At 45.6% G+C, this 144,179-nt stretch overlaps 1 protein-coding gene across 2 annotated transcripts; it reads left to right on the forward strand.

Annotated features, from left to right (window-relative positions):
• The first annotated feature begins 34,430 nt into the window (after positions 1–34,430).
• PRRX1 (paired related homeobox 1) lies at positions 34,431–113,129 on the forward strand. Of its 2 annotated transcripts, none has more exons than XM_065409880.1 (4): positions 34,431–34,671; positions 101,081–101,256; positions 103,830–104,011; positions 112,991–113,129. In XM_065409880.1, exons 1-4 carry the CDS (start codon positions 34,431–34,433, stop codon positions 113,127–113,129), a joined length of 738 nt encoding a protein of 245 aa, XP_065265952.1. The 2 variants fall into 2 exon arrangements, with proteins under 2 accessions (XP_065265952.1, XP_065265954.1); XM_065409882.1 differs by lacking the exon at positions 112,991–113,129 and adding an exon at positions 106,306–106,360.
• Positions 113,130–144,179: the final 31,050 nt, after the last annotated feature.

The following is a 144,179-nucleotide window of genomic DNA, read 5'->3' on the forward strand; positions in this document are numbered from 1 at the left end:
TTTTGCATAAGGCGGGAACCCTTTGTCCCTCTGGGTTTCCACCCCCCCTCACTGGAAAAGCACCAGGTTAAAGATGGATTCCAGTTCAGGTGACATGATCACATGTCACTGCAAGACTTCATTACTCACTTGCCAGCACACACATATACAGGGAGACTCAGAGGTAAACAGCCATCTGCAGACAATGGGAGTCATCAAGATTCCAAACCATCATTAATGGCCCACACTTTACATAATTACAATAGGCCCTCAGAGTTACATTTTATATTTCTAGTTTTAGATACAAGAGTGGTACATTTCTACAAATAGGATGATCACACTCAGTAGATTATGAGCTTTGTAATGATACCTTACAAGAGACCTTTTGCACAAAGCATATCCCATTTGCATTATAGTCACTTATTAATTTTTTTATAAAACTATCCCAGTTACATTATATTCACTTATTATCATGTTTTTATAAAACCATGTAGACTGCACAACGTCACACAGTGAGAAGTTATTTAAAAACTCTGCACTATACAAAATATTCTGACTCCAAAGGGCCACTCATTACCAGGCCAATATTGGTTTGGCTCTTACCCAAAATACCACGCTGCCAGCCAATCCTTTCGTGTCTAAAACTAAAGCTTTATAATAAAAGAAAGAACAAGAAGGGTTGTTAAATGGTCAAGCAATCAATACAGCTAAAAGACTTCAAAATCCATATATCAGGTTCTTCACAGCATTGGTGGGTTTGCTGGCTTGAAAGTCCCTCTGGAACATATCCACAGCTTGGATGGTCATTCAGTCCTTTGTTCAGAGCTTCAGTTCATAGAGAAGTTGCTCCAGAGGTAAGAAGCAGGAATGAAGACTAAATGGAGATGATGCAGCTGTCTTATATCCTTTGTCATGTGGCTTGTACTTCCTGTGTCCCAAACACAAGCACGTGGCATGGAAAAGCCTTTGAGTTCGGTCCATAGGCATGCCCCTATATACTTTGCTGACTCAAGGTGTATCCTCTGGCTCCTTTCAATGGGTTTATTGTACAGTTGATGACCCTTGATTGGCCATCGAACAGGCTAGGCAGTGCTGATACCATCTGTCTGGGGTCGTCACCCAGAAACACAGCACAAGTTTGGAAATACAGATACCATGCATATCTATAGCTCACAATAGAACGGTGATACAAACACGTAAACAAGATGATCATACCTGGCAAATCATAACAATTTCACTGACCTCTTACATGGCATCTTCGTCACAATTCATTGCACTTTTATAATATTGGTATTAACAATATAAATGGTCTCCCATATTCCACAGTGTCAGTGGTCCCACCCACAGTCACAGGCACAGCCAGGGTAGAACCCAAGTTTCTTGACTACCAGCATTTCTGTAATGACTAATAGAAGGCAGTGTTGCCTAGTGGATACAAAACACAACGAGGGCTGCAACAAACAAATTGGGGGATGGAAGATGAGGTAAAACAAAACTTCCCTTAACCTGCCTTATAGTTCTTTCCCCACTGAACCTTGTATTGCTTTTGCTGCTCTTCTCTCTCTTTTTTTTTTTAAAGCAAGTTGCTCAGAGCTGAACCCATTACTTCAAATCAGGTATCACCAATAGGGGGCTATTACTGTGATTATCTTTATTTGTATTACCATAGTGCCTAGGAATCCCAGTTACAGCCCTCCCCATTGTGCTAGGGATTGTACAAATGACTTTGCTGCTTTTAGCTAGAAGACTATTGCTGTGCTCCAACTCAGCATTTGCCTCTTCTGCAGCAGCATTCAATTATCGACTCACAAGCAATTTATCTTCCCCGCTAACTTTTTCTAAGCCCTTTCTGTGTGGTGCTGCCTACCTAAAGTTCCCCTATTCTGTGCTGTGTGTTTGAATTACTTTGTCTCTAGTTTTGCTTTCAGCCCGTTTCTCCAATGTAGCAAACCCACACTGCATTTTTCTCTTATCCGCCAGAGCTTTTATGATCCCTCTGAGCTCCAAATCTGATATGGGAATGCTTCACTCCATCGTCCAAGTCATTTAATGATTATGATAAATAGTACTGGACCCAGAACAGATCCCTGAAGGAACAAACTTGCTGACTTCTCCCAGCTTGATATTGGACCATTCATAATTTCTGTCTGGGTTCAATTTTTGTAGCCATCTGTGAATCCAGCCCTCTTTAGTCCTTTGCCAGTATGTCATTTGGGACTGCATCAGATATCTTACTTAAAAATGAGACACAAAATATTCACTGCATTTCCTTCATCCACTCATCTTGTTATCGTGTGCAAGAAAGACATGAAATACACGTGCCAATCTTAGCAATATTTTGAGTAACCTGCCAGCACTCAGCATAGCGTTAGATCTACGGATCGGTTAATCTAATCCAGGCATCCTACTCTTAAAAGTATCTTCCATGTGTTTTGTGGAAACAGGCTTGTCTGGGGCTGTCAACTTTCTCCATGCAGGGATGGGCTCCGGTTTCCAAAATACTGATCTGGATCCAGCTTTAAAAAAAATAAAGCACCACATCTAAGGATTTTTGTTTAGCTCATATTTGTGCTGGGTTTGCATGTACATATATCCATGGTATTGTTAGCATCGCACAAGCTGTGTCTCCAACACACCAAGATCCTCTCAGCACAGGAGGTTGAGCATGCAATATGTTTTGATGGTTATCTTCACTGCAGGGAGAGGGATGCACACAGGCCCAGAGCTCTGCGTATAGAGATCTTGTTCATCTGCAGGGTTTTTATAACACTGTATAACAGGAAATCTTACCATTGTTTGAAGAGCTAGTCCAGGTTCCCAGCAGGGATTCCACTTTGCCTCCACTTGCTGCTTTTTTTTGCATCCCCCCACCCCATCCCCAGCTCCCAAAATAACAGTTTTCCTGCTTTTCTCAAATCAAAATATTTAGCAACAGCGATTTTTCATCATAAAAAAAATCACATGATACCTTCTGCCTATCAGGGTGCCAGATGATGCTAAGCAAGGAAGGCAGATGCCAGCAAAGGTGGGAGTATTAGCAGAAACTAGCTTTCCCTGTAAGACTTTGTCAAGGCTGTATCCCCACTTTGAACTTTAGGGTACAAATGTAGGGGCCTGCATGAGGACTTCTAAGCTTAACTACCAGCTTAGTTCTGGTCCGCTGCCACCATTCCCTACCCTGGGAAGCTTTTAGAAACCTCTCACCAATTCCCTGGTGAATACAGATCCAAACTCCTTGGATCTTAAACAAGGAGAAATTGACCCTTCCCCCCTCCTTCCTTTCACCAACTCCTGGTGAATACAGATCCAAACCCCCTTGGATCTTAAAACAAGGAGAAATCAATCAGCTTCTTAAAAAGAAGGCTTTTAATTAAAGAAAAAGGTAAAAATTATCTCTGTAAAATCAGTATGGAAAATAACTTTACAGGGTAATTAAACTTAAAAAGCTCAGAGGACCCCCCTCTGTCTTAGGTTCAAAGTACAGCAAACAAAGTTAAACACTCTAGTAAAAGGTACATTTACAAGTTGAGAAACAAAGTAAAACTAAGACGCCTTGCCTGGCTTTTTTACTTACAAGTTTGAAATATGAGAGACTTGTTTAGAAAGATGGGGAGAACCTGGATTGATGTCTGGTCCCTCTCAGTCCCAAGAGCAAACAACCCCTTAAAACAAAGAGCACACACAAAAGCCTTTCCCCCCCCCCAAGACTTGAAAGTATCTTGTCCCCTTATTGGTCCTTTGGGTCAGGTGTCAGCCAGGTTACCCGAGCTTCTTAACCCTTTACAGGTAAAAGGATTTGGAGTCTCTGGCCAGGAGGGATTCCACAGCACTGTACACAGGAGAGCTGCCACCCTTCCCTTTATAGTTATGACAGACTTGCTCAGGGATAGGGCTCTAGGAGTAGGGTTCCAAAGGATTGGTTTTTAGGATTTGGGTAAGGGTTCCTGGGGGTGGGGCTTCCTGGCCCAAGGGTCAGGATAGTCTTTAGGGTTAAGGCAAAGGGCAGGGTGGGGTTCACAAGGGTAGGACTCTAAGGTTGGGGTTTGAAAGGGCAGGGCTCTCTGCCCAAGGATCAGGGTTTTCAAAATGTAGGTGTTTGGGCTTGGGGGTTCAAAGGGCTCAGCTCCCCAGCCCAGGGGTAGGGTTAGTATTCCAAAGGGTAACCAAAAGATCAGGCTCTAGGGTCTTGATTAGGGTTCCAACAGGTAGTGGTGTTGAGCACTAGGGGTTAGGTTTCCAATGGATAGTGTGACAAAGCTCTGTCCTTGCCTCTGTGGGTCCCACATTTCCTGGCAGATTTCATTAGCCTCAGAGGCTCACTTTGACCCTCCACATAGCCCTTCTCTCTCTAAAGGCAAGGCTCACAGCCTACTGAGCCATTTTCATCATAAGCCAGTGAGGGAGGTGAGGAGAAGCTATCCTCCCTTGCATAGTCTCTGTTGTCTCTCAGTCAGTGATTAATCAGGGGGAACAAAAGGGGGAAGCCCAGGCCCACCCTCTACTCCAGGCTCTAGCCCAGGGACCCTAATAGTATCAGCTATGGTAGCTGACCTTTTAGAAAAAGGACACATACAATTCCCTGGGCTACCTCCCCACAGCAGCCCCCACTTCCTCAAGCTCCACTTCACCCTTACCTCAGGGCCTCCATCCTTGTGCCTGATATGGTGTGTACTGCTCAGTCTCTCCAACAGCACAACTTCCTCCTACCACTCCTGACATGCACACCCACCTGACTAACTGGGAGATTTTTAACTAGTTTCAGCCAGCCCCTGATTGGCTTCAGGTGTCCCAATCAACCTAGCTGTCACCACTGCTTTCTGGAAGGATCTTAATTGGCCCCAGGTGTCTTGATTAACCTGGAGCAATGGCCATTTTGTTACCATGGTAACAGGGATTTGTTTAGCCTGGGGCTAACATACCTGTTTCTCACTACTTTCCTATAGCCATCTGGTCTTGCCCCGTCACAGTAGATACATGGCCCTCTTTGAAGCATGCTGGGAAGATGAACTAACAGGGCTGTTTGAATCCTATTAACCAGGTTACAGCTTTGATAGCTATCAAACAAATTATCTGATGTGTAACTTTTGCATTATTTCATCAGCTAGACAGCTGGTAGGGCGTGTTTGAGAAATCATGCATTATTCAGCTAATAGAGTGGCTTCCAAACATGAGTGGAAGGGGAAGTGGCCTGCATGACTGAATGAGAATGGAAGTGTCTGCCAATCACTCTACTGCTACTAATTGGTGATGACAATTAGTAAATACTTCATATTGCAGTAGCACCCAGGAGCCCCAGTCATGGCCCAGGACCCCACTGTGCTAGCTGCTGTACAAACTCAGAACAAAAAGATGGTCCCTACACCAAGGAACTTCTAATATAAGACAACGGTAGGTAGAGACCAATGGAGGAGCCCAAGGAAATCTATTAAGGTGTGGTCCACTGTATTTCTGAGAATGCTGGGTCCAGTATGTTTGACAAAAAACTTGCTCTATATAAGATCAATTCTATTAACTAATTCATTTAATAGGCATCAAAGAAATAGACTTAAGATCTCCCAAGTTCCCATCCCAGGCCTGTCACTGATTCAATTTATCTCCTTAGGCAGGTACCTTAACGTCTTTGGTCTTAGCTGTAAAATAAGGGTACCAGTTACTTACCAACCTCCTGCTATGTGTACAGTGCTTTGAAAATGTTCCCTGAAACTTCCATGGCACATGTCGCCTTTGCATCGCCAAGTGCTTTATAAAGGTATTAAGTATTATTAGCCTCACAACACCCCTATTTTCTATAAATGGGGAAACTGAGGCACAGAGTGCTTAAAGTGCAGTTTCCTGCTCCAGAAAGGAATTATGTGGACTTGGTTCCTCCTTACTCAACATATCAGTTCCTGTGTATTTTGAGTCATATCTACTTAATTTATTACTATTTATTATCTGTATCCTTTTAGCGCCTAAAGGCCCCAGTTGAGATAAGTGCTGTACACTTTCCTGCCCCCAAAAACTTTCAGGACAGACAAAAGGTGGGGAAAGGAAACTAGACATGGTCAGGAAGTGATTTGCCCAAGAAGAGACACAGGCCAGTGGCAGAACCAGGAATAGAACCCTGCTGCCCTTATCCACTAGACTGACCTGCCTTTCAGACCCCAGTTGTACAACTGTGCAGTAGCCGTTGTGGGATTACCTTTTTTTCATGGGTTGACTATAGATATCTGAGGCTTATGAGCTCTATTGACGTATAGAAGGTTGTCTACACGAATACTGGGGACATTTCTTCATCTCTTATTTATTTCAGACGGTTGGAATGTTAGAAGTAGTCACAGGACTATGTTAATCATGGAAAATAAAACTATAATGATTTATATGACACTCTAACTGAAGTTTCTGAACATTTAACAGACACTATAACTAAAACCAGGAATTCCTAAAAGCACAGTGGCCAAATAGAAAAATGGAAAAGACTGATTTTTTTAAAAAGACACTGAAAATATCAGAGATGGCTTATCCCATCCTGCTATGAACTGGGATATCCGAAACTGTGATCTGGGTTGGTCTTTTGGGGATTTTGGTGAAATAAGGTCAGGTTTTCTAAACCTATCATCATCTTTGTTGCTCTCTGGACTTCCGCCAATGTGTCCACATCTTTCCTAAAGTGTGATGATCAGAATTGGAAGATTGCCCCAGCTGAGGTCTCACCACTGCCAAGTAGAGCGGGACAGTTACCTCCTATGTCTTGCATAAGACTCTCCTGTTACTACACCCCAGAATTGTTAGCATTTTTTGCAGCTGTATCACATTGTTGACTTCTATTCAATTTGTGATCCACTATAACCTCCAGATCGTTCTCAGCAGCACTGTCACTAGCCAGTTGTACATTTGATTTTTTCCCCTTCCTAAGTAAAGTACTTTGCACTTGTTTTTCTTGAATTTTATCTGGTTGAATTCAGACCAATTGTCCAATTTGTCAAAGTTGTTTTGCTTTCTAATCCTGTCCTCCAAAGTGCTTGCAACCCCTTGCAGCTTGGTGTCATCTGCAAATTTTATAAGCATACTCTCCATTCCATTATCCAAGTCTTTAATTAAAATATTGAACAATACCAGACCCAGGCCTGTCCCCATGGGTCCCTACTAGGTACACCCTTCCAGTTTGACAGCAAACCATTGACAACTACGCTTTGAGTACGGTCTTTCAACTAGTTGTTCACCCTCCCTTTATTAATTTCATCTAGCTCACATTTCTCTAACTTGTTTATGAGAATGTCATGTTGGGACTGTGTCAAAAGCCTTACTAAAATCAAGATATATCATGTCTACTGCTTCCCTCCATCCACTAGGCCAGACAAAGAAGGAAATTAGGTTGGTTTGGCATGATTTATCCTTGTTGTTGACAAATGCTGGCTATTCTTTATAACCCTATTATCCTCCAGGTGCTTACATACTGATTGTTTGTTTGATCTGTGCCTGTGGAGCGGTGCTCCAGTGGGAACAGAGTTAGGCGACTGCTTTCAACTATCCTACCTTATTCTCAGATATGTCCATGAGAAGTGTGTCTTACCAGCCATCATAAATGATCCAATCTCACCTGAGTCTCTTGGAGTTGAAGGCACAGTCACCACAAATTGAGACAAGACATATTTACTGGCTGAGGTTCTCTGCCCTGTTTCATTCAGGACTCAGACTAGATGGTCATAATGGTCTCTTCTGGCCTTAATCTGTGGCGCTATTTCAGCTTATTTGAAACAAAAATGACCACAGTCACTCTTCAGCAGGTGACTTCCACATCCACAGCAGCAGATGGACAAGTCAGTAACTCAACTCAAACCTTTCTGCTGAAAACCTCTGGTGACAACTTCCTCCTTTCATCTTTTGTCCAGCTGTTCCTTCTCCCTCCCAACAATTGCTCAGAAATTTTCTGGATCAAGCCAACTTACATTTCAGGCTTCTGATTGGTGCTCCATTGACCAGAGATGGAATCGCTGATAGCTGATAGCCCAGCTGGCCCTTACTAGAGAGAGCATGAGAGAATACATGATGTGGGGTGGTAAGAAGGATTGTGTTAGCACTCACTTGAGTTAGCTGCATTACGCGCATGTCAAAGGCATGAGTGGGGAAGGCCGGTCATTCTAATCTAAGGCCAGTACAACACCATTCCATAATGTATTCCATATCTGCCATGTAAGTTTTAGAGAGTTTGAAAATTCCACTGGAACTATGTCTTGCATCCTTTCCCCTAGGAAGCCAGAAGCTTTTGTTACCATAAGTCCAGCTGAACAGGACTCAGGCAGAGAGGAAAAATTGTAACTAATACATCTTAAGAAACCCTCTAAAAATGATGTAAAATAGCTTTTTGAGAGGGGGTAAAATACCCTGACTTGAAAGTCTGATTTCCCAGGACTGTCTGGCCTTAGAAGCAAGTACTGTGTCTCCTATGGGAAAGCTGGAAATCTCCCCTTTTGTATGGCCTGGAGCCCCCAACTCTAGCTCTGGGTGTTGTGAGATCTTCCACCCATCAGCATGATAGAACTGATTATTGTCCATCCTGCACCATAGGCTAGGATAACTTTGGTGGGAGAATTCTACATTTGGTGGGGAAAGAAGGAAACAGCTCCCTGACAGGAGTCTACTCTTTTATTTTTTTTCCCCAAGAGGAAGATTAAAAATTGCAGCTTTTGGTGGGAGGAAGGGGCACCTGGCTTTGTCATGCCGTAATATGCTGCAAGTGTTGAGAGAATGTGGTTACATAACACCATATTTTTTAATCCGACTGACAGACTGTCTTGAGATTTAAGTGGCTTTTGACAGTTTTTATGCACCTGTTAATTCAAAGCTCTTAACATGTGCCAGTTAAAAGGAGCCAGGCACTAAAACATCCAGCATTAGGATTTGAATGTGGCTCGGCTGCCGAAGTGTAGAGTTTGCACTCAAGATGGAAATTGGCCTCCTCTACGTGTCCAGAGGAATAACCAGTGGAGCAGCTCTCAGCCCATGCACCTCCCATCTCTCTGATAGACAGCTCATCAACTCCGCACCCCTCGGAGGAATAGGTGCATGCATGCCTATCACTGGCAGTATGGTCTAACAGAAAGAGCTCCGTGATTTAGGCCCCAGTCCTGCAAGAGATGTCATGATTGCTAGGCCTGCATGGAGCCATGTGAATTTCAACAAGCCTCTTTGTGGGCACAGCGCCCAGAATCTGAATTGCAGGATCTGGGTCTTAGATTGCAAGCTTTTTGGGACAGGGAATATCTTCTGTCATGTGTGTACAGCGCCTAGCACACTAAGGCCCTGATCTTGGATAGGTGCTAATTATCAGTAATAATTCAGTGATCTGCTGGAAATGACTCCCAGGTGCCCCTTGTTAAAATTCTGCCACCTATTTTAAGGGGTGGTATGGATGGTTTCCCTGTCTTTAATGGAGTTCAGATCCCTCCAGATAATATCGTACCCTTCCCAGCAACTTGAGCAATGCTGTAGTGAGCAGCTAGGACTGATCTTCTCTGACCTCAGGTGTCTGAGGATACTAGGAAAGGAGAAAGGTAGCCACAGCCAGTATCAGACCCTGAACATGCTGGCCCCAGAGCTGACATGGTGGATCAAAGCCTTTGTGTGGATGACCCTCAGCACCTGTGGATCTGCTGGGATATATGGGGATTCACCAGGCTTGAGAGTGGGTTCCACGGGAGATTCCATGAGAGGGGAAAACTCTTATCTCCCTCCACCCCCATTGGAATGACTGAAGAGAACATAAGAACAACCATAGTGGGTCAGACCAATGGTACATCTAGCCCAGTATCCTGGCTTCTGACAGTAGCCAGTGCCAGATACATCAGAGGGAATGAGCAGAAGGGGGTAACTGTCAAGTGATCCATCCAACATTGTCCAGTCCCAGCTTCTGGCAGTCAGAGATGCTAGAAACACCCAGAGCATGGGGTTGTGTCCCTGACCATCTTGGTTACTAGCCATTGATAGAGCTATCTTTTGATGGACCAGAGGAGTTTCTTAAGTGACCAGAGGAGCTAGCAAACAAGGAGTCTAGAGATGAAGGGTGAGAGCCAGATACACCTAATACACATTTTCTAAACTTAGGCCAATAAACGTCCCTCCCCCCAAAAGAGCAAACAACCCTGCAAGAGCAAAATAGAGCATGCAGAAGTCCAGCAGCAGAGTGGGCTATCCAGTTTATTGTACCGTATGATTACCTGCCTAGTGGGCAGGTGGTGTGTGTGTGCATTCGATGCAAGCAGCTCATGGCCCTCAGAGACTGTGTACAGGCTCTGGAGACCAGAGTGGCTGAACTGGAGGAGCTAAGGGAGACTGAGGTACACAGAGGAGACTTTCAGGGATATAGTAGAGCGGTCCCAACCCTAGTCTGACGCCTCTGTGCTGTTCATTGTCTCAGGGAAGGCGACGATCAAACTGGAGTGGAGGGAAATGATTCCATAGTTGGGATCCTCCTTCCAGATGAAGTCCTGGTATCTTCTCACACTGAGGACAACTTTTTGGGGGAGGGGACTCCTGTTATTAGGAAGAGACAGGTAATAGTAATGGGGGATTTGATCATTGAAATATAGATAGTTGGGTTTGTGATGACCAGGAGAACCACATGGTGAATTGCCTGGGTATGAGGGTTGTGGATCTCTCAAGACATCTAGACAGGCTTATGTGTAGTGCTGGGGAGGAACCGGTGATCATGGTATATGAAGGTACTAGTGATATAGAGAGATCCTGGAGGCCAAATTTAGGCTGCTAGGTAAGAGATTAAAGTCCAGGACCTCCATGGTATCGATCTCTGAAATGCTTCCAGTTCCATGCTTAGGGCCAATAAGGCAGGCAGAACTGCAGTGTCTCAATGCTTGGATGAGACAATGGTGTTGGGAGGAGGGATTTTGTTTTATTAGTAACTGGGGAACCTTTTGGGAAAGGAGGAGCCTATACAGGAAGGGTGGGCTCCACCTAAAGCAAAATGGAACCAAATTGTTGGCATGTAAAATTAAGAAGGTTGTAGAGGAGTTTTTAAACTAAGGGCTGGGGGAAAGCCAGTACGGAGGAGCGCACAGTTCAGTCAGACACATCCCTTAGGGGAGAATTTATTAAAGGGGATTCTCTATATCCTAGTAAAGAGGAGAGGATAGAAGTTGGTAAAATACAATTAGGAACTGAAAACAAACAGTCAAGCAAAAAAGATTCTCATTCAATTATATCACATGAAGTCAGAGAGCTAAATATTGACAAATTTTATAAGTGCTTGTATACAAATGCAAGAAGTCTAAATAGTAAGATGGGTGAACTTGAGTGCCTGGTATTAAATGAGGATTGGGAGTATTTTTCCAATGTGCACTACTTTGTGTTTATCGACATTGAATTTCATGTGCCGTTTTGTTGCCGAGTCACCCAGTTTTGCGAGATCCCTTTGTAACTCTAATTTTGTGTCGTCTGCAAATTTTGCCACCTCACTGTTCACCCCCTTCTCCAGATCATTTATGTATATGTTGAGCAGTACAGATCCTTGGGAACACCACTATTTATCTCTCTGCATTGTGAAAACTAACCATTTATTCCTACCCTTTGTTTTCCTATCTTTTAACCAGTTACTGATCCATGAGAGGTTCTTCCCTCTTATCCCATGACAGCTTACTTTGCTAAAGAGTATTTGGTGAGGTACCTTGTCAAAGCCTTTCTAAAAGTCCAAGTACACTGTATTCACTGGATCACCCTTGTCCACATGCTTGCTGACACCCTCACAGAATTCTAATAGAGTGGTGAGGCACAATTTCCATTTACAAAAGCTGTGTTGACTCTTCCCCAACAAATCATGTAACAGAGGGGTAGACGTGTTAGTCTGAATCTGTAAAAAGCAACAGAGGGTCCTGTGGCACCTTTAAGACTAACAGAAGTATTGGAGCATAAGCTTTCGTGGGTGAATGCCCACTTCATCAGACACAAGTAATGGAAATTTCCAGAGGCAGGTATAAATCAGTATGGAGATAACGAGGTTAGTTCAATCAGGGAGGGTGAGGTGCTCTGCTAGCAGTTGAGGTGTGAACACCAAGGGAGGAGAAACTGCTTCTGTAGTTGGATAGCCATTCACAGTCTTTGTTTAATCCTGATCTGATGGTGTCAAATTTGCAAATGAACTGGAGCTCAATAGTTTCTCTTCGGAGTCTGGTCCTGAAGCTTTTTTGCTGTAAGATGGCTACCTTTACATCTGCTATTGTGTGGCCAGGGAGGTTGAAGTGTTCTCCTACAGGTTTTTGTATTGTAGTGCATTGTAGTTTTCTCAGGAAATCAGTGGTGTCACGGAGATAGCTGGGAGTGCTGGTGGCGTAGGGTCTGAGTAGGGAGTCCACATATCCAGACAGTCCTGCAGTGAGAGTGCCAATGCCCGAGATGACGCCCCATCATTGGTGACCTCCCAGAAAACACCATCCTAGCCACCATGGATGTAGAGGCTCTCTACACAAACATCCCACACACAGATGGAATACAAGCTGTCAGGAACAGTATCCCTCATGATGACACAGCACAACTTGTTGCTGAGCTCTGTGACTTTATCCTCACGCACAATTATTTCAAATTTGGTGACAATATATATCTCCAGACCAGTGGCACCGCCATGGGCACCCACTTGGCCCCACAATATGCCAACATTTTTATGGCTGACCTGGAACAACGTTTCCTCAGCTCTCGTCCACTCACGCCCCTTCTCTACCTACGCTACATTGATGACATCTTCATCATCTAGACCCATGGGAAGGAGACCCTGGAAGAATTCCACCATGATTTCAACAGCTTCCACCCCACCATCAACCTCAGCCTGGACCAATCTACACGGGAGGTCCACTTCCTAGACACCACAGTACAAATAAGCGATGGCCACGTTAACACCACCCTATACCGAAAACCCACCGACCGCTACGCCTACCTTCATGCCTCCAGATTCCACCCCGGACACACCACACGATCCATCATCTACAGCCAAGCGCTGAGGTACAACCGCATCTGCTCCAACCCTTCAGACAGAGACCAACACCTACAAGATCTTCACCAAGCATTCTCAAAACTACGATGCCCACACAAGGAAATAAAGAAACAAATCAACAGAGCCAGACGTGTACCCAGAAGCCTCCTGCTACAAGACAGGCCCAAAAAAGAAACCAACAGAACTCCACTGGCTATCACCTACAGTCCTCAGCTTAAACCTCTCCAACGCATCATCAGTGATCTACAACCCATCCTGGACAATGATCCCTCACTTTCACAGACCTTGGGAGGCAGGCCAGTCCTCGCCCACAGACAACCTGCCAACCTTAAGCATATTCTCACCAGCAACCACGCACCGCACCATAATAACTCTAACTCAGGAACCAACCCATGCAACAAACCTCGATGCCAACTCTGCCCACATATCTACACCAGCAACACCATCACAGGACCCAACCAGATCAGCTACAACATCACCGGCTCATTCACCTGCACGTCCACCAATGTGATATGTGCCATCATGTGCCAGCAATGCCCCTCTGCTATGTACATTGGCCAAACTGGACAGTCACTACGCAAGAGGATAAATGGACATAAGTCAGATATCAGGAATGGCAATATACAAAAACCTGTAGGAGAACACTTCAACCTCCCTGGCCACACAATAGCAGATGTAAAGGTAGCCATCTTACAGCAAAAAAACTTCAGGACCAGACTCCAAAAAGAAACCGCTGAGCTCCAGTTCATTTGCAAATTTGACACCATCAGATCAGGATTAAACAAAGACTGTGAATGGCTGTCCAACTACAGAAGCAGTTTCTCCTCCCTTGGTGTTCACACACCTCAACTGCTAGCAGAGGACCTCACCCTCCCTGATTGAACTAACCTCGTTATCTCCATACTGATTTATACCTGCCTCTGGAAATTTCCATTACTTGCGTCTGATGAAGTGGGCATTCACCCACGAAAGCTTATGCTCCAATACTTCTGTTAGTCTTAAAGGTGCCACAGGACCCTCTGTTGCTTCCAACAAATCATGTTCATCTGTGTGTCTAATCATTCTGTTCTTTAATATAGTTTCAACCAACTCTGTAATCTACTCTCCTCTCCCAGCGAGATTACTGTGGAGGGGGCAATCCAGCCCTCACTAATCATGAGCCTGTTCACTTTGTACATACTTGTCCCATTGAAGCGCATGGACCAAACTCCATTAGCAGTAGATGAACTTGCTCCAAAGTGAAAAATATAGAGAATAGCAGGAAATGTCTTTACTTTATTCAGCGACTTCCAGAAAACAAACAAGCAGGAGTCAAGGATTATTTTCCAGTGGCATGAAAATGTCTGAAAACATCATGGAGAGCAGCTAGGCAAGCTCCTAGCTCACAAAGGGAAGCGAGTTCTTTGCCAATGCCGCACGTCTGTGAGGCTGTTAAACTCCTAATCCTGCCTCTAATATCCCACCAGTGTGAAAATTCATAAAAAAAGAATGTGTGCGAAGCCAAAAGACATTAATTAGTTGGGTCTTTTTTCAAGAGGAATTTTGATGGCATATAATATTTTATTTCACACTTTATAATTTAAATGCTACAAAACTTGCAGCTTTAGTGGAGGAACTCCAAAATCAAATAAATATGAAAACCACTGATGAAGTCCAATTTACTGATCACAAAGTTCTAGTATCCCCCCCTCAACATACTTAGTTAAAATTTATATCCGCTGCAATGTTTATGCATCTTAAGCTTGGTTTATTAAAGGATATGTAAATTGCAAGACCAATTTTAATGAGACATGTTGAAATCTGTAAGGCACAGTGCAACATTTGTTCTAATGAGCACTAAATCTCTTCTCTTTACCTCTTTTGTGTTAAAAACAGTCATGTTGGTGAGGAAGGGGCATGTGTATATATAATATATTCTAAAAGGGAAAGCATTGCATCTGATTCTTTATTGCCCTACAGTCATCATTTACATCAGTGGAAACTCTTACATTGCTTCTAGGATCTGAGCCTCCTATAACAACCACTAATGGATTTTATCCTGCAACAGCCCTGTGAAAGAGGGAGGGAAACTGAGGCAAAGAGCTAAACAGAAAAATGGTCAAATGTCCAAGTGGTTTAGAAACCTCATTTTCAAAAGTGACTTAGCCACTTATGAGCCTGAATTCCATTGGTTTTCAATGGAATGTAGGTTCCTATGGCCCAGATCCTCAAAGGTATTTATGATCTAAATACCTTTAAAAACCTGGCCCTAAGTTTCATTGAAAGCCAATGGAATTCAGGCTCCTAAGTCTCTAAGTCACTTTTGAAAACAGTATGCAGCTTCCTAAATAGAACGCTTACCGAAATGACTGTCACCAACATATAGGTAAGGAAATGGATTATTTTCCCCACTTTTTTTGACAAAACTGAAAAATGTTCTTTTTTTATCTACGTTTCTCCAGTTTCATTTGTAAACCATCAAATTTTCAATTTAAAAAAACTCAGTTGCCAAAAGCTTGGTTTCAAGTTTTTTTGTTTTTGTTTTTAAATATTTGGGTTTTTGTCAATGAAAAGGGAAATTGCCTTCTACAAATGATCAAAAAGCCTTTTCTGGTAGAATATTCATCAGAGTTTCTCCTGAACATTTTCAGCCACCTCTGCTCAGACCCTTTAGCCCAGCCATACCAGTTTGGAAACATGTGCTAAGTTTTCAGCTCAAATATTCTAGATTTGCCCCACCCCCCTTCCTTAACACACGAAACCATTTCTCTTCCCAATAATTTCCAGGTATAAAAATTCCCTGCAGAGTAAAATGAATTCTTTGGGGGCGTGGGGCACGGTGGAGTCTGTTGCAGTGAGAATATTTGCTTTAGAATGAAAGGCACTTGGAGAGAGGGAGTGAAATGAGACCTGGAAGTGCCTGATCAAGGAACTAAAAGGGGGGCTTGACTGAAAGGGGGAGCTGAATAATAAAGCACAGATTTACTCTAACAAACTCCAGCACTCGGCAGATTTTTTTTTAGACATATGGAAGTCTAGTTAGAAAGAAAATTGCTTGCAGCAGCTTATAAAGGCCTAATCCAAACCTCATTGGAGTCGATGGAAAGACTCCTGTTGATTTCAGTGGGCTTTGGATTAGGCCCATATAGGAACCCAGGTGCCCATTCAGCAAAGCACTCAGACATGTGCTGAATCAGGGGTCCCTGTCTTCCCTTACTCACTCCAGTCAATGAGATTTCACTGCTGCCTGAGTAAAGGCAACTCAAGCGATTAAAGGGCTAGAAGCTCTGACTCACTGCAGCCATGACTAGCAATAAAGCCCCAGATCCTCAAAGGTCTTTAGGCACCTCCCAGTGCTTGGTTTCGCTGGAAGTTGAGGTTCTGAGCTCATGGGCCTGATTCAACACCTATGGGGACATGATCAGCCCCTAAGCAATGCTGCCCTCTCTCCTCCTTCCATCCCTGTCACATTCCCTCACTCCTATCCATATGGAAACCGTCTCACTCGAGAACATGGCAGAGAAGAGAATTTGGCTGTGGTGCGATGTAGCTGTATGGACCACTGCATTTTACTTCCAATTGATTGGCTGCAAATCAGATAACTAACACCTCAGCTTTGAACTGCTGGCTATGTTAAATGAAAATGTTATCTGGGTGCATCTGGGCTTTAGCTCCGAGTCAAACGCAGCTTCAATCACATCAGCATGCTAAGTGTATCCCCCAAGAAAAGCCTGAAAGAATGACTGCCTGTGTTCTGACAGCCAGAGGCTTTATTTATTGCTGGCTGTAATTGCTCGACTTTCCCCAGGAAAGCTTGTTGTGTAATTGATTGTATTGGACGTGCTTATCTGGTGATCAGCCCCCTTAGTCTGTTACTTCGGCACAAACACTCTGCTAATGTTGAATTGATACTCAGGCAATTGGGGGTCCTGGAGAATCTAGCAGGGATATTTTCAGCAAGGGAAAGAAATAAGTTCTTTTGGAGTGCCCCATCCTGCCGTGCTCTATGGAGGCAATAGAGCTGAGTCAATAACTTGATTTTTCAGTTCGGTACCAGGTTTGGGGGCAAAAAATGCTCGGGTTTGGGTGGAACCGAATCTGAAAATTGTGGGTGATTCAGCAAAATCCATTTTGAGTCTGTTCTAGAGCAGGGATTTGAACCAAGGTCTCCTACATTACAGGTGAGTGCCCTGCCCTCTGGACTAAAGGTTACAGCAGGGTACAGGGGTGGGGCAAGGAATATACAGTAACTCCCCCTCCTCTTCTGGCTCTTTTGTGATTGGTTGAAACTATTCATGTCAAATTTGAAAATAGCCTCAGGTAGACTGAATCTGCATTTTTCATTGAATAAACTATTTGTCCAGAAAATTTCACCCAGCTCTACTCAGGAAGCAGTAAGGAACCTACCTAGTCATTTTCATCCCAACATTTCCTACCTCATCCCACCCATATCTACAGTCCCTTCCTCTTTTGTTGCAAATGGGTTCCATCAGAAATAAAGAATCCTGGATCCTAAAGGGAGTTATCCTACAGTATTTTAACCGCATCTTTTTTGCATCCAGGTTTCAGGAGGTTAAAGCAAAGGATGCAGGAATGGAGAATTACTGTAACTTTCAGGGAATGCTGATTTAGCTGGAGTTTGCATGAAAGAGAAATCTACCAGCAAAACACAAACTATGAGAGACTCTTTTAATCTGTGTCACAGGAGAAGGGTTAATACTAAGGCTGTCAATTAATCACAGTTAACTCAAGTGATTAACTCGAAGCAAATTAACGCGATTAAAAAAATTAATTGTAATTAATTGCAGTTTTAATCTCACTGTTAAACAATAAAAGAATTTCAAATGAAATTTATTATAACTATTTTTGGATGGTTTTTCTACATGTTTTTCTCCCAGCATGGAAGCATGTCCTCTGGAAGGGTGGTCAAAGCATGAAGTGGCATACAAATATTTAGCATATCTGGCACATTGGTACCTTGCAACGCTAGCTACAACAGTGCCATGTGAACGCCTGTTCTCACTTTCAGGTGACATTGTAAATAAGAAGTGGGCAGCATTATCTCCCATAAATGTAAACAAACTTCTTCTCTTAGCGACTGGCTGAACAAGAAGTAGGACTGCGTGGACTTGTAGGCTCTAAAGTTTTACATTGTTCGTTTTATTTTTGAGTGCAGTTATGTAAAAAAAAAATTCTACCTTTGCAAGTTGACTTTCACAATAGAGATTTCACTATAGTACTTGTATAAGGTAAATTGAAAAATACTATTTCTTTATCGTTTTTACAGTGCAAATATTTGTAATAAAAAATAATATAAAATGAGCACTGTACACTTTGTATTCTGTGTTGTAATTGAAATCAATATATTTGAAAATGTAGAAAACATCCAAAATATTTAACTAAATGGTATTCTATTATTGTTTAAGTGTGATTAAAATTGCAATTAATTTTTTATCTTGCGATTAATTGCTATTAATTTTTGTAATTGTTTGATAGTCCAGTATTAACCTAATACACGCAGAAATGACAGAATTTCATTTGACAGTGGGGGAAATCGATATTTGTACCTTGCTGGGAAATAATCACAGATGTGGAGACAGAGGGTGATAGGACACTGGACTGGGAGTCAGGAGACCTGGGGTTTGTTCCCAGCTCTGCCACCTTGCTGGTTGACCTTGGGCAAGTCACTTTCCCCTATGTTTCCCTTCCCATCCTTTGTCTGTCTTGCCGATTTAGACTGTAGGCTCTTTGAGGCAGGGACTGTTTCTCACTGTGTGTGTATACAGCACCTAGCACAACATGGTCCCCCAAACTTGGTTGGGATCTCTAGATGCTACTGGAATAACAATGTAGCTGTAATCTTCTGTGTTAAGCATTTTTTCTCAGAGAGCAAATTCCTACCTTTCAATGATGCTGGGTGTGTGAGCACTCTTTTTTTCCTCCGACCTCTCTGCAAAGTTTGTGAAGTTTTTCCCTGGCCAGTCTGGACAATTAGTGTGTTCATTACAATGGAATTAAATTATCCACTTTAGAAATAAAGCAGTGTGGTTTTATTCTCATTACAAAAACAAACAAGGCTGATAGTTATTACACTACAAGGCTATTCAGCAAGGATTGGTTTGGACCCCTAATAAATTACTGAACAAACTTTGCAGCCATAGGCCTAAAGATGGATTAGATTTCTGAGAGCCTGGGATACATTATTTGTTTCCCGTTTTATTATTTGAAAGATGAACCCACAGCATTGGGCGTTGTTAACGTCGTCAGTCCCGCTTTAACATGAATTCACACCATGCATGTTCATCCAGTTCTGAAGCAGTTAATAGTTTCTTAATTAAAAACATACCTAATTATTATTTGAAAACTGTGAGATGGATTTTCACCCATCCCACTCTGAGACTGGTATTTAGTTGTGTTTGCGTCTAATTGAGCAGCTTCACACAAAAAAATGTGGCAAGTACTACTACTTTTTTTAAACCAAATTCAGTTCCAGGTCTGCCAAATGTTAGCAATCTAAGATTCTGATCCACAACCTTTAATGCATGTACTTCTTAACTTGAAACATGTCAGTTGTCCCACTAAACGTGGGTGTAAAGTTGAGCATATTCATAAGTCTTTGCAGAATTGGGACCTAAAATCTAAGTATGCATTCGGCTCTGAGCCAACAAAGCACTTAAGCACGTGCTTAACATTAAGCACGTGCTGAAGTGTTTTCCTGGATTAGGGCCCTGGTATTTAAATATTTGCTTTTAAAAGAGCTCTAAATGCACTGGAAAATTTTTTTTTTTTTCCTTTTCAATTCATTAATAGCTTGCAAATGACATCATTCATTTGCAAGGTCCAAATGAGCATTTAAAAGAGATTTTTAATTAAATTAGATGCTATTTTAATGGCCACTTACACCGGAGATTTATGGAGAAGCATAAACTCGCTTTCTGTGAGTGAAAGCTGAGCTTTTAAGAGTTACCTTCCTCTGTTTCCCCCCCCCCTTGCAATATAATACCCCCAAATATTTGTAAGTTGTGACTAAACTCTGAGGGCTTAGTCCTCGCTTGGAAAAAGAAAAAAAGCACTGGTGCCAATTTGTCTGCCCGGGCTCTGATTATGGGATGCATTTTTTGTCGGCGAGAGGGGTTTGGTGGGAAGGTTTCTTCCTTCAGGGTTAGCGATATCTGATATCCAGTCTGAAAGCCACTACAGGGCCAAACTTTCATCTCCAATTGTGAAGGGTGGGGAGAAAAAATGTATGTGGATAAAATTCTTGGCTAAATTTGCAGTTGGTCTGTAATTCCTGCTGGGCAATTACAGCTCTTTTAGCGTTTCTGATTGTAAAGAACACTGATTTCTTTAAATATATAGATCACTTGAAGTGGGGGTTTAAATGCACTTATTTATTTATTTGGTTTCCCTCCCCACTACTCCTGTCTCCTGTCTCAAAGTGCTATCCAGTGACCCCTGGTGCTGATGAAAGTTTCTGGATGACCCCTGAGTGCTTTTGCAATGCTGGCTGGTAATAAAAACTGTTTAAACTGCTGGCTTATCCAAACTCTGGTTTCTGCTGCAGAAAGCTTCCAAGTCAGTTTCAGGTCTCAGCCAGAGGGAATACGCAGAGCAGCTGGAGTGAAATGGGAAGCTGGAGTGAAATGGGAACGTGATTAATTCTGCTCCCTTTTCTCACACCAAGTAGCACCTCACTGTGCCATTGATTTCAGGGAGACTCCTTGTGGAGTTGGGTCTGACTCAGCGCAAGTGAGGCTGGCAGAATCAGGTGCTCAATGCTCACCTGAATCAGAAATATAAAGTAAGGGTGGGAATTTGCCTCTCTTGCTCAGGCTGAGTAGTAACTTACTACATAAGTCACCCTAGTGAAGTCCATAGTAAGGTTCCGCCCAATGAGAGCTAGAATCAGGCCTCCTGTGTAATCTGGGTACTGGAGCCCCTTAGGTTGTACTTATACACTCATCTTGTATTCTACTCCAAGTCTCTGATGCTCTTTGCCAGCTGACTATACTACCAATGGCAAATCAAGAGGCCCATCATCTCAGGCCAAGATCGGTGCTCAGCTTGCACTGATCCACACTCCAGCAGCTAGACAGTGGCCAATAGGGAGGCCACGCTTATGTCCCCTCTGCTGCTTGTTGTCATAAAGAAGCAGATTTCCTGTTTTGGCACTTCCTTGTTTCGGGTTTCATCCAACTCCCATTGTCTTCAATGGGAGTTGGGCCCACTAGTAACCACTCCCAACTTGTGCTCCTTTGCTTTAGCAGTGTTTTGTGTGCCTTCCCCTCCTCACCCGGGCATTTCTTAGTGCTGAATGGGACAACAAGTCCTCGGGATTTGGGCTCTTTCATACAGAGATCCCATCACAGTTGTTTTCCAATGGACAGATCAGTCTGTGTTGAGGCTTTAAGATGTGTGTGTGCATATTGGCATAGATAGACTATGTTTCCCCTTTCCCCCCTGCCCAGCTCTACTGCTTTGCATCAAGTGTGTCTTATACCTGACTAAAAGCCCTTTTGTTGAAACCTCTAGGAAACAATCCATTATGCTCTCCCGCCTTAATTTTGGGCGGAAGAGACAAATGTGTGTGTATGGGGGGGGGGGGTATTTTATTTTAACATTGCTTTAATGCAGGTGTAAGATCCTTGGAGACTAAAGCCCTTTGGATAGCCACAAAACAGACATAACACAGATAGCAGCAAATCCTCCCATGTCAATATGCCACAGTTCTGAACCACAGCGACCACTTTTAGAGATCACACAAGCCAGATGACTTCTTCAGTAGAAGATAATACCTCCCAGGAGGCACTTGGCACCTGGCAGAGTCAGTCTCTTACAGGGATGATTCCAAGCCCATTTAATTCTTGGCTGCACCACTGAGGTTGCTGAAGAAGCTGCTAGCTAGCTGTCCGCTGTAATGGCAGCTTTCTTGCTGGAGGCTGGGCTGAGACCACCCAGACACATTTCACACACTGGTACTGTATTCACAGTGTCACCATCTCTTGTGATTTTTGATCATTGGTGAGGAGGAGGGTGTTAAAGTCCCAGCTCCCGGAGCCCTGTGATTATGTGAGAATCTCAGCTGACATTTTTTTAAAATATTTTTCTAGCCCCTGGAAAGCAATGGGGATTGAAGATCACATTCAGAAGGCACTGAGTACCTCAAAGGGTTAAGACCTAAGAGTACAGACCAGTAATATGATTTCTGTTAAGTAGGGGGAAGAATAGAAGAATTTTACAGCCTTTTAAACGACAGGATACCATGGCCATGAAGAGTGATCTGCCCCTTCTCCTGGCACTTTCTGCAGGCAGCATTGTCTAGTGGGTCAGGCCCTACACAGGGAATACAAAGACCTGGGTTCTAGCCCTGGCTTTCCCTTGGGAAAGTGTGACCTTGAGCAAGCCAATTTCCTGCTGCTTCCTCTTCCACCTATTATCTATATAGATTGTAAACTCTTTGGGACAAGGACTATCTCACTATGTGTCTGTACAACCCATAGCACAACTGGGTCCTACTCTCCATTGGGGTCTGGAGGTGCTACTGTAATAACAGGATAGGAGAAAGTGGGAAGTTTCCCCTACCACTGCCTGAGCTGTGCTGCTTCTTGTCTAGCTGTAAGAGGATCTTCAAGTGACATCGCCAATGCCGAGGTTGTCGACCATCATCTTTCACAGTCATGACAGACATGTAAAACTTCTGCTCTCCTTGGGATACCAGACCATCTGGTGGTGATTCCAGTGTAACTAGCTCTCCTTCTTCCTCTTCCTAGTTTGCCTGTGATCTTGATGGATAGTATGAGTGCTGGAATTGAGTGGCTCTGTGACTGGCGAGTTGTGTGTCCATTCTAAGATGTTAGTCTTTTACCTAGGGCAGGGGTGGGCAAACTTTTTGGCCCGAGGGCCACATCTGGGTGGGGAAATTGCATGCAGAGCCATGAATGTAGGGCTGGGACAGGGGGTTGGGGTTCAGGAGGGAGTGCGGGATGTGTGTGTGGGGGTGCGGGGTGCAGGAAGGGGCTCAGGGCAAGGGGTTGGGGCACAGGAGGGGATGTGGAGTGCAGAACGGGGCTCAGGGCAGGGCATTGTGGTGCAGAAGGGGTGCAGTGTGTGGCGGAGGCTCAGGGCAGGGGGTTGGGGGTGCGGGGTGCAGGAGGGGTTCAGGGTGCAGGCTCCAGCCCAGTGTGTGCCGCGGGGCTAAGGCAGGCTCCCTGCCTGCCCTGGCCCCGCGCCGCTCCTGGAAGTGGCCGACACCACGTCCCTGCAACCCCGGGGGGGGGAGGAGGCAGAGGGCTCCGCGCGCTGCCCTTGCCTGCAGGCACCACTGCTCGCAGCTCCCATTGGCCGCGGTTCCCCATTCCCGGCCAATCGGAGCAGTGGGAGACGGTGCCTGCAGGCGAGGGCAGTGCGCAGAGCCCTCTGCCATCCCCAGAGGCTGCAGGGATCCTGCCTTAGCCCCGCGGCACCATGGGGGTGGCAATCCCGCAGGCCAGATCCAAAGCCCTGCTGTAGTTTGACCACTCCTGACCTAGGGTCTCAGGTAGTTGTGCTCTTTTAAAATTCATCCTTCTCATCATTTGTAGTTTTGGCTAACAACAGATAATTGTTAACATTCTTCTAGAACACAAAACTTGAACACTCTGAGTCATCTCTATTCCTTTGTAAGTGTCCCGCTCTCACATCCATACAGGAGGGTTGACCACTTCAGCAATCTAGTGTAGCTGCATGCTTTTAATTTTCTGGGACAACCCAGAAGTCTTTTCAAGTTGTCAAATACACTTTTTTATAAGCTGTATCCTTCACTTAATTTCTTTGTTGCATCTTCTGTCTGATGTTATTAGACTCCCTAAGTAGGGGAAACTATTCATTTATTACAGCACTTGACCCTCCAGGTATAGATGTGGCCTACCTTGTGCATTGCTCTGTTTGCTTATTACCCTACTTTTGTCTTTGTAACATTGATCATTATTCTGTATTTCTTGCTGCCATTGTTCACAGCAGCAAGTATGTTCTGAAGTTCTTCCCTAGTTGAAGTGCTGCCAACCAGACAGGACAACGATTATTTCTGAATTTGTGTAACTTTTTGTATTCCTCACTTCTATCTTTGCATTCTTGTCTTTATTTATTAGGGTTACACTTTTGTTAGTCATCCAGGGTTGCTTAACATCACATCCTTTCTCTCCTAGTACCAACATAGTGGCTATATGACTCCTGTCTTAAACTTTTTCCAGTTTTCTTCTACAGCGTCTTCATTGTATTCATATGAGACATCCAGGTGTGGTTGACTTTTGAAGTGTGTTCCATGCATGAGTCTATCCAAATCAATCTGTAGTCTTTTGTGTCATTTAGGTAGCTTTTGAAGCATCAGTCTCAGATTCACAGCAAGCAGATTGAGATCACTAATGCAGTCTGCAAGTGAAAATGTTCTAGTATCTAAAACTGCACTGTGAAATCTTTTTTTTTATATTAAAACACAATCTATTAAGAGGATAAGAGTCTCAAAAGACATCAGTCTCGGGCCTGTTAATCCAGCACCTTTCACCAACATTAAATCTGTTTATAGAGTTTATAGAGTTTTAAAAAATGGATTTAACCTGGAAAAGGAAAGGGAAAAAATGTTTCCCTCCCTGTTCCAATACAGGAATAATTACAGTAAAACAGGACTACTGTGCCATTATTGTACAATATTTATGGCAATCAGCTTAAAAGAGGGATGATAATCTTCAATGATAGTCTATGATCTGGCCTGGGACTCGAGATCTGTGTTCATTTCCTGGCTCTGCCAAAGACTCCCGAGGCCCTGATCCGGTGAAGCATGTAAGCATGCGCTTACATTTAAGCACCTGAGTAGATCCATTGACATAAGTGCTTTACTAGAAAAGGGCCAATTGACTACAGGCTTGACTGCATCTTTTAACATGTGGCGAGTCCCATTGACATTGGCAGAATTACATAAGGGCTCTGGGATCACACCCAGGAACAACAACAAAAAAAGGGGATACAAACACAGAGAACCACAAAACCCAGGCAGCCTTCCTGGGGTTGCATGGCCGTAAACTTCTGCCCAGACTCTGGTGCACTGACTTCAAACTGTATGATTGTGATTTGGTTCAGTGTCTTTCTCGTGATTTTTTTTTTTTTTTTTTTTTGCATTTGTTAGTCTCCAAAGCTCTCTGTATTTGCTATCCTGCCTGCCTGACCCACAAAGCTAGGGACTTTGAAAGTCATTTAGCTACAGTCTGCAGTAACTGAAAAATCTTTCCCAACCAAGTGTAGCCACAGTCTCCTAGAAGCACATATTTAAACAATAAGAAGAGTGAGCAGTGCATTTCTGAGTGATTATAATACACCTCAGGTAGTGTCATAAAACAGGAGGGCTCATTTTTACTACTTGACAAGTGCACTGCCTGGAGTGTATCTTATTGCTGGTTTGAAATGGAATTTATGTCTATAAAAATACAGGAATTAGACCAGTCAATGGGCATTATAGACATGGCTATGACATCACCAATGGCCAATCAGAAAGCTCCAATTCTGTGTTCCAAAATCAAGGCAGGGTATATTGTTATCCTTCTGACCTCATCTTTTGCAATAATATATCACTTTTGTTCCTTTTCATTAAGATCACACTGTCAAATAATGCGCTATAAAAGACTGTAATTTATGAAGTGAAATCTAGGCCTTATGTTTTAAGCAGGGTATGCCGTGCGGGTGACTCTAGATATATCATTTCTTTCCACGAGTTATTGATGGACTCAAATTCACCATGGGGGAGGAGGAAAGGGGAGTCAGGAGCGAATTGCAGTAGCCAGTGGCAGTGTTCCCTCTAATTTTACCCACCCATGTGCGGAACGAATTTTGTTATGTGCACCAATATGGAGGTGATGTGCGACACCTCACCTTCATATTGGTGCACATAACAAAATTCATGTGGTGGGGGTGAGGCCGAGGGGTTCGGAGTGTGGGAGAGGGATCAGGGGCACACTCCGAACCCCTCGGCCTCACCCCCACCACATGAATTTTGTTATGTGCACCAATATGAAGGTGAGGTGTCGCACATCACCTCCATATTGGTGCACATAACAAAATTCGTTCCGCACATGGGTGGGTAAAATTAGAGGGAACACTGCCACTGGCTACTGGGGCAGAGGGTTCGGTTCAGGGGGTGAGGGCTGGGGCTGGGGGTGTGGGCTTAGGGCTGGGGCAGAGGGTTGGGGTGTGAAGGCTCCAGCTGGGGGTGCAGGCTCTGGGGTGGGGGTCAGGGATGAGGGGCTCTGGGATGGGGCAGAGGGCTGGGAAGCAGGGGGTGAGGGCTCCAGCTAGGGGTGTAGGCTCTGGGGTGGGACTGAGGATGAGGGGTTTGGGGTATGGGAGGGGGCTATGGAGGGGAGAGAGGACTCCCCCCAGCTCTCTCTCCCCGCAGCAGCACCTGGGCTGGGGAGAAGAGGTGCCTCTCCTTGCTGCGGCAGCTATGGGGCTGGGGATGCAGGATAGGCACCCCTTCCCCGGCTTCAGCAGGACCGGGCCGGGCCAGGGCTGGCTTTGGGCTGGGGGAGGGGTGCCCCGGCCATGCCTGGGTCTGTGCCAGGCCGCTCCTGCCACAGCCAGGTCCAGGTTGGGCTGCCCTGGCCGCGGCAGGGCCGGGCGCCCCGGCCATGGCAGGTGGGGGGCCGGGCTAGGTTGGGGCTGGGGGTGAGGGGCTCAGGGCTGAGGCAGAGGGTTGGAGTGCAGGGGTTGAGGGCTCCAGCTAGGGGTGCAGGCTCTGGGGTGGGACTGGAGATTAGGAGTTTGGGGCATGGGAGGGGGCTTTGGAGGGGAGAGAGGACTCTCCCCATCTCTCTCTCCCCGCAGCAGCACCTGGGTCTGGGCCGGTCACTCTGGCCACGCCTGGGTCCGGGCTGGGCTGCTCTGCCTGCACCTGAGTCCAGGCTGGGCGCCCCGGCCACGGCAGGTTGGGGGCCGGGCTAGGTTGGGGCTGGGGGAGGGGCGGCAGATCCCCAGGCAGATTCCCTGAGCGCCTGCGTGGTGCTAAATAGGCTGCTGTGCAGCCGCGCAGCTTCCAGGGAACTTAGGTCAGTGGTACTAGTAAAAATATGAGCCAGGCCACTATTCACTGGTGACAACTGAGAGAGGACAGGCAAAATTGACTGCAGATTAGCCCTACAGTATCTGACTCCAGACAGGACAACAATTATTTGGGGGAGCCTCCGTCTCTGCCGTGTGACACCAGGGTGGGTGGAATCTTGTCCTGCTTGCATCAATGCCACTGGGAGTCAAGAGTGGGCAAGGATTGCAGGACATCTTTTAAGATGTAGGCCCAAATGAGTGAGCGGATGTACTAATCCAGGTGCTTAGTCTTTGCTGAAGGATTCTTTTATGTTCTGAAGCAGTATAGGTCTTGGGAAAGATTGTGGGAGATGGGTAACGCCAAGAAAGAGGTAGGACCTGCACTTTGCAAGGCCAGCAGATGCTGATCTAGTGGTGCATGAAGGCATTAGCCAAAGGACCAGAAAAGCAGTCTGGGAAATATGAACAGAGGAGAAGTGGACTCCAGAAAAGAATGAATGGAAAGTCCAGGACTGGAGGAAGGGTTTTAGGCAGAGCTGGATTTTTACAACCCAGGAGTGGTGGGAATGAGTGGTGAACTGGACAGTGAATCGTCCACCCCGCTCAACTGACAGAGGCCCAGCCACCTGTCCATCCTGACCAAATTTGAGTGTTGTGGCGATATGGTCCATGGGGTCACCGCCATGACCCTTCGTACCATGTGGCAATGCCCAGGCACAGCCCCATGAGACAGGAACTTCCACTGCGCGGTACTTGCAGGGCAGGGGGGCCCGGCCCATGTGAAAATTGGTGTCATACACCTCCTTTGGTCAATTGCATTTGAAAAGCACCCCCCCCCCCCCCCCCACACACACACACCACATGCAGCCAAAGCCCTGCCCCTGGTTTTAGGTGTTTTCTGGGCGAGATGGCAGCTGAACACAAGGAGGGGAAATCACGTGTTCAGCTTGAAGCAGGCTAGTGATAAGTCAGTAAGTGCTGAAATCACAGGTTCATGACCAGGCAAGTGTTGAAATAACATGTTATTTCAGCATTTGCGGTGTCATTGTTCAATAACACCATATAAATCCTGTTATGTTATCCATACTGCCAGGGAGCAGGGGCAGGATAGTCTTGGGCTAAAGCTTAGGAGTCAAGAGAGCTGGGTTCTGTTCCCACCTCTGCTATTTGCTCATTCGTTTACTGAAGGCAAGTCAGGTCACTGCTCTCTGCCTCAGTTTCCCCCACCTGCATGGCCCACAGGGAACTTGTGTCAATTAATATTTGTAAAATGTGTTGATATCATTGTGCCTGGCCAGCAGCTTTATTCTGATGTATTATGGAGAATCTTGGCAGAATTCAATTTTAATGTTTAATAATTATGAGATAATATTGTTGTTTATTTTAAGCATGTTTTTCAATTTGTATCTATTCAAATGTTCACACTTATGTGGAATTACGGATTTTAAACCTGTTTTATTTTTATCTATTTAAATGTTCAGTTGTAGGAAATTAGGGGGAGGGGCCAGATAGTGGAAGAATCAATTATTTAATAACAGTGGATGTTGAGATTCAAAATGTTAAAGATTTATTACTACAATAAAAGATATTCCCTCCCGCACCTTGTCTCTCTAATATCCTGGGACCAACATAGTTACAACCACACCGCAAACAAAATGCAAATGAAACAGACAGGTTAAGCTACTCTAGGGTTTGCTTTAGCCTTGACTCAAATCAGCAGAAATGGCTAAAGTTTAGGGAGAGGAAAGAAATCAGGCTCATTTTTGGAGAGGTCCAGATTACATTTGTAATTAGGTCTGTGGGCTGAGACTATAAAGTTACCGCCGTATATTCATTCCCCTCAATCCACAGCAGCCAACTAGAGAGATAAGGAGAGAGATGAAATTTGCTTGTCTGGTCCAACTACAGTTTGTAGCCCTTGGCAAGCTTTGCAGCACCCCCTGGGCAGGGCTGGGGTGTATAAGAAATGCAGGCAGGGTGGGGGATGGAATAGACCTAGATTATAGGCAGCAAAATAATTGGTTTCCACGTTGTGATGCATGCACAGAGAAACAAGCCAAAGCCAAAATAACTGAGCTGCCAAGGGTTTGTGAATTATTTTCATGAACTGGATCAGAAGACAGGTGAAAAGAATGGGATGCCTAAATAGCTCCTTTGCACGCTTATTAGTTTTGAAGGGTGCTGTTTTCCATTTATTTACTCCTATTTTTGTACACTTCCTTTGGAAAGTTTTGAGAGAGAACATTCCTTTCACATCTCCAAAGTTGTTTTTTGGAATTTAATGTTTCCATTTTAAAGGCTTCATTTTTGTTGCTCAGACAGATTTGAAAAGCTTAATCTATAGTCAGTTACACGCGAAGGAAAAATAATAGGCATATAGGTTACATTTAAAGAAAAAAAAGGTGGGTACTGTTGCAATGCAAATATTAAATTCATATGAATTAATACACCGTGTTTATCCCGTTGAATAGGGTTTTGGTGTAGAACGCAGGACAAAGTTCTTAATAGTTTATTGCAATATGGGCAGAAAATCCCGAATAAAAAACAATCTTGACATTGATTGTATGTACATTTAATTATTGCATGTACCTGTGCCATGGTAATAACAGGTCAATATGTTACATAGCTATATTTACTTGTATTGTCAGCTGCTGTGGTGAAAACACGTAAAATACATAACATGCAATAAATGTGCCTCAATGAGGTAGAAGGTTTGCATGTTACCTATACAACGTACACTAAAATTAAATCTACACCTCGTTGTATATTATGGTATCAACATACAAACATTTCAACTCACTAAGCTACATCAAGTTTATTGTATACATGCTGTCATAGTAATATGCAAACAATAACATAACATCTACATGTATGTATGCTACATGTTACTCTGATACACAACATACCATATACATGTCTATGGGGCGATGTAAAACGTTTTGCATGTTCTTACCATGATAAACATACATTTGACAAAGCACCGTGCACATTTATTTTGCAGGCTTGGACTTATGGTAGCAACGTGCAAACATTTTACCCCGCTACTTGTCCACGCCCGGCAGAGATAGCCTAAGGAAACCTTCGCTGGTTCTCCACACGACAGCCCGCGCGCCAGCCCAACCGTCCAGTCTCTGGCTGGCCCGCTGAGGTTTCCCACCGGCGGGGCTCAGGCCGAAGCGGCTTGTGTTTAAGGTACGCTGCATGTGCTGTGCCTTGCCCACGGCGCTGCAGGAACCCCAGCTCCTGCCTACTGGGGGGCGCTCAGCAGCCGCGGGGGGCGGGGGCTGTTCGGATTCCCTTCCAGCTACGCTTGGGCTGGAAGTGGTCTCGAGCTGAGGGCTGAGCTGAAGGGGGTGATGGCCTCTTAGGAGAAGAGATCGCAGCAGCCCCCCATCTTCAGCCACCCCTAGGACGCAGCAGGCACTAGGGCCTCTCCCTGGGACCCAGCCGGTTCGGGGCGTTCAACTAGCAGCGTCCACTCTCCGGGAGCAGCGATCTCAGGCGGGGTCGTTCCTGCCGCCCGCCCCGATTTCAGCTCCCGTTCACACCGCTTAACTCCGGCAGTGCGCACAGCTAAACCGGATCGTCCCTCCTTCCCATACTTCTCTCCATCCCTCTTGGGCAGCTCGCGTGAATTGCCACTGTGAAAGTCAAAGGGCCTGTGCCCAATGCCCATTGATCCCCAGCTGAGGCTTTGGCCGCTAATATCTGCAGGGCTTGCTTTGGTACACATGAAATGAGCTAATTTCTTGTCTATTCCTCTCTGGCCTTTGTGCAATTCCACGCCCCTCTCCTAGATTAGATGATAAATCCGTCGCCTAGATTTCTCTCTTTCCTTTTATTTACCACCCTCTCTAATCACAAACTGGGGAAACCTTGGGCTGATTTGGGTGTCTCTAGCCCTACTTGCTTTAAAGGGCGGGCCGGGGAAAGCGGGCTCTCCCCCGACTGGTTGCTTGTTGCAAAGAGCTGGGTTAAATAAACCCAACTCGCCTAAGCAGCTGTTTGAGGGATTAATGAAGATTTCGGAGAATCGTCTTGTTCCTCTCCCGCGTGGGGGTATTTAATTGCGCGGCGGGGCGTGAAAATCGCCCCCATTTCAGCTCTTGTTATGCTGACTGTGGGGAGCGGGTCACCTGGGGCTGGTTCTGAGCCCTGGGAGGTCTTACAGGCCTCAGACCAATCCCTGCGCGGAGCTGGGTCCGGTTTATAGTCCCCTGTAAATACAGATAGGAGCGAGCCATGGGGCTGGGCGCGGGGACTGGACATGCCATCACTCAGATCCAACTGCAAACCAGCCCTCCTCCCGCATCCTTCCCATTTGAGGCACTGCGGGCGGGGCTGACCCTGCAGGTCTGGCCGAGGATCGCAGAATGGAGCCCACGGCTCGGTGTCCCGGTCCTGTGCATCTGCTCTGGTCACGGGTTGGCTGCCGGCCCTAGGCAGGGGTGAGCTCCCCCTGGCATGGGGGTGGAGGCGACAAGAATTCATCCCGAAGGCACCCGGCGCGGGGAAGCTCCAGTGTCCTCTCCCCCCTCCCCGTACTTTAGGGGTCCCTCATTTCTCGCAGCACCCACGCTGGCTCTCTGACCTCAACCCCTTCGCCCGGTGCACCAGGCTCAGCTGCTTGGACCTAGCGCAGCCGGGATACTGCCCCCCACCCTCTGCTGTCCCGGCCCGCGTGTCCCCCACGCGCGACCTCTCTGCTGCCCCACGTGGCCAGCCGGGGCAGCTCGGGCTGCCCTCAGGAACAGTAACGCCACCTCCCCTCTGCACCTCGCGTGCAAACCCGCACCACTGGGCTGTCCGACCACTCCTTAGCACCCGCGCGCACCAGCAGCCGGGCCAGGCATGGAAAAGCGGAGCCAAATTCAAAGCGAAAGCAGCAGCACGTCGGTGAAAAGGCAGGGGTCGGGCTCAGCGTTGGGGAGCTGGCTGGGGTGTGCCTAGCTACCTGGCTCCTGAAAGGCAGACTCAAGTAAGGGAAACACAAAGCTGCAGCTAGACACAGGCACCCACGCGCAGAGCCCCACGTTCGTCCAAACACACCTACTCACAAATCTAGGCACACAGGCAGACACTCGTGTTCAACACACAGACACGCTCTGCCCTGTGCTTCCAGACGGACACACACAGAAAAACATTCCCTCCAACCTCCCCTCCCCCAAGGACACACACTGATTCCAAACACGCATTTAATCACGCACACACAGGTCCGCGGATTCTCTAGCTAACGCGGATTTGTCCATGCAAAGAAAAAACGCGGCGCTGGCAGAGCTCTGGGCGCTCCAGGCTGGGAAGGGAAAACTTTGGGAGGAGGAGGGGGGAGACCTAATGATGAAAAAGTCTCCTCTATCCCGGCTCCTTAATTAAATGCATGGAAAGAGCCGAGGAAAGCACATCTGGTTTCAATCTGCAGCCCTTTGATGGCATCAAATGTTCTTTTCCCAGATCAGGGGGCTGGAAATTCTGGGCTGGCTATGGCAGCTTGGAGCCCAGGCTCCGGCCATTTAAACACATGGGTCTTTCTCTCTCCTGGGGAGTTCCCTCACTCAAAACTCACGCAACCCTCTTGTTTCTCCTCGCTGACCCCTCTTCAATGGAAAAGATTTTTTTTTGAGAGAGAGAGCGCGAGCCGCAATCTCTACAAATAAGCACGTCATATTTTACCTGCCGTCCATGCAGTAATTCATCCCTTATGAGGCTATTCAAGCTGTTACAGCATTGCACTTGGGGGCATATCAGACGCTCCTCTCTCTTGGTTCGACTGTTCAAGTCGAGGACAGAAGTTTGTGAGTACATCTTTCTGCAAAACAGGGCTCACGAAAACTTCTGAACTGGCTGAGCGCTAATTGAACGAATCAGACGTTTTCCCATTTCTCCACACAGCTCTCCTAGTCTATGGGCCCATTTCTTTACTCGGTCACAAGCCCTGTTGATGGCAAAGGGAATTTTGCCTGGATAGGAATTAAGGATCTGGGTTCAAGTTAAATGCCTTCGCCTACTCTCTCTGCGGCTTTAATGATTTCTGATCTGTCCTGATCTGATCTGTAGATCGTTCAGTTACTGAATGGGTTTTAATTATTTAAATAATCTCTTCCACCCCCCTATTTCCATGGATTCTAACAGCAAGGAGACCTGTTCTCCCACATGTTGCTGAATGAAGGCTCCTGAAATATGCATCCCACATCTTAAACAGATCGCCCTATCCATTAACTTTCATTAATAGTTGCTTGCTGATGCTTGTATTTAATAATATACTATCTGGTTCAAATATCTGTATATTAAATCCAACCCCTTGTTTGGGTTCCTCTCTTCTTTCTTAATAGCCTGAAGCCAAACGGTTGGAACAGCAGGAAACGTTAAAAAAAATAGGAGAAAACTTGATTGGAATGGACATGGACTGTTTCCAAAAGTTTCCCCTGCAGCTGTTATCAAAACATGCAAATGAGAGTCTCCAACAAGATTTAAAACAAATCAGGAGGAGTTAATGCTGAAGCAAAATAATCAGCCTGTTTGAAATAACTGTGGCTTTCAGTTTGACTTTTCTGCCAGAGATCCTATTGCAAGGGGGGGAGAGAGATAATTCGATCGTTATATAAGAAACGCAAAGGGTCTTCCCCGCTCGCTCGCTCGCTCGCTACATCAGATGTTGGCGAAGGGGGGAGGGGAGTTCTTAATCAGTGTGTTTTTGGTGGTGAAGGGAGAGTTTGCGCTGGAGAAGAGGGGTCTGTAAAACGTCAGAAACAGCACAAAGACTTTGCCACGTAATTACAGGCCCCTATTAAGTCTCGAGCTGCCCTCCCTTGGGTCTCTAATTTTCATATATTCCCTGCAAAGTCTCCCCTGTGTGCCAGACTGGCCCTTTTGAAGTGCCAGAGAGCGGCTTGATCCAACTGAGAGGGGTGGGGGAGAGCAACTGAGGGCGAGACCAGGGGAGGGCGGGGGGCTCTCTTGGACTCCTGAAAACCCACGTCTTCCTTTCGGTGAGAGTTAATACTCGCGAGTACATCTGCAAGACATCAGCACCCGTGGCCTGAAACCTCAGTCACTCCCGAGACTCGCCAGGAGCGCAAAGGGGGCAACGCGCTTTTTTGGAGATGGTTTAAAGCCGGGACAAGCCTCTTGCTGCTGGTGCCTGCCTGGGAATACGCCGCTTCTCCTGAAAGACACGTTTCGATTCCTCTGCCCCCCTCCCCCATCCCCTTCCTCCATCTCTCTCTCTCTCTCGCTCGCTCGCTTTCTGTGTCACTTTCGCGTGAGAACTGGGCAGAGGGAGGCCGGATTCTCCCCCTGGAACCTGTCGAAGGAAGCCCAGGGAGCGCCCCTGCTGCGGGGACAGCGTCTGAGATTTTGGGGAGGGTCCCTTGAATTCCCCCTCTCTCTCTCTCCTGTTTTGCCTGCACTTTTCCTTTAAGACTTGGGGGAAACCATGACTTCCAGCTATGCCCACATCATGGAGAGACAGGCCGTCCTTGCCACCCGCTTGGAGAGCCCCAGCAACCTGGACAACTTACAGGCCAAAAAGAACTTCTCCGTCAGTCACCTGTTGGATCTGGAGGAAGCCGGAGACATGGTGGCGGCTCAGGCGGACGAGAGCGTAGGGGAAGCCGGCAGAAGCTTGCTGGAATCCCCGGGGCTAACGAGCGGCAGCGACACCCCGCAGCAGGACAGTAAGTGAGACCGGGGCTCCCCAGCGCGCGGCGCAGGGGCGCAGATAAAGCAGGCGGTAGCGCGCAGGGGACAGCCTGTGATCAAACTAATTTTTTTGGGGGGGGGGAGGAGACTGCCATAATGACACTATCCCACAGCTCGAGCTGTGTCCTTTAGCAGAGGGATCGATATTCTGGGGGAAGACTGGGCTTGAAAGGGACTGTCCTTGTCGTGGAAAGAGAGAGTCGGGTTGGGGGTTCAGTCTGAGCTCTGCGCTCCTGAAGGGCTTGGAGATGGCCGGCTGGAAGTGAGCAATTGCAGTTATTGCTGGATCAGGTAGAGGGGCCGGTATCTGGTGGTGGACGGCTACATGGTCCCGGGAAATCAGGCGTTGGTGTCTGCCACAAGCTGGACATCGGGCGGCTGGGCTGGGGAGGGAGCGTGTGCGTCTGGCAGGAGAGGTTGGGGAGACGTGTTCACCAGGAACGCACGGTTGTTAATCGCACAGGGGGTGGCTGCAGCAGGGGTGCGCATGTGGATTAGGTACCCAGGGAGCCAGCGCAGACACACCGCGCTGTGTAGGGGGGCTGGCGGAGCAGTGAAATCAGCATCTAAAGCCGCATACCGGGGTTCTAACACCTTTCCACCCTTGGCAATGACTGTCCTTGAAGAGGGATCAGTAATCAGAGCTCGGATTCAATCCGAATCGGTCTTTAATTAAGAAGACTTGTAAGTTGAACTATAAAATAAAAATACTTATTGGAACCCGAAGGGTTTTAATAAATCTTTGGGATTTGCCGTGGTGGTGGTTTGGAAACAGGGCCTTGGAGCCACCGGTCGCAGATACCTTCCCCCATCCACCCCAACACAAGCACCACAACTATACACAAATACATCGCTAAGATATCACACCAAAAACAAAGAACGTCCTTCCCCGTCTTCTCACTCACTCACTAAAAAGAGAATTATATGTCTGGGTCCCAACAATGTGTATTTAAATTTGAGTGGAAATGTAAAGGAACAAACCTGCAGACTTTGCCTTGGTAGGATGCTTAGTTTTACTATAATTTCTTCTTCTTAATTTCTCTTTACTCTAGAGAAGGAGATTGGCTTTTCATTCCACCCTCAGTGAGTAAAACCTGACTGTCCTAGTACATTCTGAAAAATAAATAAAAATAAATCATTACTCCTTTACGTAGTAAATAGCTAAAAAAGCAGATGCCCCGTTAAAGTGGGAGATACGGATTTCTTCTCCCATATTGGCCAGTTTTAATATATGAGCTCTTCATTTTATTTCATGCTGATTTAAAAACCTTTGTCCCAGGTCATCTGTAGTCAGAACGCTCTGTGGGATGGTTCTAAGAGAAAGAACTGGAGCTAGGGGATGTCTCTGGCACTCTAGATACAGGACAAAGTACCTTATTTTTAAACACGCTTTCCAAAGAGGGTTTGAAGCCCGAAGAGAAGGGGCAGCCAGCGGGTGGGGATGGATTTCCTAGTCTTCTGCTCTCACCTAAGAGCCGGATCCCTGCTTGACTCCAGTGGGAGCAGGATCGGATCGCGAGTAGCTGCTACTTGCTGGCTCTTTCCGGGGCGCTTTGCCATTGGGAACAGGATCGGGATTTCGGCGTTCAATCTAGATTCCAGTCTCTACGGGAGTGGAGGGGGGTTGCTGGCGGAGCGAAGCCGGCTAGCCCAGAAACGCTCGCTCCAGCCTGGGTTTACCGGCACTGCCCGATTGAATGAACCGGGGTTTAATACTGAGACACAGGCGGTTCCAGTCCTGCCAGGCCAACTCGGACGTGAGGGGGGCATGCCGGAGCTGGGGAGCCGGTTTAATCAGCGCTCCCCCTTTGCTGAATTGGACGCCCGGAAGCGCCTCGTTTATCTGCCCGGCAGAGCCACCCTACCGGCCCCGGGTGGAACTGAGCATGGATTTAACCCGGGGATTTTGGGTTAAGGGCTGATGGACTAAATCTCGGGGCATCCCAGCCACAGGGTCCTGACGCTGCCTTAATGCCCATCCCTGTTATTTTCAAAGGGAATGGCTCAGACGCAGGTAGCGCCACTATTTACTCTAGGGCTGCCCCAGGAGCCCTGGTGGCGCCCCGTTGTGCTAGGCGCTGTACAGAGGCAGCACTGGGGCAGGCCAACAAGCGATCAGTGCGGCGGGTGTCTGGCTTGAGGGGATGAACCAGGCGAGATCGCTGATTGTAACGGAGCCAGGAGGGCTGTGGCTGCTGGGGAAGGGATCACAGAAATAGTCCCACACTCCTGCACCTTTCTGATAGGATCAAACAGATCGCCTTTCCTGCTGAAAGAGGCCCCAGCAATCCCCACCGCGCGGAGAGATGCATTGAAGCCAGCCACACGACTAAAGCTAACCCCCAAAGCAGTGCGCCCTGTACTCGGCTGGCTCCGCTATTCACGGGTGCATCCCCCAGCCCCTATCCATCCCTGCACGAGGCTCCCCCTTCTGCCCACCAGCCCGGGGCTACAGGCTTGAGGAGCTTTGCTCCCGTGTGAGCTTGCGACCCAGACAAACCACGTTCGCTTTGGGACGTGTTTGCAAGTCAATGAAAAAAAATGCAACTTTTACAAACATTGCATTTGACTGATGTGCAACATTGGAAACAAGAAGAGTACAGAAGACCCCATTCGGGCGTAGAGTTGCAAAAGCCAACTGCTTTTCCCACAGGCGTACATGACTGTTCTAGACCATCCATCCAGACCTAAGTGTGGTTGTTTCTTTTCAGTAGACAGGATCTTTCAGAAGTTCTGCGAAGCACAACAGAAATGGACATACTGAGCTCTTCTCAGTCCTCTGCTATTTCATGGCTAAGGCAGGCGGCCAAGGGGGGGGGGTCATGTTAATATTGGCTTACCTAACGGGGGGCGATTCTAGCGGTGGGGCGTTGGTGGTAAACTGCACGCACCAACACAGGGAAGGAGGCTAGGTACTGACCATATACGCCCGGGGGCAGCTTTCCTTATGCCCACATCAGATAGATTTAAAATATCCTTTTAGTCAGCCGCCTGGTGAGGGCTTTAGGCCTTGTCCCTCTATACCAATCTCCCCCCTAAGTCCGAGAATTCATTGCCAGACGGCAGAGAGCGAGTGAAACACACGAGAAAGCTGAGCCATGTGTAGCTACGTGTCCTTACACGTGTCCCCCCGCTCGAGCTTTGCGCGTGCATAACTTTTCCGTCTGGATCTTCCAGCACATTTATAAAAAATGTTGCTGTCGGTATTAAAAGAGTTGCGTTAGCTCTCATTGAGGCGGTGCTTTAAACAGTTCGTGGGTTAATTTTGTTCCTGTGTTGCTTTTCCTCTAATTGGGAGGGTTTAAATTATTTATTTATTTAGACTGTGTGAGTTGAATTCGTAAAGCTCATGGTACTGATCATATGTGACATAGCAGTTCACAATTAATCAGCTTCCTAATTGGCACTTGCACGTGCCTTGCTTTTCCGGCTGAGCGGAATAACTCCTCAGACAGCTCAGTCCGGCAGCCCTTCCCCACGTGCGTAAGCTTTGCTCGGGCGAGTTAGCGTGGCGCGCAAGGTCTGGTACAGGATCTCTCCCTAGGTAGCCTTTCACGTGCTTCTTGGCGCTTCCCTGGGATCTGCGATGCGCTGCGGGAGTTAGAAATGGTATCATCTTCTGAGGAGGAGACTAGTTTGCCTTGGTTATCTGATCTTAGGGACCCGATGCAGAGTGTGCAGGGAACCTTTCCTTCCCTGAGTCCTCTGGAGTTGGTGATCTGAAAAATCAGCCTGCCTTCCGCATTCTGTAACTCTCAATTAGTGAAAGCAGCTTGTCCTAATAAGAGCTTTGTGAGAAACACATGTCTCCATAAAAAAGGTAGACTAGAAGTCAATTAGAGACACCAGGCTGAAGTGGGGGCCGGGCTGTTCGTCCCCCTACCAAGACACAGAAACAAATCGGAGCCCTGGCAGGAGAAATCGATTAGTCATGAAGAAAGGGATTAAAGGGAAGATATTAATCATCTGAGCGCAGGGACTGCACGAATCGTAATTGAGTCTCTCCTGGACTGACACCTTGAGTGAAATGACTTCTCCCAAAGCAGGGATCGTTTTGAGGTACAAGAATAAATGCATCAGTGAGCGGGACTTGTGCTTTGAGACGGAATTCTTGCAAAGAAACCAGATTACATGTAGTGCTCCAATCCAGCAGAACGAACCGTTGTCCGCACTGTGCGATAAATGCTTTATTACCTAGGAATAAAATTCCTCAGATGCATTATTTTCCTCTAGGAAATTGACATACGATGTGAAGCAGCCACAACATACAGATCTGCTTTATAAATGCGATGTAGCCCACTTTATAATTTGTCTGTTATTCACCTCCATACTATTTCAAAATCTTTTCTAATTTCGGATCACATGGCTCATACTAGCAGACCGCACATTCAAATACCAACCTCTACAGCGGCGAGAAATTCTCCTGTACGCACAAACGGATCTCGCATACATACTCCCAATTTCGCCATGTCTGGTCGGTTATACAGAGAACATTCCTGCAGATTTCAAAGCCCCGATCCGTTTTAACCCCCCCCCCCCCCCAGCGTGTTATAATTAATGACAAAGCTCATCATTTATCCCCCAACGGGTATTTCCGTTAGCCGCTGTTATTAAAGGCTCGATCCTGCTTGTATTGGAGACCGTGCTAACATTCCCATTGCCTTCAGTGAAAAATCAGGCCCTGATGGAATATTTATATCTGGCAACTTCATTTAGTGTGGTGTCATACTTTCTTTGAATGTTTCCATACAGCTTTGCAAACGCCATTCGGGATAGTTAAATTAAAAACATAAAATAACGTTGTCTGGTTTCCAGTAACCATCTAACCAAAGCATGAAACAATGTAGCACGTTCCCAGTGTATCTGCTTAACTATCGTACCCAGGGAGGCAAATAACAACAGACAGGCACAAATATGGTAACGAGTTGCTGGGAGGTTGCATTTTATAGGCCTATTTCTCAAACAAGCTTATCAAACACATGTATGGCGCTGTGAGATCGTGGCAGTTGTTAAATTTTTACTGAAGGGTGGAGAACGAACACAGCAGCAAATAGACCCCGAGCCTGGAAAATGTTACAGCTCATGTGGCAAGGAACCGCTTTGCAGGACTCCCGAATGGGAGGGGGGGGGGAGGAGGATTTACAACTCTGTCCCCAACCGCTGCGCGTTACCCCAATCTCTCTCCCCGGGAACCCCAAACTCTATTGTAGGAGCGCGGCGAATGAGGGGGGCAGAGATTGGGACGACAGAGATCCACCGATCCCACACGGAAGGGACCCAGCCCCTGACAAAATCAGGACCCTTAAATCAATTTGAATGCCCGGACTGCAGTGAGTGCTCCGTACGGGAGAAGCAATGGAATCGAATGGAACGCGGCTGGTCTATTTCAGGGATTATTCCAACAATTCCCCAATCTGGCCTCCTAGAAGAATTGACTATACACTGTGAAATGTCAGGTTTCATTCTGATACTTGTGCTAAATAACCAGGCTGATATCTGAATTTCAGCTCTTACATTCCCAGGTTTCCGATAGGATTTACAAACACCTCTATTCCACCAACACTCCTATCGGTACAAAATCGACATAATCAGACTAACATTCTGTATATTCCACTTTATTTCTCGTTTGCTATAAGAAAAGACAAGAGAGACATTGAAATCGGGGCGCGTGTCATATAATCTTGAGGCCAAACAAGTAAATTACGCAGCTGAGCCGTAGTGACTTCTCGGTGCAGGAGAGAGAAACTCGGCGAGCTGAATTTAGGTTGGGACCAAAACGCTTTTCAAAATCCGTTCTGTGCGGCGGCAAGAGGCTTGTCTGTTTGCTAGGAGCCCCGTTTCAGATTAAGTAACAAGGGTCATTAATAAGGCTTATGACAGGCTCATACAAAGCGTTCACGGGGCAGAGAGAACTGGAGGTTAAAAGACTGTTTGGATAAGGATTGCGTTTCCTCCTCCAGCCAGTCTCCAAACATTTACAAAGCGGGCAGGGATTAGACAGACCAGCCACCCCGCCCCAGATCAATGGAACCTCCAGCCAGCCCTGCTTTTGACAGCGCTAAAAAGTCGCTGGAGTTTTTAAAAGTCTAGTATCTCTGTAGTCAGTCAATCCTTACAACACTCCTGTGAACGCCAACGGGGACTGGAGATCTGGGCCAGATCCTGGCTCCAGTGACTTGCGATAGGAGTTTTTCCATTTGGAATAGCATCTAGTCTTTGCTATTTAATCTGCAAGAGTTTACACATTAAATAGACAAACCCACAGTAACAACAAGAATATCTATCTATCTATCTATCTATCTATCTATCTATCTATCTATCTATCTATCTATCTATCTATCTATCTATCTATCCTTCCAACGGCCCCAACATTTCCATAGTTAACGTTGTCATTTCTTACCAAATCTGCTACCTTTTCGTTTGCTATTGTTGGCATTAAAAAAAATTACACACTTTGGTTTTAAATAATTGTATGTATACTAATGTAACCTAATGACTGTGTGGTCCAAAAATCTCCTTAGCTCTGTAGGGTTATTCCTCCTGAAATTCTTCCTCCTGAAGCTATAAAAAGGGTTTGCTTAGCCTTAACCACACCAACAAGTGGATGTACCCAGCTCAAATGCATCCAGGTTGCGTGGATCTGCTCATATTTTATCTAGCGCAGCAGCACAGAGCAGGGAATTGTTAAAAAAAATCGAATTTGATTTTAGAGGTGGCCGGATCTGAATAAAGCCACTGGTGTTAGTTCTGTACCTCTCGTTACCGATCCGGTGACATAAGATCGTTTCAGAAAGAAACTGAATTCCCGTGGAGGGCCCGATCTCGCAGCAAAAGTACCCGCAGCGACTTCTGCGGGACGCCTTTGTGAGCAACCTTTACTCCCGTAAGGCGATGGGGGATTTAGCCCTGAAATCCATTTGGGGTGTCTAAGGAATAAAGAATCGCGGAGTGAGGGTTTTCAAACGCTCTAAGGGATTTAGGCGCTCAAGTCCCAACTGAAAGTCAGTGACTAATGCACCGAAATCCCTTAGGCTGTCCCGAAAACCTTCCCCTCTGGCTTTTAAAAAAACACTAAGAACTGAGGGGGTGAACATGGTGATCTCACCCCCATCCCCCAACATGCCAGTAATTAAAAGTTTGTGCCTAACAGCCCTGCAGAAGAAGAAACCTTCCTTTAAAACAGCATTTCCAGGCGCGTGCTACTTTATAACGGGCTGTTGTACGTAACCCCCAGTCGCCTGGGTTTACAGGTTTGCTGGAGGCGGGCGGGGGGCAGAGGACAGACCTAAAAGCCCTGCTAGCTAAAGCACTTTGATGCAAATATGTCTCTGCTGCGTGGAGCTCGCTAGCTGGGCGCGCGTTTGCTGTATCCCCTCACTACTGCTGCACCATTTCTCCGGACGCTTAGTAGAGCTCGCTTCCCGTTCAGGGAGATGCACAGTGTCAGCCCCCAATTTGAAATGGTAAGCGATGCACTTGCCGCTGGTTACTCCTCTGAGGATCCCCTGTGTGCATTGCATGGGGGCTGCCTGCTCTGCTGGAAAAGCCGGATCCAAAGTGCATTTGTAAAAATCTTATTAAAGTCAACAACCTTTGGATCAGGCCTTAAGTTTCTCTAGACTACTCTGAGCTCCAGGGCTTTCTCTGAAATCCGATTTAAAAGGGACTTTCTTTCTTTTTCTGAGGAAGAAAAATATGAAGCTGGATTTGCCCGTGAATTGGCAGCTTTCTGGGGTGGATATAGCAGCAGCCCCTGAGATGAGGGTGTAAGAGGTTGTAATATTCCATCAAGACATTGCTCAGGGTAGATCAGTGTACTAACTCTTCAGCTCCAATGAGGCAAACTCGAGTAATCATTTAGTATTCGCGTGTTATTGTGTTTTGTTTTATTGAAGGTAAATACAGCAATTGTAACCTGCAAATGTTGTTTACCCACAAAATGTTATCCTTATTTTCAATTGAAAGTCAAAAATCATCTATCAGATATCCCCAGTCGGTCTGAACTTCCACACCAAAATCAAAGCCAAAGTTGTTGTTATTGTTATTATTTATTTTATTAACTAGCTCTGGGATTGCACTTCTCATCAGCAGATTTCGAAGTACAGAAAAAAGAGACTATTTACATCTCAATGTTATCAACACACACGTGTTTTGCTGAGTCAAACCAGACTTGGGGAGGGAGACTTGGGAAAACACTGAAAACCAGCTTTTGGGTTTTCTTGCCCTTATATCCAAAGTAAACTCCTCTGAAGCTGTTAAACTAACACAGCTGATAGGGTGACATTTTGAGCTGATACTGAAGAACTGAGCTTCCCCAGAGTCCGGGGCTGTTGTTTTCTCCTTGTCGGGTGTATCTGAGCTTATGCTGCTGGCTGATTTTAGAATCAGACTGAGGCCTGGTGTACAAAGTTAGGTCGACATGAGCAGCCTTGCATCGATCTAGTTGTGCTTGTGTCTAATTCGTCTCCCATTGGTGTGATGTGAATGCCCCATTATGGTGACACAGTAACACCATGTCCCTGAACTGCATTGAGCCCTGGTTGATGTACTGAGGTTGATGCAGCATGAATGTAGCCACTGCATTACTTCTGTCTATCTTAACAATCTTCCAGCAGCTGTCCCACAATGCCTGACACTGACCACTCTGGTCACAATTGTGAACTCCACTGCCCAACATCACCGAGACCAGAAGGACCCCTCCCTTTTAAAGCCCCACGGATTTCTGAAATGCCTTTTCCTGATGGCCCAGATTGGTGAGCACACCTAGCAGCTCTCCATTGTGTGCAGTTGCCCAGCTGGCCATGCTCCAGCTGCGCTCCGGCTTGGAGCAGACAGGAGGTACTGGGTCTCCTGGGCCCGTGTGCAGGCACAGCCACAGAACAGCTGTAGAAACGTGGACATCTATGAGCAGATTGCCGGGGGGATACAGGAGAAGAGATAGAACAGGGATCAGCAGCAGTACTGCATGAAAGCAAAGGAAATGTGGCAGGCCAGGGAGGCCAACAGTCAGTCTGGTGCTGAGCTGCAGACCTGCCGCTTTGACAAAGAGCGGCGTGCCATCCTTGGCGGAGACTCCACCACCACCTCACGAACCACCGTGAATACCTCTGAGGAGCCTGAGTCACAGGCCCCTAGCATGAGCAGCGAGGACGAGGAGGTGGAGGAGGATAGAGGACATGCGACCAGGGGGTCCAGCTATGCCTGAAGCCAGGCCCTGTTTGATACTCCAGTCCAGTCAGTCCTGGCAGTGGCGCACGGGAGAGCCCAATGCAAGGGAAGGAATCTCTGGTAAGTGTGTAATTGTATTTCCCCATTACAATGATGTACTGATGGCACCCCCAATTTAACAGAACACAGCTATCACCTTGTCATTAATTTACTCACACTAGAAGAGGTAGCAGTACAGCAAAGAGAGATGGAGTTGCTGTCTGCTTTTCATTCCCCTGTAGAGTTAGGTGTGTGTGTGGGGGGGGCGGGGAATGGACCATGTGGAGCAGTTTGTTTATGTACACAGGAATGTCCCTTGAATCCTCCTGACAGATCTTGATGAAACTTCCATGGAGATACTCTGCAATGGCAGCCTTATTTCTTCCTCCGTGGTAGGACACTTTCCCACACCAGTCAGCGATAACTTTGGCTGACACCATTGCAGTAAACAGGCTAGCAGCTACTGGCCCAGGCATCTTCAGGATGCCAGCAGCAGCTGTGCTCTCTGTGCCTTGGTTATTCTCAGGATTGAGAGATCAGCTAAAATCACCACTGCTGGTGCCAGTATTCAGTACCATTGCCCTGTGCTCATAGTTTCATGCAGCTGAGCAATTCCCTCCCCTCACCCTTGGTGGGCCATACTCTCCAAGGTGCTGTGAATGGTGCCATGCACAAACACTCCAAACAGGAGTGTCAATAAGCGTGTCCTGTTCAAAACTTTAGGGGAGGAAGGGAGGGGAGTTCTGAATTTTAACTTTTGCTTTCTGTGGTAATTATAGTGACAATGGTACCTGTGTGTGTTTTATCTGCAGCTACTGCCATTGTGGCCTTGAGGGGCTCTCCCTCCACACCTGCAGAACACCTGAGCCAGATAAGGAGGAGAAAGAAGAGGACTTGGGATGACATGTTCAGTGAGATCCTGCAAGGGCTGCATCAGACTAAGGTCCTGGAGGGTGAGCATTGCAGACAGCCAGAGAAGGAAAGAGTGGACAGGACAAAAGGCCCAGGAGTCCCAGCAGGAAAAGGAGAGGGAGACATACTAGGACATAATGGGGCTTCTCTGCAAGCAAACACAGATGCTGCAGACTCTGGTGGACCTACAAGTTCAACAATCCCAAGTTTGCCTCCCTTTGCAGTCCATGAAGAATTCCATTGCAGCACTTCCTTATATCCCCCTCAACATTCCATATAGCATCAGGGTCTGCATCCCTACTTTTACCAGTGCACCCAGGGACATTAAGGATAACCAAAGCTTCACATACACCGACCTGTGAGAGCCGCGGTTGATGTATGCATAAGTAAAATGGATGTGAATGTTTTTTCCTCCTGTTCTGTTCCATTAATTTATTAAGTTTTTAATGTATTTGCTTTTAAATTGCAAAGATTTTTCTTTGTGCTGGTTTTGTTACTGAATAAAATTTATTATTTGGAAAATAATTCATCACAACATATGCTGCAGAGTGCCTAGAAGTTCTGAACGCACCCACTTACTTGTTACTGAACAGAGTGACACAACTCACAGGATCAGTGAAAAACACAGTGTTATTGTAAATGCACAGCAAGCACTGCAAAATTAATAGGTGCATTGACAGTGTTATATTCATAGATATACTCCAAGGACCACACAGTTTCTAACTGACCCCAAACAGCAAGGCTGTTGGGCAGTAGAGCACAGTACATCGCAATGCATTACTGTGGCTCACTGTTAAAGTGCTCGTTCAAAACTTTCCTGAGCTTTATAGCTCTGTGCTGAGCTTTTCTAATAGCCCTTGTGTCTAGCTGTTCAAACTCAGAAGATAGCTGCTCCACCTCCGCCCTGCACCCCAGAAGCATCTTTTCTTCCTTTGCTTCACAGATATTATTCAGGACACAGGAGGCAGCTATACCTACTAGTATATTTTTTTCACTGAGGTCAAATCTCGTGAGTAAACAACACCAACATCCCTTCAATCTACTAAAAGTGCATTAAACTGTCATTCTACACCTGCTGAACTGGCAGTTGAATCATTCCTTGGTGCTGTTGAGACAGCTGGTGTATGACTTCAGGAGCCAGGGGAGCAAGGGGTAGGCTGAGTCCCCCAGGATCACTGTTGGCATTTCAACATCACCAATGGAAAACCGCTGGTCAGGAAAGAAAGTTTGTGCTTTTAGCTTTCTGAGCAGTCCTGTGTTCTTAAAGATGCACTCATCATGCACCTTCCCTGACCAGCCAACACTGATATCGGTGAAGCATCCTTTGCGATGCACCAGTGCTTGCATAACCATAAAAAAGTAGTCCTTTATGTAGATGTACTCTGCAGCAAGTTGGGCTGGAGCCAAAATTGAGATATGCATACCGTCTATTGCTATCTCACAGTTTGGGAACCTCATTGCTGCAAATCCATCTGCTATGTCCTGCACATTGCCAAGCATCACAGTCCCGCATAGCAGGATATGATTAATGGCCCTACACACGTGCATGGCAATCACCTCCACAGTGGATTTTCCAACTCCAAAATAATTTGCCACTGACAGATAGCAATTTGCATTGCAAGTTTCCACAGTGCAATCACCACTCACTTCTCCACTGTCAGTGCAGCTCTCAGTTTGGTGTCCCTGTGTTAGAAGGCTATGCTAAGCTTGGCACACAGGTCCAGGAATGTTGCCCTGCACATCCAAAAGTTCTGCAGCCACTGCTCATCATCCCAAACCTACATTACAATGCAATCCCACCAGTAAATGCTTGTTTCTCAGGCTAGAAGTGGTGTTCCACCATCTGCAGCTGCTTCAGGAACACCACCAGCAACCTTGAATTGGTTCTCAGAATGTCCCACAGCAATCTATCCTCCAAGAAATCATATTCCCTGCTGATTTGGTTCTTTGTAAGGCTCTGCAAATAACAGAGGATTGTGCATCCTGTGTTTGCAATGCTTATGACAATAGTGCAGAGCTGTGCAGGCGCCATGCTTCTGTCAGAGGAGTGCTGAGAAGATTCATAGGAGTTTTTAAAAAGATGCAAAAGTTATGGGAATTAGATGACATGATGGGATGGAGACAGCTGCATGCTGGGAAGCTGACCCCTTGCTCCCATTCACACCCGTGTGACTCCTTTCTGCCCCATCAGGCATTGCCAAAATGTCTAAAAAGAGTGCACTGAATGGTGGTGAGTTGCACGCTGGGATAACTACCCATGGTGCACCACACTGTACAGCGACACAAGCACTTCTGGTGAGTATATGCAGCGCCAACACAAGTAGCCTAGTATGCACGCGCACAAGCGATATACTAACTACGGCGGCTTTACATTGACATAACTTGCGTCAACCAAAGTTTGTACTGTAGACATGGCCTGGAGGAGGGTTTGTGCATTTCTCTGGGGCTGGAGCACCTGGATTTAGGTCAGATCTGGCTGCCGCGTTCATCCTAGGTATGAAACATTGGAGAATAGACCGTTAGAACTTTGGCAAATCCCTGGAGTCTGAACCAGCTCCCATTTAAGTTAATGGAAAGACTTCAGGGAAAGTTGGATCAGGCCTACCGAGAAGTGGGAATCAGGAGGGGCTGCTCTTCTCCAGCTCCTGCAGAGGAGTCCTTTCTCTGAAGGGCTGGAGCTATGTGTCAGTGGTGGTCTGGGTGAATGCGGAGAGGAATGGGCTTCTCTTCTCCTGGGAAATCCAGCTTGAGAAGCAGATGTAAGGGATTCACTAGGTCTTTGCATCTTCTCCCTGAAACACTCCCCCCAATTGAGGACAAACAGAACACTCATTCCTTCTGCAAATACATATCTCACCCACCCACCCAACCAAACCACCCATCATTGTTTCGCATTGATGGGGATTATCCGTATTTCCCTCTCAAAAGAGCTCACAACTACAATTCCAATACACCAGTGATTTAACACGTAAAGTTGCAAATGTTACCATTTGCTTGGGTAATTTTTATTCCATCTGAGCTTGTAGTGGAACTAGAAATGATTATGAGGAATAATATAAATAACCTTTTTCTTTAAAAAAAACAACCCAACAATCTATGGTAGGTATTGTTTAGACTGAAATCTATCTAAAGTTTAATATTTAAAACTAAAGCCATTTTTAAATTTAGAAGAAAAAAAGTTAAACACCATATTTCAAAAAAGCTTATTTTTAACTCCCTCTGACTTCTAAATAATTAAAAAGCTTTACTTGTAATAATCCAGAAAATTAAATCTCCCTGGAAGTGATTGGGTTAATTATGCCTACAATTAACATCTGTTTACATTCCTAACAAAATTACTTAAACTCCACTTTAACTGAAAAAACAAATATAGCCTTAACTATAGCATTTCTACTAGCATTTCCATAATTATTTATATTGCCCTGTAGCCATACACATTGTTTTATAACCTGCAACTAGAGCAGGGCATAATTTTTCAACTGAAACTATTTTTTGCAGAAAAATGCAGATCTGGGTGGACCAAAAGGTTTCTTGAATCTGTCGTGAAATTGCCAAATTGTTTCAGTCAAGAAACAAACAAACAAATTCTGACAAAGTCAAAAAGCTTTATTTCTACATTTTTGTAATTGAAATGTTTTGACTTTTTGTTTCAAAAGGGTCTTTTTCTTCAAATTTAACTGCAATTATAATTTTTAAGAAGGTTAAAAAAAGCCCCAAAATGTTTTGTTATGGGTCAAATGAAACATTTTGTTCAACTCAAAGTAAAATGTTTCTGACATTTTTGCTTCACCAAAAAATAAACAAATTAAAAAATCTTTTCAGGTATACCCCAAATGATTTTATTAATTTAATTTAATATTTAAGTTCAGCCCCCACACCGAAAAATTGATTAACAGCGCAGCTCTACCTGCAACATAGATCACACAGAGAATATAATCCCTGCCTTCAAAATCTGATAATGTAAAGGCACAGCAGTTTCAGTAAAGTGGCCAGCTGGATCTGCTGTTGAAATAATAATACAGTAATAATCAAAGGCCCAATCTTTCAGCTCTTATTCACATGAATAAAGACTGCAGGACTGGGAGCATAATAATATAAAGTGCAATGTACAATAATACAGAGGAGTTGAAGAACTGGATGTTTTTTTCTGAAAGATCTGTTCTAGGAATTATTTTCTGGCTGTTCTCTGGCCTGTGATATACAGGAGATCAGCCTAGGTGATCACAATGGTCCCTTCTGGCTTTAGAATCTATAAGAACAACAAACACAATTATTGTTAATTATTAATAATCAATACTTTATTCCTACACAATCCAAAAGCCCCTACAGGGATGTATTTCACAAGGATACTATTATGACATGTTACTAGTAAAGACTTAACATACAATTTAAATTGAACCCAAGACATCATTTTGCCGTTCAGATTGCATTTCAGATAAACAGTAGTAAAAAGCTGTTCTGATTTGGGCTCTTCTACCTTGCAGAGCAAATCACACCAAAGGTAAATGGAATTGGGATTGAATCTATCCATTGCCATGTTTGGCACTGGTAAATGGCACAGTAAGTATTCCTATGAACTAGGCAGAGGGGAAGGTTAGAAATACCAGCTGTGTCCTTTAATTATCCCAGTCCTTCAGGGATTGATTGTTTTATGGGAGACAGACAGGAAAGTGACAATCAAAAACTACCTGGGGTTGGAAGTTGCTTGCTCCTGATTAGGGCTAATTTGGAAATGATTTTTTTTCCTAGTGAAAAATCAACAAAAGCAAATATTTTTCTTAGAATTTTTTTTGGGGGGAGGGAATTTGTCAAATCCCACAAAAATCATGTTTCAATTTTCAGAACCCAAACCAGATTTTTGGGGGGAGGGTAAAACTGAAACATTTTTGCACTTCCATTTTTTGATGAATACCCAAAATATTTTGATGAAAATGGACATGTTGCATAGAACTTCCTTTTCCATCAAAAAGCCGATTTTCATTGGGGAAAAAAAAAGTTGAGACAATATTTTGTTGCCTAACTGTACACCTATGTATGGATATGAATAACTAATTTCCACTAATGCCCAAATCAGCTCACAGTAATAGCAAGACAATGATTGTCCCCCAAACTCAAAGGTTTGATTCCTGCAGGAAAAGGACCAAAAATATCAGATGGTTCCTTCCTTGCTGAAGGTAATTTTTTTTGTGATTCCAAATATGGTGATCAATTTGACCTTGAAATAATGGTCCTGGGGCAGCAGACATCCCTATAAGGTAGAATTTAAAAGTATTTTAAGGTAAGAAAAATATACTGGAGATAATGGAATTATCTTTTCTCCTTCTCTGAAAAAATCAGATCTGTTTTAGAGGACAGATCTATCTATCTATCTATCTTGGCTTCACTTCTCCAAAGCTATATGAATGAAAACTTGCCTTATGGATTGGGTGAGATGCACAGACAGCAGATGCAAGATAAGGGGCAAAGATCATCCAGAGATCCCATTCAAGCTCTTTCTTTGGAAAGGTTTATTTTAGTGTTCCTGATTTTAGCATCTTTTATTCTCAAAACTCAGGGTTCTTCCCAAGAGATGTGGAGTTTATGGACTTGGGAGGGACAAAAAATAGGAAAAAATAATTAGGGACTTTACATTGACTAGAACTAGCAGCCGTCAGTATTTTTTCCTATTTTCTGTAATCAGTAGGCAAATGGAAATTGTACAGAAATGGATGGCTGGTTACATCAACAGGTTACAGACCATGTAAACAAGGCAGACCGGTCAATGCATTTAACTCTTGAATGTAATTGGGCATCCCCAAAGGAATACTGTCAAAATAGAAATTCAGGGTCCAATCCTGCTCCTATTGAAGTTAATGAGAAAAATCCTTTCCACTTTGTTAGGTTTAGACCAAAATTATTTTTAAAACATTAATTACCTCCATTTTAATAACCACAGGTGATAGATCCTACAAACTTTACTCATCTGAGTAATCGTTGTTCAGGTGAGTAGTCCAATTGACTTAACTGAAATGTAAGTACAATATTTATATTCCAGTAAGTTGATTGATTTATTTTATAATTATATGGTAAAAATGAGAAAGTAAGGAATTTTTCAGTAATAGTGTGCTGTGACACTTTTGTATTTTTATGTCTGATTTTATAAGCAAGTAGTTTTTAAGTGAGGTGAAACTTGGGGGTATGCAAGACAAATCAAACTCCTGAAAGGGGTACAGTAGTCTGGAAAGGTTGAGAGTCACTGATTAGCTGAACAAAGCAGCGTGTTCTCTGTCTGCAGTACTATAAGTAAAGTCTGTTTTCTTGTGCACTGAGCAAATTATTATAATCAGGTTTCAGAGTGGTAGCCATGTTAGTCTGTATCAGCAAAAACAACGAGGAGTCCTAAAACCCACTTCATCAGATGCATGGAGTGAAAAATACAGTAAGCAGAATCTATCTATCTATCTATCTATCTATCTATCTATCTATCTATTATAGCACATGAAGGCAACTCCCATCTTTTCATGTGCTATAATATATATTCTGCTTACTGTATTTTCCACTGCATGCATCCGATGAAGTGGGTTTTAGCCCACTAAAGCTTATGCGCAAATAAATGTGTTAGTCTCTAAGGTGCCACAAGGACTCCTCATTGTTTTTTTTATTATAATCAGTTTCACGTCCTAGTTCTCCTGCTGTGTTTATATTTTTAATACTTCAGCACAAAGTTTCCAACTTTTTAATTTAAAAAGTTTTTTACTGAATTTTATTTAAAAAACCCCAAACAAATGCAGTGAAAATATTTCTAACACTAGATTTTGAAATCAATTATAAAACCAAAATGTTCTATCTAAGGTATTTGACAGAGTGCCTTTAATGACCGTCAGCATTCTGTGTTCTGCACTGAGTTTCTACTATGAGGAGGTGTATTTTGTCCCATTTAATGATATATAAAACAATGATTGGGGGAAAATATTATTTTAGGGTTAATTTGTGGAAGCTTGACTTACACCAGTTGCTTTCAGTGGGACTGCTAATGTGAGTAAATGCTGCTCAATGAGTGCAAAGTTTGCATATTTCATTCCTTAGTATTCAGAGGCTTGATTCTGCAGCCCCAACTCATGTGAATGGTTCTCCTGAAGACAATGAAACTATTCCTGTTAGTAGCAGCTTCAGAATTGGGCCTAGATTGTATAGTTGCTTGGTGCTCAGAGTGGCAACAGAATTGGGCCCTTAACTGACAGAGGTTTCCCACAATCAGCACCAGTTCTGATTACGTCAGTCATGTTGGAGGTGCTTCAGAGTATATGGAGGGGACGGGCATGAGAGAAGAGTAGTGGAAGAGCTGGGAAAGGGTGTAACAAAAAAAGTTAAGTGCGGGAGAAGATGAGATTTTAAAACACCTATTGACTAAGCAAGTGCTGAATTACAGGGTAAGAATTCATTCTGCGATTTTCTGGCCATTTGAAATTTGCTCCCCTGGTTTATGACATCACCAGAACCTCTTGATGGGATTACAGCCAGGTAGTTCAATGCTGCTTGTTGTTTATTCTATACTTTATCATTTGTGATTTACATATTAAGTACACCCTAGGGGGTTACGGGGTTATTTTCCTGAAAAGTTTTTTTTTTGCATAATTAAGCACATCATGAGTAATTTACAGTGTGTCACAATATTATATACTCTGGCCTCTATAAAATCTGACCTGACCCATGGCGAAGTTGAATCACTGTGTTTCTCCTTCCCTGCCAGAGAAACAATTCCCAAAGGAGGTTTGGCTCCTGGGTAGAGATGCAGAATGGTAAACATCCCCGCCTAGCAGGAGGTAAAGGGCTATTGGTTCACCTGCTGTTATCTTCCCTGCCAACTTGAAAGAACAAATGCTATGAGGGAAAAGGGCTGGTGTGGAGCAGGGGGAGACTGCGCTGCCTTCTGAAGTGTTTCTTTGGGTCTGTCTTCACTGCAGAGTTAATTTGAGCTATCTACACTTGAGTTACTCCTCTCAAGTTAGCCTGGCTTGAGTAAGAACAGCCATGCTATGAAATAACTCCCCAGCTCTGTGTCCCTACTGGTGCTGCCCTCATGTGGGTGCGACGCTAAGACGTTATCCCATGGTTCTTTGCACTGTGGTAAACTGGTGGGATCTGTGAATTATTTCCCAGTGAATTGTGGGAGAACTTGTCTGTCCTTTCTGGATGCACAGAGGGAATTGTGGGATGGTGCTGTTGGAGGACTAGCGGTGCTTGAGTGGCACTAGCCTGCCTCCACATTACACATCAGTTTTGACAGATTGTGCTGAGCCCAGTTTTAGCTTCTAGCCCCTTCGGAGTCAGCCAACTCCTTTAAAAGTACCACTGCACTAGAGCTCAGGATCTGTGTGTGGGGATGGGCCTCAATATAGGGATGAGCTCGAACGCCAGTTAACTCTGCGGGGAAGGCAAGCCCTTGCTGTTAGTTTTGGGATCTGACATTTTAGAAATGTCTGCAGTTGCCTTGTGAGGCCCCAAGTTGCTTTTCCCCCCAGGAAGCCTGGGCTATTTTCTTAAGGATCTTTATAATGACCTTGCCCTTTCATGTGTGGAGGCCTGAATAGAACGTTCTAACCATTATCACTCTGCATTCTGAACAACAATATGGGATTCTCCTCTCATTCAGGCGGGAAGAGCTGCTGCTTTTTATCTGTAAACCCAGTGGGGAAGTCACAGCTTGGGACAAATTATTCCCAAGCCGCAAGTCATTATGGAAAGTTAGCAAAAATAGGGTCTGTGGCTCCCAAATATTTGTGGGGACTTGCTACTGACTCCCCCTGAAAAGACAATGTTAGGACATGGAGCAGCATTTCCACGGGATGTTTAGCAAACCACTGAGCACTAGATCCTCAGTGAGTGCAAATCAGAGTTGCTCCATTTACTTCATCTCAACCTTGTCCCTATGGAACTGCCCCTCACTGGGGCACCGGGCCAGGGACTGCATTTGTGTGCTTCAGGGATGGAGAGATGTGAAGGTGTATGGGGCTACTCGCATGTGCCATCCATAGCTATAACTTATTTAAGGTCACTCCCATGTGCCAGGGTTGCAGGACTGAGCCCTAAGTGAGGGTTGTAATGGACATGAATGGAGGAAGACTTCACTGTAGAAATCTTAGTGCCATAGTAGTTGAGCTTCCAGAGAGTTTTGTGAGGAAGCAGAATAGGGGTCACAGTGCTACCCCCTGGTTCCTGTTATGGGGTGGGTTTGTTTTCTTCCTTGTTTCCTTTTTAAGAAAGTAGCCACAAAATTGAAATGCAGGTGGCGGAAAAGAAGGGCCTGCTGCACTGTATTGTTTGAGAAATAGTATGTAAGCATGCAAGCAAAGGGTGTATTGTAATGCATGGGCACAAAGGAAGCGGAGATAAGGTTACACATGCTTTTCGTTGCTTTCAATTGCTCAACCTTAGTGTCCTTTTACCAGAGCTTTTTGTGTGGAATTAATCTAGATAGCGTGAGGGTAGAAGAGAGGGTAGAAGAGAGATTGTCGGACAGTGAAGGACTCTGTTTATCCATGGAACAGGTACAGTATGTTGCTTCCCTTACACTGCCTGCACCCTGAGCTGGAGGGAGGGCCCATTGCTAGGGGTCAGAGGGCAGTGCAGTCTCCATGGCTCCCATTCAATCCTTGGCTTCTCCATTGTGATTGCCAAGGATAGAGCTGATTGTGGGCACCTCTCTGTGAGAACCTGGAAAAAGGAATAGATGCAGAGCGGGCCAAATCCATACCCAAGATCAAAGCGCCCTCAAACTTTGAGCACAGTTGGCTCCTTTCTCTATAATGAACTGAACCAAAACCTGGCTCCAAACCCAGTGGCCTTTGAAGGAGTTTCGAAATCCAGATCAAATTGTGTGGCTCAGGTCTATTATATTTCTATAGCTGGGTAACTGAAAGGGGAGTTCACCATTCTGTTTCCTGTGCACTGCACCTTCAAGTGGAAAGGAGTCCCTGTGTCTGATGTGCCTGCATGGCTTTACTAATTAAGTGGGTGGCCCTTGTGCAGCTACCCAGGCATGCACCTTAGAGGGAACTATCGCGGACCACCTGAATGGAGCTCGTGGACCACTGGTGGTCCATGGACCATAGTTTGAGAACCTCTGATCTAATGGATATATCGTTGAACTAGGAGCCAGGGTCCTATACGTACTACTGGCCTGCTAAGTGACCTTGGACATGTCCAGTCACACCTTGTGCCTCAGTTTCCCAATCTGTAAAATGGGCATAATGATACTGACCTCCTTTTGGAAAATGCTTTGAGATTTAATGAAAAGTGCTATACAACAGCCAGGTATTATTAGTGACACAGTGAGGTTCATTGGTTTCTCCTCTGGCCCTTGATTATTCTAAGCTGGTCATTACTTTCCAGTGTCTCGATGGTTATTTCTTAGCTAGAAATAAGCCTGTGTCCTTCTCCTGGAGCTGAGACAGTAATTTGCAGCAAATCATTTACTGTAAAACATACCCTCTTTCTCTGCTGATAGAATGCGACTTCCTCAAATGTATTTGAGTTCACTAAGCATGTGTTGGGTAAGTTTTATTTTTACCCAACGGATTGATCTGTGACAGCCTTTCTTATATGATATTCCGAATATGAGTTGTGTTGGTTAGGTGTGGTCACTTATATCACACCATGGTATGGTTTCGGTGGCCAGAATCAGTGAGAGTTACAGAGAGGGCTGGAGGAAGGCACTGAGGATTTGACTTTGTAAAGTTGGTAGATTACTGTAAAACCAGCGAACCATATCATCAGCTGGTGTTAATTGATGTAGCTTCATTGAAGCTGTAAATCCAGTGCAGGTCGCTGACATACATTCGAATTTCCAATGGATTTTGATTTGGTCATGTTCTTTCCAATGGCTAGTCATTCTTCATGAATATTTTTGTGCAATGAATCTTTGTTCATAGTTTGTTTTGTATATGTGGGTTTTCCCATGTCCCATAGTCACATGGGATCAAAGGTATTTGTGCATGAACAACAGTGGTCACTAGTCAGTAATGCTGATTATTCGTAATTTGCTTCTCCTTACACCGTAGTCTCCTTTTTAAAAGAAAAGTTTGAAACATCCAATCAGGAAACAGAAACAATATCCTATGGGGGCCAGACCAAAGATCTATCTAGTTCAGTATTCTGTCTTCCGAAAATGGCCAGTGCCAGGTGCTCCAGAGGGAATGAACAGAACAGGTAATCATCAAGTGATCCATCCCCTGTTGCCCATTCCCAGCTTCTGGAAAACAGAGGCTAGAGACACCATACCTGTCCATCTTGGCTAATAGGCATTGATGGACCTATCCTCCATGAATTTATCTAGTTCTTTTTTTAACCCTGTTATAGTCTTGGTCTTCACAACATTCCCTGGCAAGGAGTTCCACAGGTTGACTGTGCATTGTGTGAAAAAATACTTCTTTTTGTTTGTTTTAAACCTGCTGCCTATTCATTTCATTTGGTGACCCCTAGTTCTTGTGTTATCAGAAGGAGTAAATAACTCTTCCTTATTTACTTTCTCCACACAGTCATGATTTTATAGACCTCTATCATATCCCTTTTCCAAGCTGAAAAGTCCCAGTCTTATTAATCTCTCCTCATATGGCAGCTGTTCCATACCCCAATAATTTTTGTTGCTCTTTTCTGAACCTTTTCCAATTCCAATATATCTTTTTTTGAGATGGGGCGACCACATCTGCATGCAGTACTCAAGATGTGGGTGTACCATGGATATGATATTTTCTGTCTTATCTATTCTGTTCGCTTTTTTGACTGCCGCTGCACATTGAGTGGATGTCTTCAGAGAACTATCCACAATGACTCCAAGATCTCTTTCTTGAGTGGAAACAGCCAATTTAGACCCCATCATTTTATAAGTATAGTTAGGTTTATGTTTTCCAATGTGCATTACTTTGCATTTATCAACATTGAATTTCATCTGCCATTTTGTTGCCCAGTCACCCAGTTTTGAGAGATCCTTTTGTAGCTCTTCACAGTCTGCCTAGGACTTAACTATTTTGAGCAATTTTGTATCATCTGCAAATTTTGCCACGTCATTGTTTACCCCTTTTTCCAGATCATTTATGAATATATTGAATAGGACTGGGCCCAGTACAGACCCCTGGGGGACACCACTATTTACCTCTCTCCATTCTGAAAACTGACCATTTATTCCTACCCTTTGTTTCCTATCTTTTAACTAGTTACCAATCCATGAGAGGACCTTCCCTCTTATCTCATGACTGCTTACTTTGCTTAAGAGCCTTTGGTGAGGGACCTTGTCAAAGGCTTTCTGAACATCTAAGAACACTATATCCATTGGATCCCCCTTGTCTACATGCTTGTTGACTCCCTCAAAGAATTCTAATAGATTGGTGAGGCATGATTTCCCTTTTACAAAAAACATCTTGACTCTTCCCCAACAAATTATATTAATCTATGTATCTGACAATTTTGTTCTTTACTATAGTTTCAACCAGTTTGCCTGGTACTGAAGTCAGGCTTACCGGCTTGTAATTGCCGGGATCACCTCTGGAGCCCTTTTTAAAAATTGGCATCACATTAGCTATCCTCCAGTCATTTGGTACAGAAGCTGATAAGTTAGTAGTTCTGCGGTTTCACATTTGAGTTCCTTCAGAACTCTTGGGCGAATACCATCTGGTTCTGGTGACTTATTACTGTTTAGTTTATCAATTTGTTCCAAAATCTCCTCTAATGACACCTCAATCTGGGACAGTTCCTCAGATTTGTCACCTAAAAGAAGCATGCTGAGCTAGCGTGGTGGCCATTTCCAAGATCCTTTGGGGCTCTGCTCCATTCGGTTTCATGTGGTTAAGGAATGACTAGTTGACCCTTGACAACATGCGCCCATTGGCTAAACACTTCTGTGTGCAGGGGGCTGGGAGACTGGATGAACAGCCTACACTGGAGCTCCATAGATGCATTCCCTTTGGCTACCTCCCCTTTGCAAAGCCTGCTTCATTGGTCTTTGTGCAGGGAAAGAGGATGTGGGACTTCGCTATTGTGAAATGCTTCATTTTGATGAGCGGAGGGTGGAATTTCTTCCTGATCTCTGTGGTGATCAGTTTGTGCCCTGAAGCTTGTGATCTGATTACCCTTAGCAGGCAGATCAATGAGCATCAGTCTCCGATTGCTACCTCCATCAAAACAGGTTTCAGAGTAGCAGCCGTGTTAGTCTGTATCCGCAAAAATAACAGGAGTACTTGTGGCACCTTAGAGACTAACAAATTTATTAGAGCATAAGCTTTCGTGGGCTACAACCCACTTCTTCGGATGCATCCGAAGAAGTGGGTTGTAGCCCACGAAAGCTTATGCTCTAATAAATTTGTTAGTCTCTAAGGTGCCACAAGTACTCCTGTTATTCCATCAAAACAGGAGAGCCATTTTCCCAGCATGGGATATTTTTCTTTCCCTTTTGGACACATGCAGAAGGCTGCTGTGCTGGGTGAGGTCAGGCGCCCAGGAGGCACCAGGAAGGCATTATGTCATGACAGAACAAGACAAAGCATGTGGGGGGGAAAATGGAAAACAAATTCTTTGAGACTGAATCACCGCTGGGGAACTGGACAGCAACTGTTTGATCCAGAACTCTGTGTGTGTGTGTGTGTGTGTGTGTGTCTCTGTCTGTGTGTGTGTGTGTGAGAGAGAGAATCTGAAAGAGCAGAGATTTTGCAAGATACAGACACAAAGTTGCTAAGAAGGAAAACTCCATCTCCATCTCCTACACGACCTTGAGATCTGCCAGGACTGGTGCTTTATGTGGGAGATGGTTTTGTTACTGTCTGTAGCGCCTGGAGGCCCCAGCTGAGATCAAGGTCCCATTGTGCTGAGTGCTGTACAAACACCCAGTAAAAGACCATCCTTACCTTGAAGAGATTACCATTGAAATAGCCAAGCGAGACAGAGAGCATTGTTATCCCCATTGTACACAGTGGGGAATTGAGGCTCAGAGAGGTTAAATGATTTACCCAATGTCAGACAGGAAGGCTGTGGCAGAGATGGGAGCTGATCCTGAGTGCAGTGCCTTAGACACACGATCCTCCTTTCTCTCCATGGATGTGTATTGTTTGTGTAATTTGGGGCCTGATCCCATCACCTCTTGTCTTAGCTCTGCTGACCATGCCAGCCTAGATCGCTCTGCTTCCCTGACAACTACTTTCAGGCTTTCTCCAGCACCAGTATGAAAAGCTCCCAGTCCAAATCCATAGAGCCACTCCCTTGTCCTCTTTCAAGACACCTCTGATGGAAAACATATAGAAAACTGATAATGGCTAGGAATGTGGGAAGTTGTGATCACTTCTACTGTTCTCTGTCTCACACTCACTGTAGATGAAGATGATGATTTTCTTATACGAGGCACTGAGCTTTCGGTTTGTTCATGAACACTTTAATGTGTTTAGTGTTTCAAGTATTCCAGAGCTCAAACTTTGAACTGAGAATGTTTCGATTTGGAATGTGCTATGTTTGTGTTCTCGGACAGGATGAGTGTTACTCTTAGAATCAGGTTTCCCTTGCAAATACTTATCATTTTGAATTTGAAATTTGCTTTCCATGAATATCTCTAGTGGAGAAAGGCGTGACAAGAATAAATGGCTGAGAAATTAAAGCCAGACCAATTCAAATTAGAAATAAGGCACAAAAGGTGAACAGTGAGGGCAATTAACAAACAACCAAGGGAAGTGGTGGAGTCTCCATCTCTTAAGTCTTCAAATCAAGACTGGCTGTCTCTCTGGAAGAGCTACGTTGGTCAAACTTAAGTTAATGGGCTTAATACTGAAGTAACTGGATTCAGTTCTATGGCCTGTGTCACAAAGGAGGGCAGACTAGAAGATCTAGGAGTCCCTTTTGGCCTCAAAATCTATGAATGTTTTGCAACATTCACTTACAATTTGTGGTTTCAGTGAACACTCCTGCCAGTAAACTTGTTCACTGGAATGGCTGCAGAAAGTAAACACATTCAGTTCAAATTTGTTTATAGGTTTGAACAAAAGACAGCTTTTTTTTTTGCTTTTTTTTTTTTTTTTTTTTTTGCATTATTTACTTAGCTCTGATGATAATGCAGGGGAAGATATCCCAGTCTTTCCCTTATTAGAACCAGACTCCATACTCACTTATGGAACAAAACAAAACAAAACAATCCCACACCCCCCAGCTGCCCCTGACACCCTACGGCTGCAGTATACAGTATACAGTATAGCCTGTTAATGGTGATGCTGGGAAAGCCACTAAAGATATAGGATTTAGTAGGCAACTAAATGGATATCTCTGTGCATCTTCTCTGAACTATCTGGATTCCTTGAGTCCACAAAATTAAATTGGAATTCTTAGATGAACAAGATTTCACATGAGATTTCTGGTATTTCCCACTTCTGGCCATGCTGAATATTCCGTGTGAACTGCCTTTCTGGTAACTGTGGTGCTTTTGATCTTATTGAATTTGAAAAAAGGTTATTTAAATATTTTCTAGCCTCAGAAAGGGTTTCAAATTTGGAGTGAGTGTGGGTTTTTGGTGAAATTCTGGGTTGGTTGCTCAATACAATGGAGTCGTGGTCCAAGAGGATGTTGTGAAGGTCAAGACTATAACAGGGTTCAAAAAAGAATGGCTATTAGCCAGGATGGGCAGGGATGGTGTCCCTAGCCTCTGTTTGCCAGAAGCTGGGAATGGGCGACAGGGGATGGATCACTTGATGATCACCTGTTCTGTTCATTCCCCCTGGGGCACGTGGCATCAGCCACTGTTGGAAGATAGGATACTGAGCTAGATGGACCTTTGGTCTACCCAGTATGGCCGATCTTATATTCTTATAATAAAAATAATACTGCAGAACAATTGCTGTGAACTTTCAGTTGGAAATTTAAGCCAGTTCTTCAGCTGTCCGCACTCCATTTGGTGTTCACTTTCCATAAATATCCTAGCAAACAAGTTTACTAGCAGGATTGTCTCTGAAAATGGAAAAATATAAACAAATCTTGCAGATTGGTCCCAGAATCAAATCCTCAATTCCTAATCATGAGTGTTTCACATTGGTAAACTGATCCTATGATCTCCCTTCATCACACTGGGGAACAAAAACAATCACATCAGTCCCGTGGAAGCGGGTTGAATTTTGAATTTCTGATTCACAGCTAATTGCCCACATGGTTCTCATCTTTAAAGACCTTTCACAAATCCACTACATGCAAAGGATAATTTGCAGAGGGTGGTATTTCCAAATGCATCTAGCTCCAGTAGGCACTTTGGAAAATCCCAGAAATTATTTTGCAAGTAATAATAACCGTATTTGAAGAAAATGCAATCTGCTTATGGACAATTCATAAACAGGAAGGCAGAGACAACCGTGCCTGCCAATACTGTGTGTGTGGGGGGGGAAACACACAGAGTGAGGGCAGCTGGCTTCAGCAGTGTTACTGAGCATGCTCAGTCCAACCTAAGCAGCAAATCTGGGGGACATATGACCCGCATGCCCTCCTTCCCCATACACATTGCCTCTGCAGGGAGGGGAGGAAAGGCAAAAATCATCAAATAAATTATTGTGATAAATTATTTGCTGGAATCTACTCCAAACACCCACCCCAGGCTCATGCCAAACTCCCCCTGGGTGTGCAAGTTGGAACTTGGTTCAGACATACTCCAAACTCACCCCAGAAGTACCCCAAACTAACTCATGTTGGCTGAAAAAGTCACAGCCCTCAGTAACTATAATTGTTCTTCACAGTGTACATATCTTGGGTACTTATCTGGTACCGGTTACCCTAGCATCTGAGCACCTCACAAGCTTTAATATGGTTATCTACCCCAGCCTGGTAATAGGGAAGTGCTATTGTACAGGTGGGGTACTGAGGCACGGAGAGGCTAGGTGACTTTCCCAAGGAAACCTGTGGCAGAGCAGAATTTGAATCTGGATCTCTACCTTCAAGGCTAGAGTCCTAACCCTGCAGCTTGGCCTAGCCTGGAGCTTCCGTTGTTGGTTTCCATCAGGGTTCTGTGTGTCACAGCTGAACAAAGTATCAGGTGAAGTTTAGTGGCTCTGAAAGGAAAACGTGGCCCTCATTACTAGGTTTAGGTTAGGTAACCCTGTGCCATAATCATCATCGCCCTACGTGGCCAGTAAGAAGAATTCGCTTTGTTCTGGCTGATTGGGTTGTGTCGAGGCTGAGGGGGATAATACATGTTTTTTTTTTTTAAAAAGGGTCTTCATCTTTACAGACATTTTAGTTTTGCTCTGTCATAAATGGAGACTTGCTCTGTATGCCAGTGGTTCTCTTCCTCCATCTGTGCCATAGCAGCCTATAAGGGCCTGGGCAACGCCCGCTGATGTCTGTGGGAATCTTTCCACTGATTTCAATGGGCACTAGATTGTGGCCTAAGTCAAAGGGAGCCTTCCCTGGATTTATCACTAGTCATCAAGAAGTCCCAGGTGTGCACCTCCTTCAGTTGGTGACTTGTCTCTCCCTCAGTGGGTGGGAGAGTCCCCAACCACCTTGCTCCGCCTTCCTAGCTCCTACCTCTCTTCAAATCCTGCTCAGCTCCCTAGCCATCTTCTCACTCTCTTCTTGAGAAAACAGGCAAATCCTACTCCTGGCCGCTCGCCATTCTCCTCTCGTGCCGAGTCCTCCTTGACACTCAGCCATTGCAAGCTGGAACGCAGCACTAGGGGCTCCTTGCCTGACACATCACAAGCTAGAGACTTTATTGGGCTCGACCGTGAAATGCTTATCAAGGCGTTGCTTTTCCCTGGACAGAAATATTCTGCACAGGATCTGAACCAGGGAGGGAATGATGTCTGCTGGTCAGTATAGGACTCTTCTGAGGGACTGAAATCCTGATTCTTATTCCCACCACTTCCACTGACTCATCCAGTGTCCTTTGGACCAGTTTAAAGCAAAGCTTTGTTGGATCGGGGCTGGAGTGCTCAGCACCTTGCAGGATTGAGACCATTGGTCCCACTGGTGTAAATCAGGAGTAATTCCAGTGAAGTCAGTGGTGTCACAGCACTGCCAAGCCAGTGGAGGACCAGACCCCTGGGTTCTACTGGCCTCTCAGGGCCGGTGCTGCTTATTAAACCTTTCTGGGGCTTGTATGACTCTCACGCACCAGACTGAACCCCGTTGTCCCAATGAGATCAGAGCGACCAGGTGTGCGCATTGCAATCACTGTGAGTCACTTTTCTCCAGCTGTTTCAGTCCAGCCCCAGCTGCTCATTCTGCATGCGTGTTATTGAGACGATAATCCACCAGCTGACTTGGAGCTGGCAACTGCTGCACTTCATAATCATGCTGACAGTCATGGAGGAGGAGGGGAATTAGCAAACAGGAGCTCACTCTTGGGAACAAAAGGGAGGCAGGTTTGACTTTCCCAATGGCTCCTTCTGCGTTAAACTGCTAGTTATACAGTTGTGTGCGTGTGTGTGTGTGTGTGTGTGCGTGTGTGTGTTCTGTGAAGAGTTACTTGATTCAAGGAATTAAAGGGATCATTTAATCTATTAAGTGTTGGGCTAAAAAAATTTTGGGGTGTGAAATTGTCTTGTGAGAGGGAGGACAGAGCAATTAATTGGAGAGCTGTGGGAACTCCCAAGGAAAAGGCTTGTACGAAGGACTCAAGCCTCCTATTGAACTTGAAGCAGAAGGTCAAGAGTTTTCTGTGAGTCCCCCTGTGACTGGCTTTACTAAAAGCTTTCATAATGGCTATCATCTAATGATAAATAGTACACAGGGTAAGATAAAGGTAATCAGCTCCTGTTTCAGGGCACCAGTTGAGCACAGTAGGGTTCCAGAAGGTAACTGTGTTCACCATGGTACAACAGACTGGTCATTACGAGGTATTTCTCACCTTCCTGTGAAGCATTGGATACTGTCCGCTGTTGGGCACAGGATACTTGACTTCCTATGGTCTTACCCAGTCTGGCATCTCCTCTATGGAGGGGGATTCCAGATTTGAATCAGAACTTTCCAAAAGTTCTAGGGTGTTTGTATTGAGGATTTTGGTTTTGGCCCATTATAGCAATAGGTATGAGACGCAATGTACAGATCCAGAGCTGGTCTTTCCCAAAATGGAGGGTGAGGGAGAGGCTAGGGGTGGGGTGGGGCTGATGTTGGATTCTGGTTTGGGCTTATCTTGCGTTCCTTTGGTATGAACTCTTCAGTGCTGCTGCACCCGGTTGGTGTCTCATCATCACTGTGAACAGAACAACTGTTCAAAATGACTGGGATGCAAGGCATTCTGGGAAAAGGTGCTTGCTTTCACATGACTGCCAGGTATGCATTGCTCTGTTTCATCGGTTTGAATGAATGGTCTCTGGGCACAGCTGCAAAAGCCCAAGCCACATGCAGTGATGGGGAATGGACCAGATTGGACCTGGGCTCTGGAAACTACTTTAATAGACTGTCAAGTCAAACTTGGGAAATACAAGGATACATGCAGCATACCTGGCAGCCCTGCTGGGCTGAGCACTTCTTTACCAAGGTGCAGCCACCGACTCCTTACAAGGTGTTCATTGATGTTGCTAGAGGCCTGTATGATGTCATGGAGTGGAGCTGGACTCAGGAGAACAGGCCAGAAAGAACGACCAGTAATATAACTAGTGTGCATTAAAATAGATCAGTACAGGAGGCTCCTGTTGCAAATAGATGGCTGAAGGTAATACGTGAAGATGGGAGATTCTTTGGGTAGAGACGGGTTGGAGCGGTGAGGTTTGGATTCAGCCCTGGATCTAAAGATCAGAAGGGTTCAAGTTCTGTGGGCCAGTTTGGTCTCATCTTTGGATTAAAAGTGAGACTACCCAGCCCATCCCCATGTCTGTGAGCAACCTCCCAAATGTCAGAAGGTGCTTGACCTTGCAATGTCCTTCCCAGAAGGACCTGTCAGCTAGTGCTACGGAGCTGCCCAAGGGTAGCTGAGAGAAGAATTTGGCTCAGAGAAATTAATATGGATTGTGTATAAATAAACATTGCAAAAAATCCCACACCCCCCAGCTGCCCCTGACACCCTACGGCTACAGTATACAGGGCCAGATCCAATGCCGACTGAAGTCACTAGAAGGACTCCGCTGACTTCAGTGGGGATTGGATCAGGGCCTCTATTCAGTAAGGCACTTAAGCAGTGAACAAAATGGGATGCTTCTCATGGTTGAAGTTAGGCACATGCTCAAGTACCATACTGAATCAGAACCGCTGTCCTTATGGTCACATGCTTCCTATTCACAAGTACTCCAGCCCATACGTTCTCCTCCACTCTCCTGTCACAAATAAGCTAAATGCTATTACAAACTGAATGTAAGACGCAGCTTATCCCGACCAACAACAGACAGGTAATGAGCAAACACACCCTCCTATGTTAAATTGCTCCCAGTGTAACAATTGCACGTGAGAGTTTGCTTTTTTGGTAGAAAAGTACTGGACTTGGTGCAGAAGTGGAGGCTGTGAATGTAATTCTGAGTAGAGCTCAGAAAAAAACTTTTTCAATACCATCCCAGATGAAGGACTAATGTTCAGCCTTTAGATAGTAAAGCAAGAGGGAAGGTTGCTAGAATGGGCTAATGTTTGAACAGGGGAAAGAACAGGAAGAGAATGGGAGACCATTTTTTTCATTACTTTAGTGCCATCTACTGGTTGAGTTCAATTATGGCTAGAGATGGGCAAAATACTTTGTATGAAACTCAGGTATCAGAGTGGTAGCCGTGTTAGTCTGTATCTACAAAAACAACGAGGAGTCCGGTGGCACCTTAAAGACTAACAAATTTATTTGGGCATAAGTTTTCATGGGTAAAAAACCCACTTTTTCAGATGCATGGAGTGAAAATTACGGATGCATGTGCCACCGGACTCCTCGTTGTTTTTGTATGAAACTGTTTTTCAGTGAAAAATGCAGCGGCAACGACACTGAAACATTTTGTGAATTTGTGTCGGTTTCGTCGCATTGTTTTGGTTGAAAAAGGGGAAAAAACCCTAAAAAAATCTGAAAAAAATCAAAACATTTCATTTTGACATTTTTGTGAAACAAAATCTTGTGATTTTTTTGTGTGTGTGGCTTGAAACAACTTTTTATTTCAAAATTTCCTTTACATTTATTTAAAAAAAAAATCAAAAGCAGTCAAAACTGACACAAAACATTTTGAGTTTGTTAAAATGAAGTGGTTAGTTAAACCTGAAATTTTTACTTTTTGATTTGCTGGAATGTTGAAACGATACGTTCTTGGTTCCACCTGAAACTAGTATAATTTCCCCCCCCAGAATTGTCAGCAAACCCAAAAGTCCATTGTTCACATGGGATGTAACCATGATAACAGGAAGTGACATGCAGTGAGATTTGCATATTAAGGGTCTGTCTGTCTTCTGTGTCTATATGACTGTAGAGTAGTACCTGTGCACCTCACAGTGCTAAACATATAGCAGGGGTGGGCAATAATTTTCGCAGGGGGGCAACTCCACAAATTTTGGTAAGTCGTCACGGGCTGCACATTTCTACTATATTAATGGAGGGGGTGCGGGGTCTGGGAGGGAGTTTGGGTGCAGGAGGCAGGTCTGGGCTGGAGCAGGGGGCTGGGGTGCAGGAGGGAGTGTGGGCTCTGGGACGGAGTTTGGTGCAGGAGGGGGCTCCGGGCTGGAGCAGGGGATTGGGGTTCAGGAGGGAGGGAGTTTGCGTGCAGGAGGGGGCTCTGGGCTGGGGCAGGGGATTGGGGTTCAGGAGGGAGGGAGTTTGCGTGCAGGAGGCAGCTCTGGGCTGGGGCAGGGGCTTGGGGTTCAGGAGGGAGGGAGTTTGCATGCAGGAGGGGGTTCTGACCTGGGGCAGGGGGTTGGGGTACAGGAGGGGATGCGAGGTGCAGGCTCTGGCCAGGTGGCGCTTACCACAGGCAGCTCCTGGATGGCAGCGCAGCAGGGCTCAGGCAGGTTGCCTGTATGCCATGGCCCCACACTGCTCCTGGAAGCAGCTGTGGCCGGCTGCTGCTGGCACGTCTCTGCGCGCCCCTTGGGGGGGAGATGGGCAGTGGGTCTCTGTGTGCTGCCTGCATCCGCGAGCACCGCCCCCACAGCTTCCATTGGCCGGTTTCCAGTAAATGGGAGCTGTGAGGACAGAGCTGGGGGCAGGGGCAGCATGCGGAGCCGCCACCCTCCCCCTCCCCCCCCACTCCCACCAGGGCGCGCAGAGATGTGCCAGCCACAGCCAGCCGCTTCTGGGATCAGTGTGGGGCCACATAAGACAGGCAGCCTGCCTGAGCGTCCTGCTGTGTTGCGGGATTTTTAGCGGCCCAGACTCGGAGCTCGCGAGGGGGCAGAGGAGGCCAGACAGAAATGTGAGTCATGGCGGGCTGGCCAGAAATGTTAGATGGGCCAGATCTGGCCTGCGGGCCGTATTTTGCCCACCCCTGACATATAGTTCCCTCCTGCACCCGAACTCCCTCCCAGACCTCACACCCCCTCCATAAAAGACCCACAACATGGCTGGCCCAGTTCAGCTGACTCAGGCTCGTGTAGGGTTACCATACGTCCGGTTTTTCCCGGACATGTCCGGCTTTTTGGTAATCAAACCCCCGTCTGGGGGGAATTTCCAAAAAGCCGAACATGTCCGGGAAAAATACTCCCTGGCTTACCTTAGAGCGGGCGCCGGGGGCTGCTGTGCTCCCTGACTCCTGGGCTCTGTAAGAGCCGAGCTGCCCGAGCGCTACCGGCTTCGGGCAGCCCCCATGCCTCTGGACCCAGCGCCCCTGGCCAGGCACTTCCCCTCCCAGGCTCCGGGGGCGCAGGGTCCAGAGGCATGGGGGCTGCTCGAAGCTGGTAGCGCTTGGGCAGCTCGGCGCTTATAGAGCCCAGGAGTTCAGGGAGCACAACAGCCGCCGGAGCCCGGGAGGGGAAGTGCCCAGCCTGGGGAGCAGGGTCCGGAGGCATGGGGGCTGCCGGAAGCCCGAGCGCTACTGGCTTCATGGTTTGCCGGGCAGCCTCCAGACCCTGCGCCCCCAGCTGGGCGCTTCCCCTCCCGGGCTCCAGCTGCGCTGGGGAAGCGCCGGCCGGGGGCGCAGGGTCTGTGGGCTGCCCAGCAAACCGTGAAGCCGGTAGCGCTCGGGCAGTCCTTTTCGTGTGGCTGGGAGGGAGGAGGGGGAATGCGGGGCGCTCAAGGGAGGAGGCGGAGTTAGGGCGGGGACTTTGGGGAAGGGGTGGAGTTGGGGCGGGGCCGGGGTGGGAAAAGGGCGGGGGCGGGGCCAGGGCCCCCGTGGAGTGTCCTCTTTTTTTATTTTTTAAATATGGTAACCCTAGGCTCGTGGGGCTTGGACTGTGGGGCTAAAAATTGCTGTGTAGATGCTCGGGTTGGGGCTGGACCCCGGGCTCTAGGACCCTGCAAGGAGGGAGTGTCCCAGAGCTCAGGCTGAGCCTGAATATCTAAACAGCAATTAAACAGCTTCTTAGCCGGAGCCCCACGAACCCAAGGCAGCTGGTACCAGTGAGTGTCTAGTTGCAGTGTAGACATTCCCAATGAGGCTAAGTGTTACACAGGAAATCAATGGCAGACAGGGAAGCTGGTCTCCCAGGTCCCAAGGACCATCCATCTTCTCACAAAGAACATTCTGAGCTGTGTACAGTTTAGGCTGAGATAAGCGAGCAGTATGAAAACCTGCCCTCACTGACTGATTTCTTTAGAGGGTTCTTTGGCTGGCTGTGCTGTGCAGACAGCCAACTTGCTAAAGAAAGAGGCCAGACAGACTGGCACTTGGCTAACCAGCAGGTAAAAGCTTCTCACTGTAAAGATGTGACTAGTAAAGGTCTCTTTCAGGAGGCGGTGTGGGCTTGCGGAAAGAACATTGAGCTGGCACTCAGGAGATTTGGGGTATCTTCTTGACTCTACCGCTGACCTTGTATGTGACCTTGAGCAAATCACTTCCCCACTGTGGGCCTGTTTCTCCTCTCACCCTTTGTCTGTCTTGAGTGTTTAGACTATAAGCTCTTTGTGACCTTCACCTTAGTTGGGGTCTTTTAGGTGCCACTGTAATATAAAATCTTGGGAACCCCTGGGCCAAATGACCCCAAATTTGGATCACTATCCCTGCCCCATGTGGCACACCAAATTTCAAGTCTATCTGAGTAGTTGTGCAGGCAAGAACTTAGATGAGTCAAGCTTTAAACAGAGAGATGGTTTTGACCTTAACTGTGGTTGACCTGGTCATCCACTCTAATAATGATGATAATAAAGGACATTTAGGATGAGAGAACAGAAATGAGGCAGCAGCTTCAAACCTGTGTTTGTCCTTTTGCTGTTTAACATGACAGAGGGGAGAGTCACATTTTAAAAGTGGTTAAATGGGAATAAATGCAAAGATAGAAGAACAATGCTAGTTAGGACAGCAACCAACTACAGAGTGACCAGGAGACAGACAACTGCACTGGAGATGCTTAGGACAGGACAGTGTAATGTCCTGGGGGTTAACTGCTTCTCCAGATCTTTTGAAAAGTCACAAGGAGCAGATCATACTGCCCAGGACTCATGGGGATGGGATGGGCACAGGAATGATTCTTGCCTGCATATTTATACCTGCCCTGGAAATTTCCACTACATGCATCTGACGAAGTGGGTATTCACCCATGAAAGCTTATGCTCCAATACGTCTGTTAGTCTATAAGGTGCCACATATCAGAGGGGTAGCCGTGTTAGTCTGGATCTGTAAAAAGCGACAAAGAGTCCTGTGGCACCTTATAGACTAACAGATGTATTGGAGCATGAGCTTTCGTGTGTCTGACAAAGTGGGCATTCACCCACGAAAGCTTATGCTCCAATACATCTGTTAGTCTATAAGGTGCCACAGGACTCTTTGTCGCTTTTTACAGATCCAGACTAACACGGCTACCCCTCTGATACCTGAAAAAGACATAGGATCTGCACTGTGCACTCAAGCAATAGTAGGGCATGCTGGGAGTGCCACATGACAGATCCCTGTTCTGTTCACTCCTTCAAGATGGGAGTCAGGGCAGGAATGTAATATGTGAGAGACCTCCATAAAGCTCGCTTATCCAAGACTAGGGGGCTGGATTGAAACAGCCCAGGTGCCTTGCACTGTACACTCAGCTGACAGTGGGAGTGGGACTGGAACATCTGATGTACCCCTGTACTAGTCACTCGGCAGAATAGTTGTGACATGTGTGACCCCTTTACTGAAGGGATGGGAAAGCTGGATTTTAAGTAAGTGAACCTGGACTAGGCCTCACTTAATCAGTGACTCAGATGATCCAGTGTAGTGTTTTCCAAAGGAAAAAGCATACAGGGGTGTTTAGCAAGATTTGTAGAAGAGATGGGCAAAATCAGGGTTGGTTTTAAATGGGAAACCAAGAAACCACGGATGGTTTAATTGGGACAGTTTGCATCACGGTCCTGTTTTCTTAGAACCTTCACAGTTCAGGGACATTGGGTGCTCCGATACGCTCAGTATCTAGCTAGATGTGCAGAAATGTTGATCTGGATTAAGCGGGTGTTATTCCAACATGCCATACCCCTGAAATGAGCATCAATAAGGAACTAGTGATGGATACTGTGGGCACTGCTGATGAATGACTAATAGGCAGATCCGTGTGGAAATCCCACACTGCACAACTGAGGGCAACAAAGAGGACTCCGTGCTTTTAATTTAAGGTGAAAACCAAGCTGGACTCAGACTACATGGCCCTGGATAGAGGAGGCCAAAGGGCTTATTTTAATTTGGAGAGAAGCAGATAAATATGTAAATCCCTGAGCACTCACAAAGACAGAGGCCTGTTCCATGCTTAAAAATTAAACCCGCCTTGCTATGTCGCTTTCATGCCCTGAACAGTGTAGTGAATTTTTCCATCGAGCTAGCTGTGGCCTCTCAGAGAGATGGATTAACTCCATCAACAGAAAACCCACTGCTGACTGTGCAGGAAGTGTCTACACTATGGTGCACCAGCGACACTGCTGCATAGTCATAGCTGTTCCGCTGTAGTGTAGACATACTCCCACGGTACGTCAGAGGGGTGATTGCAGCATGAGCAGATGTTCCCAAGCTAGCTTTGATCTAGCTAGCATGAGTAACACTAGCAGTGAAGTCACAGCTGTTTGAGTATGTACCCAGAGTCCTGGGCAAGCAGGGGTAACCCATGCACCTGCCCATGCTGTGTTGGCTTCACTGCTGTTGTTACTCGAGTTAGCTAGATCAGTTATGTCTACACGTGCTGCAATCACACCGCCCCAGCTGCAGTGTAGACATACCCTAAGGGTGAAATCCTGGCCCTAGGGAGGTCAATGGGAGTTTTGCCATTGACTTCAATGGAGCCAGGATTTCTCCCTATATTCCTGCAGTACTGTAGTCTTACGGCGGGCGGATTGTTTGTTAGTCTGCCAGAGCCTGATTCTCCGGCTGCAGGATGTAAGCAGCTATCTGATGGTGAAAGGACAGGAGCCCCAGGGAATGCAGATCTCTAGGCATGGTGGTGGGAATAGGGGCGAGCGTACTGAGGCGTAAGGAAGTGGGATGGAAGGTGGAAAGCTTAAGAATTTAGGCCAGGATTTTCAAGGGAGCCTAAGAGAGTTAGACACCCAACTCAATAGGATTTCATTGGGCAAATCACCATTGGGTAAATTCTGCTCCTCCTGCACATACCCAACTCCCACTGAAGCCAATGGGAGTTATGGCTCTTGGATTCTCTCTGTTTCTTGCTCTCTTCTGGAATGCATTCCCCATTGGCCTGATTTTGTCCATGACTCCGGACAGTCCCACGTGGTGTTTCTCCAGGGAGAAAAGGCCTTCTCTGTTGTGGCTGCTTTGAAAGTCCCAGGTACATTTCTACAATATGGCAGCCTGTGCAGACAGCCAGATGCCAACTGTCCTGAGTGCAAAGCCCAGGAAGAAAGGGGAAGAAATGTTTAGTTACTTGATTATCACTTCAAAAGTATTTTTTTCCCCTCTTACTTAATTGGCCTCTCAGAGTTGGTAAGACAACTCCCACCTGTTCATGCTCTCTGTATGTGTGTATATATATCTCCTCAATATATGTTCCATTCTATATGCATCTGAAGAAGTGGGCTGTAGCCCACGAAAGCTTATGCTCTAATAAATTTGTTAGTCTCTAAGGTGCCACAAGTACTCCTGTTCTTTTTGCGGATACAGACTAACACGGCTGCTACTCTGAAACCTTAGTTACTTTGGTGCTTTTCAAATTTTCTTCCCAATCTCCTGGTATGTTATTAAGCATAGATCTCATTTTGCTGCAGTTTAAAGGTGCACTACTGAGAAACCCAAAGGGGTCATTGACACAGATACAGTACACTCCTGTTTATCCGAATAGGCAGGAGGATATTGGAAACTTTTGGATAACTGGATGTTTGGATAAAGGGTAGTGCTATTAACTAACTAGGGTTACATGGGGGACACCCTGGATTCAGATAACTAGGATTTTCAGATAACTGGACTTGCACTGTACATACACTCCCTTTCTGTCCCCCAGTTTTCAATAACTCATAACTTTCTGAAGCATTCGTATTTGAAACTGAAATTTGCCAGGTTTGTTCTCTGCCCCTAGATGAATAGTTTGGAAAAGTTCAAGCCAAAACAGTTGAAGGACTTTTGACTGAGAGGAAGGTGGAAAAAATACACTTTCTCCTGAGGGGATCTAAAAACTGAAATGGCTCAACTTTGAAAGTTGCAAGTTTTCATGGAAACAGTCCTCTCCAAGGAGCAGGGCATAGCCTTGGAGGAAACTGGTTTTCATATGCCCCAGTCACGACCATTTGAAAACATAGTAATATTTGTGGCTAGTTTAATTCAGTATGGAGGAAGAAGCATAGTCCAGTGGTTCTACAGACTTCCTTTGTGAATTGGGCAAGTCACTTTGTTTCTCCATGCCTCCGTTTTCCATCTGTGAAATGGGGATAATAGCACTTCCCTACTTCACCGAGGTGCTGTGAGTGTAGATACATTGCTGATTGTGAGGTGTCAGGCCCTATGGCAATGGGGGGCCCATGTATGTATCATGGAGAGATTTCTTTAAGAAAGGATATACTGTATATGCATTCACGGGGTGCTAAGAGCCTGATCCAAAGCCCATTGAAATGAATGGGAATCTCTCCGCTGGCTTCACTTCACACCCTAAACTCCTTAGGTATGTACTTGTGAACAAACTGGTGACAGGTAGAATTCATTCGGACTTGAGTGGAGTTGCAATGAGTGTGGTTTGGACTATTGGCTCATAACTAGTCACAAGAAGTGGAGGTGAGGAACTTGTGTTTGGAGTAGCACAGGGGTCAGTGACTCTGCTAGGTTAATTTATGTAGCTTGTTTTCTTTGAATCGCAGGGCAATAATGTTTTCTGATTCTGGGTATTTTGCAGGGTGTAGTTTTCTTGTATTTGGGGAATTCGTTAGGTACCCTATAAATCAGATGCTACTTTGATCAGTTGCTTCCACAACACTGAGCTGAAAATCCCAGGAAAAGAGCTCCCTGGCAGCCTCCGATGGCTTCTCTGAGCTACGGCCCGAATACACAGAGGCAGCAACGAGAAAGAAAAACAACAGCAAAAGTTATTCAAACTTTTTAAGTCGGGGGAGGCAGAAGGCTTAGTTCAAGTAAGGAATGAAACTCCAGGGAATCAGGATTGTTTTATTTAATCTGCGCTGTTTCACCATCCCTAGCTGGACTTGACCTATAACAGGTCTGCACACCTCCCTATCAATCTAGCTAAAAGGACAGAGTTACTGAGGGGCGTGGCATTACACATCTAATTGCCTCAGTGCAGAGCTCTGAGTACAATGGAAGTTCTCCCTTGGGAAGCAGCAGCAGAGCTAGCTCTGTATAGATGGCATTTATCCCACTAGAGTAAAGCTGGGATCAAAAGTGTTCTGACCACAATTTTCAGATGGGACTAGTGATTTGGGGTGTCCAACTTAAGGCAGCTTAAAGGTCCTGAGCCTCTGCTCTCTCAAAAATAGGCTAAGGTGTCTCAAGTTGGACACTCAACATATGGGACACCCAGAATCACTGTCTTACGTACTCATATGGCTTTATAACTGTTAAAACACAAATTGTCAAGATCACGTCACAATGTACACAGTAAATATTATTAAATCAAACTTTAAGTTCTGCAGCAGCATTTTTCTTACTTTGCCTATCTGTACATTTTGATTATTATCAATGGAAGTATTTTTTCATCAGTTTGTGTGTGTACGGTGATATTTACTGACATTTACCAATACATAGCAAATCCTTCCAAGCCTACCTATAGTTATTGTTTCTATAATAAAACGACCAAGGTTAGTGAAATACAAACTAAGAGGAAACATTTGGTCTATCGTAATTTTAATAAAAATAGATTTCTTGGGAAACCTTTACATTCTATAACTGTATTATACGACTTGTACATGATCTGCAATTAATTGATAGTCACCAGGAGTATTTTTGCTTCTTTCAATGTATTCACAGAACTGCTAATCCCATTAGCTAAAATTAAATGTAATATCAGATTTCATAAATGTTAATTCCTTTATTAGCGAATAGGAGATGGAATCTATAATTTAACAGGGGCTTTTCCTCTCCAGCTCCCGGGATTCTAATATTGTGAGTAGAGTTGGTCAAAATATTTGTTGGGAATAATTTATGTGATGAATTTTTCCTTAACTAAGACCTGATTCAGGGAAGCATCCCTGTTCAGAAAGGGCACCGAAACACGTGCTTAAAGTTAAGCTTGTGCGTAAGCATCTTTCTGAACTGGTGCCTAGATCATTTGCAAATATATCTTTAATTATTTGATCAATTTTGATTGATGGTTTGATTAGGTGAATAACATTCTGATACATTTTTTTTACATCAATTGTTGGGGAAAATAGATTCAAATGACTGTTGGTGTTATTGGCCCCGCTCTGATGGTGACCATGAGACTCTTCACTGATGGGTAGCAGAATGAACTTAAAAATCTACTTCAATGGGCACTTTACCTGAATAAGAACTGAGAAAGGACTACAGGATTTGCCCAAGGAAAAATACTATGTATTTGGCCAACATTTTCAAATATTGTTGCTTAAAGCTAATAATCTAAATCCATATTTAGGCACCTAACTATAAATGAACTGATTTTTCAGAGGTGCTGTGCTTCCATTGGCTTCAGGTTTCTAAAAATGGATTTAGGTGGCGCACTTTAGGCACTGAAAATTAAAAATTTGGCTAAACTAGCTAACCACTGACTGTTATTAATGGGGTCCCACTCTTTGTGTGGCTTGCTTATATAACCCTTCTGCCCGTCTGAGTTGGCAGCAACAAGGGCCGGGTTCTGTATCTAGGGGTTCCGTTTCAATAACGCAATGCAAAACCGGCTCAAGCCCCTACCCAGTGACCTGGGACAATTACATACCACCCCCTGGGAGCCTCTAAGAGGCAATACTTCCCCTCTCGCAAGCACAGAGTCTGAGTGTAGCAAAAGCCTTTTAATAAAGGAGGGAAACAATGCGGCATTATGTTGGGGAAACACCACAAACAGGATTCATAACACAAACCATGAGCAAAAGACCCACCCCACCCCAAGTAAGTTTGGCAGTATCCTTTTCCTCTCAGGGTCTTAAGTCCAACAACCCAAAAAATCACCCAAAGTCCCAAAAGTCCAACACCCCAAAAGTCTCTGTCCCTGGTCAGTGCATCCCCAGAGTTCAAAAGTTTATCCACAGAGTTTTACCTCCCAGCCCGTGGTGGTGGTGGGGGACAGCAGTGCTAAGGGACACCTTATGTGGTCCGAGGCCAACTGCCCCGCCTCTCCATGGGGTTCTGCTGCAGCCTTCACCGCCAGCTGCTCTGCTCCAACGGCCGTCCCGTGAGCTGCTCCAGCCGTCCCGCAAACTGCTCTGCTCCACCAGCTGCTCAGCAATATATCTTCAGGCCCCCCCACAGCACTCAGTGATTTCAACTCTCAGTAATTTTAGTTCTTTGGTGATTTCAACTTGTAGTAGGGGAGCCTCAGTGCTGGTGCACCATTGGCCCAAAGTGAATTCAGCTCAGCAGCCTGTAACTAGACTCCTAATGGAATTAAAATTAGCTCTGATATTCCCCAGTAGAGAGAGGAGAAAGTGCAATTGATATTTCAGGCACTCAAAAGGGGCCTATAACATCAGATATAAATACCTGTCCGCAGACTCTCTCAATTCACCAGGTTTTGGAACCCATGTCCCTTGTCTAGCGAGTGCTACTTAGTTGATGGCGAGTCTCTCTGTCATAAAACAGTTTCATTGTCCTTGATTCTCATAATCAGGGTAACAACACTTTATTCTTCCTGCCCCAGTAACAGAGAAACTGGGGATCCCACAGCAGCCAAAATGACCATTTAGGCTCATGCTAGGCGGGGTGGGTGTGCCTATGCAAACAAGATCAGCCTCTGAAGTTCTTTTCCACAACTCGCCACAATTCACCACCAGATGTCAGGGTAAAGCTCATCCTGACTCTGCTTACACTTATTTAGACTGTAAACTCTTTAGGGCACAGACTGCCTCTTAGTACGTGTATGTACAGTGCCTGGTGCAACTGGGCCCTGGTCTTAGTTGCAGTATTGCCAACTCTTGTTGTTTTATTGTGAGCCTTGCAGTGTTTGGTGGTTCTTTTTCAAGCCCCAGCTCCTGGAGCCATGTGAATAGGTGAGAACCTTGGCTTTCATTTTTTTTTTAAAATACATCAGTCTCTAGCTTTCATAGCTGGGGAGTAATGCTTGAAAATGTGACCCAAATGCAGACTAAAAGTTAAAAAAAAAAAAAAAAAAAAAACGAGCAGGAGATCAATAAAAAGAACCTTCAATGTATTATTTTTTAAAACATCTCATGATTTTTAAGCCTATCTTATGATTTTGGGAGCTTGACTCATGATTTGTGAATGCTTGGGGTTAGCAATAGTTCTGCCATGTTACCAGTAATAAATCATAATAAGAATGGGAGTTATGCAACCTATCAAGAAGGGAATAGGCCCTATGGAGAATTATACAGCCACATTGAGAGGAGCCCATGACCCATAAATATTTCTTCTTCCTATGTCCTCCATCCTGTAATCAGAGCCACCCATTTGCAGGATTAGGGCCCTAAACTGAGATGGTCTAATTTAGCAATTTACCCCAACTGATGATCTGTGCCCTCAATTAATGCCCAGAATGCAATGAATTATTATAGCCATGATGCAGCACAGCTAATATCTCTCACCCTGATCCTGCAAGAACTTTCGCATGTGCTTAAATTTCATGTCAATGAGACAACTCACTTGCTTAAAGTTAAACCCATTGGTAAGTCTGCAGATCAGGGGCTAATTCAGGTGCCATGTGGAATGTGCTAGCATTTTAAAATCTGTTTCAAACAGGACCAAATAACACAAGGCCCTTTTTTATTTTCTTTGTAATCCTACAAATTTCCAGGAGTGCTTCCAGCAGAAATACTGCTTTAGCACATGTTCCCCTTCTGGAGGTAGATGAGCTGCCCTTTAAAAACATTTTAATCTTCCTGCCCCCCAAACTTTTTTTTTCTGTTTTGAAAACCCTATAAACATTTAAATATCCCAACCTAGGAGCTTAAATTAAGGGTCTTTGTCAAATAAAACTGGTCTTTACAGGTTGTTATGAGCTGCTTTCTCTGAATCAGAGCGTGGTTTCCACCAGAGGAAGGAAACAGTAAAGTTCTCACAGAGAGAGAGAGAGAACATTTACCACTCAGGAAAAGGGCCTGGGGTTTGCTGGATGAAAGCTTTAATTTAGCTCAGGCTCACATCTTGTGAGTTCATTCCAAGAGCCAATGGAAAGAGATTATTTTTGGACTGAGAATCGGCTTGGATCTCTCTTTTAATTTAACAAAATTAGAGATATCCAGAGTCGTGTGATTCTTGGAAAAGGATAGCACCAAGTGACAGCTCATTGATTAACTCACACACACACTTATCTACCTCCCCCCGCTTTCCCCCGGAAATATCAGAAGTGTTTTAAAAGAACCTTGAGGTTTTCCTTTGTGGAGCTCTCAGCAGCATAACCTCTAATGGTAAGGGTTGTGGGGGCACACTTTCTCCCTGCCCCACAGATCTCAGTGGGAAAGGGGCCACCCTTCTGCAAAGAGGCAGGAGCTGTCCTGCAGGGACATCTGCCTCTTAGCTGTCCCCCTCTCCATGGCTGATTTGACTCTTGCAGGATCTATGTTGCACATGGGAAGATCCTCCAGGGGCTGTTCAGTAGCAGCCACAGAACTCACCCAGAGGAAGGTAATTGCCACATGGAAACCCAGGTGCACAGCAGGGGATGGAATGCAGCACTTCCTCTGCTCCATGCCCTGTCACCCTCAAGCCCCTCATGGAGCCCCATGTGCACCACCAGAGGGACCAGGTAGGGAGAGGATGCTGTGGAGGAAACATCCTTCTGAGAGGAGTCCCTCGGGATGCAGATCGATGGGGGATGGGCCAGGCTACAGGAACAGACATACATGCACATGCAACCTCACAGACAGAAAGGGTAATTCTCATTTTAAAAAATGCAGCTCCCTTGCCCTTCTCTAGTGGTTGAAGATGCTTGTTTTTAGTCTTGTGCCACACAGTTTGAGGTCATCAGGCTGCATGAGACAAAGCTTGTGATAGGGGTATTCAGTCTGGAAAATACTGGCTGCAAACTAGGGGCCAGCTCTTCAGCAGGTATGAACTGGTACACCTCTGCTGATTTCACTTTACACACACTGAAGATCTGGCTGTAGGTTCCTCCATTAAGTGTGGGCAAACCAGTGCAGACAGATGAACAGCTCATCTAAACCTTCTCCTAACACTCACCCCGAACCTGAGAGGAACCTTCTTATGGGCCAAAAGAGTTTGGATAAAATTTTTAATGCTTATTTTTCATTTATTCATATCTTCTGCACTCAATCTGCAGCGGCAGTCAAAAAAAGCAGACAGACTGTTGGGAATCCTTAAGAAAGGGATAGATAATAAGTCAGAAAATATCATATTGCTTCTATATAAATCTATGGTATGCCAACATCTTGAATACTGTGTGCAGATGTGGTCGCTCCATCTCAAAAAAGATATATTGCAATTGGAAAAGGTTCAGAAAAGGGCAACAAAAATTATTAGGGGACTGGAACGGCTGCCGTATGAAGAGAGATTAATAAGACTGGGACTTTTCATCTTGGAAAAGAGACAACTGGGGGGGATATGATAAAGGTTTATAAAATCATGACTGGTGTGGAGAAAGTAAATAAGGAAGTGTTATTTACTCCTGATAACAGAAGAACTAGGGGGCACCAAATGAAATGAATAGGCAACAGGTTTAAAACAAACAAAAGGAAGTATTTCTTCGCACAACGCACAGTCAACCTGTGGAACTCTTTGCCAGAAGATGTTGTGAAGGCCAAGACTATAATAGGGTTTAAAAAAGAACTAGATAAATTCCTGGAGGATAGGTCCATCAATGGCTACTAGCCAGGAATGGTGTCCCTAGCCTCTGTTTGCCAGAAGTTGGGACTGGATGACAGGGGATGGATCACTTGATGATTACCTGTTCTGTTCATTCCCTCTGAAGCACCTGCATTGGCCACTGTCGGAAGACAGGATACTGGGCTAGATGGACCTTTGGTCTGACACAGTATGACTGTTCTTATGTTCTGGCCTCTCCTTGCTCTAGGGAATACCCTGAAAAAGACCTTTCTCATGAGACTTCCAGTGCAGTTGGGTAGTCAGGTGGTTTCAGTTAGTTTGTGCCAGTATGAAGATGCTTGGTTACTAAAGGCAAAACTTTTCTCCCTTATGCCAGTGTAAATCCAGAGCAAACAACTCTATTGACTTCAAACCGAAACATACAGAGGCAGTCTCTCAGCTGGGGTAAACTGGCATAGCTCCATTGACTTTGATTCACATTAGGTGAGAATCTAGCCTACAGACTGCATTGGAGTTACTCTCGATTGCCACTGTTGGAACTGAAATCAGAACCCAACGTATTCAGCATTTTAAATAATGTACCCCTTAAAGAGGCTTAATGTTGCTTTGTCGCTAGGGGGTTAGTTCGCAGCCTGGCTGGAGCCAGTGGCAAGAATTGGTTATCAGATTGCTGATTACCTCTGACAGGCTATTCTAAAAGGAAAAATTAAAACACATATCAGCCTGATTGTAGCTCGATCCAAATGCTCTGAATTTGTCAGCCACAGAAACTGAAGGAGTGGGGTTGAGGAGAGTAATTTATTGCAAAATCTCTGAAGAAGGGGCACTAAACATCAACTTCTTAACTGTCCATCCTAAATTAGCTGCTCGCTGCCAAACACATTGAAGCAGAGTATGTGAGTGCGCTGTTTATGGTGCATAATCTGCACGGCAAATTCCGTACTTTGCAGCCGATGATAAATAGATCTTTTAAAGGTTGTAATTTCTCATTTAACTGATGCCAGTTGCAAATACTTTGTGCTGAGGACTAATCCTTCCATGCCAAATAAAATACAGTGGAAGTCTGTGGCATGTTTTTCAACGTATTGTTAGTTACAACCCCCTGACAGAGCACATTCTATGCCAAAGATAAATGCTCGGCAGCCCCTTGCCAACTTCAGTCCAAAAGGGCTTTTCTTGGATGTCCTCTTCTGTGTGGAAAATGCTTTTCTGTTTTTCCAGCACACACTTAACGAGCTGCATTTTAAAAACCCTATTTCAGGATCAGACGGCCAATTCTGTATTAAGGGTCCTCTCCTGACTGGATTTAAGGCCCATCAGCTCTCCAGTTTTTTAAACACTATCACCTTGCATTTACACAGGGCTTTGCATGTTCCAGGAACTGTCCAAAAGTTAATTAATCCCCACAGTGCCCCTGTGAAGCAAGTATTATATACCCAATCTACAGGTGTGGAAACTAATGCACAGAGCAGTGCCATAACTTGCCCAAATTCACAGAGAAAGTCAGAGAAGAAGGATAGGAAAGTCAAGATGGAAAAGGCTGGAGCTGTCTCATAGGGTTCCCATTAGTAGAGACCTGCAAATCTGTGGATATCCGCGGCCCATGTTTGCGGATCAGACGTGGATACAAATTTTGTATCTGTGCAGGGCTCTACCTATTGGCAGTTGAGAGGTAGACTTGAAGTTGATTCTCTGCTAGCTTCTTGATTAGCTTGCTCAGAAATGGGAGGGACGCCGAGCAGTAATTTGTGAGTCAACTACATTAAGTAATGGTTTCTTAAGTTCTGCTCAGGGTAATTCATGTTTCAAGGCAGGAGGCAGATTTCCTTCTTCGAAGGAAAGGTTGGTGATCCCAGTTATGAAGGGTTCCAAATTCTCTAACCTCTCTCACTAGCCCGGAGTGGTAGGTCATGGCTCAGATTTCTATTAGTGCTTCCTAAGCATGAATGGACCAAATCCTTGGAGGGAAGAGGTTACTGGGCCCAGGCGTGGCTTGGCTTGCTGCCCCTGATGTCCAGAGAAGCCATCTCAGGTGTGGGTGATCTCAGGGAAGTGGGCTGGTAGCTCCTCACAACAGAGGTGCTGGGTTCTGGAGTTCAGGACAAGCATTGCTGGTTGAAGACTTGATTTTCAGTCTGGGTTAGTTATGTGGGGTGTGATGCAGTGAGCGACGGTGGAAAAAAAGATCTCTTTGTCTCCTCCACAGCAGGAATGTTGACTTGTAAGAATCCCTTCTGGCAAAGCCTATTTATGCCTGTGCTGATGCCCCTTCCCACTTCTCTGATTGGGTCATACGAGAGCTTTGGAGGTTGCCGTGAGAGGAAGGAGTGTCCATCCTACAGTGATTGTAGTGTCTGACTGGTTCTTCTGTCCCCCTGGGCCTATTGGCTGGGTAGGATTTTCCTAAGAACATTTGGGAAAGAAAAAGGGCCCATGATGTGCTTTCATGAGCAGACCACCACAGTGGTTCCTTCTTGCCTAGAGACAGGAACAGCTCGGCCTTCCACCTGAATGAGCTGGTGATCTGCACAGGACAGAAGGGGGAATAGCATTGTACACTCTGTCTACGATCAGCCCAAAGATGAGGCCTAGGGTGTGACTGGTTGTGTAGTCCCAAAGGCTATCTATGAGAAACCAAGTTGGTTCTGAGCCCAGCTGGCAGAGGTCTTGACAGCACAAATGCTGCGCTCCCTGCAGGCAGTGACAATAATGACTGTCAGGAACCAGGAGAGCCCTGTGTGGATACAAAGTTTGTATCCGCATCTGATCCACAAATATGGTGTGCAGATGCTCTAGCAATCAGGTCCTCAAGGGAACCTCTGCCATTTGGTAATCTTAAAAAATGAATGGCATGCCCACCTTGGCCTGTCGCACAGGTTAAATGGAGGTATTTAGTAACCTTTCCACTAAGTTGGCATTTCAGTGACACTCATTTTGCACACCTCCTGAATGCTGAGCTGGTACAAGCCAACACTGTCACTGACACCTAGTTTCTAGCCACCCTATACCCAGCATGTGGCCCTTACCTTATCATTTATGCCACCGCTGAGTTTGTCCCACTGGATGAAATTCATCCCTGGAGTAACTCCACTGATGTTGCACAGAGAGGAACTGGCCTTCTATGTTCATCTCGGTCTAGATCTCTGATTTGTTGCATCTGCCTGATGTGCGTTTGGTTAAGGTACTAAACACAGAAAAGACCCTGCCTGTCATAGGGCATGCCTGCCCTGTAGTGCCCCCAGCTGAGTTAGTGTGGCGATGCAGCGATTCCCTGCCTCAGTTTCCCTTCTCAGGAAACCAATAAATCCACTTCAGGCCATCTTGATGCTTGACTCAATAAATACCCTCCTGGGAGGCTGATTTATTGTAAAACCTCATACAAAAGGGTCCATAACAAAAAGTCCCAAATAAACAAAAGGTGCGTCTGGCTTTTAGGGTTCCCCTGAAGCCTGTCCTGTAAGCTCTGTTCCCAGTCCCTTCATGGTCATTTCTCAGTCTCCGTGACTTCTCCTTATGGCAGAAGCCCCAGCCCTCCTCTTGGAGCTGGGTCATTCAAGCAATTATTGTCCCTCTCCTTACCAGGGCTCCCCATCTGTCCTTCTGGAGCTGGGTTGTAGCCAGCTTCTCCCTCAGCCAGCCCCACTTGGTCCTCAGGCTCAGAGGGTTTAGCAGTCTTCTGCAGTATTTATGCTGGTCCCCTTCTCCCAGCTCATCCCTGATTGGTTGGGTGAGAGGGGAGTTTTGCTCCGCCCCTTCTGCAAGGCTCCAACTCTTAAAGAAGCAATAATGGGATTTCCTCCCAAACACTTCTTACTTGCAAGACTGCTTCCTCTCTTCCAATATCTCCCAGGTCCTCGTGTCTACAATGAGACCTTTCAACTCGTAAAGAGCCATGCCAGATGGCAGGATGGACTTACCATTAGCCAGTAGTGCCTTCAAAGGACAGACTACCCCGCCACGCTGGCCTTTGGTGGATATAAGGCCTGGTCTACACTGGGGGGAGGGGGAGGGGATCGATCTAAGATACGCAACTTCAGCTACGAGAATAGCGTAGCTGAAGTCGATGTATCTTAGATCGAATTAAAATTACTTACTTCGCATCCTCGCGGCACGGGATCGACGGCTGCGGCTCCCCCGTTGACTTTGCTTCCGCCTCTCGCACTGCTGGAGTTCAGCAGTCGACGGGAGAGCAATCGGGGATCGATTTATCGCGTCTACACTACATGCGATAAATCGATCCCCGATAGATCAATCACTATACGCCGATCCGGCAGGTAGTGTAGACATACCCTAAGTGAGGCCAGGGCACTAGATTATCTTTGGGCAGTTTGGTGGCATCTTTCAGTCTCTAGGTAGCACTAGGACTTATTCTGTTTATTCCCTTTTGTGGCCTTGCATAGTTACAACAATCTGATATTTAAATACATTTGACTTTAGCTTCTGTTTCTTGCCCCTAATCTAGACATTCAAACGTATGGCTGGAAGTGTGGTAGGAGAGATTTGTGAACTGAACTGGTGTGGGAAACATACAGCTCTGCTGGTTTCCGTATCTCGAATAAAGTGATCCTGCTTTGATATAATGACCATTCACAAGAGATGCTCAGTGGTTGTATGATAGTTGACACATGGGGCATTGAAATGTTTACCTTCAGAGAGAGAACACATTGGTTACATTTTATTGGCTGCTAAAATATTTCAGGTTTTTGTTGTTAACATTGTCATTTTTTTGGTTTTCAAACACTGATTTTTTTAAAAACCAAAAATAGTTAATTTTTTCAGTTTTTGCTTTTTCATGAAAAAAGTTGTCAGAAGGAATTTTGGAAAAACAAACCAAATGAATTTTAAAATCTTCCCATACAAGAATTATTGGCTTCTTTTGGCCAACTCTATGAAATTTATCCAAGGTGCCGTATTGCCAGCCCTGGAGGCAGAAATTCTCTTTCAGCAGAACACAGGAAGCATGGAAATGGCAATATAAATCTCTCAGCACTGCCCTGCCAACATGTCTAGACAGTCCATAGCCAAAGGTGAGAGCATAGCTTCCTCTTTGGCCCATTCAAGTGTTGGCCTCTCTGACGAGACAAGCGTAAAAGTGATGTCATCATCTACTGTGATGGTGGCTTTGTATCCAAGATCTGGATTTGTGGCTGAGCTAATTGACTGCCTGCAAATAGACCATGAAACAGTCATCGCATGACTTTTGTTCACTGAGACACCATGGCCTAGTGGTTAGAGTAGGGGGGCTGGGGCTTCCACCCCTTGTTCTTCTAGCTAAGTGACTTTGGGTGAGTCGTTAAATCTCTTTTCTTCAATTTACTCATCCATAAAATGGGGATGATGATAACATGCACCTAACAGGAGTGTGGTAAATTGTATGCGTTTGAAGTGCTTTGAGATCCTTAGATTAAAATGCAACAGAAGGGCAAAGTGCTATTACTGCTCTGAACCAAATTTAAAGCAATATTCTTTAGCTCATTACCAATCCCTTGAATCATCCAGACTTCCAGGTTGGGGTGTCAGTTAGTTATGACTGATTAAGGGCAGTAAAGGAGAATTATTTGATAATATATTCATCACATGGAAGTGAAGATCATTATGCAATATTGCGCAGTGTAGATTCCAACATATCACTCATTTCCCCCAATTCTCAAAAGCTCTGATAATAATTACCCTGCCTCTTCTACGGGGAATTTATAGGTTTCCATTTCTCATCCTTTTGATTTCAAATCTCTAGATAGCTGTTAGACTTTGGCAGAGGACCATTCAAAATACATTCCAAATATTCATCATTCCAAAAGGTTAAGAGACATAAGATGGAGCAATTTATTAGCTAATGTGAAATGCATTCAGTGTATATAATAGGCTAAGTATACAAGTTGGGTCAGATTCTGATCTCCGTTTACACTGTTGTAAATCTAGAGAATTCCAAAGAAGTCAACAGAGTCACTCTGGATTTACACCATTATAGACTAACTCTGAATCTGGCCCATAGTTTTGCTAATTCTGCAGAATCTTGTTATCTTGTATGAGTTGCAAGTTGTACCTAAGAAAACACAGACTCTTCCTTTCTCCAGTCCTATCATCTTTCAGCTAGAACCTGCTAATAGCAGGCTACCGGTTTCAGTGAAAAGAATGAGAAACAAAGTTAGTTTTTTAAACAGCTCTAAACTCTCTAATCCCACAGACTCCATACTCTGACAATGCTAGATAAAAAGGTATTTATTCAGCATCCATGGAACACAGTACCTCTTTGGATGTTCCATTCTTGGATGAGGCATGTAGCCTGGAAGCTCAAGTTCTGTTGTTACTGGATCTCCTATGCCATCATTTTTCCAGGCCTGATCAGGAGGGACCCATAAAATGCATTAGTGGTTTAGATCGGGATTTCTAAATGAAAATCTGCTAATGGTTCCAAGATGCATGCGTTACTTGGGGGAAATCATCTAACTGGGTCAAAATACATTTGGATATTAATGAAAGGAAAATGACCTTTTCAGAGATCTGACCACAATGTTCTTTTTCATGTTCATTTGCATCTTATGTTTTCCCGTAACATCCTGTCAATGCCGTGAATTACAGCACTATTGATCCAGTCCTTGGTAACAAGAACTAACAGGATTTGGCACACTAGGTGATCTGTAGCTGACATTCTCTAGCTGTCTGAGGTCTGCATGTTAAAATTATAAACAGATGAAATATCTATTGCAAATACCTTTCTTGTTTACTGGGGAGGCCAGCTGGCATTCATATCACACAGGCCATTGACTGTGGGCCCACATGGGCCATACATACAAAATAACATGTCAAAGTGAATTTCCAGATACAGGTGGGACAAGGCTATGTAGTAATGACACTTCCCAGCAGCAAAGCTAGCTCGCTGTGGGACCCAAACAAGCAAAGATATTCATGAATCAAGTACTGTAGGAATGAGTAAATCTTTGCCAGTGCAGGCTATAGGGAGTTCTGGGTGGCTTTGTAGAGCATTGTAGTTCCCGCAGAGTTTCGAAAAGGCCGTTAGGAATGCACAAAATGCCAAACAATTGGTTTGCAATCTTTTTTTTTTTTTTTAATTCTCCTTGCAAAAATATTTTTTAGTAGCCCTGTGCAAAATGTCTTTCATTTCCCCATTCTTCCCAATTGAAACCCACATGGATTTTTGCAGTTTTCTGAGTACAAAGTAAAAACAAGTGAAGCCGCATGTGTTCCCGGCCACAGATTGGCCTGTTTGAGAGAGAGGCTGGAAGGCACAATGGGCAGCAACCTCGTTGGCCTCTAGCCAGTACCACAATATAAATGAATAATAATAATGATAACAGGTGAGATTCTGTGTGTAACCCACACACCTCCTGGCTGTGGTGTTCTGGCCCACCTAGTGGCTCCGAGACCACTTAGAGAGAGATTAATGAGTCTGCTCTAGAGCCTTAGCTAACAGTCATATGGCTTTTAGCTCATGCAATAGAGGCTCATGCACTAAGCTCCCGAGGTCCCAGGTTTGATCCTGCCCGCTGACGACCACAGTCTGTCTGTATTACATGTGCTCCACAGAACTCACAGCCCAGGGGGATGCAGGTTGAGCTGTATTTAAGCCACCTTTGTGCCTGCCGAATCCTTAGCTGCTCTCGAGAGCGCCCCCTACCCTAAAGGATTGCCCTGTTGACTGCAGTGCTACCTGGAGTCTCCACAGTGCTGCATGTTCCGATCCTGCCTCTGACACACCCCTCTCACCCCCAGCCCCATCCTAAGCTTGCTCCTACACCAGGTCCTCTGACAGCAGCATTACCACTCTCTCCTGCAATGCCTATGCCCAGGGAAGATATGGGGCTTTAACAAACCCTTCACATTGCTCCAGCACTTTTATGTGATATGCAGGGACCAGAAAAGGGATGAGGATCTTGTAATAATCTGTAAAAACAAACACACTATATTTTGTCATACTGGAAAAAATGTAAACGACAAGGCGATATCCTCCAGGTGTTCTGCTTTTTATGAGTATGGTCCAAGGATGATGGGTTAAATTCTGCCTAGATATGCACCACATGCAATCCGTTAACTTCAATGGGGTCACTGAAGATTTAAAAGGGCAGGAGTACGGTCTGATGGGTTTTTTTGCTGGTTTTCCTCAGGGTGCAAGTTAAAACCAGACAGGTATTGGGTACTCTCCTCCCTCATAAGTCATATACATCATAGGCTTTGAATAAGGAGAATGAGATCGCTAAGAATTCACCAGAGCCAGAGGGATGTTGCAAATTCCATCCTGTTTTATGATGACTCCAGGAATTCTGTGAGGCTTTGCCACCTAGCATGGCTTCTCCACCAAAGTGTGAGATCTAGTGAGGGCTGGAGCACTCTGCCAGGATAACAGATAGGAAATAATATCCCCAAAGTTGGTTTTACTAGAGTTTTATTCCTCCAGCTGTCTAAAAAAAAAAAAAATACAACCAGCAGTTTGGTCTCTGAAATGCCGGGGGGTCCTTAGGAATACTCCGTGTTTCTCTGCTGATTTCTATTTACACTATGACTTATGGGGGTCTCATGTGGCTTTAAACCTGTGCACAGCTGCAAGATGTTTGTGGGCTTTGTCCAATTAAAGTGATCAGTCAGGCACTCCTTACTCTTGCCCAATACAAGGAGAAAGGTATACAAGTACAGAAAATAGAGGGCACCAGCTAAAATTAAAGGGGCAGCAACCGTAAAAGAGATATATGGAAATACTTTTTGTTGATGCATTTTACAATTACCTTGTGGCACGTACTGCTTCTGGATACTAATGAGGCAAATTGATTAGTATCGTTTGCTTGTGAGTGGGATATTTCCTCATTGCCTTTTCCATGGTATTTTGCTCCTTCTTCTGAAGCATCTGTTACTGGCCACCATTGGAGATGAGATACCAGACGAGATGATCACTCATTGGGGTCAGGAAGGAATATGACACTAACCCATTGATGATCCAGGAATTTTCACAATGAATGAACAGAGAGAGAGTTTTTTTAGAGGGAAAAAGGAAAAGTTGTTTTGGAGTGAAATGAGACGGTGACAGAAAAGGAAAGCAGACACGCAGACACGCTGCAGGAGGAAGTGAAAACGGAGTGTAGGCACTTTTTAAACTGTGTTATACAATATTTGATTTCAAACAGTTGCACTAAACGATATGAAGGGTTTTTGGGTAGCAAGAGACACCGGGAGACATGACTGAGGGGATGAGGAACAGATGGCCGGAGATGCAGATGTTGTAAACCTGGCTTTGAAGCCAGCAAAGATTTATGCCCAGGCTTATATTTTCACTCTTGAGTAGTGCTATAGACTTCAATGTTAAACGCGTGTGTAAGTTTTGGCAGGGTCAGGGTCTTGTGAATGTGAGGTGGGCGATGGACCCAATGTTTCTATATATAAGGGAGGGGATGATATCTATTGACTTTGTAGTGCTGGCTTTGGGATTGTTTTGCATAGTTTTATGTCACTGTGTGTTCTTTAAGAGATATGACGACAGGCACCAGAGGATTGGGGTGTGTTGACCAGTTACAAACACAACATAGGGTATGTCTATATTGCAGTACGAGGTGCAATTGCAGGTTGGGTAGAAATACCTGTGCTAGCTATACCTGTGGTAGCATGATTAAAACTAGCACTGTAGATGTGGGGCTTCCAGCTTCTGCAATGCAAGTACATGCCATGGGTACTGGTGGACTTATACATATTGTGCTGACGCCTGCCTAGTCACACCTACACTGCTATTTTTAGCTGTACTAGTGCTTGTAAACCTAGTGCAAATACATCCACTGGAGCTGCAATCACACCTCTGATTGCAGTGTAGACATGCCATAGATTCATAGTTTATAGAGCCAGGGGACCTTCGTGGTCATTTAGCCTGACCTCTATAATTTGCCACTGGCAAGCCTTTTTACAATGTGTTTGTTTTTGATTCTTTTCCCAAGGACCAACGTGATAAGTCACATAAAAATTACAATATGTAAAATAAAATATGAAACAGACAAGGAATTCCAAACACATGCCTTGGAGCCTGAGATACATAGAGGACTTACTATATTATGGGAACCATCTGACCTGGAGCCCTGGTTGAAAACCCTGCTACAAAAGGAGAACTAACCATTCTCCTTAATAATTGCTGAAAGACGCAAAGGGCTGGGTCCGTGCACGTGTGTTGGGGCGGAGGGGTGTGTGACAAATCCCAACTGAAATCATATCCAGAGTAAACGGAAACCAGTTACAGCAGTTTAGTCTGGTCTGTGGGATCTAGTGAGATGCTCATTCACTTTATATCAAATTATAAATATGATTATAGGTGTATTTTTTCCAGTAAATACATTTTTCAACGGTTAACATCTAGTGACAATTTTCCCAAACTACTGGTATGAGAGAATCTGTGCCCTTCTTCCAGTTCTATCAGGATTACATTTGTGCCCAACATCAGTGCTACATTGCTGTCGGAGGTGTGACTGCAGCATGTGCAGACATAACTAGATCAAAGCTAGCTCAGGTAACACAGATAACAAGAGCACTAAAGCTGCAGCAGCACGGCCGGCCGCATGGCTGCTCTGATGGAGTACATACCAGGGTCCCAAGTGAGCTTGTACAGCTTCACTGCTATTGCTGTTCAAAGCTAGCTCAGGCATGTCTATACTTGCTACAGTCACACCACTTATTGGAGTGGTGTCTACACTCCAGCTAGAGGTGTAGTTTCCAGATCAGGGGCAAACATACCCATGTTAGCTCTGATTGAGCTAGTATGCTAAAAATAGAAGAGTAGTCATGGTGTGGATATACAGTATGTATTTGGCAGCTCGGGTTGCTCAGGAAATAATACATACATGTATCCACACACATAAGTTCATTTTACATTTAAAGAAGGACTCAATCTTTGTTTTGAATGAAAAATACAACATGTGCTTGCTGCTTTCCAAACTTATCACCCTTACTCTTTTGAGAACAGGTGAATTTTCTGAGAATTAACAAGTAAATCTGTTTTTTTAGTTTGAGTTAAATTAAATATAAACTGGGTCCTTTAAGACATTTAGCATCTGACTCAGTCTTTTCTTTGTCCCGAATAACTTTAACAATGGTATAATGTAGATCCAAACTTTCTATATAGTTAAAATCAGTTAAAGTCTTGTGCACAGGCTATATCTGAAAAAAAAATCAACTAATTTAACAATGATAGTGTGCCATGAGGGGGGCAAATGTGAATTTTTTTTTTATGTGTTTTAAAAATCAGTACAACCTGATCTGGGATCACAAATATTAAACTGCCTTAATTATAATTAGAGAGACAATGTGGGTGAGGTGATATCTTTTATTGAGACAACTTCTGTTCGTGAAAGCTTATCTCTCCCACCAACAGAAGTTGGTCCAATAAAAGATATTACCTCACCCACCTTGTCTTGCTTCACCCACACAGTTGTTATTGGGGCATTTAGTGCACTGGATGAGGTACACCCCATGTTTCAATAAGTGTGTGTAGGAGCCATGGATCTTGAAAGGTGTGTTCTGGGGGATGTTGATCATTGTAGCAGTGGAGATATGTCTGCAGGTTTTGCATCTGTTTTTCTGGCAAGGTCTGGTGCCACTTTGAGTGTCCTGGTCTGTGGGGAGCTTGCTTCTGATGAAGTTGGGGGGGTTGTTTGAAGGCCAGAAGAGGGGCCTTAGAAACTTATTTCTTTCAGGATGTGGTCCCCAGCAAGTATGGTTGTAATTGTTTAATGAGGCCCCCTCTGGGTTCCAATGTGGTCACATCTAGTGGTGTGCGGTCAGATGGTTTTGGTTTTTTAAAAATTATAATTGTGTGGTCATTGCATTGTGTCACTACAGGGCAGATTTAAGTTTGTGTGGGTCACTTACTTGGGCATTTCTTACCTGAACAATTTTATATTTCTTTTAATTGTAACCTTAACTCTTAGTTTCCTGAGTTTACAGTGCTTGGTTTGGGCTAATGGCAACAACTCTAATGACTTTTAAAAATACAAATAGAGGTTTTGTACTTCTAAGGGGTGTTTGGAAGGATATTTTGTGCAGGTTTGAGAGCAAACCCTTATATGCTTGGGTCTCTTCTTCCCCTTTTTCTCTCTGTGCTCACACCTGCCTGCTGCCTTTCCAGTTTCAACTTTACTTCTGCTACTCCTGGTAAATAGACTCTTGCAGAGTGTGAGAAATGCATGAGAGGGATGTCAGCATGAGACACCATGTGCAAATGACCCTCAACAAGGGAGTGATGAAATTGACCATACACCAAATGCTGTCCAAGGCACAAAATAAACTGAAGAAAAATAGAGAGAATTTTTCTCTCAACTCTCTTTCCATGGTAGCGGTCTTCGGGGTTACTGCTAGCAATAACAAATAGAAATTTTAAGGGGAAAAAATGATCTTCAGATTGACACAGTCTCTTTAAGGTTGCAATTGAAACCTTAACGTTGGCATTTTATAACCACTGAACATTTGAAGATGTTCTCTTAAAGAGACTTTTTGAGAGAATATAATATACATTCACATGAGGATTTTTTTTCCAGTTTCACTGACTCACAGAGCAACTCAAAAACATATGCACTCTGCTCCTGAAACTGGCACTGCCTCTCCAGAATTTGTCTGTGTTAATGGTTTTTGCCTTCAGCAATTTGTAATGGGAAAGGTAACTTCTGTTGATAATTTGGAGTTGGACAGATTGCTATCATGCTGTAAGGATTGCTTTCATTATGTCTTTGTTAATTTCTTTTCATAAACAAACCCAATGCTAGTTTTGAATTCCTTTTCTCAGCCCTTTGCCCCTCTAAGTTTCCTGTTCTCTAGTGTGTAAAATTTATCCACAATGTGTTGGGGGGTGTGGGGTATTTCAAATATAAAAGGAAATGTCACTAGGGCCAAGCAAGGACCCAACTGGGCAAAGAGTTATGGCCATACACCAAGTTTTACTTTGGCAAGGAATCTCCTGGAATTCCTGGAAGTAGGTTGCTCAAAAATTTCCCATCAAACCTTTTTTTTTGGTCTGGAAAATTTGGATTTTGATTAAACGAAAATTTTCACAGCAAGTATCTATTTTTCTCAAAAAAAGTCTTGCTTTTTTCTACTGGCAAACACCAAACCTGAATTTTTTGTTAGCTTATGGCAGAAAACTTTCAGTTTTACTTTTTTCTACCAAAAGTCAAAATTTTCCACAAAATTTTCCCACTCAGTATTTTGAGGCCTGGGAACATATTTCAATGCTCTTGTTTTCTTGCTGGAATTAAGTCATTGAGCTTCCAGCTTACACAATTGATGTGAAAAATCTTTCCTGGCATATCCTATGTTTTGTGGTTAAATGTCTTGGGGTGGAAAAGCCTCATACCCTTCTTGGATTAAATCAGACTGTTTAGTTTCAATGTGGATTTGATTATTGTGTTTATAATGATCAGTAGCTATGTCTAAATGATTCCTCTTTTGCTTCAGTTTCTGACATTATTATAATTGCAGTGGCTGGAGCACCCTACAGAGGACAGGAGCCCATTGTGCATGTACAAACATATAGTCAGAGGCAAACCCTGCCTCAAAAAGCTTATTGTCAGGATCCCGGACAAAGTCAGGTAGGACTAGTGGCAGGGTCTTGGGAGCCAGGAACTGATGCCAGGGATCAGAGCTGGTGTCGGAGTCAAGTTGAGGGTCAAAGCTAGAGTCTAAGTCAGGAGCCAAGGCTGAGGGTCAGAGACAAAGTCAGGAATTGGGCCAGGAATCAATACTACATATCGGAATCTCAGTGTTGGAGTTGAGGGGGTCAATCAGGAATCAGGATCCAAATCAGAGCCAAAGTCAGTACCGGGAGTTCAAAGGCAGAGAAGCAGGGTTGTCATGGCAGCTAGCTGGTAATCCATATTGTTGCCCGGACACTTCCCAGTACGCCCCATGGGCTTATGTAGGATCAAGGAGCCAATCAGGGGTTGCTAAAGACAACTGTCAGTCAGTCCCTGTGGATTGTGACTCACAGGGAGCATCCAGGTTGCAGCTGCCACCGGCTGGCAGTGTGGGGGTGTTGGTTGCGTGAGAGGCCTCCAGGCTTGCATTCGAGTCCTGCCAGTCCTTTTACTTACAATCTAAATAACAGCAAATGTTGACACACAAATCTTGTGTCCTATTAGCTGTTTATGTCTGTCAATGCCAGTAGCGTCTATCTCCCTTTATACTGTTTGGAGCCATGAAGGGATAGAAGACTATTGTTTTGCCCTTTGGGCTACGTGTAGGTAGTCTCTTGGTCTATCCAAGGCCGTGATCAAGTGTCTTGATGTTTTTGGTCTTTTGGCCTCGAGATGAAAACCTTGTCTTTGCTTCTGGGACCTTGAAGTGAAAAAATTTCTCTCTCTCCTATTTCCCCTCTTTCTATTTCCTCCTCTCAGGCTCTCTCTATGGTATTTATACAGCCCCTACCTCCACAATATCTGAGCACCTTCCACCACCCCTGCAAGGCAGGGCTTGCTATTCTCTCTACTGGGGAACTGATGCCTATAGAGAATACATGATCTGTCCCAGGCCACACAGGAAGCATATGACAGAACAGGGAGTTTAAGCCAAGTCCTAGGCTAGTGCTCTAACCAATGGATTGTCCTTCCTCTCTCTTTTAGCATGTGCTGAGTAACCTGGACAGCAAAGTGCTCTATGCCCTGTACTGCTGTTTAGATCTGGGCATATGTCTACCCTGCAATGTTCTCCCCTTGCCCTCTGGAGGGATGTCATGGGTCTAGTCCAGAGATGGGGCGGGTGTGGGCGCTTGGTAGGCAGGGATAGGTAGGGGCATGCAAGGGGATCGGGCTTGGAGGATGTGAACCAAATTGAGCCATGATATATTTCCTGTTTCTGAACTACCAGAGAGCAGCGGTCAGATGCTGGTTTTGACCCCTTTCTGCTATTCAGCAAATGCAGGAAAGGATGAAGAAGAAAAGAAAAGGGTGTTCCAGGCAATGAAATGGTGACAGTGGTGGGAGGGGAAATAGAAATCAAGGTGCTGAGGATGGCTGAGATTTTTCAAAGCTACCTAAGAGATGATTTAGCCGCTCATTGACGTTACTGGGAGTTGTGTGGCTACACCCTCTAGTCGTCTCTGCCCCTGTAATTAACCCAAGCCTGTGGTCAAGGAAAACCACCACCAGGCTTAGCTGCCGAGCAATCTGTGTCCAGATACTTCCCGTAACGGGGTGAGTAATGTCCACGCTCTGTGCCAATTGATGGCAGAGGTGAATTGGCCAGGGGTGACCTTCACATGAGTCACTGGAATATAACGATTGCTCATAATTTTCCATTCAGTGCCTGCACCAAGTCACCTTTTATTGACCTTTTGTTTTTTGGATCCCGTCTGTTATGAGTGAGCTGTGAATCACTGGCATCTCCCTTCATGCCAGAAGAACCAAGCAAATTGTGATGATGCTTTTGAGGCTGTTGGCAGGATGCACATTTATTCTTTGGCATTTTTCAGGCCGTCTCCTTTGTTCTCCCATCCCCACAGCATTGAGCTCGTGGCTCCTCGTGTGTAACAGTCACACAGGAATGTAGCAATTACCAGACTGGATCAGGCCCATTGTCTACCTAGTCCAACATCCTGTTTCTGATAGTGGCCAGTACCAGATGTTTCAGAAGATGAGGTATGAAACCCCAAGAGAGCCCTTAGGAGCTAGCTTTTTTCTGAGAAATGTTTGGGAGATGAGAAAGCAATGACCCAGCTCTTCAAGATATTCAAGGGCCTAACTCCCATTGAAATCATTATGTTTAGCATCTTAGGACTGGTCTATACACAGTTTGGGCTCTGATTTGTGACCCCCCTTAGACACTCTTGAATCTGATTAAGAGAGGCAGTGTGCTTGGTGGATAGAGTCCTGGACTGGCATGCAGGAGACCTGGGTGGGTTCCATTCCCAGCTCTGCCACTGGCCTGCTGAGTGAGCTTTGGCAGGTCACGTCACCTCCATGCCTCAGTTTCCCCATCTGTAAAATGGGGATAATGACACTGACACTCCTTTGTAAAGCACTTTGAGATTTATGATGAGAAGCACGGTATAAGAGCTAACCCAGTTTAAGAAGGCTCCCACTAGGATTTGTACTAATTTAATCTTAGCCATGTTTCTAGCTAACCCATATTCCCATGAATATTAAGAGAAGCCAATGATTTCTCCTCTCATCTACGCTGGTGTAAATTGGGACTATTTCCACTAAAGTCAATGAAGGCACACTAATGTAAAACTCCTATAAGTTGAAGAAAAACAGGTCCATTGTGTCTAGAAATGACCAGCCAAGATAGAAATAAGGTGACCCTTCACTATGGTATCACAGGAACAAACAATCTCCTTTTTGGCATTGGACCAATGGGCCATCTAATTCTGTATTCTGCCTCCAGCACTGGCCAAAAATTGATTCTTCAAAGGAAAGTGAAAAGCCTATAATGCACTTCTCTAGTCCGTAGGGTCCCAGATGGAGCAATGAGTCGGAGGTAGGGTAACAGATAGCAGAACAGGCCCCCTTGTATGCTGAGCTGAGCTGTTCCACTCTAGGAGGAAGATCAAGCACTAAGAGGCGGAAAGAAGACCAGAGTCCATCTGGGGTGTATGGAGAGAGAGATCCTCAGGTGGCAGGGATGCTAGGCTGAAGTATGTGTGGATTTGGGTCCCTTTTATTCTTCCTCCATCCCTAGGAGTTAGCAAACCCCAGATTCTGGCCATAAAGGGCAATGAGCTAGAATCTGAGCTCAAACTCAGAACCCTCCCTCTTCTGGGTGCTTAAAGCACAGGACATTCTGGGCCATCAGCACAACGTGATGATGTTTGCAGCAATGTAGCCCAATGGATGTTGTGATCCAAATGTCATGAAGTTGTGGTGAAGCTATGCCTGCCAAACTCATAACAACTCGGGCCAGTTTGGGGGAGGGGGGGAAATCACACAACACATGTGGTTCAGCTGGGCAGGGTTCAGAATCCTTCCCAAACTCCCTACACAAAACAGTCCAGCTCAGGCCCCAGGCACTTGGGTTTTCCACTTGAAGAATGAGGTGGTATTATTTGAACATTGACCCAACCACCTATCCGCAGCGCCGCTGATTGGAAACAGCTGCCTGGTTCCCACAGACATACTGGGAAAAAAACCCAACCTGACCCTTCCCAGACAACTTACACTGAACCTTCAGCCCTTATGAGGGTTGCCCATCATTTGTCAGTGTTGCACTAGGGTTCCTCTGTGGAGTTTATGCTTCTGTTCCATTGCCCTTACTTCAGGCCCAATCCTGTGCCCTCTTATCCTCTGCTAACCCTGTATTAATAGAGACCTTCATTTGGATTCCAGAGGAAGCCGTAAGTGGACACCTCCCTCAAAAGCCAAATCTCTAACTTTGTATTGGCACTTACAATTTTCATGGATTTTTTTAATGCCTCCAGAAACCATTTGTGGGGCCCACAAACCACAGCAGCTGGTCTTGCAGTGTTTCCACTGTCCAAGGAACTGAAACACCGTGAGACTGATTCTCCCCTGCCTTGCGCTGTGTGCTCCGAGTGTAAAATGCTACCCTGTCAGAACTCTCCGCTCACATCACTGCGTGAGTTCTCTCCCTCTGCACAGGTTTCGGTGACTACACAAGGTGGAAGGCAGTAGAGCATCATCTCCTTCATATGATATCAACCCCATCACTGGTTGAAATAAACCCATGAAAAGCATAACCAGAAATGCCAACACTACACTCAGCATAAGTATTAATTAAATTGTGTCTCACTGTCTCCCTCACTCATCTTCCTGTAGCCTGATCAGGATGACCCGCTGTCACCACGTGTGGCCATACTTTAATGCTCCAAAATTCCTAAACACACTTGCTTTTCTAACACATTCCTGCCTTTCCATCTCGGCTTAAAGATTCAAAACTCCTGTTTAAAACTAATCTCCAAACACTTCCTCTCAGATACAAGGAAATCATGGGCATGTTTGTATCCAGCATTCCCAGACTGGAAAGGAATCTGTCCGGGGATTGACTGTCTATTGAGGAGAGGAGAAGATATGGGAGCTGTAAACCTTTTGGAATCTGAAAACTGCTTTTTAATTTAAGTGGAATGTCCCTTTGTTCCCAATTGTATGGACTTTAGGTGTACAGGTGCAGTAACTGTTACCAGATGAACAGCGAAAAGCATCCCAAATGGGTGCTCAGAAAAACAACACATTTTGGATTTCATTTTATTAATAAAAACTTTCCTGTTTTGGGACTTCATCTTTTCCCAGGGACACTAGGGAGAAGGCAGTATCACTATGGGAGAGGCAAGGAAGGGTTACTTTCACAATGCTTTATTTTATTCTAAATCTATTGGGCCAGATCTCCAGATGGGTGTAGCTGATGTATCTCCTTCGACTTCAATGGGTCCACACTGATATACATTAGCTGAAGATCTGGTCTGTTATATTTAAGAATGTTAAGGTCCCAATCCAGCAACATACTTAAGTAGATGCTTAACTTTAATCACATGAGCAGACCCATTGATTTCAGTGGGACTATTCACATGCTTAAAGTTAAACACATACTTAAGTGCTTTGCTGGACCCAGATCTTTTCCTCGCTCTCTCCTTCCCCCACACTGCATGGAAACAGATGCTGACCTGACAGACAGGGGTGCTGTGAAACTGTTCATGCATGTTTGAGCTCCTCAGAGAGAAGATGCTGTCAGTGCAAATCATTGTTTTTAATACACGTGCTCAATTAGGAGCTCAATTCCCTTTGGAATTCCATGGCAGTTGGGTGCCTATCTCCCATAGACATCTCTGAAAGTTCCAGCACAGGATACGTCTACACTGGGGAGGAAAAAGCCCACAGCAGCAAGTCTCAGAGCCCAGGTCAACTGACTGTGGGTCGCGGGACTCACACAATGGGGCTAAAAACATCAGTGTAGACATTCCCGCCCAGCTTGGAGCCCAGGCTCTGAAACCTAGTGAGGGGGTGGCTTCTCAGAGCCGGGGCTTTAGCTGGAGCAGGAATGTCTACACTGCTGCTTTTAATGCTGTAGTGGGAACCTCATGAGCCAAATGAGTTGACCTGGGCTCTGCGGCTCGCTGCTGGCAGTTTTTGTTTTGTTTTTTTCAGTGTAGATATACCCTTAGAGTTGAATAATATGAAGCCAGGCAGGATACAGATTACAGGAAGCAGCCGTGTCAAACTATTACGGGTCTGATTCCCTACTCCGGGACACCATGTTCATGCAGGTGGCACTCTACTGACATTAGTGAAGTTCCCCTGGTATAAAACCAGTGTAAATAGGCAAAGAATCAATCCTATTGCATGGTGGACGTAAGCCTCGTTATAAGGCCAATGAGTGACATAAAGAGGAGAAAATAACTCCCCAGTGTTTTCGTTAAGACCAGTTCAGCAGAAACAAAGCCACTGAGAAGAGGAAGGCATCTCAGACCATGTTTTACATCGTCTTATTGCTCCAGCATCTTGGATAGTTCCCTACCTAGCTGGCCAAAGGTTTGACTACCCAGTATATAAACATATAGCTCCCTAAGTGCTTTGGGGGACATCTGGAGCCACACTGCCACATTGCTGCATCAAATGCTAAGGGTTCTGGTGGAACTAAAGGGCCCTGCGGTCTCTGACGAAGCAGGAACAGTGATGCTGTTATGGAAGAAATAATGAGGGAGCAAAGGGAAGGACAGTTTGCCGAGCGAGCTAGTTTGCATAAGGTGGAGCAGGGAGTAATGGGAGGAACCAAACTCCACCTTTGCCTGGGATGCCTTTGCACTGGTTTGCATTGGAATCCGGTGAGCAGGATAATAATGATCTTCTGGTGCTTTCCTGAGAGAAGCAACCAATCAATGAGTTCACGTAGTCTTCCTGTTTATAAAGTGTAGCTCTTCCAAACTGGGGAAAATGGAAACCCAACCATGTGAATTAGGTGACTAATCACGTAGGGCACCTAGTGACTCGGGAACAATGCATACTGGCAGCAGACACTTTGCGAACAAGGCCTAAGCTGAAATTGGTTCATGCTCAGAACTCATCCAACAATGCTGACGAGAAAACAAATATGTAAAAATCGCCACCTGTCTGTGGACAATTCCCAACAAGGGACTAAATCAATAAATTATTTGGTGGTGAATTGTTCATCCAGATCTAGGTCAATATCACAAAACAGCAGAGGCTGGGCATGCCCATGACTAGCTGCATTGTGGCAGGACAATGGGTAAGCGGATCGGTTACCATTGTATCTGACCACTGTGCTGTTCATTCAGTATCCTGGGACAATTATGCACGTGGGAATAGGATTGTCATTGCATTTCCCTATTAATGCCGTGAGCATGGTTTTTATCTTGGTGGTGCTAAATCCTCAGTTCAATACTTATGCTCTGGCTTCAGTGCAACAGGGTAGGTACTTGACATGAGTGGTGCTAGTACAGCTGGTCCTTTGCTCAGCCATGTGAACCAATCACCTCTGGCCATAAAGGGATGGAGGAGGGGGAATATGCAGCAGCCGCTATTTATGGTAGGTCTCGCTGGCAAAGCTTTGGAGCAGAAGAAGATGGCCAGTCAAAGAATTTCAGCTGCAAAAAAGCAAAGCAGGTGGGAATTAGGGAGATCTCAGCAGCATGCATCGACTGCAGCAGCTAGTGATAGAGAACAACATTATCCTCTTCAGCACAAAAAATGTGCCAAGAGAAAAACCGAATACAAAAATCCTCCAGTAATAATGTGTATTAGGATAGCTTCTAGCAGTCCCAACTGAGATGAGAGCCCGATTATGTTAGTCAGTGTACAAACACATAGTAAGAGACAATTCCTGACTCAAAGAGCCCACTCTGTAAATGAACAGACAGGGAGACGGTGGGAGGAAGGAGATGTTATCCTTACTTTACATCTGAGGCCTGCAGAGATTAAGTGGCTTGCCTGAAGTCACAGAGAAAATCCATGGCAGACCAGGTCTCCTAAATGCTATGCCAGTGCCTTCATCCCAAGGCTGCCCTACCTTCACAGAAAAGTCCATTGATCATAGTCTAATGGGGTGGAAAGATGAATTAATGTCAAAGCAGAAGAGGCGAGAAGGCTGGCCTTCTAAATCAGGTAGAGTTTGAAGGGCTTTGAGGAATCCCAGTCCAGACCTGATGGACCTTGGACATCTGCTGTAGCAGCGTAATTTCTCTGCATCAAGGGCCCTACACACTGATGGTGAGCTCCCCAAGCTGAATAGATCCAGAGTTCCTATTTTCTTTTCCTAAAATTGATTTCAGTGAAGATTTGCTGATTTACACCAGATGGGGATCTGGTCCATTGACTTCAGTGGAGCTATGCCAGTGTATACCAGATGAGGCTCTGACCCTATGTCTGCAATAAGTTGTCTGCGCAGAAGGGCTTCTATCAGCACTGGGCAGAGGGAATCATTCAGTCTAGTCTCCACTTTCCTCCACGTTTCCTATCCAAACTTTGGAAGGTTTTCATCGGTTTGCTCCCCTCTGCAATGTGGAACAGAGGGAAACATTTGTATTAGAAAGACAGCTTCAAGAAAGGGGACAAATAGGTGAAGAAAGGGACATGATGCCATAGGCCCAGACTTCCAAAATTGATGCTGAATCTCTTTTTAAAAGGTCTGTTCTAGCTCAGCCAGAAGTTATGGGTTTTGATACAAGAATCACTAGGGGAAGTTCTCTGGCCAGTGTTCCAGAGGTGGTCAGACTAGATATTAAAGATGGTCTATTCTGGCCTCCAAATGTATTAATTTATATGAATCTATGAAAAATGTGGTCTCAACTTTGATCCAAGTGGCCAGGATCTTGGTTTTTATCTCTCATCCAAATGATGCAGAGATCTAAATTAGGCGTGTTTAAAAAAAGAAGGGAAAAAAAAAAAAAAAAAAAGGTAAATGTTGATACTTCAGAAATACGAGTAATCTAGTTCCAGCACTTCACCTGTCTGATTCTCTCCCATTCTAGATGATCAGCTGAACTCAGAAGAGAAGAAGAAAAGAAAGCAGAGAAGAAACAGGACCACCTTCAACAGCAGTCAGCTCCAGGCATTGGAGAGAGTCTTTGAGAGGACACATTACCCCGATGCCTTTGTACGAGAAGACCTCGCACGCAGAGTCAACCTCACTGAAGCCAGAGTTCAGGTAAGTAATGCCAGAAGTCAATCTTCTGCCCATCTCATCCAGGTACTGTCAGCAAGCCATGGCTTTAGCATTCACTCAGCCAGCAGGATGGCTGCAGAGATAGAGGATTGTTAAAGAACATGGGCCTTAAAATCATTACAAGAATATAGGTCTTACTGTCAGTAAAGCTCTCAAACAACTAAATGCCATAGAGATCCTTCTGAAAAGCTCTATCATATTTAATAGGGTGAAACATTAGGGTTTTCTAGAAATCAAACAGGACAAAAACAATAATTTTATCACAGTAGAGCCCCGGAACCCCAGATTGGGATCGAGGCCCCATTGCGTTAGGTGTTGTACAAATCCATACAAAGACAAGAGCCAAAATCTGAAAAATCCAAAGAATTTAATAGAGAATAGGATCCTTTCTGTAGAATTTTTCAGCCAGATTATGGAATTCTATAGCAGGGAGAGAATTCACTAAATTCTGTAGGAATGTGCCATGAAAGAAACACAAGTGCAAATCTCATCTGCTTTAGCAATCAGAGACAACTCAGCAGGGGCTTGGAAGTGGTGTCTATTTTTGTAATCAGATTGACGACACAGGCAAAAATGCCAAGTCAAGAAGCCTTCTCCAAAGTGAGCTGTGTGGGTTATACACTGTAGACTGAGCTTCCTATGGAGGCATTACACCCAATATTTAATTATGGTGGCAAATGTATGCTACTTTTGGGGGTAGAGAAGAAGGTTCTGGATCATGATGAGAGAAACCTCAAAAGGTTGAGACTTTCGGCTCAGATCCCAAAGTTGGGTTGTGCATCGTGGCTTTAGCCTTCTGGCCTGGCTAAGGTGCACTCCGTGTAGACCCAGTATGGCAAGCAAAGGCAGGTTTGAACCCCCCTTGTGCCCCTGTGCAAGATGAAGCAGCCTCACGACTTGTGGCAGCAGTAACAGGCCCCAAAGGGCTATTATGTTGGATGGGGGTTGATGGAGTGCAGCATCACTCTAACCATGTGCCATTGCTTAGAGGTCCTGTGGAGAGGGAGGCAGAGAGAGCTGGTTATGCCAGCTTTGTGCACCCAGGGAGTCTCATCACACCACCAGAGTGCCACCAATGGTCCGCATCAGAGCTAAAGATCCCCTCGACTTGTTCTGAACCTCAAGAGATTTCAAGATCGGGTAGGGAATCACAACAGCATAGGGTTCTTCATGGGGTTGCCAAGGCTTCCTGCTTCTGCTCAGGCTGGAAACACCCTGTGAGTGACCTTTCTCAATCCTTGCCAGAGCCCAGAAACACAGAGCTGTATGAAACTGAAAGATACAAGGAAACAAATTGCTCACAGCCTTATCCAAGTTCCAGGAGACTTGGGTTCCACCAGAGGTTCTGATGAAGGTTTGAGTTAGATTTATTTAACCAGAACGGATGCACCCACTGCCCAGTGAGTATCCAGGCCTAGAGTGGCATTGCAGGGAACAGTCCACCTCCCAAACCTCTGTTCACATCAGTTATCACCAGAGTTATAACAGCATAAACTCTCTCTTGTTCTTACATTTGCTAGTTTAGCCAAGCAGGGTTTCCCCAAGATGTGCGGAGGGTGAGAGTAAAGCCCTTGAGCAGTTTGAGAGCACAAGAGTGGGACGGGTCAGGGAATGAATGAAATCGGCCTTTTAAATTCTGATGGTTTCTTGGACTGAAGGGAAAGAGCTTGTGGGTGTGTGCACGCGTGCGTGTGTGTGAGAGAGAACACCTGTGAGCATGTGTGTATGTTTGTTCATTGATAGATTCAGAGTTTAAAGCCAGAAGGGACTGTTAGATCATCTAGTCTGACGTCCTGCACCACACAGGCCATTCAAATTCACCTAGTACCCCTGTACTGAGCTGAATAACTTGCGCACACGTGCGTGAGTGTTTGTGTGTGCGCATACATATGTGTGTGTATGCATGGGCTAGCAGCAAAGGTATGTGTGTTGTATTTTAGGGCAGGGCATGAGTGCCAGGCATAGCTAGGGAAAGGAATCACCATGCATTAGGACAGCAGGGCAAATCCTAACATAAAAGCAGCCGCTTCTACAGCTCAGGGCAATGGACCAGCAGCAGCTTCACAAGAATCCCTGTCATTCAGGAATGAGGTTCAAGCAGCCAGCAGCCCCTCCAAGAGCAGTCGTGATCTTAAAGGCCAGACAGGACATCTGCATCTTCGCTGAGAGGATCCTTGGTGCTCAGGCACTGGGGTGGAGACATGAGGCCACCAGCATCATCCTGGGTCCTGGAATATCCAGAAGCAGGAGAGATCCAGCTCATGAGCAACTCCCCTGTGGGTCCCAGCTTGGAAGCACATGACCTCCCACATGCTGCTGCTTCACCTTGGGTAGGGAAGATGATTAGCTGCTCAGGCATAATGGAAGCTCCTCCTTCAGACACAGTGCATCCGTCCACTGCTGGTCCTTTCCTCACAACGGGGTTCTGGCTCTCCAGGCCACCATCACACCAGGGTGCCTGGGCCCCCAAGTATCTGATAATGCAGGGAGAGTAGCAGAACATCAATGGAGCAGGTTATAATCTCTGGCCTGTCTGTCTTTCCCCCTCCTCCTAGGTGTGGTTTCAGAACCGAAGAGCAAAGTTCCGCAGGAACGAGAGAGCTATGCTGGCCAACAAGAACGCCTCCCTTCTCAAATCCTATTCAGGGGACGTGACTGCGGTGGAGCAGCCCATAGTACCTCGCCCAGCTCCAAGACCCACTGACTATCTCTCCTGGGGAACAGCCTCGCCTTACAGGTGAATGCATATCCCATCTCTAGGTGATCAGCCTCCTCTGGCCTTGGTCAGCCATCACCTTCAGAGCTCCTTCTTCATCTGACAGTGACGCTCACTGGGAGCACCCTGTGAGAGCCATATCTTGGGCCAGATTTCCTGTTGCTCCTTTCCCACACTCAGGCTTTAAGCCACCTTTGTGCCTCCCTAATTCTGACCTGGAAGGCTTCCTGGGACAATTTAGAGCAGCCCCAGCACTGCGCTAAGTTGCACTGGCTTGTAACAACACCCTATAGGCATTGCACAGCTGGAGCACATAGCATTCTGGCCAAACCCCTCCTGCCCTGGTCCATCCTCAACACACACCCTATGCCTGGGGCTGCAAGTAGGGCTAGCATAGAACATTTATGTCAGCCTTGTGCCAGGCAAGAAACCCCCTTGCAACAGAGATTCTCTAGGGGGCTGTTTCTTGTCTCTTTGTGGCCCCTTTATGCAGTTCAGACAGCTTAAAGAAAGAATGGAGGGAGAAGGGAAAGGCGGAGCCGTTACATTTTGTGAGCTTGCTTAAATAAAGAATCAAATTTAATGTGACTAATTTCTGGCTTGTTTCATTTGAAATACAGCATCTAGATTAAATGCCACAAGAACACCCACGTTGGTAAGGGGACGCTGATACAATGGTAGCCTTTGTTGAGCACTTTAAGGACCTGGCCACTTTTGTTGTTAAAAAACTAGAACCGCTGTGCCCTGGGGTGGCTGGTAGGAGCGGAGAGGGAATGCCGAGTCTTTCCTCTGGGGGATGCTTGTTTGAACGCAGGTGTGGGTGGCACCAGTCTCTGAAAGAAGTCGCCTTCTGGTGGCGAATGTGAGATTAGTGAGTGGTTCCTCTCTCTTGTTCCTAGTGCACAGGCATTAACTTGTTGTTGGCAGTCTCAGCAGAGAGGCCAAGAACTGACGTGACTCTTCCATCCTTAGGCAGGTTGGGAAAGTTCCGGGAACTTCCCGTACCCTGATCTAGCAATAGGCTCAGCTGGGTCGTCCCAGCATTGTCTGGTCAGCTCTAGGGCACAGGGGCAGGGCTGGGTAAGGAGACAACAAGACTCAGCTGTTGGGCCCCAGAGCACCAGCCTGAACCTGCTCAGTTCTGGGTCTCGCAAGTCTCAGGTCTTTTATTTTAACAAGGACAAGACTAAGCCAAGGGGAAAACGTGAGCAGGCGAGGTTCATTGCTGCCATGGAAAGTGTTTTTCCTGGCACTGGCATTGTTGCTCTGGTAGGTCTGGTTGCTCCCACTCACACCCAAGGTGACCTGCCAATATTGGAAATATACAAACAGGGTAGCAAAACAGGGGCCCAGCTTCCCTCTCCGCTGAACCACATAGCAGAGGGAGCTTTCTGGAGCAGTGGCGGGAGGAAGTGATAAATACTTTGCTAAAAGGAGCAGGGGCGGGCGTTCCTCTCCACGAGTGGAAGCCGGCCTGATAGCATGTTCTGGGAGTTACTGGGCCATGAGAAATGCTGCCAGCATAAAATCAGAAAGGGAAAAATCTCCTTAGCATTTGCGCTTCATACAATTCACAGCCCTCGCCTCCCGTCTCTGGGCAGTCCCCAGCCAGCTGGGGCCTGCTCTCTGGGGGATGGAGGGAACTCAGGTTGTGCTGGCTTGTGGGGAGGGGTAGGTGACTGGTGGATGTTTTTAGCACTGTGGCTTGAATTTAAATGAAAGGCTTGCTCCATCCTGTCACAGCCCAATGTCAGCCCAGCTAAGCAACATCCCCTGTGCTGGCCTTAGAGAGCCATACCCGATCAAAGGTCTCTGCTGCCCAAAGTCAATCGGGCCTATTCCTCGCATCACTCATGCAACGAACAATCACTCGTCACGTGGCATCCCCTGTATGTTGGTACCTTTGCTCAGTGGTCCTCAACCATGTCCACACCGCAACCTCACATTAGAATAAAGAGGGGGTTAGGACACCCCCACTGTACAGACAAGGAGTGTGGTCTGGTCGTGACACTAGATGAACTCAATGAGCCCACTTTTTTGCCCTGTACACTGGGGCCAGGCCTTGCCCTCTGGTTTTTACCTGCCTGGCTGGCAAAGCCCCTTCCCATGGGGGTTAGCTCCCAGCATTGCATCCTGGCTTGGGGGTTTTGCCCGCAGTGTTGCTTGCTGGGGAGGAGTGGGGTGGTGAGACAGTCCAGGAGAGATGAGTGCAGATGGCCGCTCCCTTCCCATCCCCTATAGCTGTTATGGTCACGGTAATGGGGGTCTGTTGAACTTGCATGGCTCATTTCTACCTCTCACACTTTTAAAAATAGATCCTCGTCCCTCCCAAGATGTTGTTTACACGAGGGGCTTCATAACGGATTCTAGAAGACACTGCAAAGGTAACTTCCAGGGGGCAGGGGGCATTCTGTATGGGCTGTATGGGGCGGAGGCAGCATGGTCACTGGAAAGGCAAGGAGGAGACTGCCAGCTGGCTAGGCTGGTCTGGGCTGCTGTAGAGAGGAGGGACTGAAGTGGGCTCGAACGCGAGCCACGCCAGGCCCTGGCAGGGAGCACAGAAAGGACGGCAGCAGGAGGAAACTGTCAGGCTCATGGATTAGGTGGGTGGGCCTAGGCCAGATGCAGTGTTTAGAGGGGTGCCCCATGCTGCTCCAGGTCCGTGTGGATGGGTGCACTCCCCCCTCTAGGTCACAGTGTTTAGGGGTGCTCTGTCCCTTCCAGGCCACTGTTTATAAGGGTTCCCCTTCCCTGAGTCAACTCATAGAGGTTCCCCTTCCCACCACATTACAGTTGATAGAGAGACCCCTTTCCTTTCAGGGTCACAGTTCATAGGGCTGCCCTCTCCCCTTCAGGGTTGCAGTTTGACACAACGTCTTATGGCTGGCCCAGAAATACATGGCAAACATGTGGCCTACAGAGTGCTCAGTGATTTTGGGGTCCAGCTCTGCCAGCACCCACTCCCAGCACACCCTTACATCCTCCAGCTTCCTGCTGTGACCCCCTAGTTTGCTGTGACATGGAGAGTTGGGCTCCCAAGTTCATCTTTCAAAGACAAGCAGCCCTGTTCCAATCCCCCCGCCCCCCGATCACTGATCCTCCCCTTCTCCGCGCCCCCAGTGACAAGCCCCTCTGCGGGCTACTTGGGCTACTGAAGCCCAGGTGTCTTAGTTAGCACAGAGGCCCGCAGAACACAGAGCTATGCTCTTTGTGCTCCGGGGCCATCCCTTCCGCAGGTGCTAGAGCTCTGCTGGGCGGAGTGCAGGCCCAAGGCAGGATGGCAGAGCAGGGGAAACCTGTGGTCTCTGCTGCTCACACCTGCAGGCAGTGGCCATGGGCAGATGTAAGGCGAGCAAAGGTGGGAGATCCACAGAGATGATCTGCTTTCCCTGAGGTAGGCGTGCTAACGGCTAATGGCTTCCTTCCCACACCACCCTGCCCATCACCAGCAGTAGAGTCCACGAGACAGAGGCTGGGGTGATCACAAGAAAGCCCTATAGGAGGCTTTCTTCTGGGAGGAAAAAACTCTTGTCACCTAGCCCCCCACTCCCAGCATCTCTGCCAGAGCTGCCTTGCTATTGGGAGATGCAGGAAAGATGCACCTGTGCAATTACTTCAGTGGGTCTTGGAAACACCTGATTGAGTTTTATATACCCTTGTTTCTATCCTATTCTGAAAAATAGGTTAATGGGCTGCTGTCAACTCTTGTGCCATCCTATAATGGAGAAAGGGAAGACCCAGGAGCTTATAAACTTCATTGTGCTTAACCACACCACATATCGCTGAACTTTGAGGTGGATTGCAACCGTTAGCTCACCCCGTCTCACAGCACCCCTGTTAGCTAGGGATGTATTATTCCCATTTAGGAGACAGGCAAAGTGAAGCAGAGAGATTAAGGCCCAGATGGCCCCTAAATTCCACTGGAATCAAGTGACTTGGCCAAGGCCTCAGAGAAACACAGTAGCAGAGTCAAAATTAGAACTAAGGAGGTCTTTGCTTCCAATTCTGTGTCCTAGCCTTTTGGCACCATTTTACAATGTATGCAAACAAAGCTTATTAATGTTGGTGGGAGTTAAATGTAACATCCCTATGTTGGAACCAAAAGAAGACAGCAGTGGGGGTATTAAACTATTGATTTTTTATAGGCCAATTGTTCTCGTGTGTGTACTCTGTTCTCTGCACCCCTCAAAATTCAGTCAGTTGCTAGTCATATTCTGGAGTGGATTAAGAAATTCACTGGAATAGAGTTGCACAAACTATGAAGCAGACTACGGAGTAGCTCACTGGGCTGGGGTTGCTGTAGTACAATAGAAGTAAGTGAAAGAGAGATCCAGCCCCAGGGTCCCAAGTTTTATAATAATCCCTTACCATGACTACCCTAGTATTCTACAGTAATGGCCCAAGATGCTTCTAGGACGCTGTTGTTAGCTGTTGTGTTTGGGACCGTTGTAGAGCCCTGCAGCATTAGAGCTCGTGAATTTCAGCTGAATCTTTTTTTCGGTGAAGAATGCAGATTTGGCAACATCAAAATATTTTGCAAATTCAGTAAGTTGTTTTGGCTGGAAAAAACCCTAACAAAATATTACCACAAAATCGATTTTTTTTTAGCTTGAAACAACTTTTTGCTTCAAAATTTCCTTTCATTTAATGAAAAAACAATTGAAAATGCTTGAAACTGAAATGAAACATTTAATTTCGGGTTGAAGGAAACTTTTTTTTTCTTTCACTTTTCAATTCTCTGAAAAATTTGAAAAATGGTTTTTTGGTAGACTTGAAATGAAATTTAATTTTGTTTTGTTTTGTTTTTGACTTGCCGGTGAACCGACAAATTGGTTATTCGCACAGCTCTATGCTGCATTTTACAGAATCATAGAAATATGTCACTGGAAGGGACCGTGAGAGGTCATTTAGTCCGGACCCCTATGCTGAGGCAAGACCAAGTATACCTAGTCCATCCCTGACAGGTGTTTGTTCTTTTGTATAATGACTGCTGTTGAGGTAGAATGTGTCTAGAGTGGAAAATTTAGTCTCCCCTCAAATTCTCCTATCCTAAGTTATTGTTGAGAGACCTTTAACCATCTGGTTATTATAATTCATGATGTAGACAGGACGGTTAGCATTGAAGACAAACCAGCCTCTATCAGGAGCCACTGTAACAAAAAGGCTGAGGCCTGGCCTACACCTAAAACTTATGTCAATCTAGCTACATTGCTCAGGGCTGTGAAAAATTTCGTGGCCCCCAACCCACACGGTAGGTGCAGCAAAGCTGATTGTAGAATTCTGTCAACTTAGCTTCCACATCTCAGAGAGGTGGATTATCTACATCGATAGGAAAACCCCTTCTGTTGATGTAGGAAGCATCTACGGTCCAGTGGCACTGCTGTAGCACTGTTGCTGTGCCGCTGTTGTGGAGACGGAGCTTTTCAAAGGAGTTTAAAGGAATTAGATGCCCAAATCCCATTGAACTGGGAACCTATTTGGGATTTATGTCTAGCCATTTCCTGGTGAGGGGAGATGAAATTTCGCCAGAACTGTGATATAGTTGTGCATATGAAGTTGGGATTTTTAACTGAATGAAAAACAGAAACCTTGAGTTGTGCTACTAAACGCTACAGTATTTTTCCATTCTCCAAGCAGACTCTTCCTGTTTGGGATTTTGGGTAGTGTAATTATTATTCACTATTTGTATTGTGGTAGCTCATCCAGGCCCCAGTAAAAGATCTGGGCCCCATTGTGCTGGGTGGTGTACACCAGTATAATGAAAATATGGTTCCATACATCTTACAATCAATGTATAAGACAGGACGAGAGACAAGTACAACCCAACAGGCACTTTCCTGTACTAAGAAGTACTGTAATGAAAATGACCACTAGAGGGCTTTCAAAACTTTGAGGATGACATTCACCTCTGTGCAGAGAGCCAGCACAAGGATCAGGCGGGCTGGGGTGCAGGGCAGAAGGGTAGGAGAGAGAAAGGGGAGATATTGAGACTCAGCATGGGGCAGGAGGGATGGCAGCTGGCTCCAGGCTGGGAAGGAGGATCCCGGGGGATCCTACCTGCTCCTGGGCCCATTCCAGACCCTCCAGATCCCACTCTCTGCTCCCCAGCCCAATCCTGGGTGCCACTGCAGCTTCTGCAGGTCCCCTCTATCACTCCTCCAGCTGTACACAAGTTTACATGGGAGCAGAACTCCCAGCATATTTCCATTGCAGGGATGCTAGGCCTTCCTACACCGCCCCCCCACCCCCCGCCAGGTTTTCACCCATCCCCAGGCCCAGACACCACTTAAGTCTCATATAAAATGTATTTTAAGGACGTAAGTGGTGTATGGCCTTTTGCGCAGGGGTTAGGGTGACCAGACAGCAAGTGTGAAAAATCGGGATGGGGGTTGGGAGTAATAGGCACTTACAGAAGAAAATGCCTCAAATATCGGGACTGTCCCTATAAAATAGGGACATCTGGTCACCCTAGCAGGGGTGTATGCCAGCCTATTAGCATAAATTACATTACAATATTTAGATACAGCTAAAAATCACAGAAAACTGGGATCAGCCTTAACAAAATCCCAAACCTGAATTGATTTCCTGATACTTCTCAATTGTCTGCGGTACACATGAGAAATGTAGTCTGTCAAACTATTGGGATTCTTTTAAAAATTGTTTCACTCATTCAGTGCACTTTATTTCCTCGGGGTCTTTAAATCAGCATCGGGCAATCATTGCAAGTTCCCCAGTTCAGATCGGGCTTTTATCTGAATGACCCACACCTGTTGTTCCTGAAAAACTGCTCAGGGAATTTCTCGGGAACAAGGAATTTCTACTTTTGTTCTGGAAAGGTAGATGTAGCATTAAAATTAAACATAGTTTTCACAGGGTATATCTAGACTGCAATCATGGGGTACGACTGCAGCTTGAGCTGACGTATCTGAGTCTGCCTTAATTTGGCTAGCTCAGGTATTGGAGCAGTGAAGCTGTGACAGCATGGGCTAGCCCTGGAAGTGATTACCCCAGGTTCCAGGCAGGATCAGATACGCTGCAGCAGCATGGGCTATCTGATCCTGCCTGGAACCCAGGGTAATCACTTCCAGGGATAGCCCGTGCTGCCACAGCTTCCCTGTTCTGGGACTCGAGCTAGCCAGATTCAAGCTAACTTGGGTACATCGGCTTGAGGAGTGTAGATGTACCCTTAGATTGCAAGCCCTGTGGGACACAGACCATCCTTTTGTTCTGTGTTTGTACAGCACCTAGCACAATGGGATCCTGGTCCGTGACTGCAGTTCTTAGGCGTTACCACAATATCAATAAATATAAATAATAAATGTAACCAAACATTATTGAACCTCAGGAAAGCTTCAGGGTTGAAGGTTTACATTTACAATACAGGACAAAGGTGCAGGTGGGTTTGTATTTTATTCAAAGCTGTTCATCCTTAATGCTGTTTTGACCTCTTTCCCACATGATTTCCCTGCGTCAGGCTGGGTATCTTTCCCATCCACAAAGTTAATATGAGTCGAAAGCAGTTTGAGCATTTGTAATAAAGACAGTTTGGAATCCCCTTGATTACAGTAGGTTTTGGATCGGGCCTTATGAGAGATGACTGTTAGATCATGTACGTGCTGTCCAGTGATGCTTAGTGGCAGCTACTGTCACACTCTGTAACACCTTGTGCATTCGTTCTCCAATTGGTGCTAGACGTCTCAGGTTACAGCCGTACGGTGGCTGTAAAGGGATATGCCACATCCATGTTCACAGTTACTGATCAGCTGTTAAACAGGAAAAGGGACAACAGAGAAAATGGAGCAGGGCCATGGGAGTAAAGTTTCCCAATAGGAATGCTGCTGAGGTTTTATCCGGTGATAAAAGTCCATCTTATCCCACAGCCCCACCAAAAGTGCAAAGGAAGTGTTTAGGAAAAAAATGCCTGAATGGATGTGCTGAGTCAAATAATTCCTGTAGTCTAGGAGATGGTGTTCCCTAAAGCTAAAGCATGGCACTGCTACCATGCCCATTTCTAGGCTGGGCAGTGAGAAATGTGAGTGTTCATGATCTGTTCTTTCTGTTTCTCGGTGGCGTTTGGTATGAAGCTCAGTTTTCTCTCCTTGGCCAGGCCACTCAGGTGATGTAACAATGAATGCTAGTGACTGACAAAACTTGGCTGGGACGCAAGTGACAGAAAACTGTTTGCCATTCCATACAGGAAGTGGCGGCATGGTCCATCTGGGTCTTGGTGGCAAAATGGACTTTCCTGAGTTTATTTTCCTGTGAAATGGGTCTGGTAGCTGCTTGGCCTGGAATAGGGTCTGTTCTGGATCACCTGAAAGTTTCTGTCTCGAGCAGCAAATATAACTGAACTGCATGTAAAATTCTAAGGGTCCAGCTCTGAATTGTGCAGCCACTTAGAAATATCACCAGCAATTTGGAATATGTGCAACACACTGGCAAAACCTTTGCTCCCTTACCTGTAGTAAACCCCCAAATTTTCCCAAGGTAGACTTGCCATTAGAAAGAATCTCCAATCATAGAAATCAGAGGTGGAAAAGGGCTGTGTCTAGTCTATCTTCCTGCTAATGCAGGCGTGTTCCTTCCAATATATTCTAGAGCCAGGACCTCAGACCTGAGCACCCCTGAACTTTGACAAAGGTTGGCTCCGAATGTGAACTTTGCATCTGATGACTATTTGTAGTACATTCTCATGTACTTTGGTCGTTGTGGGGCTGGTTCATAACCCTTTGACTTCAGCTGGCTTTGGATCAGCCTGTAGCCTGGGAAGTGTCGTTAGATAGGGTGATCCATCAGTGCGCTAAAAGAGAAATTACTAAAATGTCCAGTCATGGTAAGGAATGTTGCACCCAGTAACTGAAACATTATACATCATGATGTATGCCCATGCCAGCACCCGCTCACCTAGCGACTGTTTTCCGAGTTCAATGCAGCCCTGACTTGCAGCTGGATTCTGATTTTGTTTTTCTTTCTTTTCTCCTCTTCTCTCCACCCCAACAGCGCCATGGCTACCTATTCTGCTACGTGTACCAATGCTAGCCCTGCCCAGGGCATGAACATGGCCAACAGCATTGCCAACCTGAGACTGAAAGCAAAGGAATATAGTTTACAGAGGAACCAAGTACCGACAGTCAATTAAACACTGTCTCAAAGAAAGAGTAAAACAAAATGACACCCGTCCTGCTTAGCAGTTTGCTCATGCTGAAAAAATAAACCCTGAACTGACTATTGGGACAAAAGCAGGAGAAAAATGAACTGCAAATTAGTTATGATGTTCCTCTTTCATTGTGGGATAATGCCACCACTTTGTGTCAGGTTTATCGCTTCTGCTCAGTATACTATGAGCTTCTTCAATTAAGGACAATTCCATCCTTGTTGTTTATTTTATACGTGACTGCAAAAGAAACCCTATCAATCCAACCTTTGAACTTCTCCCCTAGACTTTCCTGAGGTTCAGCACCGGGTCCCTCACCTCCTGTGCCCCAGCTCACTCTAGAAAAGGGAATTCCGAAGCCAAACCCCTCCGTTGTATCCGCATGAGATCGAAGTATCCTTCCATCGCTCCAGACCAAGGCTGCAGCTGCAAAGTCGTTATCATTAGCCTCTGAGGAGGCTTTTCGAGCAACGCGGTGGGTTCCTCTAGTCCAGTTGCCTGAAATGTTCAGCATTTCATTCACACCCATCTTGAGTTTAGAATTTATTCGCCTCTGTCTGATTATTTCTGGCCCAGCCTCTTTGAAAAGCCAAAGAAGAGAAGATTCTTCTCAAGCTAGAGTGCGTGTCTGCATGGGGGAGATTGCTCGGGAGCTCAAAGATTAGGACTTTGCCTTACGCTTCTTTCTATACCTTATGTTTTGTGCCACAGGTAAAGGTGTTGTCCAAACGCATTTGTTTTATATATACTGTATATATTTATATATATAAGATATACATGCAAGCTTGGTTGGTGTTTTTTATTAAACAAAATAAAAATACATTGAAAATGTTCAGGATGTGTGTGCTCCAGCCAAGTTCCTATAGAGACAGATACATATTGGAGTGCCAGATTCCCATTTATGGTCGTATGCTGCCCTCGATCATAGCAATAATAAATAGCTTACACTTAGAACATTTCATCTCACAGAAGGCCACAGCACATTACAAGCTGTCGGCCAAATCCCCATGTCTTTAGTCAGGCAAAACTCAGGATCCAGTTGATCCAAATCTGGAGGTCAATATTCAGGGCTAGATCATCTCTTCCTATGGGAAAACCCATCTGACGAGGCCCTGGGGGAAGAAATATTGTGAAGTTCCATTTGTGGAGTGAGTAGGGTTTGCTCCTCCAGAGAAGTGAGGACTCTGGCCCTCCAGCACTTCAGATCCAGTCAGATCTTGGGAAATCCACCGAAGACACAGGACCATCCACTGGGTGCGGTGCCAGGCGATAGAGGGGGTTCTCCCACCATGGAGGGATTACACACCAAGGTAAGACAGCAGGAGCCAACAGTGCTTTTTCCCCTGAAACGCCCTCCCCCTTGTGAGACTCAGACAGGGATGAGATTCCTATCAGATCCCCTTCTGTACTTCCCCCCACAGTCTAGAGAGAGGAGGGACAACATTATGAAGCTGTCTTGGATCTGTGCCTGGAAAGTTTCCCCCCATGCATACGTCCTGAGGGAAAGATGATCCCCTTGTGCTTTTACTGCTGCCAGTGGGGATACGCCTGAGTGAAACCAGAGGGCCTGCTTCTGCCAGCCTTTCTCACGCCAAGTAGCACTTATGTACAGAAGTAGAGCCATTGAGGGCCAGGTGCTGAGATCTTTGCTCACGCTGAGTAGAACTTTGCTCCTTGAATGGCCTCACTGAAGTCAATGGACTGTTCAAGGTACTATTCGATGTGAGTAAGCATTGGGCACTGATCTGATGATTATATATACCCAGAGCATTTCCCAAACAGTACCGTAGATCTATATCTAGGTGTTGAAGCAGGCACCTTTTGGCTGGAATATGGCTTTGGTCTGGCAATAGGCCCCACCATTCTAAAACCACGCACAGCCATTTAAAATGAAGGTGAAATGTTACGTAGGCAGAATATGAATTAAAATTTAGCCTGAGCATCGGGCTTAACACTTGCAAAAAGCATATGAACCAAGGGCCAGATCCTCCACTGGTCTAAACGGGTGTCGCTCCGCTGACTGCAGTGCTGGGCTGATTTGCATGAGATGATGAGCTGGCCCCCATGCAGCCGGGATTTTGGTTGTATCTAAAAGACGGTGCCTCTGTGTGCTCTGGCGTGGATTCGTTCAGGACTGAATCCAGGGGATGAGTGCCTCCTGCTGAGTCACCAACACCAGGGTGCAACTGTGCTGCCCAACCTTACAGGACGGTTCATTTAGGAGTCCACATGCCATGCTGGACAGATAGACTTGCCTTCCCTCCCTCCAACTTGAGTAGAATTTGCCCTTCAAAACAGATCAACTTTTTAAGCAGATTGGCCTACCCCTCTAGTTCTCTATCTAACTCTGCTTAGCTTCTGAGCTCTAGCTGGCCGGGTCACATGCAGTTGTGGATGTCCCTAAGAGTTCTGTGTGTGGCATGAGGATGTCATAATACAGCCAGGCATTGCCTAGTTGGTGCCAGCATTCTGCTTCAAACTTCCCACCATTGCATCAAGGTTGTTGACCCTCATGATTTTATTGGGATATTTGGTGGGGTTCCTAAAGCCACAGGTCCTGGAGTCACATGATTGCAAGAAAATCTCAGCTTTCATTTAGCATCCCCCTACTGCACCCCGCAAAATTCTAACCCTTGTGGTTGTGAAGAAAAGTGAGACAGTGTGACCAAAGTGTCATCTAAAGGCTCAAAAGTTAGACAGTAAAGAAAAATGACCCAATATTTACAGGACCCAATGCCCTCAAGTGCAGGGTGGGGGACAAACCAGATGACCACTTGGGGTCCCTTCCAGTTTTACATTTCTATGAATTATTATTTTTAAGTTGATCTTATGATTTATTGGGGGTGGCTGACTCATGACTTTTGATTACCTGGGGGATGACACTATTGTTACACTACCAAAAGTGCTGTTCTGCTGGTGGCACAGCAATCGACAACTACTGGTGTTCAAATCACTGCGGGGCATAGCCCTCAGAACAGACTGAGGCAACACAGTGGTTAAAATGTATGGCAATATACCTATCTTATAGAACTGGGAAGGGACCCTGAAAGGTCATCAAGTCCAGCCCCCTGCTTTCACTAGCAGGACCAAGTACTGATTTTGTCCCAGATCCCTAAGTGGCCCCCTCAAGGATTGAACTCACAACCCTGGATTTAGTAGGCCACTGCTCAAACCACTGAGTTATCCCTCGCCCCCAAATGACTGTGACTGGCCTACACTCAACCTCTGTCTGCTGTTACCATCAGTCGATGGTAGTGCAATAAGGAGAAATTTAAAGGAAAAATGTTAGTGTAGACACAACCAATGGGACTTAGATATGTGCCAGGACAAAGACACCCTTTAATTATCCACTCTTTCCAGCACCAGCCTACAGATACATCCTTGAAGGGGATAGGAATAAATTTACAAGAAAGTATAAATATTGGAAAGCATTTAATGTTATCTCCAGTTTTCTGAGGTGCATTGTATTATCTAGCAGGGCATTAGGAGTCATGACTCCTGGGTTGTGCTGCTGTGTCCACTGCCGACTCACTGCGTGACATTGGCCAAGTTATTTCACCTCTCTTGTGCCTGGCTCTCCTACTCTGCAATATGGGGAGACTAGTACTTACCTACCTCACAGGAGTGTTGTGAGGCTTCATTTATGGAGATGTTCAGATGAAAGGAAATAGCTCAGCACAAAATACTATGTGGTGTCGGAGCTGCATTTTCCCAGCAGAGAGAAATTGCGTCCTTTTGGATAACTGTGTTTCTGTGTTGGGGTTAAGAAGGGTGATGGTTCATCTTCACAGAACTCTTGAGATCAGACGCTGTGTGGAGAGGTCCAATCACCATAGCAAACTTCTAGGAAATGGCTCAAAGAGCTTCCTTTCTTTCTCGGCTTTTAAATTGATACTTGGGGTACTTTCAGCTCACCCAATCCTGCGCCAAGCAGAGCTTGGGGGAGGGAACTCACATTCAAATTAAAAGCAGGAACCATATCTTCAGCGTGTGTGTATTAGCATGGCTTTGATGAAGTCAATGAAGGACAGATGCTAGCTGAGAATCTGGGCCAAAGTTTTCAATCAATGAATGCTGCATTTTTGTAGTACCCTAGCCCCTCTCCACTTTTTGATACACCACGAGGCATCTTCTGCAGGCAGAAATCACTTTGAGTCTCAGCAAAGGGCTGGTCTACACTAACCCCCCAATTCGAACTAAGATACGCAACTTCAGCTACGTGAATAATGTAGCTGAAGTCGACGTACCGTAGTTCGAACTTACCGTGGTCCAGACGCGGCAGGCAGGCTCCCCCGTCGACTCCGTGTACTCCTCTCACCGAGCAGGAGTACCGGAGTCGACGGCGAGCACTTCTGGGTTCGATTTATCGCGTCCAGACAAGACGCGATAAATCGAACCCAGAAGTTCGATTGCTTGCCGCCGAACCAGCGGGTAAGTATAGACGTACCCAAAGGAATCCATTTCTTATGCTGGTGGGAAAACAGCTCAGAAAGGACGAATGTGCAAACTCCCGGGACCAAAGTTGCCCAATTTGTGTTCCCTGAATTGTTGTGACTCTTAAACTGAGATTTGCCTGTAAATACCAGGACTTAATTAAGGTCTGATCCTGCAAACACTTATGCACATGCTTAACTTCACTCATGACAATAATCACATTCACTACATTTGAGTAAAGTTATGCGTATGTATAAGTATATGCAGCAGTGGAGCCATAGAAATGTCTCCAGGTTTTGCCTTATTATTTAGGTGGCGATGATTTTATTTTTGGTGAAGTCGTCCCGTCTGCTGGATTCTCACCCTCCCATTGGTAAACTTCCACCAGATCAGAGTGGGAGTATCCTGACGAGGGCCAGACACAAAACCACCACATCCAAAAATGCACCCAGCACCCACCAGCTTTTGTAAATATAGTCCACGGACATCAGCTTTGTCCGTGGACTATATTTATATTTACTTATATTTACAAAATATACTTATATTTACAAAATCAATATACTTATATTTACAAAATCAACTGCAGGTTTTCATTGCTGATGATTTCAACCAACAAGCGATTTTCTATTCATCTACTCAGCAAAAGCGCAATAGTGTGATCACACGTGTTCATTCTGTATTTTATAAAACTGTATCAATATACATGCAAATTAGGGGCCTGATTGTGAAGGCATGAAACTCTCCACAGCTTTAGTAGAACTTCCAGGTGCATTGTGTCTGGGCTTCTTAGATGTTACCTAATTAACGCTTGGTGTCACAAAGTTTGGGGACCCATATGGAAGAACATGTTCATGAGACGTATCCCCCTCTGACACTCATGGACAAATACTGATGAGCAACTCTCCACCATTGGTCTGTCCAAAAACAAGGTGGTGGTGGACTGTATGAAATTTTAAGTGGGGGGAGGGGGAATAAAAACACTGGGAAGATGATGGACTGGAGCAAACACCACTGAGGGGTTTTGAGATCTTGTGGAAATATATTCTGTAAATTATATCTTGCTTTGTGATGTAAAATATACTATGTTTGACTAGAATAGAAATGATCATTTTCAATAAATGGAGCCCCTGCCACCCTTTCCATTTGTTGTCATGCATTTGTGTCTGCTGCGCTAGTCTGGAGAGAGCACCAGGGGCAGGGCACCGGAGGAGTGGCAGTTGAACCAGAGCCCAGTGTCACTTTTCTTTCCAGGGTCTGCTTCTGGAGACTGAGGCCTGGTCTACATTTCAAAACTAGATTGACCTATCTACATTGGTTAGGGCTGTGAAAAATTTCATGCCTAACCCCTGGTGTAGACATGGCTAGTTCAATAGAAGAACTTCTGTCAACCTAGCTACCACCTCTTGGAGGGGTGGATTAACTGCATCAACAGAAAAAATGATGTAGGAAGCATCTTGTCATGGGCTGGCCAGCCCTTGGAGGCAAGCTGTGCTCAGCCTTGCCCCTGACTTAGCCGCAGAGACCCCAGAGAGGGAGATCGGAGAAGACATCAGCTGCGACTGGCCATTGTGGTAGGGTTGCCAGGTGTCCAGTTTTCGACCAGAATGCCCAGTTGTAAAAGGGCTCTGGCGGCTCCGGTCAGCACTGCTGACCAGGCCGTTAAAAGTCCAATCGGCGGTGCAGCGGGGCTAAGGCAGGTTCCCTGCCTGCAGTGGCTCTGTGCAGCTCCTGGAAGCAGCAGCAAGTCCCCCCTCCGGCTCTTATGTGTAGGGGCAGCCAGGGGGCTCTGCACACTGCTCCTGCCATAAGCGCTGGCTCCACAGCTCCCATTGGCCAGGAACTACAGCCAATGGGAGCTACAGGGATGGCGCCTGCAGATGGGGCAGGGTGCAGAACCACCTGGCCGCGCCTCCGCATAGGAGCCGGAGTGGAGACATGCCACTGCTTCCGGGAGCTGCTTGAGGTAAGTGCTGCCCGGAGCCTGCACCCCTCATCCCCTCCTGCACTCCAACTCCCTGCCCCAGCCCTGATCCACCTCCCACCCTCCAAACCCCTCAATCCAAGCCCGGAGCACCCTCCTGCACCCCCAACCCCCTCATCCCTGCCCCACCTTAGAGCCTGCATTTCCAGCTGGAGCCCTCATCCCCACCTCTGCAGCCCAACCCCCTGCCTCAACCCTGATCCCCCTCCCTCTCTCCAAACCCCTTGGTCCCAGTCCAGAACACCCTCCTACAACCCAAACCCTTCATTCCCAGCCCCACCCCAGAGTCTGCACCCCCAGCCAGAGCCCTCACACCCCCCCGCACCCCAATCCCCTGCCTGGAGCCCCTCCCAGGTTTGATTCCCCCTGCCAACAATACATCTAGCGGTGTTGGGGTTACAAATGGTCTCTTAGCCAAGTTTGTAGCAGGATCATTGATCTCCACTTGGCCTGGCCACCACTAGAGATGGACAGAGTGTCACACTGAGCAGGCCTGCCTGACTTACATTCTCCCCTGGCCTGGGAAGAGCAGCCTGGAGCTTCAGAGGCTCCCCAGTGCAGTCGACCACTTGTAACGCCAACAGCCCTGGGTTGTTACCCAGTAAAGTCAGTGGAAGGCTTTCTAATCACCTCCATGGGCGCTGGCTCAGACCTCACTGGGTACTTGATTAGAGTCTGTAATAGATGCACACCCTAATTTCTAGAGTTGGTCAAAAAATAAAAGCATATTTTCATGCGAAATTTTGCAGTTTTAAGGTTTTAACATCAAAGGGATCCGTTTTTAGATATTTTTTTTAATCTGATGTTTTTACTCCAAATTCTTTTATTAAAAATATTAATGAAATTGGTCTTGACATTTTTCATTTACCAAAAACCCACAAGAAGCATTTCTACAATGTCAACAATTTTTCTGAAAAAACAAACAAACCCAATTCATTTTCCAAAAAAACCCCAACCCCTTTTTTTAATTCTAAAAATTCCCACCTGCCCTACAGCTCTTCTTCTGCACAACTTTAAAAATGCAGCTAACTATGTCTCAGTGTGGGTAGGAGGAGGGCAGGGAAAATGAACTGTGAGCTCACCCATGTCTCACCCAGAGCTGCTGAGCTGTAGCTCCTCAAATGGAATTTCTTGGCATCGATGCAAGTAAAACAAGTAGATTTTTCTCTAAGTGGGGAAAGGGGTGGGTCTATGGACAGGCCAGCCCAGAACATTCCTGTGGTTTTAGCGCCTGGATCCCTCCATTTATGTGTTTTTTGACTCCCTGTTGGGTAGGGGCAGTAGTTTAGAGATTGAGAGGAAGTGGTTGACAGGTAAAGTAAATGGGGCCTTCTCCAGAGGGAGAAGGGGGTTAGAAAAGATACCAGCAGGTGGAGGAAAATGGGTGTGGGAGCCCACTGGAGTTTTGGGGAGGCATCAGGGAGGGGAGGAACCAGCAGGTGGGAGGGAATAGTATGGGGCACTCAGCAGATGGGGCAGGTGGAGAGAATGGATTAGTGGGCAACATGGTCAGATGGGCATGAGGGCCGATAACCTAGATGGGGAAACAAAGGCTCTCAACAAGAGGAGGGCACGGTAAAAAAGCAGGCAGGTTTGCCTCACACACCCACCTCATTCCCCAGGAGTGAACTAGCTAGAAAGGGTAAAGAGGGTGATGACTCATTGCTGCAGCTGGTTTCTTAAGAACTCGTTATAAAGGAGGGGAGGGAGCTGAAGGTGGGCCAAGCCTGGCTGAGCCTTTCTTGTCAGGATTATTTTTTTGATGAGGAAGTTTCTGTTAATAATCCAGAAGGATTGACAGTATTTTGGATTTTACTAGGTTTGGTTTTATTAACTCAGAGCCAGAAGGGCTGGATCCATGTGGCGCGGAGGTGCAAATGGATAGAATTATTCTGTAGCAAAAATGCAACACAATCAAAACCCAACACAATCAAAACCCACAGCTGACAAACAGAGAGACAGACAGACAGAAACATGCTCCTCTTGACTGCCCTGAATGCTAAATTGTTTTCTGTACTTTCTCTCGATTTGGATAAAATAAACTCTGCAAATTACTCCCAAAAACCTGACCCAAAATGTTGTGACTCTTGAAACAGTTAAAACAACGAGGAGTCCTTGTGGCACCTTAGAGACTAACAAATTTATTTGGGCATAAGCTTTTGTGGGCTAAAACCCACTTCGTCAGATGCATGGAGTGGAAAATACAGCAGGGAGGTATAAATACACAGCACATGAAAAGATGGGAGTTGCCTTACTAAGTGGGGGGTCAGGGCTAATGAGCCAATTCAATTAAGGTGGAAGTCTCTAAGGTGCCACAAGGACTCCTCGTTGTTTTTGCTGATACAGACTAACACGGCTACCACTCTGAAACTTGAAACAGTTAGGGTAACATATTTATTTTCTTACATTTTCACTTGTCTCTGTGGTTTAAGTCTAACTCAGCCTCCCCCCCCCCCCCCGTGAGAATTAGTCATTTACTCCTTTGTAGATGAAAAACTGTATTTAAATACAATAATTAGCGAGCCAAAAGAAGTGTAATGAATATTGCCAACTGATCTCAGAAAATGTCTAAGTTGATACTAAGACCAAAGTGCTTAGGAATGAATTGGAATGAGACTCAGAAACTCATCCAAACTTTTGGCTGCTTTGAGGCAAAGTAAACATTTTGACAGTTGCCCATCTCTGCCTCTTTTACTACTAGATTGAATTTCTGTCTCTGTCTGCATGTGTGTGTGTGTCTCAGGAATAGTGCTGTTTGGAATATGGACTTTCCATCCCACTCGGAATAACGATATTTCGCAATTGTGTTTGTCCCAAAATGAAACAAAAGGTCAAAATAATTGAAAATTTCTATGGCGTGAAAAAAATTCCAAAATATTTCTGTTTGGAAATATCAAAAAGGAAAAAGTTGTCATTTTTGATTGAACTGAAACCTTTCAAAATGTAGATTTAAACTTCTGTTGGTGAAAGAGACAAGCTTATGAACTCTTCTTTAGCTCCGTGAAAGCTTGTCTCTTTCATCAACAGAAAGTAACCCACTGGAAGATGTTACCTCACTCACCTTGTCTCACATTTGAAGTGTTGACAATTTTGATATTTTCAAAATGTCAATTCAAATTTTATAATTAGTGTTTATGTTTATCATTTTCCAATCGAAAAATCAGATTTTCTTTTTGTCAAAATAATCAACATTTTCCTGTGAAAAATATCTATTTCTATTAAACACCGTCATTTTTTGTTAGGAAAGTTTTTTGGTAAAAAAATGTTAACCAGCTTTACAAAAATGGAGCATGATTTATCAAGTACTTTCTTTTACATTTGTCACCTTCCTCTCCTGGTCTGCAATTCTCAAAGAAGCCCATGGGAGTTAGGTGCTCAAATCTGATTGGCTTGAATCTTTAGGCAACTTTGAAAAGCCTTAGACCAAGAAAATCAAGTGTGGAAAGACAAGTCCAATGCCTGTGAGATGCTTTCAGTGAGTACAGAGTTAATCTGGTGGTGTAACATTTTCTCAGGCTCAGGCAGGAATAAATCCAGACCTTTAACTCCAGCCTTAAGAGGCATCAGATTTGTTTTCAATGGGAAAGCTTTAATGGGAAACACATGTGCACATGTACAGGGAGGCAACAACATGAGGCTTCTTGATTATGAGGTCTCTGCTTAGTAAGAAAATCTGAGAGTCCCGGAAATACTAAAAAGAGACTCTCAATTAGCCTAATAAAAATGGGATCTTATCCCGTGGCAATGTATTCTGATTATACAAATAAAAACTACGCAGCATAAAGTGCAGAGGGAGTCAGAACACAAAGGAGAGATGCTACACAACAGCCCTGAATGGCACTCTGCCCCGAGACAAGGCATTTCAACAAGCATGCTCCTCCGTCCGCATCTCCTAGAACCTTTGGCTTCTCCTGGGAAGGGGAAAAAAGCTAAGGAAACTAATTAATCCGTGTGTTACCTGTTCACAGTCACATGACTTAGCTTTGTGACATAGGTCTATTGTTATGGTCAATGGCCTCACCTGGCAGATCATCTTTTAGAAAGTCAAGAGGCCACATTACTTACTAGTATAATTCCACTGGCCTCAGTGGCATTACTCCAGCAGACAACTTGGCCCCAGGAGCCTTTCCCAAGGGAAGTCCATGTCTGGATCACCCTGTCCTTCAAACATTGATATGACTTGTCTAGCACTTTGCAGTCCATTAGAATGTATTTGAGATCTCCAGTGCTGGCCATATGTAGCAGGGGGGAGAATGTCACCCTCTCGGATTTCCCTGCAGTACCACTGGCTTCCAGGAAAGCTTTGAAGTGCTGTAGCTGCATTCTCTGCCACCTTCTCTCTTTTATGAGGCTTCATTTGCTCCATCTCTGCCATAGATGTTTTCCTCTGATCCCAGTACTCAAGGTGCGGCACACAGGAGTGTGGGAAGAGACTGTTCTTTCTTTCCCAGAATTAGTTACCTGCCAGGTTCACAAAAGGCTGTGGGTGGCACTTTCAAAAGCGCTTGAAAGTCAGATTCGTGCTCCTTATTCACCTGGGTGCTTATGAACAACTTCCTGGTATCCCTGTCTCTCGGTATCCCAAGAGAATCCTGCACTGGGCTGCAGCTAGAATCCCCCCCCCCACACACACACACACACCCTTGCCCTGGAAAGAGAAGGGAAGGCCAAGAGGACATCTCCTCTGGCTTCTCCTGCTTGGCTTTTCTCCCTCCAGGTGGAGATTCAAGGCAAAGAGGCACCTTTGCCTTTGGGGGGAGAGAGAAGGGATACAGACCGTCCTGGTTTTCCCGTAAATGGGGAGTGTGGAGAAAGGGGCCCTTTCTTAACACCATCTCCGACCACCCAGGAAACCAGAAGGTGACACCAAGTGTACCTCTCCAAGGGAGAAGCAGGTGACATAAGTGGCCCATTGGGGCTGGAGTCATCATCAGAGAAGATCATGTGCACAGAGCTGGGAATGGCATTCTGGCTGGCAAATCAGACATGTGTTTGTGATGTAGGCTCTGATCTGGCTGCATGGATGTAAGACAGCTGCTGCTGCTGCTTCTGGCCTCATCTTAAGACTGGAAGGCATGGGGGAAATAGGAACACAACCTTTCCAAACTCAGAGGAGGTTTGGAGTGTGCATTGAGGTTTGGGATGGTGGTTGTTTTTTGTAGCCCAGTGGCTGGCCTGTATCCCCACCCTCTACATTGACTCAGTGCTGGTGGTAAAGTGCAGCACTCTGAAAACAGCCATCAAGTAGCTGTAAAGTTCTATTATCTTAGGAAAACACTAAGGGCTTGGCTACACTTGCAAGTTAGAGCGCATTAAATCAGCCCAGGGCACCCTAACTCCTGAGGTGTCCACACTGGCAAGGCACTTAGAGCGCCTGGACTCCATGGCTGAAGTGCCCCAGATAATCCACCTTCACGAGTGATTGGCGTCCGGAAACGTCCCATAATCCCTTGAAGTCAAGTGGCCACTCTGGTCATTGTTTGAACTCGGCTGCAGGCATGCAGATATCCCCTTTCAGAAATCCGTTTCTGACAACCAGCATGCTTATCTGCTCTGGGACACAAAGCAAACCATTACTGTGGAATGCTGCTGCTGCCAAGGCAGGCGTGTGTGCATGTGTGTGTGACAGCGAGAGGCGGGGGGGGGCGTGTCTGATGTCGGGGTTTCCCCCTGCTGCTGGCTGAACTTACAAGACAGCATGCTGACACACACTCTGCCCCCCAAAACACACTGTCTCTCCCCCACATACACACAACACACACCCAGGGCCCGCTTTAGGGCAATTCACCCGATTCCCCCGAATCGGGCCCCTCACCCCTAAGAGGGCCCCGCAACGTCCCTAAGGACTCTCCACTGACGTGCCGACGAAGGCCCCGGCAGCCAATAGAGCTGCCACCGAAGTCCCGCCGCTGTCTTCGGCAGCAGCTCTTTCGAATCGGGCCCCGCAGTGCCTAAACCAGCCCTGCACACACCCTGTCACACTCCACCCCCCGCCATTTGAAAAGCACGCTGCAGCCACTTGCACCCTGGGATAGCTACCACAATGCACTGCTCTCTGTGGCGTTGAAAGAGATGCAAATATGGCTACTCCACTCCGCTTGCAGCTGACAGTATAAACACATGGCAGTGTTTTCCCTGCTGCTGTCTCTGAGGGCTGGTTTAACTCCCAGCACTCTCATCTGCAAGCAGGGCCGGCTCCAGGCACCAGCCGAGCAAGCTGGTGCTTGGGGCGGCAGCTTGTAGGAGGCGGTATTCCGCCCAATCCTAGGGCGGCACGGCCGCTTTTTTTTTTTTTTTTTTTGGTGGTGTTCCGCTCCGGCCGCCCGGTAGCGCGCGGCGGCGCGGAGGATGGGAGTGCCCTGCAGCAAGCCCGGCAAGGCAGCCCGCGTCCTTCCCTCCCAGCTGACCGGAGCAGTGCAGAGCCCTCCCGGCAGGCGGCGGGGCCGCGCCCCGCTGAAGCCCTGGCCGCCCCCTTCTCTCTCTCTCCCCCCCGCTAGCCGGGGCACATCTGCAGCGCAGGGAGTCCCCCTGCACCCTGGCTCCGGCCGCGCTGCAGGTTTTTTTTTTTTTGCTTTGCCATTCTGGCCACCCCGTTTTTTGTTTTTTTTTTGCTTGGGGCGGCCAAAAAGCCAGAGCCGGCCCTGTCTGCAAGTGTAGCTATAGCCTAAGCAAACATGCCCAATGTATCTTGACTGTTGGACTTAGCACGCTGTCTGTTGAGTCGAGGCAGCAGACTGCTCTGCCATATTATCTGCAGGGGAGCAAGACAGCTCTGCTGTGGGACATGAAAGAGGCGTCTGCCTGGGCTTGGGTTTCAGAAGGAGTTTTCTGCAAACTCTGCAGGATTTGAACCCAGATTCATGTGCACGGCTCCACAGCCAGCATCAGGAGCTTTGTCTCTATGGATCAGTTACTGGTAATTGTTCCACAAATAGAGCACTTTACTGTGCAACATCGTTCCAAAGTACACAGTGTAGAGCTGAGTCTGGACCTCATCCCTTACTGTGTACATTACCCTTTGAGTTTTAGGCAAAATCTTTCAAAAGCGCCCAAGTGACTTCAGTGCCTAAGTTCCATTTTCAAAAGTGACTTAGAGTCTATCACAGGGTGGCTGGGCCTCTCAGGGGAGATGGGGTCAGCCCCACATGTGGCACACCTAGCTCACCTCCCTAGGTGGAGAAAATGAGCCAAGACACATGACAGGGAGGTCATTTGGCTAAACCAGACCTTCAGGGCTGGAGGTAAGGCAGAAGCTTGTGGAGAGCAAAGGGAGACTGCTGTCTGGAAGCCCTGAGAGCTGCTGCTCAATGGAGAGCAGGGAGAGCCTCAAAGGAGCCCAGGAAGAGCGGAGGAGAGGAGTCAGGTTCTCAGGAGGGAGGGGTGAGGCCAACCTTGGACTCTTCTGTGTTTGTTTTGGACATGGATCCCCGGAAGGGCTGGACTTTCTCTTTAATGACTTGGGCAGAGAGTCACATCCCTGCAGCAAGTCTCTGCCGTTACCAAGCCAGGTTGGGAGAGCCAACCTCAGTGAGAGGAAGATGGCGCAGTGACTAGCCTGATGCAGAGCAGGTAGGTGGTGCTGCTACCGGCTCCTAAGGGTACATCTACACGCAATAAAAGACCCACAGCTAGCCTGGGTCAGCTGAATTGAGCTCAGGCTGTGGAGTTAAAAAATTGCCGTGTAGACATTCAGGCTCAGGTTGGAGCCCTGGCACTGCAACCCCACGAGGAGGGAGGATCTCAGAGCCCAGGCTCCAGTCCAAGTCCTAATGGCTACACTGCAGTTTTTAGCCCCGCAGCCTGAGTCAATTGACCCAGGCTCTGAGACTTGGTGCCGTGGGTTTTTTATTGCAGTGTAGACGTACCCTAAGTGTCTAAGTCACGTTAGTATATAGGACTTAGGTTCCTGAGTCAGATAGGTGCTTTTGGAAATTTTAGTTGTTCCCTATTTTCTTTTGTGGGCAACTTTTCCTCATTTCCACTCCCACATATTCTCTTACCTACACTTTCCCACTTTGCTCTTTCACCCTTGTCTACTCTGGCTCTCTTCCTTTTTTCTCATTTCCCCCCCTATTTTGATAACCTTCATAGTGTGACAAGGGACAGTGGGCAACTGTTGCCAAAGTTACTTCGTTACTGTCTCGCTGGGCAGCTTGGATTTCATAGCAGTAATCAGGTAGGTGGATTTAATGTGTCCATCTTTTATTGCCCATTTTTTTTAACAGGAAGTGTATGTGTGTATAAAGAAAGAGAGAGAATATGGCACTGGTGAAAAGTGATGACCTATTTGATCTCCATTTTGACAGACATATCCTCTGAAGGAAGCCTCACCCATGGACAGAATGGCCTACCCCCCCACCCCTCCAGCCACAGAGGAGGGGCCAAAAAAGGACCCTGGTCAGCAGAACATGGGGGACTAATCCAAAAATGCATGGACTGAGGCCAGAGGGATAATAAAAGGGAACCGGTAAGAAACACTGAGCATACCCCCCTGGACAGCAACCACTGCTCCAAGAAGATGTCAAGGGAGTCAGTGGATGCTGCCCCAAGGAACTCGGCCTGGATGTGTGCATGAACTAGGGCGAGGAGCACAGTCCCACAATTGCACGGTGAAAGGTGCTAGACTGACGTCCTCTCTTTACCCATGGGCCAGGTACAGCGTGGGAAGCAGAACAAGCTTCCCCCACGTTGCTTAACCAATGAGCCTCCACTTGGCCTGTATGCAGCTCCTTGTGCTGAAAGGATGCAGGCCCCTATGTGCTGGAAAAGGAAATGCAGTCCCAGTTCTTATCCCACCCCTGGTTCCAATGCAATGAGGATACCAGTTGGCAGGGTTTGAGTGTCATCCCTGCCCTCATGCTGCAAATTAGCCCTGAAGAATGGGAATAATGCACTTCAGGAAGGTGTTGATAATCAGATGATGAACAGCTTGCCCAAAGGAACTTCAGAGGCCTCTGGAACAATCCACACTAGGCTTCCTTGCCATGCACCAGGGACTCCTTCAGTATCTGGACCAAGAACTGACCCTCAGCCTGCATGGAACAGCAACCATAGAGCATGGATGCAAGACCAGAAAAGCAGGAAAATGAGCAAATCCTGAGTCTCCTGCTCCATAGTGTATGATTCCAGGAGTTTCCAAAGGGTTGAAGTCTTTGACCATCCAGATACTGCAGATCATATCCCTTTCACATCTCATCTGCTTATCTTTGCTCCATCTCCAACTCTGTGGCCTGGTCTGCACACAATTCATAGATTCATAGATTCATAGATTCTAGGACTGGAAGGGACCTCGAGAGGTCATCGAGTCCAGTCCCCTGCCCGCATGGCAGGACCAAATACTGTCTAGACCATCCCTGATAGACATTTATCTAACCTACTCTTAAATATCTCCAGAGATGGAGATTCCACAACCTCCCTAGGCAATTTATTCCAGTGTTTAACCACCCTGACAGTTAGGAACTTTTTCCTAATGTCCAACCTAGACCTCCCTTGCTGCAGTTTAAGCCCATTGCTTCTTGTTCTATCCTCAGAGGCTAAGGTGAACAAGTTTTCTCCCTCCTCCTTATGACACCCTTTTAGATACCTGAAAACTGCTATCATGTCCCCTCTCAGTCTTCTCTTTTCCAAACTAAACAAACCCAATTCTTTCAGCCTTCCTTCAGAGGTCATGTTCTCAAGACCTTTAATCATTCTTGTTGCTCTTCTCTGGACCCTTTCCAATTTCTCCACATCTTTCTTGAAATGCGGTGCCCAGAACTGGACACAATACTCCAGCTGAGGCCTAACCAGAGCAGAGTAGAGCGGAAGAATGACTTCTCGTGTCTTGCTCACAACACACCTGTTAATACATCCCAGAATCATGTTTGCTTTTTTTGCAACAGCATCACACTGTTGACTCATATTTAACTTGTGGTCCACTATAACCCCTAGATCCCTTTCTGCCGTACTCCTTCCTAGACAGTCTCTTCCCATTCTGTATGTGTGAAACTGATTTTTTCTTCCTAAGTGGAGCACTTTGCATTTGTCTTTGTTAAACTTCATCCTGTTTAACTCAGACCATTTCTCCAATTTGTCCAGATCATTTTGAATTATGACCCTGTCCTCCAAAGAAGTTGCAATCCCTCCCAGTTTGGTATCATCCGCAAACTTAATAAGCGTACTTTCTATGCCAATATCTAAGTCGTTAATGAAGATATTGAACAGAGCCGGTCCCAAAACAGACCCCTGCGGAACCCCACTCGTTATGCCTTTCCAGCAGGATTGGGAACCATTAATAACAACTCTCTGAGTACGGTTATCCAGCCAGTTATGCACCCACCTTATAGTAGCCCCATCTAAATTGTATTTGCCTAGTTTGTCGATAAGAATATCATGCGAGACCGTATCAAATGCCTTACTAAAGTCTAGGTATACCACATCCACAGCTTCTCCCTTATCCACAAGACTCATTATCCTATCAAAGAAAGCTATCAGATTGGTTTGACATGATTTGTTCTTTACAAATCCATGCTGGCTGTTCCCTATCATCTTCAAGTGTTTGCAGATGATTTCCTTAATTACTTGCTCCATTATCTTCCCTGGCACAGAAGTTAAACTAACTGGTCTGTAGTTTCCTGGGTTGTTTTTATTTCCCTTTTTATAGATGGGCACTATATTTGCCCTTTTCCAGTCTTCTGGAATCTCTCCCGTCTCCCATGATTTTCCAAAGATAATAGCTAGAGGCTCAGATACCTCCTCTATTAGCTCCTTGAGTATTCTAGGATGCATTTCATCAGGCCCTGGTGACTTGCAGGCATCTAACTTTTCTAAGTGATTTTTAACTTGTTCTTTTTTTATTTTATCTGCTAAACCTACCCCCTTCCCATTAGCATTCACTATGTTAGGCATTCCTTCAGACTTCTCGGTGAAGACTGAAACAAAGAAGTCATTAAGCATCTCTGCCATTTCCAAGTTTCCTGTTACTGTTTCTCCCTCTTCACTAAGCAGTGGGCCTACCCTGTCTTTGGTCTTCCTCTTGCTTCTAATGTATTGATAAAAAGTCTTCTTGTTCCCCTTTATTCCCGTAGATAGTTTGAGCTCATTTTGTGCCTTTGCCTTTCTAATCTTGCCCCTGCATTCCTGTGTTGTTTGCCTATATTCATCCTTTGTAATCTGTCCTAGTTTCCATTTTTTGTATGACTCCTTTTTATTTTTTAGATCATGCAAGATCTCGTGGTTAAGCCAAGGTGGTCTTTTGCCACATTTTCTATCTTTCCTAACCAGCGGAATAGCTTGCTTTTGGGCCCTTAATAGTGTCCCTTTGAAAAACTGCCAACTCTCCTCAGTTGTTTTTCCCCTCAGTCTTGATTCCCATGGGACCTTACCTATCAGCTCTCTGAGCTTACCAAAATCCGCCTTCCTGAAATCCATTGTCTCTATTTTGCTGTTCTCCCTTCTACCCTTCCTTAGAATTGCAAACTCTATGATTTCATGATCACTTTCACCCAAGCTGCCTTCTACTTTCAAATTCTCAACGAGTTCCTCCCTATTTGTTAAAATCAAGTCTAGAACAGCTTCCCCCCTAGTAGCTTTTTCAACCTTCTGAAATAAAAAGTTGTCTGCAATGCAGTCCAAGAATTTGTTGGATAGTCTGTGCCCCGCTGTGTTATTTTCCCAACATATATCCGGATAGTTGAAGTCCCCCATCACCACCAAATCTTGGGCTTTGGATGATTTGTTAGTTGTTTAAAAAAAGCCTCATCCACCTCTTCCACCTGGTTAGGTGGCCTGTAGTAGACTCCTAGCATGACATCACCCTTGTTTTTTACGCCTTTTAGCCTAACCCAGAGACTCTCAACACTTGGATTGATGTAGCTCTCCATATTTCAGGGCGCAGGCCTATGTCCACAAACACACATGCATCTGCCCCCCTTTGATAGATCTCTGTAGTTAAATCAATATAGTTAACTTGCTTGTAGTACTGGGGCAGCCCTATAGTGGTGTGAGTCCAAGCAATGGAGAGGCAATGTAGGTGCTTTTCCATTGCCGATGTAGCTGTGCCAGTGTAAGTAATTCTGCTGCTGTCCCATACGGCGCTGGTCAGTGAAGAATTGCCCTGACTGTAAAACTCCATTGCCCAGGAGTCAGCTTGATGGGAACTCACCCCAACTTTAAGAGCTCTTGACAACACATGCCAACCCCATTCGGAAGCCACCAGCACAGTGAGCAAGCGCCAAGCTTTTGATAGCATTTTGTATTGCACCAAAACTGGTGCAATGCCTTGTGTATCTTCCCGGACCTGAAGGAGGTCACTGCCTTCTTTGGGCTGTCTCTTTCCCTGTCTCGTTTTAGGGCTTGATCAGTTTTCCCTGTCTCGCTTGGCATCATTACTGGTTGCTCAGAATCTTAGATACTTGTCTAGCCCCCATGATCAGAGTATCTGAACACCTCGCCATCTTCACTGTCTTTATCCTCCCCACACCCCTGGGAGGTAGGGCACAGCTGTTCTCCCCATTCCACAGAGTGGGGAACTGAGGCACAGTGAGGCTAGGTGACATGACTGCCGGTCTTCCAAGTGCTACCCTAGCACCTTAATCACTGGAACCATCCTTCTACTCTAGAGGTGCCCTGGATTTGTCTGTCCTGCCGCTAGCAGGCAGAGAAGTTTGCAGCAACTAGTATTTTTTTCCAGTGGCTGTGAATCCTAAAGCATTCCGTTCACATGCCCCCCAAGACTGTACAAAACAGGATGGTTTTGTTTCTCCAGAGAGAGACTGGAGCGTGAAAGGGGCTTGTTTGAAAAGGGGGAGTGAATAAGCTGGATTGCAGGCTCCATCCTTCATCAGGGTGCTCTCTGGAATGTGTTGAAAGAGCACATTTGTGTTGGACACTGGAGAAAGTCGTGCAAAGTACAGCCCATGTATGGAATTCAGACCCTTGATTTCCATGCCAATACCCACTGGAACGCTGATTTGAGTGGAGTCTGATTCCGGGTTAGTGTGCGCTGTTATCCTTGGATTCCCTTATGTAGGAATGATGTGAGTGATAGACACATCACAACCTCACATCCCCAATTAGTGGGCCATATTGTGCCCTCAGTTACCCCGTACAGCCCCACTGAGCTCACAGGCAGATTTTGTCGCACCGTGTCTGCCTTCATGACATGTTTCTTCCAGTGGCCTTCACCGAAAAACTCTCTTGTCTGCATCCTGCCAGTCTCCCGAGAGATACCAAGAATTGATTTCTTGGGGCTTAGACATTATTATGATGGCTCTATAGCAGCAGTTCTCAAACTGCATTGCACTGTGACCCCCTTCTGACCACAAAATTTACTACACGACCCCAGAAGGGGGGACCAAAGCCTGAGCCCGTCCAAGCCCTGCCACCCTGGGTGAGGGGGGCCAAAGCCGAAGCCCAAGGGCTTCAGCCCCGAGCGGGGGTCTTGTAATGTGAACCCTGCCACCCAGGCTGAAGCTGAAGCCTGAATCCCACCGCCTGGGGCTGAAGCCCTCGGGCTTCAGCTTCAGCCCTAGGCCCCAGCAAGTCTAACGCCAGACTTGGCAACCCCATTTGCGATCCAGTTTGGGATCCCGACCCACAGTTTGAGAACCGCTGCTCTATAGGAAAGAGATGGACAGATCACTTAGAGCTGAGCAAGTAATTGATTTGGGTGATTCAGGGGCTGGACAGAAAAATAAGTAGAAAAAATCAGTTCAGTTCAAACCAAAGCTGAATTTTTTGGGGACTTAAAGATTTGGCATTAAAGACAGTGAGATACTATGGTAATCGGGGCCATGTAAGTTACTAAGATAGTTTCTGATCAAAATATTATGTTCATCAGAAAACAAAACTTCTTTGGTTTTTCATTTGGGGTCCTTTTTAGATGTTTTCCCCCTTTTTGAAATTAGCTAAGTTTTGAAATGGAATGCCTTTCCAAAATGAAAGGTCAAAATGTTTCATTTTGAAATGGCTCAAACTGTTTTGACTTCATAAAAAATGCAAATTTTTTTGGATAAAACTATTTGTCGAATTTGTGAATCGTTTCGGTGCCCCGAAAAATGCATTTTTCAGCAAATGTACTACTCTCCAAAAAAATAAAATAAAATTCACCCACCTCTATGATAAATAGCTAGGACCCAATCCACATAAACTAAAACTACCCTAATACAGAGCATGCATTTTGTAGGGGGAGATGAACCTGGAAACATTTGCGTTTTGCATGTTTGCTAAAACCCAACCTCCTCCCTGAGCTCTGAAAATGGACTCCCAGAGTGAGCAGACCTTCTGGGCCAGCTGTTTGGAAGCGCTAGTTTCCCTTGTGAGGATGGGAGGAAGGAATTCTTTAATTCACTTTAATTCTTTCCCATTTATTAAAGGTTTCTTTTGCCCTCAAGCATTCACTTACCTCTTCATCTTCTAACACATCTCTTCTTAGTCATGCATTCCGTATTGGCCATAACAGAGCTCTTGTGTATTCCTCTCCACAGGTTCTGGATGTTCAGCAATTGCAAGGATGTCATCTGCAAATCCCACATTAAATAGAAACAGCAGCAGAAGAATGTAAAAACAGTCCCCTTTCGGGAATCCAGAATATAATTATGTTGTACCAATATGTGGGTAATTATAGAGTTAGCTATGAACTATCAAATACATTCAAGATCTGGGCCATCAGCTCTGACCTGCAAAGGTCCCATTCTTGAAAACACACAGGGGACACATTGAGTGCATAAAGTTATGCATGTGTTTGAAGAAACCGGGCCCTAGCAGGGTTAGATCAGGTCATTATTTGGACAGAAGACCTGTAGGCAAAATCCATGGGAGTATTGTCGATGATGCAGTAGGTGGCCACTGAAGTCAATGTCAAAGCTCCAACTGATTTCAGTTATGTAGGATCATGGCTTTACAGGCCCAATGCCGCCACATGGTGGTAGGGAGCCTTGTGTTGTTGGAGTTAATATCATATTGGACAGGGGGTGGGGAATGGCAACCAAAGTTCTCTAGGATCCCATGTCATTTTTTGCCAGGCCGGGGTTACTATTTACAATGGCTTGTCCAAATTCTAATTTCTGTCTGACTATAATCCCTCAAATATTTCAAACTGATGCAGTATTTTCCTTCACTTCTTGCTCTAGCCTGTAATAAAGTGTTGCTGAATGCTGTCTGACAGCAGCTGTGGGTTCATCAGTGATGGGAGAAGCAATCCTTTGGAATGGAAGGTACCATAAAAAGGGTATTATGAGTACGTTTCAGGACACTATGTAGTGCAAGCTTCATAAGTTCTTAGGGCCAGGAGGGGTTATTATAAGCATCTAGTCAGGCCTAGAAATGTGATTGGTTTAGTCAAGTTAGTAAAGAATGAAAAGAACAAAAAGCAACCACATGTTGTAGGTGAGAGCTCCTTTGTCTGAATCAAATTAAAAGTAATGACGACAAGCTGTATTGATCACTACATAGAAAAATCTTTCTTTTCCCCAAACCTTAGGTATTTCTAAGACACTACTCACCTAACCACTGTACAAAATTAAGACTCACTAACAAAAATGGTGTGAAGAGGAATGTGTGTATTTTATTGTTTTTTGTGTTGTTGATATTCCAGTAGCACGTAGAAACTCCAACAGAGGTCTGGGCCCCATTCTGCTCGGCACTGTACAAACACATAGTGAGAGACAGTCCCTGTCCCGAAGAGCTAAATCTAAAGAGACAAGCCAGGCAGAGGGTGGGATTGTCATCTTCATTTCACGGGGTGGAGGGTGGGGGGGACTGAGGTACAATGAGATTAAGGGTTTGTTCAAACTCACACAGGAAGTTTGTGGTAAAGCTATGAATTTAACCTTGAACTCCTGAGTCTGATAGTATGTCTTCACTGAACACTTAACCCGGGTTTTAACCCAACCTACCCTACCATTCTCACAGAAGACCTTTAAGCCAGGGTTAGCTGGGCTAGAACCCAGCCTCTCCTTCAATTTGGGCTGGAACCCGCCCACTCTGCAGTGAGGATTCAGGTGAAATCACTCAAGTGCTGGTAGTCCTCCAGTGCCTTCCCACAATTCCCCTCAAAGGGCAGACAAGTTCTCCCACAACTGACCAGGAAAGGATCCTAGAGCATCTCAGCACAAAGAACCATGGGATGTGCCCCAGACACACAAGGGCAAGTGCAGAAAGAGTTAGGACATGGTAACAAAGGTAGGGCTTTGGGAATGCTCAGACCTGGGCTAAGCTAGCCTAGGGGCTGATCACCCAGCTTAATGGTGCATTGAAGACAGAGCCTTAGTCTGTCCCTTTCACTGCAAAACCATCCCTCTTCTTGTGGTAAGGCGTAGGTGTTGGTTGCGTACAGGCGCCATATCTGGAGACATCCTTCTCAAACCAAGTTAGCTTGCCTTCGGACTGAAACCCAGCCAGGCTGCGGCTCAGGTTGATTCATTCTGTCAGAAGCGGAGGTTGTGCCACTGCAGCCACGCTACCCTGAATGCCTCATTATCTAAACCAGGTTCTTTCCAGATCCAGTGCCCCTGTAGAGTGTAGCTATCCTGGAGTTTTCCTGGCCAATGAGATATTTTCTGAGGTAGCTGGCTCTATGTCTGCTAAAGGTTTTCGTACATTGAGAGATAGATTGATTCATTTCTGAAACGAAGAGGGAGCCTGTAGGATTTGCAGAGCCCAGGGATGATGTGTTCACACTTGCCTTTGTCTCCTCTGAGGGGTGCTACTATGGGTAGTACCAACATCAGCCTGTTTCTGATTATTTCATTCACCCTTTGACGGAGATGCCTGCAGTCGTCTGAGGTCGGGGGGATGACAAGGTCCCCACCTGACAGGAGGGCACGTAGTTCTCCTGACCAGTTGAAGATGGAAGGATTCTGTCCTGTGGCCATGGCTGTAGCAATGCACATCCCAGAGCTGGTCAGAAAATTGAGTTTCTGTCCAATGGGAGATTCCAAGATTTGAAAATTTGCTTGCGTCCTGAAAAAAAGTCAAAACGTCAGAATTTTCTGTGAAATGACATAAGCAATAGGTATGTTTGTTTTTTAAAGAAAACAAGGAAATTAATGGATAAATACTTTGTTGCCTTTTATGTTAAAATTGCTCCTGTGTGTGTATTAGGGAATATTTCAATTTAAAAGAACCTAAGCATTGTTTTTAATAAAAGAAGAGATACACTTAAGGCAAAGCACATAGTCACATACACTCAAGATTCACATAATTATTATATTTTATTATTGTAGTAATGCCGAGATACTTCAGTTGAGACCCAGGTTCTGTACATACATATAGTGAAAGCAGGGCCGTCCCTAGGGGAGTGCAGGGCCCGGGACAAATCAGACTCCCCACTAGTCTCTTCGCCGTCCACCCGATGTGCCCCCCCCCCCACCCAGCTGGCACTTGCCTTCTCACCCCCCTCCCCGGCCCCGACTTGCCTCCTCAACCCCCCGCCCGCCCTCCCGCTTGCTGCTCGCCTCCCCGCTAGTCTCCTCACTGTCCATCCCATTCACCGCCCGCCCGCCTGCCTCCTCACCCCCCACCTGCCTGCCTGCCTCCCTGCTAGTCTCCTCGCTGTCCATCCAGCGCATGCCCCCCACCCCACTCGCCGTTCTCCTCCTCGCTGTCCCTCACCTTCCTGCCTCATCACCCCTCTCCTGCCTGCCCGCCTCCTGCCTCACCTCCTCACCTGAATATCGGGACAAACAGTGCCCCCATCGTACATTGGTCGGGTTGGGGGACAAAGGGCTAAATATCAGGACAGTCCTGATTTTATTGAAGCAGCCCCCCAAAGCGCGGACCTGGGGCAGTCTCCCTGATTCACCCTACCCAAGGGATGGCTCTCAGTGAAAGACAGTTCCTGCCCCAGGAAAATTAGTTTACAGTCTCTAAACTAATTGAGCACATGCAAGTGGAGCTTCAAAGAACAATCTTATTGCTGATCCAGCCATTCACGGATGGCTTACTTGCCACCCATTCTACCTTTTGAATGAGACAGGGGCTGTGAGGAAAAACCACATGACATCACGTAACTTATGATCATACTGTATTTTAATGCATATACACTAGGGGGCAGAGTTAAGGTTGTAGAGGCATTTTTAACTTTGACATTTCCTCATTTATTTATTTATTTATTTATTTATAGAAACTTTTTTTAAGGCAAAGTTACAATAAGACATTAACATAATACATTGTTTATTACTTATTCAGAATGAGGTTAATATTCAAAGAACCTGGCTAAAGATTATGGCTTGCTGGCTAGGGAACCCTCCTCCTCTGAGGATGTTAAAAAGGGTGAGCACATTTCTAAATACCTGTCCTCTTTTTGGCGCTTCTCTTGTGTACGTACTTGGTGTGAAATATCTTATCTTATCTTATCTTATCTCTCTCTCTCTCTCTCTATTTATTTATTTATTTATGAGTGCTTAACTGTGCAACCACAGGGTCCTTTTAACACAGGGTTTGTTTTTGAATGAACTTTCCAAGGTTGTGTTTTAAAAAGGGGAAAAATCATGGAATTCCATCAGGTGGAGCGATTGGCTTGGCCGCAGTAGGTAGCTCTGTCCTGCATAAGATGTTCACCCCGTCAAGCCATGGCTTCCATGGAACTTAGCTTCACTGAATGTGCAATTCTGAGCATTTGCATACATGAACAGATTTTGCACAATGAAGCGAGGCTCCTTTGGGGTCTGATCAACCTCTCCAATGAGACCACCACCAAAATTAGGGAGGATCAAACTTGATGTCCCTGATATTTCAAAAGTAAAGGACCACTAAATTATAAAACAAAACCAAACTTCACATCTTTTAGGCCTTCTTTATATCTGGTAAAGAAGGCTAGCCCCCTTCCCCACCCCCCATGCATGTTACCTTTCAAACATAAATGACAAGTTATAAATAAAATAAAGGCACACAACCCTCTCATTGTGGATGAGAGTTTCAGAGTTGCCTATGGGCATTAAGGTGCCCAATTCCCTTTAAATTCAGTGGCAGTTGGGTGCACAAATCCTCTGGGCTGCTTTGAAAAAATCTCAGCTTGTGTTTTCATTGCTTTGTTTGTCTTAACTTCCACAGCACAGAAAACCTGAATTCCATCAGTTTGGTCACCATCCTGCAGGTGCAGGAAAAGGGAATTGCCCATTGTTTTCTGGACAAGCAAGGTGACCCACCATGTGCACTGAGTCCTTTTTGTGACCCACTCTGGTTCCAAATTTGTGCAGGAGGCCCAAAATCATAGGCCAGAGTCGTTGTCCCCCTTCGCCACTGCAGCTGCTGTCTGCTCCTCATCCTGCTGAGGGGGCACTGACCATCTGCAGCAGCCCTCTGTACCCCAGCACCACAACCCTAATTCCAGCCTGGTGCAGAGCAAAGGTCCTGGGGACAGAGGGGTGGGAACCTGCCGTGCACTCACTTCACATTGGTGACTCTTGTCCTGCAGGGCTTGGCCAGGTTCTCTGCTCTGGGTATTGTGATGTGGTAGCAGTGCCACTCACGTTTGGCCCAACCACCCCTCTGTCATGATGGAGTGGTACTGCGACTCCATGTGCCAGGTCTCAATACAGGGAGCCCAGCCTGATGGAACCAGAGCTACCGCTGCATGGGGCAGGCTTGCTCTTCAATTCCTCTTTGCCTGGGCCTCCCCTCTGCACCAGGCCTGTGACCAACCTACAACCTTCCTGTGACCCACTGGCAGGTCGTGACCCACTGTTTGGGAAACACTGTGCTAGGACTCCACAGGCTCAGCTGGCCCTTCAGCATGTAATTTGGTGTTGCCAGCTCTCATATTTTTATCATGACTGTTGTGATGTTCTCCTTAAAGCCCCAGCTCCTGGAGTCAGGTGATTTTACCAGTCTCAACTTTCATTTAAAAAAATTTGAGTTTCTAGGTCTGATGGTTGTGACGAAAAGTGTGAAAACGTGACTCCTAGAGAATCAGAGACAAGAAAGCAAATAAAAAGAATCCCGTGAATTACTGTTTTGTGGAAATCTCAGGATTTTTAAACCAATTTTATGATCTTTGGGGGTGGGGAGGGAACCCTGATTCATGAATGCCTGGGGATTGGCAACACTGTTAAATCTTCTAATAGAGTGTGCCCTTGTATATAGATTCCATTACCCATGAAGCTCTGAGCTATGACTTCCCCCCACTCCCTGTCGCCCCTGGGTTGGCAAACCTGCTACTTTATGGAGGAACCATAATTTTCATTCACTTGTCTTGCCAGGGAGATTTTCGGTCTCCAAACATGGCAGCTTCAAATAGAAAAAGAGTCTGTCTTTAATTTTCCTTGTGTTTTTTTTTAAGCGACAAATTGACCCATTTCCAAAGCTCTGGAGGAGAAGCAGCTGCTGATTGGGAGCAGGGTGGTTCTGCTGAGGTTTATTGTTTTAACCATGGCGTAAGCGAAAGTGACAGCAAAGATGAACTATCTGCTGAAAGGCAATCCTAACGCTGTGCGACTCCACTTAGCTTAATGCCTATTAGGAATGTATTTTTGTTGGACTCGAAAGAGCATGATTTCAGTCCACTCCTTGCTCATTTACTTCTAAACACATCTTTGACAGTGTTAATGCTCTTGGGTTTTTAATTTCTCCAGTGCTACTCTAGTAACAGCCCGGAGTCCCCTTTGGCTGTACTCCAGTACCCCTTGGGTGCTCCTGAAATGGGAGTGTGTGGAGGTATATGGTGTATAGAAAGTTGTGGCTCACAGCATCAGCTCCACTCTCCCCTTTAGAGATGGGTCTGCCAGGTCAGGGTTCTAGCATACTGACAGGGCAGTGTGGAGATGTATGCAGGTTTCTGCTTGTTCTGGGGGTGAGTGAAGGGTGGGGACAGCACCGGACGAATATGCAGGAGACTGGGAGGTCAATTTCTGGCTCTGTGGTGATTCCCTGCATGCCTTGGGCAAATCTCATCTGGGCTGGTCCTGCTGAGTGCTCTGGCCCCAAGCCAGCAAAGCACAGGCGTAACTTTAAGCACATGAGTAACAGCATCCCATTTGAAAGAACTGCTCATGAGTGTCAGTGTTTTACTTGGTTGGGTCCAGAGTGCTCAGTGCCTTGCGTGATCCCAGCCCTTCATCTCGCCAGGCTTCAGTTTCCCATTTGTATAATGGGGCTAATAATCCTTCCTTTGTCTGTCTAGTCTACTTAGCCTGTAAGTTCTTCAGGGACTGTCTCTTACTCTGTGTGTGCACAGTGCCTGGTACAATGGGGCCCTCAGCTCAATTGCTATTGTAACATAAATAATAACAAGAGTTCTAGTGATATTCCTGCTGCCCCAGGTCATGTCAGCAGTGTGCGTCAATGCAATGTTTTCACCCCCTGGGGTTGGCTACTGGCGCAAATACAGATTTCACCCAGCCGTGAATGATTCTTTCTGTAGTTTTGTTTTACATGTCTGGTTTGATCTCAGGTACCTGCTGCATTACTACTGCCACTCTTACTCAGACACAAGAAAAAAGATGCACTTAGGACTACTACTGATGTAAAACATAATTAGAGAGACAAGGTGAGGGAGGTAATATCTTTTACTGGACCAACTTCTGTTGGTGAGAGTGACATGCTTTTTTGCTACATAGAACTGTTCTTCAGGTCGGGGTAAGCTCAGAAGTTTGCCTCTCTCACCAACAGAAGTTGGTCCAATAAAAGGCAGTGCCTCCCCTACCTTGTCTCTCTAATATCCTGAGCTACAACAACATAATTGTAGATCATCAATAATGGATCTATGATACTGAAAATGGTACTCATGGTAACAGACTCAGGGCTAGTCGACACTGGCAATGCTAAAGCGCTGCCACGGCAGTGCTTTACGTGCCCCTCCACGAGGGGCGTAGCTACCAGCTCTAGGAGTGCGGCTCCCAGTGCTGGGGCACTGTCTACACTGGCGCTTTACAGCGCTGAAACTGGCTGCGTTCAGAAGGGTGTTTTTTCACACCCATGAACAAGAAAATTGCAGCGCTGCAAATTGCCAGTGTAGACACGCTCAGTCAAAGAAGATAGATAACAAGGAGAATCGCTTCACAAGTATCACTGCAACTGAGTGGTAACATAGCATAATACAAAGAGCTTGTTCAATACTCGAATAACAATTGATGTTTTTGCAAACCCATCCATGCAAACTAAAGAGTTGAACGTAATAAGTTGCTCCAGTGTGTTGAAACTGCCACATATTTCCCCAGGGTCCTTCAAACACCATAAATATAGGGGAGAACAGTTAAAAATAGCAACTTTCATGTGCCTGAAAAAATGTCCTCATGTGTTACTCTGGCTTTGGCCACTGTTATGAAACAAAATATTTCCCATCGAGAGTCATTAGCATTCAACTGTGGGTCAGCATACCATTCGTTACAATAGAAGCTGGGACCCACTGCGGAATAGAAAAGTCAGCAGCGTGCTTATTTTTTTAATTAAAAGAAAATATATTAGCATATTAACGTTGTCCATGTGTTGTGTTTACTTTCATTCCAACAAATTAGCTCCTCATTTAACAAACCAGAGGTTTTCCAGTACATATAACTCCCCCGCTCCATACTCACACCCAATCACATGGACAGACACACACATGCAAATGCCAACACTAAAACAAACACGTTCATACAAACACAAACTCACACCTATACATGTACACCAAAACACATATACATATCTAACTCCTGATTCAGGAAAGCATCCCTGTTAAGGACAGAATTTAAGCATATACTTAACTTTCAGCATGTGTTTGTCTCATTAAACCAGAACATGTGCTAATAGGTAAACACGTGTTTATGTTCTTTCCTAAGCAGTGATGGACTTAAGCATGTGCATAAGTGCTTTCCCGCATTATGGCCTTATTTTGTAAGTGCAAGAGTCAGAACAAAGTAATACAACTCAGTTTAGTTGCATAAATCTCTAGTCATGCAAAAATGGATAAAATTTTCAAAAGCACCTAAGTCCCATTTTCAAAAGTGACTTGGGTACTTAGGAGTAGAGCTGGGAAAAATTTTCATCCAAAACTTTTTTTGGCTGAAAAATGCAGATTCGGCAACATCAAACATTTCATGAAAGTTTCACCAAATTGTTTCAGCTGGAAAAAAATACCTCCAAAAAAATCAGAGAAAATCAAAATATTTTGGTTACCTTTTGGTTTGAAATGACTTTTTGTTTCAAAATTTCCTTTAATTTTATTAAAATAATCAAAAATGTTTCCAAACAGACAAAACCAAAATGACACATCTAGCTTTTGTCAAAACAAAATGATTCATTCAACCCCAAATTATTTTTTGAGTCACTGAATTTTTTTTTAATTGCTTTATGGTTTGACCCAAAATGACCCTCTTCTCCCCCCCCCCCCCGCACACACACACACTCAGTTTTTTTTTTAATTGCTAGCAAAACAAAAAATCCATTATTTGCCCAGATAGGTATTGCCAGAGGGTTGCTGGACCTGTGAAGGGATCAAGTGCCCAGGCTACCTCTGACAGGCTCCACTAGGGGGAACGAAACAGCTCGGGTTCACCTGGGAGTAATTAACTGAGTAACTGGAATGCAGTTAATGAGGCAGGGCATGATCCAGAGCTAAGGGCCTCGGTTAGAGGGGGAATTCCTGAGGAGAAAGGTGGCTGTCAGAGAGGCAGAGGCAGGAACCCTCCAGCAGACTGGTTGGAAGCTGCCTGAGAAGCCACCATTCCAAAGTGGGAGAAGCAGGGCAGGAGGCTGGGGAAACCTACAGAGGAGGAGAGGTAGGAGATAGCTCAGGGAGCAGCAAGGGACTGAGAAGGTTTGCTTCTGTCTGGTCCAAACAAGGACCCTGAGCTGGAACCCAGTGGAGTGGGCAGGCCTGAGTTCCCCAACCTGCTCCAGACAGAATTTGGAGAAGGCTCTAAACCCAGGAGACCGAGGGATGTCTAGTCCCACTAGAGCCATGGAATTTCCTACTCCTCATAATCCTGAAGGTGACAGAGACTATTGAGGACCTTGCCAGATGGTTGGGTCATAAGGAGGACTTGATGAACACAGAATTGAGTTCGGCAGCACAAGTGGGATGGAGTCAGGTTGGTGTAGCTCCCCATCCTGCTGCAAGGGGGCATCAGAGATGAAGGCCCCCATAGTAGAGGTGCCTAAGTCCAATTGACTTTCCATTTAGTTCTAAGTGCTTAAATCACATTTGAAAAGGGGTTAGTCTCTTAAGTCACTAAGGTGCTTTTGAAAATTTTAACCAGCATGCATCAGTGTAGAAAATTTCTGACAGGCAGAAGAACTCAGTGAATCAGTCATTTATTCACCTCTCTTTCCATCCACAAACAGATTGCAGGTTCATCAGCTGTTTCCTTTATCCCCTGAAGATTTTTTGTGAGTAATTCTAGGTCTGTAGCTTGGTGATGAGAAACTCACTGGGAGTAATCAGCATTTGTAATCTAAACTGTTACAATGGGGCACATGGCATATTTTTTGTTCCCAGAGTCGATGAGCAATATTTTTAGGGCTTGTCACTGCAGTGTTAGCTTGAGGTATAACTCAAGTGTGACCCCTAACCCAACACCCCTCCACTCACAAGACTCTCTAGCTCGAGTTAGATGTAGACCTGGTTTAGGAATTTTCCAGATATACTTCTTTTGTTGGAAAATGCTGATTCATCAAAACCAAAATTCTATGGTGGGTATTGATGACTCACCTGGTTTGAAAAC

Source organism: Emys orbicularis, chromosome 8, assembly GCF_028017835.1.
Source record: "Emys orbicularis isolate rEmyOrb1 chromosome 8, rEmyOrb1.hap1, whole genome shotgun sequence".
NCBI classification, from domain to species: Eukaryota; Metazoa; Chordata; order Testudines; family Emydidae; genus Emys; species Emys orbicularis.

Bases quoted from the DNA above. Each gene is read 5' to 3' on its own strand.
- PRRX1 (XM_065409880.1), top strand. From the start codon at position 34,431: ATGACTTCCAGCTATGCCCACATCATGGAGAGACAGGCCGTCCTTGCC. The intron at 34,672-101,080 runs GTAAGTGAGACC...CTCCCATTCTAG, and splicing joins CGACACCCCGCAGCAGGACA to ATGATCAGCTGAACTCAGAA. The intron at 104,012-112,990 runs GTGAATGCATAT...CCACCCCAACAG, and splicing joins GGAACAGCCTCGCCTTACAG to CGCCATGGCTACCTATTCTG.